This window comes from Phalacrocorax carbo, chromosome Z (genome assembly GCF_963921805.1).
Source record: "Phalacrocorax carbo chromosome Z, bPhaCar2.1, whole genome shotgun sequence".
In the NCBI taxonomy this organism is placed as follows: domain Eukaryota; kingdom Metazoa; phylum Chordata; class Aves; order Suliformes; family Phalacrocoracidae; genus Phalacrocorax; species Phalacrocorax carbo.
The window spans coordinates 1,797,993-1,939,270 of NC_087548.1; the positions used below are offsets into that span (position 1 = coordinate 1,797,993).

The 141,278-nt window shown below is 44.2% G+C and overlaps 5 protein-coding genes across 12 annotated transcripts; 2 read left to right on the forward strand and 3 right to left on the reverse strand.

The window, feature by feature from the left end:
- Window positions 1-222: 222 nt before the first annotated feature.
- On the reverse strand, window positions 223-16,245 carry LOC104044991 (uncharacterized). 2 transcript variants are annotated; one of them, XM_064437972.1, is made up of 10 exons: window positions 16,155-16,245; window positions 9,793-9,879; window positions 6,961-7,185; window positions 6,002-6,208; window positions 4,437-4,670; window positions 3,502-3,655; window positions 2,222-2,331; window positions 1,964-2,077; window positions 1,203-1,352; window positions 223-569 (listed from the first exon to the last, which is right to left on the reverse strand). In XM_064437972.1, the coding sequence occupies exons 2-10, from the start codon at window positions 9,868-9,870 to the stop codon at window positions 453-455; spliced, it is 1,389 nt and encodes a 462-aa protein (XP_064294042.1). In that variant the 5' UTR covers window positions 9,871-9,879; window positions 16,155-16,245; the 3' UTR covers window positions 223-452. The 2 variants fall into 2 exon arrangements, with proteins under 2 accessions (XP_064294042.1, XP_064294043.1); XM_064437973.1 differs by lacking the exon at window positions 16,155-16,245 and having other exon boundaries at window positions 6,961-7,109; window positions 9,793-9,877.
- A 57-nt stretch (window positions 16,246-16,302) lies between these two features.
- CZH18orf54 (chromosome Z C18orf54 homolog) lies at window positions 16,303-28,933 on the reverse strand. Of its 2 annotated transcripts, none has more exons than XM_064437970.1 (8): window positions 28,851-28,933; window positions 27,369-27,698; window positions 25,011-25,787; window positions 23,355-23,505; window positions 22,453-22,561; window positions 19,422-19,550; window positions 17,809-17,882; window positions 16,303-16,876 (listed from the first exon to the last, which is right to left on the reverse strand). In XM_064437970.1, the coding sequence occupies exons 2-8, from the start codon at window positions 27,646-27,648 to the stop codon at window positions 16,759-16,761; spliced, it is 1,638 nt and encodes a 545-aa protein (XP_064294040.1). In that variant the 5' UTR covers window positions 27,649-27,698; window positions 28,851-28,933; the 3' UTR covers window positions 16,303-16,758. The 2 variants fall into 2 exon arrangements, with proteins under 2 accessions (XP_064294040.1, XP_064294041.1); XM_064437971.1 differs by lacking the exon at window positions 28,851-28,933 and adding an exon at window positions 28,766-28,850.
- A 130-nt stretch (window positions 28,934-29,063) lies between these two features.
- STARD6 (StAR related lipid transfer domain containing 6) lies at window positions 29,064-36,909 on the forward strand. Of its 3 annotated transcripts, none has more exons than XM_064439260.1 (7): window positions 29,064-29,098; window positions 30,095-30,188; window positions 30,339-30,388; window positions 33,407-33,533; window positions 34,599-34,716; window positions 35,797-35,890; window positions 36,212-36,909. In XM_064439260.1, exons 2-7 carry the CDS (start codon window positions 30,099-30,101, stop codon window positions 36,363-36,365), a joined length of 633 nt encoding a protein of 210 aa, XP_064295330.1. In that variant the 5' UTR covers window positions 29,064-29,098; window positions 30,095-30,098; the 3' UTR covers window positions 36,366-36,909. The 3 variants fall into 3 exon arrangements, with proteins under 3 accessions (XP_064295330.1, XP_064295332.1, XP_064295331.1); XM_064439262.1 differs by having other exon boundaries at window positions 34,599-34,635; XM_064439261.1 differs by lacking the exon at window positions 29,064-29,098 and adding an exon at window positions 29,119-29,378.
- A 475-nt stretch (window positions 36,910-37,384) lies between these two features.
- POLI (DNA polymerase iota) lies at window positions 37,385-47,775 on the reverse strand. 4 transcript variants are annotated; one of them, XM_064439256.1, is made up of 10 exons: window positions 46,942-47,775; window positions 46,040-46,162; window positions 45,187-45,351; window positions 44,236-44,388; window positions 43,017-43,253; window positions 42,144-42,322; window positions 41,781-41,872; window positions 40,560-40,693; window positions 39,345-39,547; window positions 37,385-38,326 (listed from the first exon to the last, which is right to left on the reverse strand). In XM_064439256.1, the coding sequence occupies exons 1-10, from the start codon at window positions 47,057-47,059 to the stop codon at window positions 37,502-37,504; spliced, it is 2,229 nt and encodes a 742-aa protein (XP_064295326.1). In that variant the 5' UTR covers window positions 47,060-47,775; the 3' UTR covers window positions 37,385-37,501. The 4 variants fall into 4 exon arrangements, with proteins under 4 accessions (XP_064295326.1, XP_064295325.1, XP_064295327.1 ...); XM_064439255.1 differs by having other exon boundaries at window positions 46,040-46,165; XM_064439258.1 differs by having other exon boundaries at window positions 37,720-38,163; window positions 46,040-46,165.
- A 188-nt stretch (window positions 47,776-47,963) lies between these two features.
- On the forward strand, window positions 47,964-90,977 carry MBD2 (methyl-CpG binding domain protein 2). The gene is made up of 7 exons (XM_064439259.1): window positions 47,964-48,253; window positions 61,842-62,001; window positions 68,692-68,829; window positions 79,549-79,639; window positions 80,490-80,667; window positions 88,290-88,430; window positions 90,506-90,977. The coding sequence occupies exons 1-6, from the start codon at window positions 48,141-48,143 to the stop codon at window positions 88,417-88,419; spliced, it is 810 nt and encodes a 269-aa protein (XP_064295329.1). The 5' UTR covers window positions 47,964-48,140; the 3' UTR covers window positions 88,420-88,430; window positions 90,506-90,977.
- Window positions 90,978-141,278: the final 50,301 nt, after the last annotated feature.

Sequence of the window (141,278 nt, forward strand, 5' to 3'; positions counted from 1 at the left end):
TGAATATGGCCTGAACTGTACGACGAGCGCGTTCCTGCCATCACTGTTAGATGCAGGGCTTATAAAACAATACCTGGTTTAGGGAGAGACCGAGCTGTGTAAACGCCCTGTATCTGTATATAGCACCGCTACCTACGTGACAGAAAATCAAGGTAAACCTCAGTAGCGCGAGGGAAGAGATACGGTGGGATAACAGACGTTATACAGAGCGAAAGGCAACCCTAATGGCGGAAATTACTTTAATTTACAATCAAAATACATTGTACGATAAATAAAACATGGTAAAATACAAAAAAGAAAAGAAATTTTTACAATGAACAGCCCCATGTTCTTCTTTTTTCTGAACATCTCCTCTGGATAAATAGTGAGAAAGGTACCAAGAAGTCCTGCTAGAAACATGGTGATCGTGAAAAACTCTTGGAGCCGTTAACTGCTCGGAGGAGTGTTTTTCCCTAATTTTTGGCAGCCTTTTGGAACTTCTTAAACTCAGACTGTTCCTTGGAAAAAAGCTGAGCAAGTATATGATCTGCTGTTCCATGGAAGTAGCCATTCATACGAAGAGTTTCCAGCTACAAAGACAAAGACAATGTTATGTAAAAAATAACCATAGCTACCTGATCATTTTTTACAATATTAATAATATAGAATATTAAAGTGCACCTCAAAAATCCAAGATGAAAATGGATTGATATGGAAGTATACAACTAATGACAAGTCTTACACTGGGCTATCAAGAGCACTGGATATGTGTAACCTTAGATATATACGCCCTTGCTCTGGCTCCTAGGACATAGACCTGTTCAAGGCTTAGGAAGATCTCTCCCTCTTGTGGGCGCTCAGCTTGCAAAGACCCCCAACCTGTCCGGTCCGCTCAAGCTCTGTCTCTTGAACACCGGCAGTACCTCATGCACAAACACTATCTGAATTCCGTCTCTCTTACACACACACGAGCATGTCACACCCTACCAGAGGCCTTTTGTGTGTCTTTCCCACCTCCTGTTTCCGTGTACAGAGTTTTGATAGGTGTTGCATGCCACCCATTCACATCAGCAGGGAATTTGCACTGGCAGTGCACTTGACATATTCTTAGCATTTCTTTTGAAAGGCGTGCAGCAAAGCGTAAACCTCACGTGTATGAGAAAAGCCTAGCATTACGTACAGCTGGATATTTTTTCAATTGCCTTGCCCATATGAATTCTCACCTCGTTTCCTGTACTGTAGGCTAGAATCAAAAGCAAATCCTCATCACATAAGCTTTTGATATAATGTTGGGTTCCAACAGGGAAAAATATGACGTCTCCGATGGCAATGTTGAAGTTGAAGGTGACTCCAGATGAGAGAATAACTCCAGCCTATTGCAAGTAAAGCAGCAATATGCAACAACAATTTTCAGTGTGCTGTTATTGGAAAGATACCCAGTGACGGTCCCAGCACTGCGCTGAAATCAGCTAGCTAAGACTCGAAAAAAGCAGAGGGGTCCTAGGCAAATTCCTGAGTAAGAAGATTGTAAGTCCTCACATTATGGAGTCTCATCATTCCAACTCAATTACCTTTGCACTTTACGTTTGCACTGAGTGAAAAACATAATCAAATGCTGAACTCTAAATCTTAATACTCACTAAATTTTCTCTATTTATCTGTTCCTCAGAGGCGCTCTATTGTTTTGTACTCCCAGCGTTCAGGAGAGTGGAGATTGCTGCCATAAGCACGTGTGATTTTGCTGAACAACTAAACAAGATGGACAAACTGGGCTCTTTGTATAACTCCGTTTCAACCAAACAAGCTTCCACCAACGTATCTCAGATCAAAGTTTTGGAGGGAGAAGGAAAGTGTGGACACCGAGAGTTTTGTAATACTCCTAATTGTAGTATTACTAATCAGGGCTGGGAATCAGTTATTGGGTCTGTAATTGTTAAGCAGCCAAAACTCCACTGACTTATCCCTCGCCGACGTAACAGATTACCTGTCCACAGCCGCTCATGACATAACCCATCTCGTTAGCGTTGAAGTGGAAATGAGGCTGCCCCAGTCCATTGCTGACTATCCGGAGAGTTGCTAAGGTAAGGGTATTTTCATGCTGAAAAGCAGAACAAAAACGTTCAGAAAACCATCCAGGTTCGTTATATCCCTGTTACACACGACAAAGCAGCGACGAACCCACGCAAACTGCATACTGTGCCTTATGTTTAAATAGCTACAGTATCCAACTGAAAGCACGTACCTTGTGCAGCGACTCACTAAAAATTTTTTCGGTTTCATTTAGTCCAGTGCCATTTGCGCGGTAGCGAGCCCACTGGAAGACCCCTCCTGGAAAATGATATTCTCTTGACCCTAAAACAGAGACAGCTAAATGAGTATTTCCAACAAGGCTTGGTTAACATTGCTTCTTAGTGTATTGGCCAACTTCAAGTCATTACTGCATACTAAACTTGAGGTCTCGAATGTTACAAACCTCTGGAACCAAAAATAAAGGCCATTTATCTTAGCTATCCCTTCACGCACTAGACACTATGCAATCTCATTTATTTTTCTGTAGTCAGCCATAATGACAAACTCCAACTGGATTTTTTCCATCCCGAATTGCTATTGACAGCAATACACTTAAAGAACAAGCTAACTTTTGCTATATTAATTCAAGTTAACATTTTTGACACACAATCAGCGCCAGAGTATCTCATAAAGTACCGCCAATGCAGAACATTTTCGGCCAAGTGCAAAGATTTTTGTCATGCATCTGTTTCTCATGACCTCCATCAGCTGCCTGTGGAGCTCTGGACCTATATCTGCTTTTTATAGCTTTTTGGATAGACTATACTAGTTGGAATTAGGTTTTGCCATCTGTATTTATTAGGCGCTCACTGATAATCACTAGATCCAGGCTGCACAGAGGGTTGTTTAATATAATTGTTGATAAACCAAGCAGTGAATATGGTTCCATGCTGTTTATGAAGTTGTATTTGTAAAACAAAAGGAAGGACATAATTAGGTGTATGTTAAGGTGTTTATCCATTGACGTTTCGTATCCAACACAAGATATTCTGAGAAGCTCAGCACCAGTCACTCGCCAGCTAATCTGCTGCAGGGCTTCCTGGCCTATTAGATTTTAATCCCTGAATGAAAAGTTTCGGTCTAGGTTATTGCTTAACTTAATTGTAGCAGGGAATACACCAGTCCTGGTTACATACATCAGCAAAGAACCTTGAGCTGGGAAGTATCTAGTTCATGCCCTGCTGCTTACTGGCCTCTGCTCTCATATCTACTGTCGCAGATAGAGACATGAAAATCAAAAGGGTAAACTACTCTGAGATAAGAATCAGGTTATACACCTTCAAAGGGCAGTAATTAGATGTATTATCAATATGTTTTTCATTTTATCTCCTTTAATTCTTACGATTTCTCTATTTACTTTTTAACTCTTCTTTCAGTGAATCGATTGCAGATGCCCTCCTCTCCCCCTCTAGAAACAGAGAGCTCGTACGTACAGAGTTCTTCGCTGCATACCTTTGAGATTGTAGAAGTACTTCCATACAAGGTTGTCCGGAGACTGCACATAGGTGGCATTTTGTACAAGCTCATCTAAGTTTGGCGGGAGGTTGACTGCTTGATCTTCTGCTTGTTTCTTGAATGTTCTGATGAAGTTAACTCCGCCTTTTGGCTGTGGGACACACAATGGGTATTAAGTTGAAAGAGACACGCAGCAAACAGAGGAATTAAAAATTTGCTTCATTGGATATCCCACCTTAGGACCTGGTGGTAGACAAATTCTGCCTTGTGGTTATACCTCGCCTCTTTAACTGCCTTGCCCTGTCATACTCTGTTTTGCTCCTTTGCTCTGCCCTTCCCTCTCAGTTACCCCAGAGATTTGGAGCAGAAGGGAAACTCGGCCCATCCCGCATCAAACTGTTTCAGGGTGGGAAGGTCTATCACAATTCTGTGGTTTGAACACGCAAATTTCTCAGACTCAGCAGAAACTCTTGGCCGTATTGTTGCCCGTGAGACATTGCCAACTAGTCAGTTCAAATAAGATCCATTTTAATAAGGAGGTGAACTTCTCTATAGTTTCCTATGAGATCTTCTCATACCACAGAATTCATCAAGGCTCTGTTGGGAAATTAGCTTTGGGCTTCACTATGTTATTTTCCCTTCTGCCCTTGGAAATACGGGAGGATCTTCCATGAACTGGGGATAAATGTGAAGAGTGGAGAAGAAAAAGTTTCTTGGAGAGAGCAACGCCATTTCTTTCTCCTTGCGTACAAAAGAACACACAGGGTGGCGCAGCGTTACGCGAAGGACGTGTTTACATCCTTCCCCGCTGGTGGGGCTGAAGAGAACAGCTGAGGTAGGGAGGATCCTCTCCAAGAAATGCAGAGAGAGCCTGGACTGCCGTGTTAATGTGTAGAAGACTGGATAGAGGGTGGCTATCCTATCATACAGACCTTCAGTGCTCTAGCTGCTATATCCTCTGGGGTAGAGAAAAATGCGTCATCTACATCCAAGGTCTGAAGTTCCTCATGCGTTGTAAAAAACAGCAAGAACACACAGTCTTCTGATCCTACATTCTTTATCCAATGCACAGTGTTTCTAGGGAAGAAGATCACTTGCCCGGCCGTGACATTGTATGTGGTAACCACACTGTCATCTGCGCCTATTACTCCAATCCAGGCAGTACCCTGCAACATAATCAGAACTTAACGATCGTAATGAGAGTTCTCTCATTTAATCCATGTGTGGCAAATCAGTAATTCAAATAACCTGAAGGCTGTTAGGAGAAAACATCCTTATGCGCTCTCCAGCAAGCCTGGGTGACCTTACATTCAGAATAGCATTTTAAGTGATCAAATTTTAGAAGGTTTAAGGAACACATGACAGATACACATGGCTCATACTTAAACCATTTCTTACTAAAAAGGCTGTGAACAGCTCTAAAGGAGTCATCTTTGACCAAAAACTTCTGGAGAGAGGACCAGGTGTTTGTGAAGCGCCGTACTCCAAGGATGATCCCCCATCCAGCTGGAGCTGTTCAGTTCTCTTCTGATCAAAATATGAATAATTATTCTTGGAAATAAATGAATGGTTGAGATATATCTACGTACCTATGCTTCCAAAGCAAGATCATTTTCTTTTCAAATTAATATGCTGTCTTGAATTCCTCAGGGTGAGTTTCTATTTCTCTCTTTTCTTTTTACAGATTTCAAATTTGGCGCTCAGGTGAGAAAGGGCAAACCTTTTCAAAGAAGATTTATTTGGGGGGGGGGGACTGTGGGTATTTGGTCTAGGAAAGAAAAGACTTTATGGGAAACAAAACAGCCTTCCATGTATAAAAAGTTGTGAGAAGATGATCTGAGCGTCTCCACAGCCAATGGAGATAAACAAGGAGAAATTAGGATTATTATTTTTGTTTTTAATAAATAAAAAGGTGGTTTGTGTACCAGCACAAACTTCCTAATGGTTTGTGTGATGAAACATTGGAGACGACTATTTTTTGATTTTGTAATAGCTCCTTTGTTGAAGATTTTTAAAAAGTGAACAAAACGGTCAGATGGGCTTTAGGTATTCTTAACCTGCATCAATACAGGGGATGTAGCCAGAGGCTTTCTTAAGAACCTTAACAGTCCTTCATCTCCGTGCTTCTATGATGGCTCTATACTAGAATTACTTTAATCATTGTAAGCACTTGTATAAACACATAAAATTCTGTAACTTTCAGGTGTCCAAAGTCTCCCCTACCTCAGTTTTTGTACTTCCTTGGAAGATACAGGTGTTGGGTCCTCTGGCAAGTAACAACATTAAACAGCCTCTTTCAAGAATCTCCATTTGAAAATGTTATTTCAAGCATGAAAACTAATGCCTTACATCAATCAATGGTCGTTCTGCTTTTATTACCTGTCAACATTTGTATATAATATATATGTAGGTTTTTTTACATATGCACATCTTCTACATATACATGATGCTTTAAACTGCAAAACCAATTGGGAAAGCTGAAATAATCAAATAATACCTGGAGCAGGTAGCCGTGTTCATTGGCATTAAAATGCCAGTGGGGAGCCCGAAGACCTTTGCTCTTGATCCGTAAGGTTCCGAAAGTCATTTTGGAGCGATGGTTGTTGATACTTTTTCCAAATTCCATTTCTTCGTCACTTAGATAGTCATTTACATCCTTCCTGTATCTCGCCCACTGAATTTCACCCCCTGCGTAGCTATATACCTGTAAAGTTAGCAAGAGCGGGGAATTGTGTTAATTGTGGACAGTGGTGATCGAACAATCCAAATATATTTCAGGAAATTATATCCTTAAACTTTTAGATTCAAAACATTTAGAACATTTCCCGAGTAAGATACTGTCCTAAATTTCTATGGTTGCAAACTATTTGCACCTGAAACTATTCCTTTCCCAAGATTTCTACTGCCTCTAGAACATGTTTTGTACTTGAAAGAATCATCTTGCACTGAGGAAGGGCACATTAAAAGGAATACACCTAAGCAAAACCAATGTTATTCCTAGGGCTTCATACATTGTCAGTTAATTCATTTTAGCTCACTGAAACAAGATCCTGGAGTTAATATTTTTTCTGCAACATAACAATTTGTTTCCTAAGAAGGAAAAGGTTAGCGTGCTACTCGGCTTACATTAAAATTTGACCTTTCTAGTTTTGTTTCTCAGAATTTCACTCTGTAATTTCAGAATCACCCCTAAAATTGTTGCCTTGGCTTGCAAGCCTGATCTGTTGGAGTGATTTTAGCTCTCTGAGAGGCGCTCCAGAGATCTGCACCACTTCCAACATCTGTTAGGAACTGGAGTGACATGCTGTCAGGAAGTTTGCGTCTCTCCCCATGGATTATAAAAGCCTGGATAACAGGTTTAGACTGATCACCTAATGCTTAAAAAATAGGTGAAATTAATTCATTAAACTTCTATATATGATGCTAGAATATTATTGCACAAGATAAATCATTTACCTTTGATTTCCCCAGATGATTCAGGAACTGGAATTTGCTATCCACACCTTTTTCATCTGGTTTTGGGGAAGATGTACCATCGTCTGTAACACCCGTCCCTTTCATAAAGGCAGTGTTGTTCACATAGACCAAGGACAAGACCAGCACTCCTATTGCGGTGGTGATAACACAGGCCAGTAGACAAACTAGAAAGACTTTCATTAGGGACCAGCTGCCCCTTCTTTCCTGAAAATTAATAAAAAGCAAGCCCCCCCAAACAAAAAAAAAGAAAGCTTTATTAGATCCAACGCAAAGGAGAAAGTTTGTGATAGTTCTTTTGTAATCAAAAGAGTGTGCCTTTCAGGAACACAGGTATAGCCAAATTACTGGGCCCAGTACACGGAAACCTTATAGAGCGTGAAGCGGGCTGTTGCTGTCCCTGTCCTTTCGTTATTTCACCAAGTAAAAGCATGTCTTCGTTGTCCTGGGGTCCTACAAACGCTTGAAGATTTTTTTCATTGCTGTTTCTAATCTATATCACAAAACACTGAAGACCTGTAGCATCAACTCATGGCAGACCATCATGTTCAGGGCAGAAGTGCTGCCTCTGCTTTACATCACACCTCCCATGGCCCAGCTCCCTGGCAGCGGAGAAGAGAGGCCAAAAGGGGGAGGTTTCAGCTGTGCTAACTGCTCTGGGTGGGCATTGTTCTACTAAAAATTTCCTTTGTAGACGTTCAGGCCTCTGGAGGAGGGCAAACGGGAGAAGCGGCTGGGCACGCAGAAGCAGTGGATCGATGGGCCAAGACCAGTTGTGTGAGGTTTAACAAGGCCAAGGGCCGGGTCCTGCCCTTGGGTCACACCAACCCCAGGCAGCGCCCCAGGCCTGGGGCAGAGGGGCTGGGAAGTGCCCGGCGGAGAAGGCCCTGGGGGTGCTGGCTGACAGCCGGCTGGGCATGAGCCAGCAGTGCCCGGGTGGCCAAGGAGGCCACCAGCCCCCGGGCTTGTGTCAGCACTGGGGTGGCCAGCAGGAGCCGGGCAGGGATGGGGCCCCTGTGCTCGGCCCTGGGGAGGCCCCACCTCGAGTGCTGGGCTCAGGTTTGGGCCCCTCGGGACAAGAAGGGCCTGGAGGGGCTGGAGCGTGTCCAGAGAAGGGCAGCGGGGCTGGGGCAGGGTCTGGAGCACAAGTGTGCTGGGGGCGGCTGAGGGGGCTGGGGGGGTTTAGCCTGGAGAAGAGGGGGCTGAGGGGAGCCCTTCTCGCTCTCTGCAGCTGCCTGAGAGGGGCTGGAGTGAGGGGGGGGCTGGTCTCTGCTCCCAAGTCACCAGTGACAGGACGAGAGGGAACGGCCTCAGGCTGCGTCAGGGGAGGTTTAGGTTGGAGCTGAGGGGAAATGTCTTCCCTGCCAGAGCGGTCAGGCCCTGGCACAGGCTGCCCAGAGAGGTGGGGGCGTCACCGTCCCTGGGGGGGTTCAAAGGATGTGCAGCCGTGTCCCTTGGGGCCATGGTTTAGGAGGCCTGGGGGTGTTGGGTTGGGGGTTGGCCTTGATGATCCTAGAGGTATTTTCCAACCTTAATGATTCTGTGATTCATAGAAGGCCAAGGCGCTTCTAGCACCACAAAGCACCACCTTGGTGAGGATATTCAGTGTTCCCTATCCCTTAACCATTTTTGCTGCTGAAGTTGCAGCTTCAGATGAATAGAGACTGCATTCTCTGGCCCAAATATGACAACTCTTTACTGATTCTGGGTGCACAGTTTGCACCCAGGAAAAAGCCTGATTTTTAAGAGGCTTTTAAAAGGCTTTCAAAGCCTGATTTTTCAGATGGTGAGCACCTGAAAATGAGCTATGAATATTGATTTCTTAAGCTGGACAATCAGAAATGAAAAAATTGAAGATCATGTGCTGATTTTAACAAAATGACCTTTTTCATGAATCTATTTGAGAAAAGCTCTTCACAAATACATTGCTCTTGCCAGCAGAAAACTGCTCAAAATGTCACCCTATTCTATTGGGTAACAATCTTTTCTTCAGTTTAAATAACTCCCTTTTCAAACCTCGTGTTCAATTATCACAACAGTAGCACTCAGACCACAGAGTCTCATCAGAGAACGAGGCTTTACAGTTAAATGCATTAGAAATCCCCATTTTCCAGACTCGAAGGACCTTTAGTTTACAGCATTTTCACAGCACCAATTTGATTATGATTTTTAAAGTCGAAAGAATGCTGTTATTAGGTAATACGTACAACTAATACAGAACATTCAGCCTCAGCACAACTGTGTGGAGTGAGGAAATTGCTCGCCTTGGTACGTTTACAGCCAAGAAGCAGCACCGTGCTGACTGCAAACAGACGTAACGGCTGATGTGCGATGTGCCAGCTCTTACTGCATGAGGTTAATTCAAATCCCAAGAAGCAAAAGCTTTAATGGGAAAATTACTGAGAATCACTTTTCCCAAGGGCAAAAAGAAACAAAAAAAGAAGGTGAAGCAGTGCTCTGATGTGTAACTCAGTGGAGATACTGAACGTTACCATAAAATGAGCTTTTAAGTAGCTCTTTCTGTTAAAATCAATGGGGAATCCTCCAAAGATAACGACTTTGTCCAGTAGTTAGGGGATAAAGAATTCAGCTATTAACTTAAGCGGGGCCAGGGAATTATGTCTCTCATTTCAGATCCTGACTAGCACATGTGGAGCTCTGCATTTTAGGACCTTGGCAATTGCAGCCCTTTAGAGCTTTTATTGTCTTCTTAATAGTATAGGATTAGGTCATATTACAAAACAAGGGTTTAATCTTCAGATTGACTCTGTTAATAGTATTTTGATAACACTGTAAAAGAAAAATGACGGGTACCTCTTTCTTTGGCCACTCCTGTCCTTTTGAGGAACTTTGTATGCTCTCTCCATGCATTTCAAATGCCTGGTTATCCATTTAGTAAAGCTGAAACAGATTAGCCCACAGAAGACAAGAAAAACGTTGAAACAAAAGAATGTTAACTCTGATATGTGCCCAGTTCTGTCACAGAGTCCAGGGAAGTGACTCATCTTCTTCTGCTTAGTAACACTACACTTAGTGCAGCACCATTGTGCAGAAATGTGATGCAATATAAAAAAAGCCCTCTTCTTCACTAAAGTACGAAAGACAATTTTCATATTCAGACTTAACGTTATTCACGTATCACATGAACCCTAAGACACAACACAAGACAGAGTCTGAACCATCAAATAATTGGGGAAAAAAAAGAGCAGAAGTCATCTAGTTCCTTCACCTACACTAAGGACCTAATATATTAAATTACAGTTTTGGCTAGTTGTGCAATCTACTTTTATGACAAAAACGGTTGAGGTTCCAGAACTTCTTTGGCAACCCATTTCCTTGCTTACATGTTCTTATTGTTAAAAAGGTTTTCACAAGCCTAAATCACCGTTGCTGCAACAGAACTGTCACATTTTACCCTCCCTCAATGGACCTAACTACACAGGAAATGCCCAACTAGGCGAGACCAACAGTACATCCAGCCTGGTGGGTTTTTTCCTCCGACAGGACTTTAGGAAATGATAAGGCAGAGCATCGCCTGGCTGCTAGTTCCAGGTTACACATTTCATACTGCACAAGCACATATAACTGTCAGATGAGAGATGCTAGAGTGAACAGCCTCTTCCCTTTAGATTTCATTCTATGAAAAACCCCATGGCTTTGTCAAAGTCTTTTCTCAGCCTGCTGATAGCCCCTGACCTCCTCAGTTTACTGCTTGCAGGTTAAAACAAGGGGACTTCTCAGCCCTAAACAGATGTCCTACTAGCTCCTTTAAAGTCTCCTACGTTTCTGTATGATGGGATTTGAGCAACATCAAACACGTCTTCCCCTCTCCAAGCTGAAGGACTGAGCCTGTTTAGCCTCTCCCTATTAAGCAGCTCTTCCACCTGCATGATCACTTCAGTCACTCTCCTCTAGACCTTCTCTAACTCCACCACATTATGGCAATAACAATGAAGACTATCGCTATTCTTTAACTGTTCTAAGTATGGTTTTCCACCTGTCTTTACACTTCCCTAAAAATAATTTAAAATAGACTATGCTTCCTTGGTTTTGAGGCTCACAAGTGTTAAATTGTTGCTACCCTGTCATAAAAAGGAAACTGGGTTTGCGTATCAGTGTCTGTAATGACCTCTCTCTCTCTTTTTTCCTCCTCCTCATTTCCTTGATATATTCCATCTTTGATTATGTACCAAACTTCCAGGAAAGTGAGGTTAAGCTTATCGTCCTATAACTCTTTGGCATCATTTAGCTGACTTTTTCTTAAAAGCTACTTTGCTAGTCCCATCTCTAGACCCTTATGGGACTGCCCTGAGTTCTAAACCTTACGGATGGCTCAAAGATCACTTCAACCGTTTCTCCAGGAGCTCAGTGTTAATGCTGGTAGGCAGAGCCCGCTGCTCACAGGTAGCTTGTGTAAGAGCTATCATTCATGCTTTCCCTGTTTTAATCAGAGTTTTATCCACCACTGATGTTTTCAGTAAACATTATACCTTCACTGACCTCATCTATTACTCTCTGCAGGGAGGACACAGACCAAAATTTTCCTTGGTCTTCCCTTATATCAGAGATTTACTGTTTAGTATCATAAGTAATAAGGAACTTTGGGGTTATTTTATTCTTTTCAACAGCTCTTCCTTCTTGTCTCTCATTTTTGTGCTTTGGACTCTTCAGAAAGCACAAAAGTCCAGGAAAACTTATCGCTAGGGACAATTCCAGCTGCTCCTGTTATGCTTCGTTCTCAAAGACCACTGAGGACTACAAGACATATTACATTTACTTTCACTGTTCAACATTAGGATATCCTGCAACTATATCTTAAATACGTGTATTTTTATGAACTGCCAAACTCCTGAGCACCTTTCCCCTAGACTTTTTCATAGGATTTTGCAAACAGATCTTTGAATTTCTTGTAGTTGCTTTTTTCTACTCTTCCTCTCTTCCATTCTAAACATCTTGAAAACCTTGTAAGAAAAATCTTGTATTAACCTCCACCTTCTGTATCAAAATCTGACATCATCCTAGCCTGAAAATACCCTGGATACTCTGTATTCAATTTGTTTTTCCCAACAAATACTTGGTTAACTAGTATCTCTTCAAAGCAAATTATTCTGTCAGTTGTTTACAAAAATGTTCCTTCCATCTCATCCTTCTTGGTTTCATGGTCTTAACGGTACGTCCTCACCGTAACAGCACTCAGGCTTTTCTCTCCTTTTATCAGCATAAAGATGCTTTTAACAGATTAACCGCCCCTGTATTCTGGACTTCAATACAAAGGTAAATATTCATAGAGAAACGTATCTTCCCCCTCTCCTTCTTCAGGAGCCACCTTTCAGTATTAGCAAACGGAACATCCCACCAGGTAAGCATTTACGTGGCTGAAGCCACAACTTTGCATAGAACACCTCGTACCTTCTTCCATTTAGTTTCCATACAGCCTGCACTGGTACAGACGTCTTAAACATTAAGCAGATGTATTTGCTATCCTGTTTTCCATATTACTTCAATCTTTTTTATAAAAACCCTATATCCACAGTGACTACACCTCTGGTCACCTTTCCACCGATAACACATTCTTTTGTCATCAGTCCCCATTAATTCTAGTCTGAAGCCTTCCTTCCTAAGCAGGTAAGCTTAAACTTAAGCACTTATTTTTCCTTATGAGCTAGAGCCCATCTTTCCTCAGCAGTCCTTTCTTTTCTGTTCTGGAAAAGCTGTGAAAGCTCAGCCACTCACATTGGCAACAGCAGAATCAGGTCAATTAAAATTGATGAAAAGTTTTTCTCGTTTCCCTTCGAACAGCAATTCTCTCTGCACAGTGAGAGACCTACCAACTGTAAAGTTGACCAAATGTTTTGAGTAAGGATGCAAAAATTAGAAACCATGGCAGGTCATTGAATCCACGATCAACAAGAAAGAAAATACACATCATGATTTGAAAGGGTTTCACAATTCCAGATACTTTTTTATATATATATATTTATGTAGGAATCCATAAGCATCTCTTGGAAAACAAGTACAACTGCTCGGTCAGTGTCAGGGTTACATATGAAAGGAACTAATAGGTTGATAATGACTATAGGGTTTGCACTTCTTCAGATCGTCCTTTTCAGACTAAGGCAGGTATGAGCTCTAGCCAAATTAACCCTCTGCTGGCAGCACTGTTACTCTTCATGACAGCTGGAGCCTGACATTAAGTTTTCCTATACCGGCACCTTTTCATATCGGTGTGAATACAGCGACGCAGAGAGATTTGCTAACGCAGGTGGACTGTTACAGACGACGAGATAACTGCAGCGCTCAGTCATTCCGTTTCAGGACCAGTATTGACAATGGGCTCTCTCATTAAGCCTTTAAAGGGCAAATATCCCCACAACAAAAATCCCATCCATTTCCCTCCCACCATGCCAAGTCACAGCCTTACCACAGATGGGATCTTCACAAGATTTAAGAGCACAATACTTGTCTTCATCAAATCCTGCACTTCCCTCAGCTCTGTTTTACTCCTATATATACACTGTAATTCAGGAAGTGCCCTCCTCCTAAAAGATTTCCTGTATATGCAAATAGATGGGATCACAAATACTTGTGGACTTCCTTAGCAAACAGTTCTGGTAACGTGCTGATGGACTGTGACTGTCCTTCTACCTACTTCTGCTATTTTGTTTTATTATTTCCTCCAAATCCTGGTCTCTGTCTTTCTGCCAGCCTTTTTGTTTTTCCCAGTGTCATGACAGAAGACTGCAGTTCAATAAAATTCCTTTCCTCTGATCTAGCCTCAGGACAAGAACATCACGGACACCTCAGATATGGCAATTACTTTTGTTTAGTACTTGATTGGACTTGATGATCCTAGAAGTCTTTTCCGACCTTAATGATTCTATAATTCACATATTCCATTATTTTTTCCTATAAGCAACAACTACTTTAACTTACAAACTAAATCCCAGCTGTAATTGCAAGAACCGACCAGTGTGAACAACCAAAGTTACATTTTTCTATTTATATATAAGGGATCAAATCCCTTTAATCTTTAATGGCCATAAAAATTGTGATAGCAAAATTATTTTTGTGTGAAACCAGTTGTTTCTGCTTACTAATTGTGTTTTATTGGTGTTTCTTTTATTTTATTCGATTCTTATTTGAATTTCTATTGTTTACGACTAGGAAGTGCCACTCATTTATTACTTGAGTTTCATCTGCTTAAGGTACTTTCATCTTGTTCATCTTAAAGTACTTTTATCTCAGCATACCTGGCCAATATAAAGTTAGTAAATGGGAATATTCAATAATGTCAACAATACTTTTAGTCGTTACCTAGGTCTACGTGCCGTAAAACCAAAAAAAAGTTATGCTGAAATTCTCCAAAGTACATTAAATTGATAAAGGGAGAAATATCTGGAAGCTAATTAAAAAAAAACACCCTCCAAACGAGGAATCTCAGTAATATGCATAGGCGTGACGATTCTCCAAGGGGGAATTAATGAAAAAGACTTTTTAAATAGCAAACAACCTCTGCCCTAACATCACGAGAAGTTCTAAGGGAGCAGAGGGTGCTATACATTGGTCCCGCGCACCCCTGCAAGCAGGATACAAGGGGAGCATAGTGTAACCTCTAGGTACTGTCAGGGCATCGAGTCTTGCTTTGAGTCCACCTTGCTTGTGCTACCGGCGCTATCTGTACACCTGGATCGACAAATCTACCGTTCTGCCGTGAGCTATGCAGGCACAAGCCCCTTCAGGAACAGGAGAGCTACGACAGCTTAGGCACTGCCACACTAGTTGTGCTGAGTCTGAGGTAGACTAGCTGAACGGGGGCTGTTTGGGTGGATGAATGAGGGGAAAGAGGAGAAGGAAGACCTCATGGTTCAGCAAAAATGCTCACGCATCTATCATTTAAATGAGCAACACAACTAAACCCTCAACCACAAGTTGTGCTTGTGGTTAGTGTTTAGCTGCGAGTGGGTGACAGCTTCTTGGTTCGGTTTAAATATTTCCCTGAGGGTGTTTTGTTAGAAACTCTGGGCTCTTGGCATAAGTTTAGGCCCAATTTTCCAGCAGCTGATAAGAAGTGTAGGGAGCGGCAGAGGCACATTATTGGGGTCTGCACAGTTGGGTAGGGGGCTAAGCAAGAGGCGACCACCAAGGCTTCATCTAGTTCCACCCCTCACCTTGGCCTTATTGTGGTGTTCCCCTCTTCCGCAGACCCCCGACATCAGTCCGGTCCCAGGGCCGGGACCCCACAGTTACTACCTCCACAGGGCATCCAGAGCAGTGCAGAAGTAGAGCCAATTCATTGTGATCCACACTCAGACTTGTGTGACGTCAGGAAAAAACACCCTCACCTTTCCTTACACGTGTGAATTCCTGTGATAAAACGACCTCTGGCAAACAGATACTGTCCTAATACAGACAACAGCTATACCTGCATTATCAGCTGCTTCGTACATTCACGTCTCAGCAATGCAATGCTTTATAAAAGCTTCTACAAGGTTTTTTAGAGCAGTAATTTAATTATCTGTACTCTGATTTCAGATATAGCTCTCAGCATTTGAGAAAGACTAATAAAATCTGTCTGAAATACATTATTACATATTACTTATGATCTATGTATGTTCTCTGATGTCATGACAGTCGTAAAATGAAGTCATTTATTATTATCATCTCTCCACTTAGTAATTCTTTCCCTTCTACTTTTTCTTCTGGTTCCTATTTTGTTTCACAGAATCAGTACATGCTCAGGTACCTGCTTTCTCATGTTTCCTTTTACTCTGGATATTTATAGCTACATGGTTCACTAGAAAGGCATGCTGCCATACGTATTTTGTTTACTGACAGCGTAAAACGCTAGCCTACATTGTATAAGCCTCAGGAGAGGTACAAAGGGCTTCTTTCAAAATGTTCTGTCAATATATTTCAATTCACAACTCTCATTACTACTTAGAGCTTTTCTCTTTGTCTCTCAATTTGCTGCTGCCATACGGGATAAGCCCTACTCGTCTCTCCCCTGCCCAAGCTCCAGTCAGGGGCTTTCACCAGTTAATTGTATTCAATTATGCTGCAAAGAAAAAAAAAAAAAATCTATTTCTTCTCTGCCTATTTAGGGCCACTGAAGGATTTTCTGTGCTCTCAAGCTAAGAACAAAGGCCAAGGAAAATGGAGGGGAGATTAGGACTTGCCAGTAACAGTGACAACCAGCTGTTGGATCGGTTCGGCTGAAACACGGTCTGCGCTCCTAAACAGGATGCCTCTACGCAAGCGCCTCCTCTCCCCAAAGAGCCAGGCTTTCCTAGAACGTGAAAGGGGGACAATTCAAAAAAGACTTCAGACACTTTTTGATACAATATATTTGGTACGTTTGTGGTCGGGGAACGAGGAGCACACAATTACATCAGCTCAAGTCCTGTTAGGAAGAACAACACTGAAAATATTATGTAATTAGAGTCTTACTAAACCTTACTGCTTAACTTTAGACATGATATCGAGCTCCCCCTGCTTCTAACAGGCCCTGTACGGAAGCGATGACTAGAACTGGCCAAATCATTTAGTTATATCGTTTAAAAAGTGGTCTTTCTTGCCACATATTGTTAGACCCTACTGGAAGCACTAATACTCAATTAAGCTTTGAAGTAATTAACGAAGAGAACAAATATGTACAAGAAATACCAAATACAACACTTTTGAGAACTTGCGCCCGTTCAGCCTTCAAAAAAATTTTCACCAGTGGTCAGGCTGACAGAGTATTTAAACAATGCAATATTAAAATATTCTTAAATATCAGCTTCACAGATTATTCTTTTCTTCTTGTTTATCTCCTTCATGATCATCGGTCTGCTCTTGTTGGTTACTCGGTTGGTTATCTTCAACGAGACTTTTAACACGAGACAAATGGTGTAAAGCCCTAGATTAGGAAAAAATGAACAGTTTAACAGTTTATATATTACTTACATTTAACACAAAACTATGTTGATTTCTCACAAACAGCTTAACAGTTTGAAAGGTATTATATATAGTTTACATCTCTAACTGTTCCACTTATTCTGTTTTAGATATCATAAAATACACTAATATGTTTTTTTAAAAGACTTTTTGGACCTGAAATATAAATTTCAATATAAAATTTAAATTGTATGTTTGAATTTTAAAAATTCACCTCAGAAAACAACCCCTCAAATGCAGGTGCTCACACAAATACACAGTTTCTATTAATTTATTACAGAAAGGGAATTTAACATAGCATGTTAAACACCGCAAAACATCACGTTATGAAATAGTATATGGACACTGAAAGTTACTCTATTTTAATTTTATTTTTTATTCAATCTGTTAAATTAAAAAATCTTTTCGTTTTACATTACTGTATAAAACTATACTGCAACACCAAGTTTTGCTGAAACATGTGTTCTACATAATAAACCCATTTTTCGTCCTGCCTTTTCTCAAGTGTATTATTTAGTCACTTACAAAGCTGGACTCTGCTGACTTCACTAATGAAATCTGTTTTCTAGCAATTCTTTTCTCCCATGTAGTGCAAAAAGGAAAATATTTTGTCCCGTATTACAAACTTCTCCAAGTCTGATTATTTTTAAGTCCATCTCTGTGTAGCAGTAATTGATACAGATGAAATACAACTGTTTATTTGCAGATCACATCTCTGCAACCATTCACCTGAAATTTCTCTGCTCCATGAACTGCCATGTTTTTAATTATTCACTCCTGGCTTATTCTTAACAAAAGTTTTCAGATCACATGATGACTCTCTCAGCTAATTTATCATTCCTTTTCTGCACTTTCTGAAAACAGTGAAAAGTCAGAAAATCGATGGTCACTTACTTCTGAATTGAATTAGTAAGAGGGATTATCTCACTGTCACACAGTTTTAATTCAGCCTCTGCTTTTTCAGAAAGCTTAAAAACAAGCAAAAAAACAAAAAAAAGGTTAACTGAGAGAAGGAGAAGTCTGAATATGACAGAAAACATGGAATTTTTATAGCACATTGCATTGGAAAGCATTGCCAACAAGTTTATAGCATCATAAAGCAGTTCAGGTTGGGAGGGACCTCAGGAGGCAGCCTCCTGCTCAAAGCAAAGGCAGCTACGAGCTTTCAGCAGGCTGCCCGGGGCTGTACCCAGTCAAATCCTGAAAACTGTCGATGGAGACTCCACAACCTCCCTTGACCAACTTGTTCCAGTGCTTGGCTGTCTTCAGGGTAAAAAAGTTTCTCCCAATGTCCAGCGTGAACTTCCTGTTTCAATTTACGCCCATTTCTCATCCTTCCACTCCGCACCGTGAAGACCCTGGCTCCATCTTCTTGGTACCCTCCATAGGTGCAGGAGGAATTCTCTTAGGTCCCCCCCAAAACTACCTCTTCTCCAGCCTGAACAAGCCCAGTTCTCTCTGCTCCACCCTATAAACCAGTGCTGTAGCCCCCAACCACCTAGGTACCCCTCCACCAGCTTACTGATGCCCCTCCTGAGGTGAGGGGCCTAAATCTGGAGGCAGCATTAGAGATGCAGTCTAATAAGTGCTGGAGGATACAGAGGGATGCTCAGTTTCTCTTGATCCACTGACTGTGTGTCGCTCAGGCCCTGCTCTTCCTCCATTGCTGCCAGGGCACACAGATGGCTCACGTTCACCTTGTACCTACCAAGGCCTCTCAACAGAGCAGCTCCCCAGGCAGGCAGTCCCCAGCCTGTATTGCTGCCAGCATCTCTTCCCTCCCAGGTGCAAGGCCTTGTATCTGCCCCTGTTGAATTTCACAAGGTTCCTGTTGGCCCATTCCCCCAGCCTGCCTTATCCAGATGTATATATATGGAGCATTTTATTTGCTGCAGAGTGTAGGACACAGGGTTTAAGAACTGCATGCAAGCAACATTACTAAAAAGGTAAAAAGAGATAACAAAGTCTATGAAATCATTCTGAAGAGCCACAAAATACCAACTCACTGATGCCAAAGGAGGCAACGATAGAGCATTTGAAAACATCTGGCTTTTAAAAACCTTGGTACATGCCCCTGAAAGCCTAGAATTAACAGGGATGTTATCAGAGGACAGCTTCTCTAGGACACAGCTCTTGCCAGAGCAGCAGAGGAGAGCACAGCCTGCTCTCTTCGGGCAGGATTGGTTGAAACGTCGCCATCTCCTGGCTACAAGTGCTGCTTTGTGCAGCACTGCCGAGGCCACTGTGGAGGTACTGCCCTGCCGCACAGCGACCCTGCAAACAGCAGCACAGAGCCTCGGGTTTGCCACAGCAGCGACAAGACACACGGGTTTTAGGGCACAGCAGTCGAGCATATGCTCCTGACGCAAACTGGATCGGACCTGCCGGCAGCGCTCTTTCAAAGATGATCAGAAACCAAGTCTATAAAAGGGCTAATAATTTTTCTCAGACGTGAACACAGCACATCGCTTCCTTACATCATATCTTGCCAAAATTAGATCACTCACTTCTTCAAACTCTTCTTTTTGCTCAGCAGTTTCATTCTGGCTTAAACTTCCCTGAATTGCTTGAAGTTTAAACAACATTAGCTTCAAAGTTTCAAGGGGCCTGTGATGATGACCTCCAGAAGGATGTTCCTAAATGAAAACCCAAAGAATTTGTTGATCTTGCAGTGTACTGCAGTGCATATAAAACAAAGTAAAAGAAAAACTTCTGAAGTTTCCCTGAAATACGTTAAAGGCTAATTTCTATGAGTGTTTTCCCTCTATCCTTTAAAGGTCTATTTATAAATTGTCCATGTATGATGTTACACTGGTTCGTCTTCATTCGTGCTACCATATGGTCAGTGAAATCACAGTAAATACATCCATTACGAGGAGGACGTGAAGCAACACAGAAAGGCCTCAGCCCTGGCTTGCGTAAAATAATTCAACATTATTCAGAATAAAAAGAATATTAAGACTGTCAGTCCTTGTAATGCTCTGACAGCAGTGCTGTAACACATTTGAACATTTCATAACTGACAGAGCGAGTAAGGTTCCTTAACAGTAAACAGATTTATTCATATAATTAGCACCTATATGATATAAAAAAAGTAAATTAACTCAAAGTGACAAAAATTTGTGGATAATCTAGAAATACTTATGTCTAGAAATGTCTGATGAACTAGCAGAGCCAAGAGGATGGGGAGCATGGAGGAGAAAACAGTGAAGCACCATTCAGACAGAATAATTTGAATTACTCATGCACATCGCTAGGTTCCGTGCCGATTAACTCCTTAGGGAAAAAGAAGTGTGTGTCACAGTGGAAGAACTTAAAGGGTAATGCTCCGTTTACTATACCATGGGAAAACAATCTTACCGCAGTTAAGATTCACAAACAATAGGGCAGAAAGTAAAGGAAACAGAATCGTAGGATCATTAAGGTTGGAAAGACTTCTAGGATCATCAACCCAACCATCTACACGCCTTTCAAATACCCCCAGGGACGGTGACTCCCCCACCTCTCTGGGCAGCCTGTGCCAGGGCCTGACCGCTCTGGCAGGGAAGACATTTCCCCTCATCTCCAACCTAAACCTCCCCCGGCGCAGCTTGAGGCCGTTCCCTCTCGTCCTGTCCCTGGTGACTTGGGAGCAGAGACCAGCCCCCCCCTCACTCCAGCCCCTCTCAGGCAGCTGCAGAGAGCGAGAAGGGCTCCCCTCAGCCCCCTCTTCTCCAGGCTAAACCCCCCCAGCCCCCCCAGCCGCCCCCCAGCACACTTGTGCTCCAGACCCTGCCCCAGCCCCGCTGCCCTTCTCTGGACACGCTCCAGCCCCTCCAGGCCCTTCTTGTCCTGAGGGGCCCAAACCTGAGCCCAGCATTCGAGGTGGGGCCTCCCCAGGGCCGAGCACAGGGGCCCCATCCCTGCCCGGCTCCTGCTGGCCACCCCAGCGCTGACACAAGCCCGGGGGCTGGTGGCCTCCTTGGCCACCCGGGCACTGCTGGCTCATGCCCAGCCGGCTGTCAGCCAGCACCCCCAGGGCCTTCTCCGCCGGGCACTTCCCAGCCCCTCGGCCCCAGGCCTGGGGCGTTGCCTGGGGTTGGTGCGACCCAAGGGCAGGACCCGGCCCTTGGCCTTCTTAAACCTCACAAAACTGGTCTTGGCCCATCGATCCAGCCTGTCCAGGCCCCTCTGCAGAGCCTTCCCACCCTCAAACAGATCAACACTCCCACCCAGCTTGGTGTTGTCTGCAAACTCACTGACGGTGCCCTCGATCCCCTCATCCAGATCATTAATAAGGATATTACACAAGACTGGCCCCAGCACTGAGCCCTGAGGAACCCTGCTCGTGACTGGCCACCAACTGGATTTAGCTCCATTGACCAGAACTCCCTGGGCTCAGCCATCCAGCCGGTGTTTTTACCCAGTGAAAAGTACCCCTGTCCACGCCATGAGCATAAACTAATAGTAAGCCTTTCAACTGGAATACCAGGCTCGGTGATCATCTCCCTAGCTGAGAAAAAGATAAATCACAGAATCCCACATCAGAAGTGACCTCAGGGATCATCTGGTCCAACCTTTCTAGGAAGGGCCCAGCCTAGACAAGATGGCCCAGCACCCTGTCCAGCCGACTCTTGAAGGTGCCCAACGTGGCCGAGCCAACCCCTTCCCTGGGGAGATTATTCCAACGGTGACTGTCCTCACTGTGAAAAATTTCCCTCTGGTGTCCCATCGGAATCTCCCCAAGAGCAACTTGTGTCCATCCCCCTTGTCCTCTCCATGTGACTCTGTGTAAAAAGGGAGTCTCCGTCTTCTTTGTAGCTGCCCCTTAAGTCCTGGTACATGGGGATGAGATCCCCTCTGAGCCTCCTTTTCTCAAGGCTGAACTAACCCAGCCCTCCCAGCCTGTCCTCGTATGGCAGCTTCCCAGTCCTCTGATCATCCTGGTGGCCCTTCTCTGGACCCCTTCCAGCCTGGCCACATCTTTTTTAAAGGGTTCCTATAATCAAAATCAAAGACTAAACAATATTAAGACTGCCAAAAAGGTGATTAATATGTAAGAATGGGGATAAAACAATGAATAATCAAAGGATTAAAATAAAAATTAATTCCATTATTCAATTCCAGTGCAACAGCATAAATAAGTAGTATATTACTTAACTTACCTCTTGAACTTGGCTCATACCTAACAGTACATCAGCCAGGCTATGAAATTAGTAGTATTTATTCCATTAATAACAAAAAAATTTATTCCTTTACTTGAGGCAGGAAAATTATTATTTAAACAAAGCACGGAGTGTAAAAGTCATGCTTTGCTTAGTAATAGTTTTTTATAGCTAGATGCTTTCTTAATCCTAATTGTGACCAAGGGTTATATTATAGGATTAATAACTGTATGAATTCATCATGCTCAAATATGGCTAAGCTACTGCAGCTAGACTTTCGACTTTTTTATATATATATATATGAAAAACCAATTTACAGCTATTCCCCCTCCTAATATTTACCAGCCCTGCATATTTTGGGCACTCTCAGAAATAAATACTCAATTTTACTGACCTTATTTTTGTCATTTAAACAGTCTTCCAAGAACTTATGTATGATATCTGCCTTGGGGAACTGTAGAGCATTCTCCATGTCCTCAAAGCACACGGGCACCGGTGGTTTGCTAAACCAACATTAAACATGCAATGAAGAATAATAAGAGGTTTATAAACTAAAATAATTGCTTTAGGATATAGTCGTTATGATGAAACAAGATATACTGCATCAATGCAGCGCCAAGTGGGCACTGAGTAGTCCTGACTACTCAGCACTTTGGTACCATTTCTATTATCATCTGCAGGAATGAGACATCTGCGGTTTGAGACTTTTACTCACCTGTTAAATATTGCTAAAATTAACCAATAATTCAAAATCTTCAAGGGTAAAGGGAAACTGGCAGACGACACCCAGAACCACATACACCCAGCCTCTTCATTAAAACTGTAGGGAACTCTAGTATTAATTTTTATTATTCTTTCATCCTGTGAAATAACCTTTCAGTTCTGGAACAACTGAAATTTCACTCCCAAGACTGCTCCGAGACTTCCCAAGACAACAATGCCTTTTTTTTTTTTTTAATTAACTTGTTTTTCATAAACTATAAAATCTGTCAATTTAAGTTCCATTAAATAATTTATCTCTTGAAATATATATCATTGATATACAAAGTTATGTAAGAAGTATTATTAAAAGGCAAAAATAAGTAATATTGCTAGTGCTCTTTGCAAGCCGATGACAAAGGAAAGCCTTGCGCCAGCATCCTCACCTTGAAATTTAGCACTATGCAAGAAATCTAACAGTAAATCCTTTCTTTATGTACATGCCACATCACCATTACTTACAATCTATACACAAAAGCAATTAAGTACATTATGCATTTTCAGGAATGAATTATTCCAAAAGATATTTTAACTTACAAAGCCCCTGGAGCTTTTTCCCATGATCTTTCTGCTCCTAGTATGTCTGTTGTAGAAGGACTGCCATCATTTTCCAGAGTATTTGACAAGTCTTCAGTTGAACTCTCCAGACCTCTGTCAGCCTTCAAGGTAAGTAGCTCAAGCTGGTCTTCTAAAAAAGGGAAAAACCAAACAAGGACACCAGGGACCCAACTCTCTTCAAGGGCATTATTTCCACATTACTTTTAATTTTATGTAATACTCAAAGAAAATTACTGCACACAAATTGGCACTGGAAATATTTTACAGAAAGTACAGCCCCAGTACAACTCCTTTGGTTATTTTGGTATGGCAGTATGGCATGCAAATCATCAGGACCAAATGGGATCTGCAAGGTTCCAGCCAGGAGAAAATTTGAAGTAGCCAAGCGTTCCTTTTCCTAACTTAAGAATGAGTATCATATGCAGCAATCAAGATTATTTGATGCTTTTAATCTGCTTTCATGCTACAGAAAATATAATTAATATTAATCCACACTACAATGTTAAATATTACTTATTAATACCATAAGTTCTTAGGTTAGTTTTTGTATTACTTTGACCAGGTTTTCCTAATAGCTGCTTTTACAGACACCTGGGAGAGAAGCCACGCTAGACATGCAAATCACATACACAATCACATACAGGATTCACATTTAAAAATAGGTTGAGATAAGCACTCAAAGCAACAGGCACCTTCTCATACCTTTTTTTTTGTACATAGCCTGTTCATGATTGGCAAAATTTTGTGTGTAAAAAAAGATATAACCCTGTATTTAAAGTTCATCATGCACACACATTGGAAAGGTATTTCCAGACATTTGTTTATGCAGCATTTTGACACTTAATTCACAACATAAACAACATTTTAACTTAGTTTTTATACATAACCTCTTGGAAAAAGGGAGAGATCAGTATTTGCTTTGCATAACAAAGGAAAATATTTTTCTTTTTAAATGAATAAACTTAAACCTGAAGCTAATTAACACTTCGAAACGTTAATCTCTCATATCAAAGCAAATCTTGCATATATTTCAAAGATGGTGCTTCATCATGGGAGGACCCCCCTGCTTCTGAGGAGCGGTGGCCTGCTGCAGAGACGAGCTACACGAGAGATTCCCAAGGAACGTCTTTACACAAGCTGAAGGCACTGGATCACCTAAGTATATGGGTTACAATTATCTCCTGCTGACTGTGTAAAGCAGGGAAAAAGGCTGCAGGGTACATGGTATTTCTTACCAATTTGACAGGTTCATTTACACTATGTTTAGGAATCTCCCCCTCCCCCTCCCCAGGTTACACGTCATGTAATTTAATGCTTGAAGTTCTATTAAAACATTCATGGAATTACTGTCATCTTGCAGTAAGGTACTAAATATGCCACCATAATAAATACTTTGCTGTAAAATGAATGCTTAAATATTGATTTATATATTAAAACTTACAGTATAAAAGATGTTTAACTTAGCCAACTGCTAGTAAGTGCTTTGAGTCATTTGCCAAAGATGGACACAGATAAACTCCTGTACGGTGCAGTCAGACCAACGTGGCCAGAGAGTGTTTGTTTAAAAAACTGTACATGTCTCTATACACATACCCTCAAAGTTAAAAAAAAACAAATTATATGAAATATAGTTACCTCTGAATGGCTTTTTGGTGTGTCTTGAGAACGAGTTATCAGACAGGAAGCCTGCATCTGGACTGTCATAGTTGTAACTTTCTCCTATTTTGTTACCACCTCTCAGATCCAGGCAACTGTTTTGTTCAGACAAGTTACAACTGCCTTTATCTACAGGGTGTCCTTTTTTTGGGCTCTCAAAAGTTTGTGAAGAGGAAGCTTTGCCTCGTATATTAAACTTTTGACCATCACTTTCTTCAGTTGAATCAGAGAAAAGGTTGTAAGTCTTAAGCCAGGCTGGGTAGTGAAAATTGGGAATACTACTTATCCCTGATACACTTAAGTCAGACTTCTGACTGGTAAGCCACCTCGGATAGTTCTTAACAGGAAAAGTATTAAAGTCCTCTTCAAAAGACAAGGGTCTCAAACTTCCTTTAGAGGAGACGGAAGTATACCTATCAGATGTATACACACTGCGCTTCTTTCTGCTGAAGTCTTTGTGGGGATTCTGGTGAGCAACAGCTTTCCCATTCTCCTGGAGCCTGAAACAGGTTTCAGTATCAAGTGATGATGTTTGATAAGGGCAGAGAGATGTTTTAAGTGACCACCTGTTCCACTCACTGCTTTGATGCCTTGATTTAAAAGGACTACGCTGGACAAAAGGCAGCGATCCATCCGCTGGAAATGCCAACAGATCATCTGTTGCAAGACTAATCAAGTCTGGGTCACACTCCGTCTGCCTTCTACAGGGCGAAGCAAGAGAACCCAATTCTGTGTGCTGATTAAACTCATCTGATGCTGAAAAACAAAGACATTTTACATGAAACGCTAAATTCAAGCATACTAAAATGATACATTTGTAAGATCTAACATTAAGTAATGATGTAAAGCTAAAGTATATTCTTTACCTTGTAGATCCATCCTTAGTATTTCAGTCCTAGTAGTGACGCTTCCTCCAACAGTAATGTTAGGGAAGACTTTCCCCATGTTGAAGTTGGGCACATTTACGAGAGGAGAAGATGGCTAAAAGCGATAGCTTACAAGGCAAGTAGACAGATAATGGGCCTATAGATCTGTCTTGTGATTCTACAGAAACTTACATGCCGTACAAGATTTGACTTGGCACGTTTTCAGGAAAGAGTTATAGCATTAAATATTTTTTTTAACTGAAACTATGAAGCACTTTGATTCACAAAAATAGGTTTTCCTCAGTACCTGGAAGTTATTTTTTCTCACTTTCACTGCGATATCAGTAAGTGAAATCTACATATTACAGGCCATTATAACATACAAAACATACATGCAGACTAGCTGATACATGAATGGAGCTAACAAGACTTCTACAAAGAACAGCAACAGAGAAATTCCAGAGTAAAATATAAGCAGATGACATCTTTCATAGATCAGTTTCTCATCTTTAGTGATAATCAGAATGCTTATTTTTATTTGCGAAATCAGTTGAACTTAAGTAGAAGATGGCTTGTATTAGAAAAATATAAGCCAAAAGCTAAACACAGCTAAAAACCCACTGTCTTGGTAAAAGAAAGAAATGAAAGGCTAGAGGAAGGTTCTAGGCTACAGTGAGGAAAAAAAGCCCTGAATAATACAATATGCTCCCATAACTGCCCATGCCAATGCAACCCAGGCAAGCATCCTTTTTCAGGTACAAAGTTTGCCTGTACTTAGGACTTTGTTTTTTTGAATGTAATGGACAAGGCATCTGCAGTATAGATTAGCTCAAGCAGTTATCTACTTTAGTTCTTCTCATAAAAATTCATATAACTGATTAAGTATTTATTTATTCAAGCTAACTAATAATGACAAAAGCCAGTTCAAACCCATATACAATTACCCTGTTGGGTTTGACTTCAGATGTGAAGTACATTCCATAAAAATCAATGTATAAGGGGCAAATTTTGTTGCCAGACAAAGCAGCGTTTAAGGCAACTCCTTCAATTAACTAGATTTGGATGTTACTTACTCTGGAAAGGAAACATTTCTTTCAAGACTCTGGTTTAAGCAACAATTTACACTGTCTTTGGCATATATTCACATATAGAAAATACAATTTCTGTTCCATACTCCGTGATTTATTTTTGCATCTGTGTGCATGGTAATGAATTCTCCCCAAGCCACCAAGCACTTGCAAAAAAAGCATTACAGAGAATGACAAATATTGCTAGCCATGACCAAGCATCATTTACCATACCAGAAAGACTTGCAAGGAGCTGTGCAGGGAATATTCCTTCAACAAAACACACCTGGTGTGAGACAAGGAGTTGCAATAGCAGTGGCAATTTAAAAAAAACCCAAACAAACCCCCCAAAAAGAACAACAAACACCAAAACTTATTTAAAGATATATTTGCAGAAGACATACCATGGGTTTTTTTGGCACGGTGCTTTGAAAACTTGACTTGTTTGGGAGTGCTTTGACATATGCAGATTTTTCCAGTGCTTATTTCTGAAGATGTGAGACTTAGATCAAAATCTTCAATGTAAGCCTCCAGAGCCTCAGATGCAGAGCTGTAAAGCTTGTCCTTGTAGCGAATCAAACCATCTGAGCATGGATTATTGCTGTCAGTGCCGTAGCTTCTTAAGAGAGAAGATATTGTTGAATCAGGAGAGCAGATACTGCTTTCTTTTATTGAGCTTGTCATGGTTTTTATCCAGCCTTCTATTAGAATCTTCACTCATCTTTTTAATCAATCTAAATGGAAAAAGAAACAAAACCAAGTGATCATCTGTGCTGAAATGTCTTCTCACAAACCGTAACGTATCTAGGATTTTTTAACTTTTGTTATGTAATTTTATTATTTTCCTGAAAATTACTATTTAGCTATTCAACTTGATGCTTTTCAAATAAGTTTGTCATATATATGTACTAACCCTAGAAAATCAAGAGGCAGAAAATAAAGGCTCTGGAAAATAAAGATAACAATAGGCAAAACTTCTTACATATTGAAAGTTTAGTAGGGGGAAAAAAATAGCAAGACAGCAAGAAATCTAGCTCCTTGCTAGTTCTAGAGGAACCTCAGTGTTCTGCTTTTGCAAGAACGGGATTCCGTCTAAGAACTGCTAACATTTGTTGCCAAATATAAAATTCAGCAGAGACACACAGAAGTACCATAACTTTTGAACATGGACGAAAGCAGAAGTAAAAGTAGCTTAGAGAGTATGAAAAACTGAACAACTCAATGTAAGAGGAATAGGAAGCCATTACCCTTGCAGATATTTTTACACGACCAGCATGGGTACACACAGCAAAAGGATTTTACAAGCAACATGGCAGTGCTTAGAATCAGCCTATCAACGCAATCTAAGCTGCCTTTGTAATCCTACAAATTGGCTTGTTCCAAATGCTGTAATCGGGATGGTAAGGTCACTGAGAGAAAACTAGCAGTTTGATTCATGGCTGGAGGTAAAACACCACTTGAAAAATCTGTTGAGGTGTTAAGGGAACAGGTGCTGTAACAGGGCACAAAGATTAACAACTGCGTTATACCCAATATCGCACACGTACAAGGCTCACCATGTAACAGCAGCCTAAGGGTTTATATGAAAAAGGCACAGTGGGGACCAGACCTCCCAAAACCGACGCGGTTTTCCACAGAACAGGCGAGGACCCGCGCTAGGCACCAGCCCGAGCGCAGCACAGCCGGCACAGGGACCTCCCAGGCGCCGAGCCCCCCACAGCACCCCCGGGAGAAGCCAGGCGGGCGTCCCCGGCCCCTTTTTCCCTCACAAGAAGCGGTCAGCGCGGGGGAGAAGAAGCACCTAACGCAGCACGGCCCCTCCACAACGCCACAGGAGTGCACAACCCCTCGACCCCAGCCCTGCCCGGAGCCCCAGCCGTCCGCACCACACAAATGCTGCCCCTCCAGGTTTTACCGCGCAGGGGTTTTGAAGGGACCACACCCCTTCGCAAAATGGCGGCGCGCAGGCGCAGTGGCGGCCGCGCGGCACGACGGGAATTGTAGTCGAAGCCGGGGAGGGGGAGCAGGCGCTGCCCTGGCCGGGACTACATCTCCCGGCATGCCCCGCGGCGGGTAGGCGGGCGGGAAGGCGGGGCGGGGCGGGGCCTGGGGCAGGTCGTTTCGTGTCGCTGAGGTGAGTGTGAGCTGCTGCTCTCGCCTCTGCTTCCCCCTGCCCTGAGCCCCTCCTGGCGGGGCGGCCCGCCCGCCGCCTTCCCCGGGCCGCCGCCTCCGCGGGAGAGCGAGGAGTGGGGGGCTGCCGGGTGGGCTGTCCGCCGGCCCTGGGTGGGCACCCTTCCTTTGGGGCGCAGGCTGGGCGCCGGGCTCAGCCCCCTCGGCGCGTCACTGAGGGAGCTCAGAACAAGTGTGTGCAGCCCGTTACATGGGATCAGCCCCGCAGAGGTTTAGGCAGGAAGGTAACTTTGTGTGAGGGGTTGGTCCAGAAGCGTTCGATGCTCTTGGCCTGGGAACCACGGTTAATGTGGGAAAGAGCTCCCTGGGAGATACTGGGTGTGCTGGGAGAGGTGGGGAGCTCCAGCCCTCAGGAGGTGTCAGCCCTGGGAAGGGCTGGGCGGCTCAGCAAGGGTGGCTTCTGCAACCTTTCTGCTAGAGCCAGGCCCCTCTCGCTTGCCAAAGAGTTTCCACAGTAGCACACCCTATAAAGGTTGTTGCATAAAGCTCTGATGTATGAAAAATCTCTCTTCAATTGTTTGAGCCTCATGTGGTTTAACTACACGAGTTGGCTCCAGGTGTAACGACTTCAGCAAATCGTGGCAGAATCAGAATCTCGGGTGAGAAACTCTGTAAGGAGGGGGAGTTTTAATGTGGAGTAACGATGGGTTTAACGTGGAGTGAATGGCGTGTCTCACTACATGCTGTAATCCATTCTCAATATCCACACCGACGGCTACTTCTCAGTAGTCCAGACTGGAAGCCAGTTACAGAATTCTGTTTAAATAAAGACTGTCTTTTTCTGAAATTGAATATGATGAATAAAAAGTTTGTTTGATAGAAATCCTCAGTTAACATATACTGAAGCATGTGGGAAAAATACAGGAATGACCCCTATGTGTTTTGCTCTTTAAGGAATGCTTTTACCATATACCAGCAGATTGCTTTTAAATCTTTACAGATAAATGGACTATAAGAAAATTACGGATGAAGTTTCAGAAAAAATTTTATCATACAGTCAAGACACTTCAGGATGGAGAGTGATAAAAGTTTCAGTAAGACAATATTAGTTAATATTGTTTATGAAGTTATTTTTATTAAATACATTTTGTTGCAAAAAGTGCTTAAAACTGTTTTCCTTTAAAAATTAGTTGACAACTCTTTATCAGCTGCTAAGTTTTTATTTTTCCTTTTTCTACCTTGAGAAAAATGTTACCATTTCTTCAAAGCCTTCAAAAGAATATGCAGGAAACATGTAAGTACCTCCATTTTGACTGTCATTGTAATGAATAACGACACTTTTTTTGAACAGTGACACCCAAGATTGATGTGGAAAAGGGAACTGTGATCTATCCTCCATGAAAGCGTGAAGTTTAGTTTTGTTAGCTGGAGAGGACTTGTGCTGTAGTTACGCTGGGTCAGCAGTAGGGCTGAAAATAGAGGAGGTGGATTTCCTAAGCAATTTTCAAATGTACTGTGAAAATTAAATACTATAGCACTTATTAAAATGGAATAAGTAGATACAGGGTTACAGTTTTGGCCTGAAGTCAGTGACTCTTCCTGATGGAATAGTCTATTCAAGGCATTGTATTTTTATCAGCAGGGCCTCGCTTTTCACCCCTGTATACTTGTGAAACAACTGACACGCATGCATGCAGGTGTGCTTACGCTGTCACTCCACTATATCTGCCCTTTGTACCTTTTTCTTTCTGGCACCAGAAACAGAATTAACAGAGACCGAGAAGATCATATAATCTCTGGAGCAACAACCTCATCTGTCCTTCCGTGACCTGTCCTGTCCATCGCTCTTGAGCAATGAATTCTGTGCTGTTGTTAAGCAGTTAGATTTGGCCCAAAGGGTGGAGCTAGGCGAGGCCGACTAAGCTCATCTCACAGCTTGCTGTCACTGGTAGCCTTGGCTCTGCTCTTTACATTCCTTCTCTTCCCTGCCCCTCTCCTGGCTCTGCAATCCTGCTTCTCATTTATGGTGGCCGGGGTGCTCACCTGATTGTTTGCCAAGCTGATTCAGCTCGTTAAATCAGAGGAGAGAAAAACAAATCTCACTGAAGTGAGCAGAAGCGGAGGAAAAGAGGATGCTTGCAAGGTGTCCTTAGCCTCTTTCTCTTATTATTAAAATGCCTAATGGGTATTTAATTAAATGCTAGTCTAGACAGATAGGCAGGAGAGAAAAAAAAAAAAAGCATCTGATTCTCTTTTGTTCTCAATATGATGAGCTGTTTGTGATGAGTGATATTCTAAATCCAAAAGTCTTGCTTGGTTTTTTAATTACTTCTGGAGGTTTGAGCAAAGAAGGTATTCATTACAGAAGACAATGCTATATCGCTAGTGTTACAGAAGAATTACTCTATTATAAGGGAAAGTAGCTGCAATATTGCATTAGAATATGTTTAAAAGTACTGTTATCTTAATAAGAATTTGCGATGCTTTATATGTAGCATTATTACTGTATTTCAGATCTTACTTCAGTACAGGTGGATGGGAAGGAGTGAGAGTCTGGTTGCTTAGCATTCATAAGAACATGCCTGACTCTTTTTGTGTGGAGGAAAAAAGCTGTGCTATCTCTTCCGTGAGGCACGAAGCCATTTTCAGCTGTACTCGGATCTGTATATAGCATATCCTTTGCAGTGAGGAGAAGCATCATCGTGCTTTCTGCCATTTGGTACAGCGAGGCAGAATCCTTCCTTATTTCTGTATAAATCTTTGTTACGGGAACAAGCTGTGCTGGTCTTCTGTGAAGGGATAATAGCTGTTTCTAGGAGCCAAACTATTGCTGTTCCCATTGTCCGTTTGATGAATATTTATTAAGCGCATGTCACAAATGCCAGTTTCTTTTTTAATTGGCAGGAGTATTAACAGTTTGCTTTACTTGCTGAAAGAAATCAGTATGGGATCTGGTAGCGAGAAGCCAGAGAGATCCTTGCTTCACTCGGGTGAAATATTTTCAGCAGAGTTCAGGGAAGCATTAACGTGATTGTTCAAGGCTGAATAGGATTTTGTTTAGAATTATGTCACCTGAGCTCAAGAAAGACAATGAGGTATGTATTTCAGCGTGGTCAGGTAGTGAGACTAGATTTGGTGATCCAAGCAGGCTTTACCAGGCTTGCTTCCTCTTTTTCCGGTGTTCCCAGTAATCCACTGCAAAAACTGGAAATTGAGATTTTTCACAAGTGTGCCCTTTCTTTTATTCTAGCAACTGGGTCTTTCAGCAGCCTTGCCTAGAAGAAGTCCTCCTGATTAACAGCTGAGTTCAGGAGAGAAGATATTACAGGATGCAGGCAAGAGCTGCTTAGGAGATTGGTAAACACAAGTTCACGGGAGTTCTGGAACTAAAGGGTGTATCCAGATATTAATGGGCTGGTTTTAACTGGTCCTGGCACAGCTTACGTTCGCTGTTTTTGAGTAGGCATTTAAATGTTTTCCGTCACCATCGGACTTGCTGTAGTTAGTGGAGAAGCGAGTTTCTGGAGTAGTCGTGTACGCCCACGCTGCGCTCGCTCCACCAAGGCAACGAGTGTTGCTGCAGAGTGAAGAAACAGACCTGTGATTTTACAGGGCCTCGGTGTTTGGGTTTGACCTTGGCTATCTTTGCTCTTTCTGACTTACGCTCATGCATCATCAGGGTCTGTAAATCTGATTTCATGTTTCTTCAACTGTTTGTGAGTACAGTCTCCTTTGAGCTCATCTCCTGTCACGCAGCATCCTTCACCTTTGCACTTAATCACTCTCTGTGAGCGCTTGCTGTAGTGATTCACGGTTTCTCCAGGAACTAGGTGTGAGAACTGTCAGTACCAGTGAGCTGTTCCCAGCATTACAGGAGTTTTTTATTTCCTTGTGAGAGGACGGCCCATCTTCCCCCCATGAACTTTCCCTTGAACGCCTCAAGAAGATAATGAACAGAAGTTAGAGAAGAGCCAGAATGCACTAGTTCATAAATCGGTGCCAAAATGCAAGTGCCTGTATAGAGAAAATAAATTAATAAATGGACTGCATATATTGAAATTAGCAGGTTCCTATCTAAAAGCTCACCAATAATTCCTTTCAAATATGGTGTCAAGAACGTAATGGTCTCAAGAATCAGTTACAGAATAATAGTCTTTATTACTGCTTGAATATTAATCAAGTGCGATGACCCTCGTGTGCTTTACCTCATTATAGCCTGGCATCACCAACTGCTGGGTGCTTATTATTGTCTCACTTATTTTTCCAATTCATAAATGTGAGTTCAATAACTGTGGTTTTCTTCACCATCTAGATACCGCGGAGAAGGGATAATTAAGGAAGTCCCTAGTAAAATTATTCCTTTTATGTATCTTCCTGAATATCGAAACAAATGGGACAAAGCACTACAATCTTACAAGCTGTTAGAAAGGATTGACCAGGTAATATGACAATCCAGTATAAAGATTTTTATTTTGGCTCTTTCTGCATGAATTATGGCGATAAAAGACCTCTGCTGGGACGAAGGAAGCTCTCAACACGAAATGTGTTCAGGGTTGGGTAATACTTCTAAACCTGCTGCTTCTGTGAAATGGGTATGAAATGTGTTCCTCCCCTTAGGAGTTAAATATTTATTGTGAAATAAATGTCCTCAAGCGTGCCAAGAATTTGGTCTGGGGAAAACAACAGGAGCCTCCATCGAGAGCAGGGTGAGACACAAGGGCAACAAAATGTAGGGAAAGCTCCCCTCTCATGGTGAGCATGGGTTACGCAGATTTTAAAAGAATCACCAAAGCCAAGGTAATTGAACTGATGCTGTGCTGGTGCTGTGAAATACCGCGTGCTCTCAACGCCAGGTGTTTGGGACTTTGTCCCAGCCACCGTGGAAACCCAGACCTCCGAATTCCTGCGAAGGGTATCGGTTCTGTGGTAGCCGGCTTTGATCTAACCACCTGAGAGAGACGGCCCTGTGTGTGATGGGGAGAGGCCTCAGAACCTATCGCACGCATATGAATGACTTGAGTGTATAAAAATACACCCTAAACCTGGGCTGGAGGAAAAACTTCTTCCTTTTTTGTCTTCCCTGAGCCTCTGTCTTGCTCTCCTCTGCCCGGATCTGCTAGAGTTGCTCAGATGTTAGGGCGCCGTGGTGCATCCAACCCAATCTTTGCTTTTGTTTTTTTAAAACTGATTTAGTTTAACAGATTATACACCTTTATCCTAGAACACAACGTGCAACCTAGCGCATGGGTTTTAATGTGAATAGGCGTTCTGGCTCCACTAAACATGCGGGTTTTGAGTTTCTCCACACAGAAACTACTCCTGCCTCACATCTAGGCCACAGGGAATGGCAGGGAATCCCTGCCCTGCGTTCCTGAAGATCCCTCTCATGTTAATTAAGCCCTAATTTGGATATGAGAACTGTCAATCAACCCATAATGCTGCTTTACCGATTAAATCAAACTTAACTTCTTACGTATTAATGCAAAAATTACTTTTACTTGTAGGACACTGGTATATACCACAGTGTAACCCACAGTTACGGTATGGGACTGATTTCCTCGAGAGATTTTGTTGACCTGCTGCATGTTAAATCATACCCCGGCGATATGCTCACAACTAACTGTAAGTTGCACGTAACTAGAGCATGCTTTCCTGTCCTGGCTGTGTTCTGGAAACGCTGGAGCGAATGGTGGTGGCGTACGTGCTGCAGCCTGGTCGCAGCGTGGAGCGCCTCGCTCTGCCCGTGCTCTTACGGACGTTAACGGTCCCCTCCTGCTTATCCCCAAAACAAAGCTGGGGTTGTTTTTTAAATCCTGAAACTATCAAAATAGATCTTCAATGGAAATACTGCGGTGCTTTGGCCTTCTATTATGCTTCTATTTGAAAAATTGAAAAAAATGTAGTAGTACGAGGAAGCCGCAATTTATTTTACTATATAAACTCTGTCTTTATTTAATAACGCTTTTCTGTACCTCGGTGGCTTCCTGACCAAATGCTACTTGCCTGATACGCCGTTCTTGGCGTGACCTTCCTAATTTGCTCTGTATTTGATCATCTTTGAGTTTGGCTCTGTGAACTTTTACGAAACCTAAAGTGATTAATCTCACAACTCTATGGCCAGCCAGGAAAATATCTCGCTGCCACTTCATTTCTGTGCTGAACTTTTTCCTTTGTGTGGATCTCAGTACGTAGCATAAACCAACATTTTTCATCTTGGAGCTTTACTGACCTATCGCTTTTTCCTAGCCATACTCTTAGAATACTTTTATTATGCAAAAGTAATGGATAACTAACCAGAATGCCCCCTCCTAACTACTGCTCTGCACGTGTGCAGCTGTTTCCTTGTCTTCTCTGCAACTGCATTTACTAATTAACGGCATTTTCTGACAAACTGACTTCTTTGTCCAGAACTAAGCCACACCTCAGTGCTCAGGTATGTGTAATCACATCTCAAGGATAATATTTTTGGCTATACCCACCCAAACATCTATAGAAACTTTAGCATGTATAAAGTTACTTGCACAATTACTTACTTGGGTGTTTTCCACAATGGAATTGCCAAATGCGTCAGTGACCATATTGTGAGATCTTGTACTAGCCCAGAGTAGTTAGTTTGTTTTTAAAGGGTATTTTTGAGTCCTGTGATTGACACAGATAAACATAACGAATTTGGTTTCGTTTTCTGCGTGCGGCGACTTCCAGCTGTCAGCGTGGAATACTCCAGCTGCCCGCCAACTCCCTCTTGTGTCCGAGGCTATAACAATCCCTGCGGATACGTCTGCTCTCCTTTGCCCGAGTAAGTATTTAAAGCCCCCTTGTATCAGCACCTTTAGCTACTCTGTTGTTTTCTCTATACAAAGCTTAAGATTTACTGAACCGCATTTTTTTTTTTCTTAATTTTACTTATTTTTACTCTGGGGAAACTTTCAAGTTGTGTGTGGGTCAGTTTTGTGCCTCAGGCTATTCTTTGAAACAACCAAAACTTATATATCCTCCCTTTTCGTGTTAGTAATTTTAACGGAGATAGACTAGAAATTGTAAGCATTTGTGCACCTCGGGAAGCTTCATAGCAAGAGTAACGAGTGCTAACAGAAGGTTTTTGCTCCTTTCATCGCAGGAATCCAGAGCATTCTAAGCTAGTTGTATTTATTCAGCCAGAACTAGGAGGAATGCTCCCCTGTTCCGTGGTGGAGACAGCGTTACCTACTACTCTCATAAACTTAATCACCGAAACGAGAGCTGGACTGAAAGGCTTGAAAGACCGTAATTAAATGTAAGTGAAAAATAATAAGCGCTTAAGTCATGCGCATCTTTTACTTGGATTAATTTTTAAAGTAGATGATGTTTATTTTAATTGTGGTTTATGTGGAAACGCGTAAAGCTTAACTGTTAAAATGGTGAATGCTGGTTTTCTCTGTCCTTGGGAATGATGCAAGACTTTACACTGAAGTGCCATCAAAGTACAGGATGTCGCTTTGAATGTAATCAGGTGATGTTTCGTAATATCTTTGCACTTTATATGCAGAGCATATATATAGACACACACGAGAATCTGGTGATATAAATTATAGCAACGTTAAAATACAGCAGTCAAATATTTTCCCATAGCTTTAAACACACTTTGATAAATTCTTACCTCGACTATGTACTCGGCTGAACCAAGCAACCATCTTGTGTACTAGAGACTTTAAACATGTTTATTAAGTGTGCAAGTGTAATTAGCAACTATTTCCCTGGTTTGGAATTAAATATTTGAAGAAAAGCCTGATGAATTTGTATATAGCGTCTCATTAAAAGCTGCTCTTTATACATGGAGTTGTTTGTCGTTTTCTGAATCCCGAGCACCGAACCTAAACAATTTTTATACGGCGACTGCTTTCCAGCAACGAGCCGGTGATGTGATTCATTTGGAAGTGATGTTTCCCATTACCCCTTTGTGTTTTTAGTACCTCCAGCTACGCGTTAACTGCAGGAAACCGTGATGGCCACGTGCATAGCACCTTCCATCACAAACTACAGAAACCGTGGTGCAAATTAAAGAGTAGAGTGAAAATCGCTTTCCTCTTCTCTGCTCAATCCCCTCCCACGCTGTTAGAAACAATTAACTGCACACGTGGTGTAACCTAAGGTAAAAAGTCCTTCCCCCCAGACAGCGTGTTAAGGTGTTCATAGCAAATACTATGTTTGCATACTATAGTATTTTTAAGACAACTAAAAATTCATCAGATAAATGTCAATTTGTAAAACAGAAAAGTAAGACTAATTACTAAAGCAGAGTCAGCAGCAGGTCTTACATAAAAAGTCATCAAAATATATTTTTAATAATCACATCTTTACAATTTACAGTAAATCAACTAAAGTGCCTTCAAGTGCTGATTCTTACAGTGTTGCTGTTACGAAAAATGTTTCACTGTGGTTTAAAATACCTCAGCAAACTGTTAGACTGCGATAGAGACGGTGCTGTGCTCCTCCTCCCTTTGTTCGTTTTGGGCTTGTCAGGGGGTTTATCCGCAGAAGCCTTGGACGCTGGTCCCTGATTCCTCCACTCAGCCAGTAGTTCTTCTTGCACATCTGCAGGTAGTTCATAAAAAGTCTTTGTGTCAACGTGAGGAGGAAATACAGTTCCTCCTTGCCTACTGCAGGTTTCGTCCTCAGAAGTTGTTTCAAAGGCCCGCTTATCTTTATCCAAGACTGGGACACGCGCAACGGTTTGGCCGGCTCCGGCTCCCGGAGACAACAGATCTCTTCCTCTGAAGTTCAGAGAGTCAACAGCTTGTTTTTCCATCCTGCTGCTTGTCGGCACGCTTCTGGGACACTCAGGAGAACAGCCGGCCCTGGAGCCGTGGGCCAGAACGGCTGCCGATCCGTGAGCTGACATGAGATGCGTGCTGCGCCCTGCAGAGCACCTGCCGCTGCTTGCTCCCTTCGAATGCGGGGAAGCGCCGTGTCCCTCTTCTGCAGAACACCCTGACGGCTGACCCGGAACACTCGCAGTAGGGACTGCTTCTGGTTTTTCAGATATAATTTCTTTTTGAATATCTTGTGGAAGCTCCCTGAAGACTTCCTGGTCTATATCACCAAAAGGCAAATGAAACGGGCAGTCAGGAATTCCTGCTTCTTTTATATTGCTTTTTTTTCCCTCTGAAAGTTTCCTAGCTTTTGTAGTTCCAGTTCTGTTGCAATTCTGGTTCTGAGAAGCACTTCCCTCACCTTGTGAGACATCTTCCACCTCCTGTGGCAAAAAAACCCGTATGTAAGAGCCTGAGCACGTTCTGTGTAATCCACTAGTCACCAAGCACTGCTTTATTAACAGTGGGTTCTTCAAATTATTCCTTAACAGACAGTTGTTTTTTCTTTCTTATGATCGGTAGTGGATTTTTAAATCTTATTTTCAGAGACCTTAAAAAGTACATACACGTAGGAATCTTTTTCTCATTTTCAAGTAGCAAATACCTTAAAGTTACATTTTATTGCTTTGAAACTCTGTGGAGCATTAGAAGACACGGTACGATGTTATCCCTCATATTCCTGAGCAGCTGAGAAACGGGCAAGTTTATCAGCGTGCAAAATTGCGAAGTTTTTCTGTCAGCATCTTGTGGAAATACCTCGCGGTGCCTCCCCAGGCAGCTCCCATGCTGTCTGGCACGTGCAGCTGGGAGGTAGAGTCATCCAGCTCTGAGCGGGAGTGAGAAGCTAGTGCTAGGGGCCAATACAGAATTGAACCTTTAATTTCTAGTCTGAACAGGGCGACTTGAGAATGCCCAGGAAGGGAAATAACCACTGTGAAAGCAGCTCTGTAAAAGCAGCACCGTAAATGATAAGCAACTTTAAGGAGATTTTAGTCCAAGGTAAAACGCTTCAGTATGACAAAATCTGAGCCGAGTGGCTTGTTGTTTCACAAATGCTAAATAAAGGGCAGATCTTACTGGAATGAACAGCCAAATTTGGCAGTTATTTTTTGGAAGACAAGTTTGGATTTCTCCCTTAGTGAATTCTGGTCAAGAGGCTCAATAACCTAGCTGGCTGTCCCATTCGAGGCAGTATTCAGCCTCTTTTAAGCAGTCTACCTACTGAAAGCAAGCAAAGAAGTAACACCTGGGCAGAAGACTCCAAATAAATCTTCATTTTTACCAGGTCAGTAAAACTTACCATCCTAAAAATTCCAAAGCAGTTAAGGTTTAAATCTACAGACACAGAAATATCCCAGAACTTCCTTATCTGCAGGTAGTTTTCGGTATCTGCCGGCTTACCCGGACACGTTTCCCGGAGCCGGATGGTGGTGACATCTGCTTTAGATAGAAACCAATTGATCCTTTCTTGCTGCTAGGAAGATCTTTGAGGTTGGAGAAGCAGATGCTCAAAAGGGTAAGATGAAACGGTAGATCTACATCTATCATCTTTCGAAAGAGTTTCATCAGTATATCAACCAGTGGGGACAGAATGTTGCTGCTTTCTAAAAGGAAGAAGGTTGAAAAAAAGCGATGTGTATAATCAAGAGTAACTGAGTGACGTAAATAGCAAAGTACAAAGGCAACCACTGCCAAAGGCTTCCAAAATAATCAGTCAATATAGTGGTTAAGATGCTCATCCTGCCCTCTCAGGTATGTTCTGAACTGACTAACAGACTTTTGTTTTCCCCCCTCCAGTAAAAACGCTTCATTTCATACCTGTGAAGATTACCTTAAGCACGTACTTAGAAAAGAATCGCAGAATACAAGCCAAGCTAAACAGATCTGAAAAATGATCGAATTCTAGCAAAAAGGGCCTTTACGGGGCCAGGTGGGTAGAGAGCATTCCCCCGGCCCTGGTGATAACAGCGTGGTTTAGAGGAGTTTGCCTGACTCTGTGAGCTGACTCCTCCCCCGGCGGAGAAGCCCTGTAGCAATTCTGAAGTGAGAAGCTACCTGGGTTTTCAGTAGCTTCTCTAGGGCTGAGAGAAGGAATTGGGGAACCGAAGGCAGGGAGCGGTGATCCTGCGTGCTGACGCAGCCGCAGGTTCAGCTTTATCTCCTCACCTGAACGAAGTGTCAAACGAACCGCAGTTGCTGGTGGAAAGCTTAAGTCAGAAAAGGGTGAGAGCGCCTTTATGCTATTAGTTTTCAGCGGTACATCAAAAAGGTGTTTTATTACATAAAACCCCTGAGAACGTATTTCAAATCCGTAACAGAGAAGAACAGATTATTAATCTGGGAAGCAGCCCCCAGTCGCGCTTTCACACGTAAGGAAATTTCCCGCCTGAAATCCAGCCGGCCTGGATGAAAACACGGTGGTAACACAGAAGTTATTCCGACAGTGAGGTTCTATATGTTTTAGCATCTCTCATCAAGGTGCATCCATGACAAGTAATGGAAAATTTTCCAAATATTAAGGGAAGGAAGTATGATTGCGCACTAAGTAACTGAATTTTACAGAGAAGTCAGGTAGTATCGGCACAAAGTCGATACTTTCAGGAATTCTAAGCTTACCTTTCCCAAACCTCTGGATGAGGTGAGGTGGAATGGGGCACTGACGGCTTTCCCGATTAAGCCATCTCTCGGTGGAGGAGAACTGGCGTATGGTCAGCCTTAGCGTGTGCGGTTGTCGTCCGTCTTTGTGTATTCTACGGAACAGTAACGTGCACAAAACAATAAGCATTACTACAAGTGGCTTTCAGAGGGTCTGAGGAAACTGTCGCAGCATCTAGGTTACAAAGTCGCTTAAATGAAGGGTTACGGATCCCTCCCAACTTCTGGCTTCACTCCACCGATCATACAGGGAACTTCGGGTCCCTGCTGGTCCCCTTAATTACCCGTAAGTTGGAAATTCAACGCAACGTCAATACTGTCCCCAAGAGCCTTCAGTGAATATGACTATTAAGTGGGTCGGTCTGCAATAGTACCGCATTTCAATATTTAATATATTGAAAGTAATATAGTCTTTGCGGTTATACCCTGTACGTTCCTCCGTTTTAGCTCTTCTTTCTGCTTGTCAAGGAAACATCCCCACTTGAGCATGTGATTGTGCATCTGAGATGCACCGTTCAGTGCTATGAGGATATTACTCCTTTTTGTTAATTATATAGTCACGGGATAGAAAGGGAGGACAGCAAAATCACAGCAGCCAAGACATGGAGTAAAGGCATCCTCGTGCTGTGCTGGTGTTTTGGTCTAGTATCTTGGGTTTGGATGCTGCCTGGATTTGCAGGGCAAGGGAAGGAGGAAGAAAGGAAATCGTTCTTTCAGACAGACAGAAGAAGAAGCTGTGGAACAGGAGATGAGCACAGATGGTGATAACCAAGAGTTGGAAAGTAGAAGTCGTCACTTATGGAAAGAGAAAGAAACCGAGGGTCCTTCACAGAGATAAATGCACTAAATACTGCGACGCACAACTGAAGCCACAGAAAGCGATCAGCAAATGGAAGGTGCCGGGGTCTTTTATCAGAGAAGCTGCAGCAGAATGGAAGGGCTGGCAGCCAGCCTGGGACAGGAGGAAAGCTGGGGGTGGGAGGAAAGCGGGGCAATACAGCAGGACAGTCCCTAACTGAGGAAAAAAAGACCAGAAGGGAAGTTGGAGGGGCAGGTGCTGTCCCTAGACATGGCATTTGGCAGAGAGAAGAAACGCAGAGTATGAGACAAACCTAACGGATGCTCCAAGTCCCTTCAGGTCACACTTTCAGTCATGAAAAAGAGTTACTGAAGGAGAGTCACCTGTCTAATAGGTTAGGAAGCAGTTCTTCAATTTTCTCTTTAACTTCTACTTCCGATGAACACTTCTTAAAGGAGTCTTCATCACTAAAGGACTAAATAAAACCCACATTAGTTCTCTCAGTGTTATGTTTACTTTAAAATTCTGAGGAGGAAAAAAAGTATCACAGTTAATTCTACATACTTAACACCAAGCTATCTTTGGCACTCAGAGCTCAGCTGAATTTTGGGAGAATTACAGGTTAATTTGAGTTGTACCAAAGAATACATACAAAAATGCATCATTTTGGTTCGTCCAGCAAAGCTGGATAAAAGTAAAAGCCATTTTTTTTCTCTTTATAAAACACTTCAGAACGATACTTGTACCTGAGGAGGGCCTGATGGAATGACAGGGGAGTCGTCTTCCCCGTAGCTGAGTTTTTGGATACGCTGAGCAACAGAAACACCCAGTTCCTTCTCTAACACAGCAGGCGGAAACGCTTGGAGATCACACACACTCCTAACGCCCAGCGCCTCGAGCCGTTTGGTCATTTTGTAGCCGATGCCTAAACAAAACGTGTATGAAAAACACACAGAAAAGTGAAAAAAATATACGTATATATTAAAAAATGCCCACCCACATACTGATAATTATTTTCGCTACTGCAACGAGGCTTTTTAGTGACATTTTTGCTGAGTTTCCGTTCAAGTTTTAGAATCTGCCATTAGAAAAGCTGTCCTGGGACACAGCAAGGGGCTGCCTGAGCCTGCAGCCTCCATCGATGCTTCCTGGCCAACAGCTCAGTGTCACAGCTGGATAATTAGGAAAATCACCTCCTCAGAGTATTGTCAGGCTCCAACAGGTTGTTTTAATAACTGTCAATACGTTTCCAATCAGCAATTTTGAAGAAGCTTGTGGTTGATACTAGGCTTGAAATACAATGTTTGGGCTTCAGTAAAAATTAACTGAGATTTTAGGATTTTTGAAGGTATCTCGTGAAGAGCTGCAGCACGTTGACGTCACAACCGGAAACTGAAGGAAACCAAAGTCCTGTCCTTCCTTCTGCTGAACAAAATTCAAACAGCTTATGAAAAAAAAAAAAAAGCAAGCCCCCTAACCACACATCTGCACACCCCGCTACCTGCGCACGAGGACTAGATTTTAAAATTATTCCAGCTCTAATTTTTTCAGTATATTTTTTTTATCGTCTGAAGAATTGCCAACACGCTCTCCATCTATGCTCATAGCACCGAGCTTACCAGGCACTTTTTGGATGCGATCAAGGCTGCGCATTAGATCTTGACAGCTTTCAGGCAGAAGAACCGTTTGCTGATTTGGTTTGAAGGTCCCAGATACTAGTTTAGACAGTAATTTGTTAGAGGCCACTCCTGCACAGCCTGTGAGGCCCAGTCTCGCGTACACGGCTTCCCTGAGCTCCTCCGCAACCTGAGACCCGATAACTAGCCTCGCGTGTGTTGTATCATGCAGATTGATAGCTGCAAAAGAAAAAGGAAGGAGCGTTCAGTATGGGAACAGTCACCCAGTGCGGTAATTCTCTAGATTTAGGTGTTTTTTACATTGCATTAAAGCAGTACAAGGATGTGCGGCCTCACAGGGCAAGCGGTATTGCCGTGGTTTCTGTATCCGGGTTTAAACTCACTCCTATCTCCCAGAAACCCTGGTAAAAGGGAGACCGCTGCTGTCCAAAACCAGGGGTATGCTGCCCAGGCAGCGAAATGCTTAGGGACTATTTTAAATACAATATACAATATGTTAAGAGGTGTCAGAGAAAAGTCTTAAATCTCCCAGATTCTTTTGCCAACGTAACCGAAGTAGAGATTCCCAAATCTTTAATTTAGAGAGCTGCCTGGCAGCTGAGCCTTTATTACTCACACAGAAATGCCAAATGAGGAGAAGGAGCGTTCAGGCATTTCCCTCCTCTCCAAACCATACCCAAAGCCATCGCAACAGCTCAAAGTCCAGGGAAAAACCAACTGCTTTCCCTCGTAGTGCGTGAAACGAGTATCAGGGCATAGCTACTGCCTTCACGTCTGACGAGGTACGAAGCAGCTCAGCTGGCTGCTTCAGTCTCAGTAAGGCTCGACCTAATGTCTATAGCAAAAGTTTACTATGGTTTTTGGGTTTTATTCGTTAAAAAACTCATTCAATCATGCCAGTTGACAACAACAGTCAAGCTGAAACAAAATTCCGTGTCTTACTACAGTAAAAGTAGTTTAAAGAAAGAAAAGACAATACAAATCTGTTGCCCCACACCAGCAGCACCGTGTCACAGAGATTTATACTGGAACGCTGATTCGCGTCAGTGGTACGGGTACTCTCGCATACAGAAGCCAGGCACAGAGCAGGACAAGGTTCCAGCCGTTCAGCTCTGGACCACACTCCGAAGCAGACGCATACTTTGTACTCAACTTCATAAACATTTACCCTATTTTTCAACACGAAGAAGGTTTAACTCGCCTCGGTGGTTGTACACGTGGCCAGACACGCAGGCTCCGGAACATCCACTTCCCTGTAGCTGCTTTAGCCTTTTCTCTACGATCTCTGTGATATCCACAAAATTTTCATCGAACCCAAGCCTTTCCACCAGCGGACAAAATTCCCCCAACAACTCTAGGAGGAAAAGATAGCCAAGGATAATATGCGCACAACTAATAATGTGAGGTTTTTGCGTCTGCAGCAAACCACAGCCCACGGATTCAAGCAGGATGCCTACGTGGACAGAAACCCTGTTCCCTTCCAGATAAAACAATAAGGCACTTATTTTAGCGAACGTGAAGAGGAGGAATGTTTCTTCATCCCACCACTACCTCTCTCATCTGCTTTTCTTCTCCCCAGACCTCTTCTTTCTTTCCTCATTTCTTTTTGAAATCATAGTTCTTAACCTCTGCGGACTGTCTCCTACAGAAATCTGTTTCCCAGCTAGGCGGCCTTTCGCTTTTACCTTACTACTACTTCACCTGCTACCACTGCGAAAGATAAAAGCAGTAACCAGTGACAACGCTGGCATATCATTTAATTAAGAGGTACTGGAGAAGTTTACCCACTTGAAGGCTTCAGCATTCTGTCCTCCATGGCTTCACAAATGGAAACAGATTACTGCAGTTGGTATTTAAAGAAGAAAAATGGTTCTGAAAGAACTATGTGGGAATAATCCTACCACAGCACGCAGGTCCCATGGAACATTGGCAGGATACATTTGTAGCGCCCGACCCAGGCTGCAACCAAGCCTAATAGCTTGTTCTATGAAATACTGATATACGACTCGGTATTATCGCCACGGTATGAGCCTCGTTCTAATAAGAACTTTTAAAGGAGGAAAATGCCATGCACTACTGCACGTGTGTGCATGAGCACACTGAGTTTAACAGAAAGCGTTTGTCCTCTACTGAAAAATAGTTGATTTTGTACCTGTAACCTTGTACGACATTTCCCTGTACGGTGTTAGATCTTCCCCATTAACCAGGATCAGCTGAGGACACTTCTCTTTAGCATCCTTGACGGACATCAGTTTCTTAACTCCACATTTTCTGGCTTCATAGTTACAGGTAACGACGATGGATTTCTGTTGCACGCCTGAAAATAAAGGTGAAATGCTTTACAAAGCTTAGGTTTCTTGGAAGCCCACAGTACTTTCACACCGCTGCGAAGACTGCGAAGCACGGGCTTCCATCAGAATGTAACACCACGGAACAGGCGAGCAAACCAACACAACGGTCTTATTTTACAAGACTATGAGGACAGATCTCTCGATCGCTGGTCGGCAAGAACATTTTAAAACCTAGATATTTTTCCCGTTGTAATACCGCTCTTAATTTTGGGCCCTTCCAGGCAATCTCACCCGTGGAAGCGCTCTTTATGTAACCTGTCATTTGACGATGTACTTTCTCCACCGATCACAGACACTACTGACTGCCTCGCACTCGTTCTCAACCTCTGAGTGGAATAAAGCATGCTTTAAGCATGACTGTGTCAAAAGGTTCAGGCCTCTCTATTCCCACGTACGTTGAAAAACCAGCTCCAATCCCCAGAGCTGCTCAGACACGTCGGCAAGCGCCTCTACTTGCGCTCAAGAGGATTTATTAATCTCGCAGTCACAGCTATGCGGAGTCTAGACTGCACCTTGCTCACTCTGGACGCGGTGACGGCTCCGGTGCGACTGCCCGTATCTCACCACGCAGGCGTGGCCGTAGTTTATTCACGTCCTTACTTTCTTCTGCCTGAGTACACATAATCCCCAAATTAACGGCAAAGCAACTCGTACCTAAAGGCTTGTCTCTTAAGGCAGGATTACGGATCATTTCTACTTGTGCATAAAAGCAGTCCAAGTCAACGTGCACAACCACCCTGCACGCGGCGCTTCTCGCTGATACAGGCTTGCTGCGGCCTGCTGCGGGGAAAGGAAGCGAACAGATTAAAAACCCCTCGCCGCCTTACATGCGATGTAACATTTTTTTCTTTAATTAATCCACACTAATAAACAGATATTACAAGAAGAATATGTAACATTTGTGAGTTTTATACTAATTCTGCCTTAATTCTGGGATTACTTATGAGCTTAAGTCATGCAGAGCAACTTGGCTTACGACTAAACGCTCCCGTTTTCGGAGTTGTTTTTCACCGAACCATTTTAGAGCGTTGCTTTAGTGATACAATATCCTTTCACAGGGGAACACTGAAACTTCTTTTTAATGTCTTTCTCTAAGATAACCTGACTTTAACTCGGCTAAGATGGGTCTATCCGATAGCCGCCTTGCCCAGGGGCGGCCAAGGAAGATGGCAAATCACTGTCCCAACAAACAGCAAACCCTGCTATGAAAACAAGCCTGGTGAGTTAAAAAAAAAAGCAGAATAAATTTTTTTTAAAAGGCTTTTATTTCGCCAAGCTGAGAACAGCCCCAGTTAGTTGCTACCGTCCGAATGAAGCCCCGGCCTGCTTCTGTACGCTGTCCTGGGGGGAGGTAACGCCTGCCGGGGCTCTCACGGCGCTGCCGCTTCCCTCGGCGGGCACGGACGCGCCCGGGCTCGGAGCCCCCAACCCCGCACCTCCTGCCCTCGCCCCCCGCGGGGCCCCGCTCCGCCCGCCTCCCCCCACGCGTGTGCCCGGGCCGCGGAGCGCTGCCCCCCTCAGCCGCCGCCGCTCCCCTCAGCCGCCATTGCTCTCACGCGGGGCGGGCGGAGCGCTCCCGCCGCCGCCCGGCTGCGGGCGAAGCCAGTCCTCCTCCTCCTCCTCCTCCTCCTGCTGCTGCTGGTGGCGCTCCGTGGGCGGCGGGAAGGGCTCCATGCCGCCTCAGGGCTGACTCATCCGCCGCCCCGCAGCCGCACCCTGCAACCGCCGCCGCCGGCGGGGACGGCCGGGCTCCCGCGGCCGCCTGCGCCCTTCGCGCCCGCCCCGCCGAGGGGGCGGCCGGGCCCCGCCGCGCCGCGCAGGTCCTAGCGCCGCGGCGGCAGGGCCGGGGGGGCGGGCCGGCGCCGGGCCTTTGGCGGGCGCCCCGAGGCAGCGAAGCCGCCGAGCCTGGCCCCTGCCCCCTGCGGGACCCCCGCGGTGGGGGGCGGCCGGCTCTGGGGGCACACGGGGAGGCTGTGCCGTGCGCTGTGCCGTGAACCCCGCCGCGGTTCCCTTCGGGGACTGCCGGGAGACCGGGGGGCGAAGCCAGCCCGAGCTCTGCGGTGGAGCCCGGTGAGGGGAAGCGCCGCGGTGCTGGGAGCGCCGATGACACGAATAAACTGAACGTGGCGGGGGACGGGGACGGGGACACGCAGGGAAGTGTTTTGTTCACGGACACTCTGAGGGGAAAACGGGTGAATTCAGGTTCACGGCGGGGCAGCTCTGTCGGCAGCGCGTCCCAAAACCGGCCGCCGGCACCGCTCTTCCCTCAGGCCGGGGGACGAGCGGGACGCAACGGGCATTTTCCTCCTGCCCCGGCACCTGCCGGCGCGGTTCCGCTCAGGGGCTCCTCCATCCCTCCACCCGGCCGCTCGCAGATACCGGCGATGGCAGCCCCGCGCCCCGCCGCTCTGTCCCGCCTACGGCGCTCTCTATGGTCGGCGGGGGCTGGCCGCTCCGGCCCCGCTAGGCCGCGCCGCGCCCCACTCGCAGGGCCGCTGACACCGATTCCGGGGCTCGGCCGCGGAAGCGGGCGACGGGCGAGAGCTCCGCCGGCTGCGCGCGCAGCCCGCGCTCCTGGCGCCGAGCAGCGCGCCGCGGCCGCCATCGCCAGGGGGTCCCGGCCCCGGCCCTGTCCGGGAACAATAAAGCTCTTGTTGAGAGCACCGGGGGCCGGGCGCCGGGCGAGCCCCTTCCTCTTTCGTCCCTCCTTCTCCTCCTCTGCCGCCGCCGCTGCCGCGGGCCCCGCGCCCGGTGGATGGAGAAGCAGGGCAGGATGGACTGCCCCGCGCTGCCCCCGGGCTGGAAGAAGGAAGAGGTGATCCGCAAGTCGGGCCTCAGCGCCGGCAAGAGCGATGTCTACTACTTCAGGTAGGTGCCGGTGGGGTCGCCCGGTGCCTGACAGCCCGCTCCCCCGGCGGGACGCGACGGGACGGGACGGGGCCGGCCCGCGCAGGGACCGGCGCCAGCGCTCCTCCGACTCCCCCCGGCTCGGCCCCGCACCCCGGCGCCGCCACCTGCTCCCCGAGCTCCCCCAGGGAGTCAGGGGCGGCGCGGAGGGTCGGTCCTGGTTCCCCTCCCGGTCCCCTCCCGCTGCCCGCCTGTCAGGGGCCGCGGGGAGTCCCGCTCCCCTCCCGGCAGCCGCCTGTCAGAGAGCCGGTCCCCTCCTGCCGCCCGCCTGTCAGCGAGGCGCCGCTCCCCTCCCGCCGCTGCTCGACTGCCCGGGGGCGGCGGAGGGGCTCGGTCCGCTCCCGTCATGCACCCCCCTGTCAAGGGGTGAGGCCGGTGCCCTCCCGCCATGGGTCCCCCTGTCAGAGGGCCGGTGCCCTCCCGCCATGGGCCCCCCTGTCAGAGGGTGAGGCCGGTGCCCTCCCGCCATGGGCCCCCCTGTCAGGGGGTGAGGCCGGTGCCCTCCCGCCATGGGCCCCCCTGTCAGGGGGTGAGGCCGGTGCCCTCCCGCCATGGGTCCCCCTGTCAGAGGGCCGGTGCCCTCCCGCCATGGGCCCCCCTGTCAGGGGGTGAGGCCGGTGCCCTCCCGCCATGGGCCCCCCTGTCAGAGGGTGAGGCCGGTGCCCTCTCGCCATGGGCCCCCCTGTCAGGGGGTGAGGCCGGTGCCCTCCCGCCATGGGCCCCCCTGTCAGGGGGTGAGGCCGGTGCCCTCCCGCCATGGGCCCCCCTGTCAGAGGGTGAGGCCGGTGCCCTCCCGCCATGGGCCCCCCTGTCAGAGGGTGAGGCCGGTGCCCTCCCGCCATGGGCCCCCCTGTCAGAGGGTGAGGCCGGTGCCCTCCCGCCATGGGCCCCCCTGTCAGAGGGTGAGGCCGGTGCCCTCCCGCCATGGGCCCCCCTGTCAGGGGGTGAGGCCGGTGCCCTCCCGCCATGGGCCCCCCTGTCAGAGGGTGAGGCCGGTGCCCTCTCGCCATGGGCCCCCCTGTCAGGGGGTGAGGCCGGTGCCCTCCCGCCGTGCGCCCTCCTGTCAGGGGTCCGGTGCCCTCCCGCCATGCCCCCCGTCAGGGCCCGGTGCGGGCAGCGGCCCTCCCTCAGGGCCGCACTGAGGACACGGCCGGTGCCGGCAGAGCCGGGGGCGGCGGGGCGCCTCTCCCCGGGCAGCGCCCCGAGGCAGCCGGGCCCCAGGGGCAGCGGGGCGGGGACCGTGGGCGCAGGACACCGGCTGCCGCCGGCGGCGTGGGGGGCCTTGGGGCGCGGCGGCCGCAGGGCGGGCTGGAGGCCAGGCCTCCCCCCGCCGGGGCTCCTCCTGCCGCGGTGCCGGAGGAGTCCCGGGCTGGCAGCCGTGCCCCTGGCTCGGGGGGAGCCGGTGGCTCCTGTAGCGATGCTCCATGGCTCCCTGCCGCCCTCAGGGCTGATAGCTGGGGAGCTAGCAGGGCTTGCAAGGAGCCCCCCCAGCCCGGGGTTCCCCTGGGAGAGGAGCGACAGTGCTGCTGCATGCTGGCGCCTGACAACCCTCCCGAGCCTGGCTTTTCGGTAAGAGTGGGATCAGCCTAAAGAGAACCACCCCCCCTGCATTTGAACTAAGTCAGAGTTGCCATAACCGGTATCCGAGACGTCCTACCAAAATAGTTAGGTCATTGGCGACACGCGCACACACACACCCCCCACACTGAATTAATTAGAAAGCTTCCCATTAGTAACAACAGTTGAAATTTTAACAAAGTTAAAAGCATGTGAAAATTGGAAAAGTCTTGCCACTGCAAAATGTTCTCGTTACTGCTGCACAGGTTGTAATAAAACCAAGAGAAGCAACAGCAACCTAATTTTCTTTCACCCTCCTGCTTGCTTTCAGAAACTGAAAAGATAGTTCTTTTCTCAAGGCAGAAATAAAATAAATTCTGAAGTCTTGCTCTTAGGCCATGCTTCTGTAAGTCCAGCCTGCTGCACAGCAGAGGAAGCTGTCTTCTGCAACGGCTAACCTCCTACCCACAGCACCTCTATTTATAGCTCTACATGCATCTGATGAACCACACCTGAAACCTCTCCCTAACATTGCTGTTTCTGAGCTGGCCTAGCAGCCTCCTTTTGTTGCAGTGAACGGACGCGGTCTTTCTGCTGCTCAGCTGGAGGAGGGAGAAGTCGTGCTTGCTCCCTCTCAGATGCCAGCTCACAGAAAAGTCGGTTTCTGTCAGTGTTGAATATGGCATCACTTGACCCATCACGTGTTGCTGCTAAAGAAAATGAAACATCTGACAAAAGGATCGCTAGATGTGGAGGAGGAATGTGGATTTTTCATGAGCTTTTTGAATGAATCCCATTGAAAACTTTTTTTAGACAAGTTCTGTTTTTGTCTTACCGCCTTTGTCTGACTTGCGCTCCCAACCGTCTGCTAATACTGCGGCAGATGATTGGGTAGCATCTGGCATCACTGTCTTTCTCTTTGCATCTGCCTTTCCTTTCCGCGGTGCTGCCTCGTGAAGCCTGTCTGAACAATTGCGCTCAAGTCTACGAACTGAATCCTGTTTTCTGGATGGGTCCTGGTTTCCTGCAGATTGCTAAACTGAACTTTCTGCATAGGATTATTCTTTCCAGAATTAAATGCCAGACTTTTTTCAAGCCAGGCAGTCACTGCTGACTGTGCTGGAATATATTTATTGTAGAAAGCCCAAGTAACTTCAGCTATTTGCTCAGAATGACCTGTTTTAAAAACACTTTTAAACACTTTTTTAGCCACGTTTGTCCCATCAGAATATAGGGGTGTCGGTGGTTTATGCATTGCAGATCCTTAATTAACCTATGAAAACATGGGGAAAAATGCAGTTAAGTTCTAGTATTTCTGGGTTTTAGTTTTTGCTTTGCAAAGACTGATATGTAGCCTCATTAAGTTCATTAAGGCACCTCAGTTAGCTGACTAAAAACCTGAGGTTTATGTTTTTATGATTTCTTAAGGCTAGAAAAAACCCAAAAGGGATTGGACAAAGATTCATTTACTGTGATGGTCTAAATAATAATAGTAATTAAGAGCAACTCTTGCAAGATTAAGACGTGTTGCAATCTACCTTATTTGCATTTTGAAACTTGCTTGTTTCAGGACTGCTTTATGGTATTTTACCATGTCACGCTTTAGGAGGATGTGAACCGGTTGCTCAGATAAAGTAAAACGCTTCCAGTAGTTTCTGGCAGGATGTTTTTTGCCCCTCTTCACATATATCCCTGAGTCTCCTGACCTTCGAGGTTATCATGAAAAAGCTATTAAAAGTGGTGGAAATCCTTCACAAATACTCTGCTGGGTCAAAACACGGCTTTTGAAGTTAGTACTCTGCGTAACGATCTGAGCCTTCATCCTTCAGATTTTGCCGCTGCCGTGGCCTAAAACCCCGTTAAGAAACTCTTTAACGCAATTTTTGTTGAAGATGCAAGACTGTAATCTGCTCATCACCGACTCTAGAATTCTGTCTTTTTAATGTGGGAAAGTGGTAGGAATAAATGTTTCAAATTTTAGGACGCCTTCCAGCATGGTTAGCAGTGATGCAGATCTGCCAAACAACCGCAAAATTGAAACTAAAAAACTTACCAGGCGAGTCATAGCTTAGAGTTTGTTGATTTCACTACAGATTACAGGTTTGGAAAAATAAGTAGTCATTTATGTCTAGAGAAATAACTTCTGTTCAGTAACAGGACTGCTTCTGCACAACCAGAGTGAAACAAATAAAAAATGTTTTTATGGCTGCAGGCAGGACTGGCATAGGAAATTTATCTCTTCCACCCCCCCCTTTCATTCTGTTATAGCTATGAGGCAGATTTCAGCACTGCTACATTTAAAACAAATGAAAATCTATTTTGATCCAGTAAGTAGACCAGGCCAAATACATTCAAGAGAGTTATGTCACTCTAGTTTTGTTGAAAAAAAATAAAATAGTATGTTAATAAACACTATGTTGTTGAAATATGTAGTTGGGTACGAAGTGGGGTTTGGTTTCTGTGCCTTATAGAGACTAATATTGCCTGAAAGCCTCTGTCGTCAGGATCTGGCATGACCTCTTCAAGATCAACACCACACTTTTTTGGCAACCGTAGGACGATGACAAAAAGATACATCGCATTTTAAATCTGTACGTCTTCAGAATGATTCACTTGAACATCCAGTCGCTTAATTTTATGCAAACAGAAGAGAGAGATTTCCGTGCATGGCTTGTTTTGAGGGCAGGAGGCTTGCCCGGGTGACACCAGAGGCCTGGCTTGGCTTGCAGAATCCTTGCAAGTGGTGCAGGAGAAAAATCTAATTCTGGAGCCGAGTTTGAGGGCAGAGGGAATGACTATATTTAGTAATATAAACTTATTTGATCTAGGAAATAGTGCATTAAAAATCGTGATGCTGAATGTAGGACAAATGCAAAACCAGCACAGCATTCTCAGAGTAAATACTGGGTTTAGACTTTAATCCCCACACCAGGTAACTTCCGGGAAGGTTGTACGGGCAGTATGGGCCTGGCATGCGGTGCCTGTAGCTCGAGTGCCGATTGTAGCAAATACAGATGTTCTGTCTGAAGAGGAAGGAATATTCTCCGTGACAAATTAAAGTCAAGGAGATGATTGCGATAGTCCTGAGACAAAACAGGGTTCTTTTGAATCGATTTGAGATTCTTAGTGACTTCTAGGAATATACATGATCTTTTCTAGTTTAAAGAAGGTAGAAATTCTCTTTGTGAGCCTCTTGGCTCAATTTACAGCAAAGGCGAGCTGGAAAGTAATGCTTTTTTCATCCTCAAGTAGTCCTTGTTCTGAATGGCTTGTCTGTCTTTGCTACGATGTCTGTTATAGTGTCCTCCCCGTATCTGCAGAGCGATAATCTGAGGGTATTCTTTCACTTTGCCTGCAGACAGGATATTACATTTAAGGCGATGCATCTGATTTTTTTCTTTTAAATCAAGCTGCTGTGCTTGTATGAGCCATATTTCCAATTTGTCATAACTTGCCTTATTGTAAGAGAAGTTATCTGAGAAACCGTACCTAGACAAAGAGCACTTTTTAAGCGACTCTCCTAGTAGTGACCTATTTCTGTAAGGCCTAATACTGTCGTAAATTGGCATCATGATTTTAAGTATCATTTATCCAGCATACTATGAGGTAGGGGGTGCTGCTGCCCTGTCAAAAGACTCAGTCATGCTTCCAAACTCCTGCAAAAGCCTGAGTAAAGTGGGAACTTTGAAGGCTCAGCTTCTGCTTTCTTTACCCCCTTTTTTTGTCGGTAAAATCCCTTAGTGCATAGAACCCCCTAGAGCATTTACCTGTTGAAAAATGTTTCTTAAACCCTGGCATGAAATGACTTCTTTCATGGCAGCAGCAAGTTAATATTCTGGTTTGATGTATTTGTTCTTCGTGGGAAAAAGGCAAGCAAGAACTACTCTACTTTTTTCTAGTCGAGATTAAAAAAGCCAAGTAGTTGACACTGCTTGCAGTGGATTCTAATAGGCTGTTAAGTTTAACTACAAAAGCTTTTCCAGCATAGGTGTACCCATGGGGCAAACAGACATCCCTTTGAAGTTTGTTTTGTGGTTTGACAGTCAGATAAATGCCGGAGAGTTTCCAGTGACAGTAGGATTCATTTAATTCTGTGCCTTTTTTTTTTTTTCTTTTTAGGGAGAGCTTTACCTTTATCTTTCAAACCGAGCAAGTTGTGACTTCCTCAGTGACACTCGATTGTGCTTCTATTATAATGTAGGCTTATTGGCTTTTTGTTTCCAAAGGTCATTAGAGCATAGAACAAGTCCTAATAGTGAGGTCTAAACTTTGAGACTGTACTTCGCCTTCTGTGCAAGAAAAAAATCGCTGCTCTTAGCTGCTTGTTAATGACTCTTATTTTCTGCAGTGCAGCCACCTCTGGAGCTGGCCTTCACTGAGGAGAATTTTCAGTTGCTGTCTTGTTCTTCTCATCTCTTCTGAAAGTCTGCATCTTTTCTCCTTTGCTGCTCCTAGTTAGGAGTTTATAGTTAATACTGCTTTTCTAAACTTAAATGAAAACCGGCGCAAGGCTAATGATAATACCAAATAAGTTAGCCCAAGTTTTCTCGTGTAGGCTTTCTCTGGCCATCTTTAGGTTTTAGGTTGAATATTTTGGCTGCCTTTTGTTTTGCCTGATGGAAGGAGAATGTAAAAAAGTTTAAGCAGAACGGGTGTTATGTTGTATTTCCATGGCTTAGTTACTTGCACTGATCTCTGAAAATCATAGAATGGTTTAGGTTGGAAGGGACCTTTAGAGGTCATCTAGTTCAACCCCCCAAAAATGCGTGGTAACAGTCTCCCCTACTTAAGTTTGGTGCAGCATCAGGAATGCTGGTTGAACCGTGCTGCCTGATAGGCTCTTAGTGTGTAAAAGAAGTTTATTTTCTTTATAGACTGAATTCAACCCTGTACTGAACGATAATAATGATTATTACAAAGCCATAGTGGTTACTCTGACTTGCATTTTATGAGGGCACAATGAATCAGTTCTGTCTCAGCAGAGCAGCTTATCGGGTTGTTTAGGGAACAAATAGATTCTGCTAAACGAATCCAAAATATTTCCGTAAATAGAAGATTAAATAACAATCTAGAAATTAACCTTTTACAGTTTATTGGTGTCAGCTGCTGTTGGTGATTTAGCGTGGTGGTATAAACTATATCTACTATTGTGTAAAAAATGCAAGTGATATTAGATACCAAATGCCGAACCCCTTTGAAGGCATGAGAATGTGTTACGTTATGCCGTTCAGGCAGTGACTTCTTTACTGAATCTTCGAACGTCTTGCAGTGCGTTTCAGGATTTGCAAACAAATCTTTGAGGAAACATACCTCCAACAGTTGCAGAGCAGTTTTGAGATTGTGGTGAATAGATGTGTCGTGTTCCCTCAGAGGTCAGCTACTGCAAAGGCTGTAGTCTGCAGCTGGCCAGTGCTTGGTTCCCTTGAACAACTGATTTTATTGTGGGATTTCTTATTTACTATTATGCTGGGAAATACTCGCCTATATTTTCAATCTCCTTACTTTCCTGGGCTCCTTTTCCAGCCTACAGAGGGAAGTGATTGGTAGAAATCCTTTGCCTCTCTCTACCTCTGTTAGGAAGCGAAATTAACATGTTGTTAATCTGAATTGCCTTTTCAAAAGTGTTTGCATTTTTCTGCCTCTTCGCTGGGTGTGTGGCTCAAGGTCGGACTGCAGCCTGCCAGATGGGATCCTGAGAAAACAGGAACTGTGCAACCGTTGGCCACCCTGGGATGGGCGGCGTGACTGATTTGGTGAGGCTGACCCTGCAGTGCTGCGGTCGAGGGTGTAAATACTAAATTAAGGGAATGAATCGTAGTTTCAATAGCCATGAGAACACACCTTCTCGCTCCTCAGTCTCTTATCAATTTAGCCACGGCTGCAAAACTGTGAAGCTAGAGCTGCTTTGAAAAGTCCGACATTTTAAACTTGGAGAAGACGGTGTGTTTTCGCTGTTATCATCTGCTGTTGGAGCACCCAGCTTGCTGCGGTTGAAATTTTCCTCAAAAATCTGTTTGATGGGGAAGGCCAGCAAGCGAAAACTCAAAATAAAAAAAAAAGGAAGTTTGCCAAAACTGTTTTGAAAGCAACCAAACCCAGAAATGTCTGCCAAGAAGGTTATTGTTTTAGTAAGCCACACTACTCTCTCGCCTGTAAGCTTGCTGTGCATTTTGAACTGGGGAGGGGGCTGGGTAGGCTGGTATCAAGTAGGTTTTGCTGTATGATAAAATTCAAGGTAACTTCCTTGTACGTTAATGAGCTTGCTCTACTGCTTTGCAGGAAACATCTGAGAAGTGCCTTTTTTTTTTTAATAAAGTTCCTTGCAAGCTCATTACAGAAAATAATCACCTTCAACCCACTAAGAACCTCAATCTGTGTAGTATGTGAATTTGCACAGGCGTATAGCTGGAGGTGAAGGGTTGTGTTCTTCATTTCATCTTGTGTACAGTGATTTGAGCCTTGATAATGGCATTGAAAGAATAGTTTTTAGATGTTGTTGCACGTCACTTCTTTTGAGGTGTGCTGTTTTTCATTAATTGGTTGTGTCGAAAAACGTTGTACGGTGTTTAATTTGACAGGTTAAAGTACTGATACGCAGGGCAGCTGGGGTAGAACTAAGTCTCTCAGGCGCATGAAATATAATATTTCTCTTTGGAAAAAAAACCCAGAAACTTCTACTTGAAGTTAACACATTTTTTAAAAGAGCTATAAAAAGTGCAGAACACGTGCATGAGGGCAAATTTTACTGGCTTCTCCCGTATCTGTGTGATGTTTCCTTAAAATAACGCAGCGGTCCATGCTTCTGGCTTTTGTAGCAGTTGAAACTTCAGAGTATGTGAACTCAGAGCAATGTGTTCTAAAACTCTTCTGCAGCAAGCGTGCCTTCGAAGTCTGAACATTCTCCAACGACCCTTTCAGTTTGATTTCTAAGATATCTCCAGAGTATCATCCAGAGTGCCTTCTCAGGGAGAAGAAAGCTTAACACCTCTCCTTCCACCTTTCTTTTCTACACAAAACTAAGTCTGAACTTAAACTTGGGTTTAACACCTTTACAAAAAAAGCCAAAAACATGCCGTTTCTTAGTTTCAACCAAGATGTGTGAGTAGCAGGCTTTTATTTAGACATATGGGTTTAAATAGGTTCTATAACCTCACTCTTTTCCATTAGTGCATACTGATTATTTAATAGATGTTCAAAGAAAGCCTCTGCAAATAGGCCTTTTATTTGACTTTTACCTCATGGAGCTTTCTCTGCAGGTAAGAGAAAGCTTTGCAGCACGAGCAGGTTAGAGATTGAAGATAATCTGGGAGTGATTCAGAAATGAAGGCATTACTTTAGTGGTTTGACAGTCTACACTTTCAGAGTAGAAAATGGAAACAACTACAGGACTGGTAGTGAAATAAAAATATATATGTGAAAACTAATGTAGGTGAGGTGGAAATAAAGTTTTGAGTTTATTCAAATACTTCCAGCTCGTGTATTCATCTCCCTCTTAGAAAAGGGGGAAGGTCTGACATATGAGATGACGAGTCTGGACGGTATTAGAAGAAATTGCAGCCTTGCAGCTCAATGGCAGGCCAGTGGGCATTTTGATGTTGAACCAGAAGGCTTACAGAGCATGGACTTATTCTAGTATTTTGGCATCATATGAACTTGTTGAAACTCTGAAATGAAGAACAAGAGAATGTGTGGCCAGCAGGAGCCGGGCAGGGATGGGGCCCCTGTGCTCGGCACTGGGGAGGCCCCACCTCGAATGCTGGGCTCAGGTTTGGGCCCCTCGGGACAAGAAAGGCCTTGAGGGACTGGAGCGAGTCCAGAGAAGGGCAGCGGGGCTGGGTCAGGGTCTGGAGCACAAGTGTGCTGGGGGGCGGCTGAGGGGGCTGGGGGGTTTTAGCCTGGAGAAGAGGGGGCTGAGGGGAGCCCTTCTCGCTCTCTGCAGCTGCCTGAGAGGGGCTGGAGTGAGGGGGGGGCTGGTCTCTGCTCCCAAGTCACCAGGGACAGGACGAGAGGGAACGGCCTCAGGCTGCGTCAGGGGAGGTTTAGGTTGGAGATGAGGGGAAATGTCTTCCCTGCCAGAGCGGTCAGGCCCTGGCACAGGCTGCCCAGAGAGGTGGGGGAGTCACCGTCCCTGGGGTGGTTCAAAGGACGTGCAGCCGTGGCCCTTGGGGCCGTGGTTTAGGAGGCCTGGGGGTGTTGGGTTGGGGGTTGGCCTTGATGGTCCCAGAGGTCTTTTCCAACCTTAATGATTCTATGATTCTAACAATTAAGGATAGGGGCTTTTGTGGCAAATGGAATCAAATGAAACATAGTTTCATAGTAGAATTCAGTAGATTTTAGAGTTTGTGCCAAACTAGCATTCTGAAGTCAGCAGAAGGAGTTCTGCTCAATCTGTTAGCCTTCAGCAAAGTGCGTTTTCAGTTGTGTGTCCTTAGATTCCCCTGAAGCTGGAGAATGGAAAATACAACAGGTTTTGTAAGGTGGTGGAGGTGTGGGTGAAGAGGAGACAATAACAGGTTATGAGAAAACAAGGGCTTCTTCGTTGTCATAAGCTACTAATGGAGTTGCCTGGAATATATTCTTGGCACCAGGCTGTCGTAATGTCTGTTAACTTGGCTGCACAAGTGGTGCATCGTGAGCAAGTGTGACAGCCGGGACATCATCAGAACAAGCGAGGGTCAGAAAATAATGAGGAGAAGTCGGATGACTTCAAAGATAAGAGGTTGATTTAGGGTGAAAATAATAAGGATAGAAGGCTGTGCACTTATGGGCTGTGAAAAAGTACTGCTTTTTGTCAGAGAGGGCAGGTGGTGGGTTCACCGCTTGGAAGGAAAAGATGCCTTGGCAATGATATAAATGTAGTGGGATGCAAAGGAGAGACGTACGTCTGCGGAGACAGGGAGGTGCTGTTGTCACTGAGTGCTGACTGGAGGCGGCAGCATCTGGAAGAGGAGTAGGACGATGAAAATGGGTGGTGGAATAAGGGAAATGTAAAAAAGTCCAGAATAAGTACTTGGCTGAAGCGGCAGCCAAAGCTAAGGCGGACAGATGCCTCTCTGCCTGCCTTTTTCGTTTGCCCTTGTCATGTCGGGTTAAGGACAGATAGAGCAGGTCTATTATCCTTCACACCAGTGTGGGGAAACCTGGAAGCAAAAGCTACGGGGCAGAATGTCAAACACTTTTTAGTTTTAAAAAAAAAAGAAGCCTATTTTCAGTTGCCTCTTTTTGTCTTGGTTTATTTTTTGATTTGTATATTTTTTAATTTTTCATCTCAGCACAAAAATGCAGTTCTTCTTAACACTGAAATGAAGGTGAAACTAGATATTTTGCTAATGGTTTGCAGTCTGTCCCTGCTAAGGGTTTCACCGTTAAATGGTGGATTTCGTGCTGTGGACTGAAATAGCCTTTAACACCAGCCCTAGCAATGATCCATGCAGATGCCAATACGGAATATTGGATCGCATGCTTTGACTTGCTTTTGGATTACTGAGCAAACCAAACAAGCAAGCGAGACCCCCAAAACATTAGATGTGTAAATAATAGAATTTAAGAATGTTGGATTCATTTATGAAGTTTACTTTTATTTGTGAAATCTGTTCTCAGAGTTCTGCAGGAAGACTTTGTAATGAAGCTAGGCTGATAACAGCTCACTGCTGGAATTTTGGATTCCTTCGAGGTGTACGTGAAGCATTTCTTTCCAAGGAACCTGAAGAGGAAAGCTAATAAAAAGAGCACTGTCTCAATGACACCGTCTGTTAGCTTCTTACAGAACAACAGAAGACGGTGATATGGGAAAAAAAAAAGATAGCATGTTTCATCGTTGGTACCAAAATTCGGATATAGTGGAAGAAGATGTAGGCTGCCCATTTTCTATATCCTTTAGTAGTTACTTAGCTATGGGCTGAAATGACCGAGTGTATACAGGCTTTAATTAAAAAAAAAAAAGTGTTTGGAACAGAGAATATTAACACCAACTTCAGGGTTTGCTTATAGTCATTGTTTTCTCCTTTTCCTTCAGTGTTTTATGTTCATTAGGAAAGCTGGGAAAGCAATTGGTGGCAGGAGGCTTTATTCAGTAAATTCAGCCCTTCCAGTCTATTAGGAAGCAGGGACATTTAGCTAGGCAGCCAGCAATTCTTGACGAGGTTTTATCCTGAACTTTCCTTATAGGTGCCTGAATAGGCATGCAAGACAATGGGTCAGATTATTTTAACAGCAAACTTACTTCCCCCACAGCAGACTTGCTCTGCCTCTGACCTTCAGTGCAGAATTTTTCCTACTATTAACAAGCCAGGGTGTTAATCTCCACTATCTAAAATAAAACTGGTGGTGTGTTTAGTTTGGCTTCTAGCATAGCTTCAATTCTTGGTTTACGAGAAGTAGAAAAGAGTTTTGTGGTGGGGTGTGTGTGTACGTAAGTGTGGTGAGTTTTTTTTTTCCCCCACACCCATCCTTGAGGAGGGTAGCTTCAGATTGCGATCTGTTTCAAGTCTTTTTCTCCCACCCTTTACCTCTTGTTAATTATGTCTTTCCATATTTCTGGATTCATTTAAATGACTTTGAAAAATGTTTGGCTTAATTAGCTGGTTTTCCCAGAATTCAATACATGTTCTTCTGTGAGGAAGTTCTTGCCTCGAGGTGTTTTTAAGTTAAAAAAAAAAAGAAAAAACTTTGGAAAAGTGAAGAAAACAAAAATCTTCAGTAGTTTTCTGCAGAAAGGAAGTGGTGTGGAAAACTCTCTGAGCTCAGTTAACGTTTTAAGTTTCGGTAGTCAGGAGGATTTTGACTCTTGGCTTGTTTCACTGGATAGAAATTTGCATTAGACCAAGGGACCGTTGGCTTCATGTGACGGGTATTTAGCCATTTTCAGGGCTCTCTGTACTGAGAGCCTATCACAAACTGGCGTTGCAGTCTGAATTTCACATAGCAGTTCTTGCCACTTGATTTCCTACCGAGCTTTTAAGTGTGAGGGCAGCACTGTTGCCCCTTACAGTGAAACAAACTATATATATATAAATATATATATCTCTTTTTGTCAGTAAGGTGTGTATGAGCAATGACTTGCGCACAGGGCACGCACAGGTTGGTAGCTCTACAGGAAGCCCCAGCGAGGTCAGTGAAAATATGCATGGATTAAATGTATATTTAGTGCAGACAGTGTGTGTGGCTGTGTTCTGGGTGCTTGAGAACAAAGTAGAGATGAGGGGATAGAAAGCTCTGTGATGTAAAGATTGGTGGACTTAGCACTTCCTTAGGGCAACTGGAAATTGGATATTTGCTGATGTAACTCCAAAACATCAGCTGGGACTTTGGGGTAGTAATAATTCCCTAATTCCAAATGAAGATGATTTAAGTAACCTCCCTACAACTGATTCCGTTCATCATGGTGGGATCTATATACACAATTGCAGCTTTGGACCTGTTTCATACTCTGCATCATCTTGCTTGCTGCTTGCTTGCTTGTTGCTCAGTTACTTACCTGGCTTTGCTCCCCAGCCTTGGTGACTGAAGAGCTAAGAGATGTCACGCCACCTCAAATCCTAGTTCTGCGCACCTGCGTAACGCCTCGCTGTTTGACAGCCGAGAAGGGTTGCTGTTGAGTCTAGGCTGGCCCTAGCTAGCAATCGGTTTAAACCTTGCATACGGTCTTTCAATTTGTGCAGAGAGGGTCCTGCACTCGGCCACAGTCTGACACTTACACTTCTTATACTGGAGTTTGGTTTAGCTGTGCCGCTAACCCAGCTTCCCAAGGCATCGTGTATTCTAGCATCCAACAGCCTGACATAGAAATTAAATCCCGTGCAAAGGATGGGAGCGGATATTCAGAGGTTGGGCAGGCATACCATCGCTAACCACCACATCAATGAACATGCCACATGGAATAAAGATAACAGAAACTTTTGAGATATTTCACAAGGTATAAAACCTGTTGTAAGAAGTCAAGGTTGTATCCTCTTGTACAACAAAACATACTAAAGTGTTTTCTTCTTTTTAGTCCAAGTGGTAAGAAGTTCAGAAGCAAGCCTCAGTTGGCAAGATACCTGGGAAACACTGTTGATCTCAGCAGTTTTGACTTCAGAACGGGAAAGATGATGCCCAGTAAATTGCAGAAGAACAAACAGAGACTAAGGAATGATTCTCTCAATCAAAATAAGGTTTGTTAGTAAATACTGTGTTTAAGGATATCCTAAGAATTTCCTTTCCTGTAGTTCATTTAGTAATTTCTTTTCTGCTTAATGCAGTCCGCTTCTAAGATGTACGTGTATGTTTAATTTTCAGTAGTGGTAGAGGCATAATTTTATAAACGGAAGGAATACTCTGCTGCTACCAGGAAAATATCAAGGTGAGGTTAAGCGTGAATCAAAAGTTTGAGTAATTCAGGAGTTGGCTTGGGACTAAGGGCCTCAGTGCGGGTCTTCTACCTGAACGATATTCTTCTAAATGGGAAAAGTTAGGACTGTTGACGCCAAGAGATTTTCCTGTGCAAGGCTTCAGGTTGCTATGTTCATCTTCCTGTTCTGAGATGAAATAGTTGCATTTTTAATGTGTGCGGTATGTGCCAGGAAGCTTGTTTTCTGAGGCAAATGTATTTACCTATACAAACCTGGATGTCTGTGTACAGCTGTGTAGCCTAACAAGGCCAGGTTTTTTTCTGTTTAAGATTGGGCCTTTCTCAATTGATCCAATTGTTCCCTTATTGTCTGTTTCTTTTTGAACCACAGTGAATACTGAAGAAAATGTGTATAGTAGATGAAAAATCGAAGGCTGAAGCATGCAGAAGTGAAGTAACTGATGTAGCCCATTGGGACAGGGCAAATTTAGCTGGCTGTCAAATAATATGTTCCCGGAGAAACTTTAGAAACCTCATAGAACAGTTTGAAAGGATTTCTGTAACAACCTGCAATGTTTTCTTTTAAAAGTGTTTTATTCTTCAGGATTTCTTACCGTACCGTAGTGTATGAAAATACCTAGCAAGTTACAGCCGTGTCTTGTGCACTGATGTTTTTTTGTCATCTGCCATTTGTAATGCGTGAACCACACGTTTCGTGCTGATTTTTTTTAGTTAAAGCATCTGTTCGAATTATTTAATATTTTCTTCCCACAGATGTGAGGCTTTCAAATAATATAACATTTGGGGGTGGTCCAAAGAAAGTTTTCAGTTAGGCTTTTGGCATGAGCAGAGCTTACAAATTTTGTGTATAAAATTGAGATGAGTCTGTGCTCACTTCGTATTCCTGTGATCTTCGATTACTTGGGTGTTGCTCACATTGGCTGTGTTAAAGACAAGATTAGAAAAAAATACCTTTTGGGTTTTTTTTTTTAGGTTAAATTACATTTATTATTTCTAAGTGACTGAATCTGTAATTCATGAGCTTTCAAGAATTTCGGCAGTATTCCTGTGACAGTTAAAAATGAGATCTTAACTTATTCCTGAAGTTTATGTTTTCTTCCACAGAGTTCCACTGAAACAGATTGGTTGTGGTTGTCTTCTAGCCCGCCTTGCAGCTGTGCTGCTGGGGGGCCATAAAAGCCAGGCTTGCACAGGCGAGTTTGTGTATAAACTTGCTCCTATTTTATGGGTTGTTTTGTTTTTGTACAAACAATTTACCACAAATGTCTCTAAATTCTTTGGCTCCCCTTATGTTTCAAGAAGGAATATCAAAATATACTTGAGTCTTCATCCTCGGACGTGTCGAGGCAGTTAGATTTATGCAGCTGGTGGATGGCAACGCTGCCTTGCCAAACTTCTGACTTTTCAGATTCTCATCGTTAGCAGACTAGAAGTCAGTGTCAAGGCTGGCATGTTAATGCCGCCTGGCTTAAAATGGAACCGAGGATAGCATACACTAATGAATGCCCTTCATTTTGTGATGTTAATATACAACAGTGTAAACGAGATGGAAATATTCTTCTAGCGAAAGACTTATCTCCAGTCTTAGCGTTGTGCACCCTTACTGACCTTTTGGTATTGGCAATAAAGGCATATATTTGATAGGTTTATTTATGGTAGAGCCGCAAGAGGAATTTTGCTTCAACCCGTACTGATCTTGCCATTGTTTTCTGTTTAACCGTTTTTCCATTTCACTTGCAAATTGAGTGAGTTTATTTATTTGAAGTGCTTTTGAAGAGACAATGAAATAAGGAATACAACTGAATACGAATCCAGTAGATACAACATACTGCTGTGCTTATAAAAATACGCTTACAGTTTCTTTCTATGGAGAAGAAAACCTAGCAGTGACTACTGGTATAACATGCTGTCTGGTTATAAGTGACTTCTTAGGTTAAAGGATTTGAAAGGCCTGGAAATATATTGCTGAGTTGTTTTAAAATGTTTTTATGTCTGGGGCACATGGATGCTTCTGGAAATACATGTCTTTGGAAGGGTAGTGGACTGAAATTCTTTTGGAAACTGTTGTGGGAGCATAAAATACTCCTCATGAGTAAAAATGAGCAGGGAACATTGATATTTCTGCTAGCTGATAGATTGCTGTAGTTCCCAGAGTAAGACGAGATTTTGTTTTGTGATAGCAGTCAAGCAATGGAAAAGCCCATAGTATGTCTGTGTTTCTGCAGGCTGGAGTTTTGCAGGTGTGCCTAAAACTGAGTATTGTGAGCTTAATCGCCATCTGCAGTGAAGTAATCTGTGTCTGACCGTTTGAAATATGCAGGTAGTGTCTTCTTTCTGGAAAGCTCAAAAGAGCTTTCTGTTCTTCAGCAGAGGTGTTGGCTGCAGGGATCTTTGTTACTTATTTCTATTAGGACGTACTGGAAGCTTTTCCTTTGCCATAAATAAATCTTTTATCTGGCCAGCTTATGATTTTTTGTGAAAAGGGTTTCTCTGAATATCAGTCGCTTCCTGTTAACGTGCGATATTTTTTTTTCCCCTGTACATCTGAAGACCTGCCGGAGACGGGTGAGCTTAGTGAGTTTCAGTGCTGAAGAGTTTATTTCTGGTGTTCAAAAACTCAGTGCCTCAAATGAGAGACTCTTTATTTAGGATGAGATCAGAAAGCCCAGATGTGACTATGATTAGAAAGGAAATAAATTAGGAAAGTAGTAAGATTATGATTACAGTATGTAGGAATTGATCTCTTCTTTGTTTAAACAGTTTATCCTACTGAACATTTTCTAGTATGTAGCCTTGATAAAGAGTATACGGGACATCTAGCCCTTAAACCTGTATTTCCTGCACAGTTTATAACTCATCAGGGTTTCGCTTTAATTCAGGGGCCATGTCACGAATGTATCTGAATTTTCTTAATTTCTCACACTGCCCAAAGAAATCTCCCTTTTTATTTTTCTAAGTTTTATGGATTTATTTTTTAACTTCTCTTTAACACCCATCACTGGCCAGAAGGGACCTGCAAATATTCGTCATTAACCTGAAACGAAGACCTTTGTTCCAGAAAGGTTTGTTAGACCAGATTTATCTCCCATATGGCAGATGGCTCTGTAATATTATTGGTTTTGTCAGTTTTAATAGCTATTTTACCACTACTGCTGATGCTACTGCACAGAATGCCCTGGGGGCGTGGACTTCAAAGCTTCAAATACTACTTTGAACTCGATGTCACAAGATCAGGGAATGCGAAGCTCATAGGATAGGCAAGGTCTATCAAGGTCCTGGTGTGAATTGTGTTACGTGGCATGAGGAAAGTTCATTGTCAAAATACTTTGTGCAAATTTATGTACAGGCAATTACCATCTAGCTCTGCTTGGTGATTCTGTGCGCATCAGAGATGCTTTAATTATATATGAAAACATACATTATATACAAAAAAGGCTAATGTTAGACTTGCTATTGTCATCATGAGTGGGGGAAAAAAACCAGAGCCCATAACCAGGTTCCACCATGCAAAGCACACACTAAAAGCAATGACTAAAGTATCTGGGAGTATTTTTCTGGTGGACTGGGACCACCTGGGTGGAACATCAGGAAAAGACTGATGTTTAGATTTATTTATAAGTTTAGACACTCACTTTTGTATTGCATAAAAAGGTCTTACGGCTTCCAGGCTAATTGAATGGTAATTTCTCTGGTTGGTTAGAACTATTCAGTATAGTCAGGCAGAAGTACTCGTGCTCTGCTGCTGTTTGCTCTGGTCATGGAAACCCTGGTCCCAGTTAGACAAGGATCAACAGCGTATTAGGGATAGAGCTGGAGATGTGCTGCTTTTCCCATCTGCAAGCGGTAATATTGCTAGACATGGAGACTGGTTGTCTTCTGGCTCTAAGTTTATAAACCAGAAATGATCGGTGCCTGAATTTCTGAGGAAAACTTCCATCGGAATTCGTGGGTTTAGTCTTATTATATTTTAATGCGTTAACTGCTACCTGGAAATGCTGAAGAAAGGGGACCTATAAAATAACACGGTATATTTAAAGAAGAGAAGACCTGTGATCAGAATCGCTCCCGTTGGAAAGAACAGATTTCTAGAAGTCTTTCCGAATTCACCTGTACGTTCTAGCATGTTTCTTCTCTTGGTCTGGAAAACTCTTTTGGCTCTCACGAGGGTGAGCAAGTCAGCATGAGCAAGGAATCCCAAAATGCTACAGCGCTAACTTATAGAGGAGTATATGAATTGTGTCATACTGCTGAACAGCTAAGGTTATGCGCAGGACTCCTGATAAATCACCTCCTTTACCATCTGCATGAAAAATTGAGGCCTGAAATTTTAAAACTATCATTTAGGTTGAGATGCCTAGATACACACGAAGCATTATTCTGTTGCTCCTTCCTAACAATTACATTCCTTAAAATTACATGGAGGAATTTCTCATTTTTAATACCAGGAAGGATGTCATAGCACCGTGTCATCCTGGTGAGGCTATAGAAAGAGCTCCTCCCTTGCCTCTCCCTGCACCCAACAGACGAACCCAATAGTTGGGTGGGAGCAGCCGATATAACCACCGCTGTAGTGCGCAAGGATGTACCCTGGGATGAAGTGGCTTGCCCGTATGGTCTTCATAATGAAAATTACTTTCTGTGGAGCGCACAGATAATATTCTCTTTACTGTTAGTTTCTGGATAACGCGCTGTGCACATACAGGATGAAGGACTTTGCACTCCCTTTCCCATCAGCCACCCACCTTGCAATAACAGCGGTGTGCTGAAATACAGGACGTTCTGATGATGGAGGAAATGCCCTGTCAGGCTGCTCTAGCAAAGCTCTGAAAGAGGGATATGCACTGTTAAAATAAGAATTTAATCTGAGACAGATGCAGTGAGGAGAAAGCTTATTGCTTAATAAGCCTAAGCCTCTCATCAGATTTTTAATTTAATTTTTATACAGAATATCTATAATCAGTATTCTGATTTTCATCATCTGGAATTCCAGCGTGTTCAGCTTAGGAACGAACAATTTTTAAACAAGGATGTGCTCTCTGGTTCTTAACGTAGTCTCTTTTATGAAGTCGTGTAGTCCAAACTGTATAATCTAAATACGGAGGATGTGAAGATCGAGATTACTTTTTGTCACCAAATTAGGCGTCTGAGTAAATCCTAATGAAAAACTCTTGTAACACCATTTTTGGAGTCTAATATCGATGTTCACCGTGTAACTTTGAGCTATGATCTCACAGCCAGTTACAAAACTTCTGAGATCTAAAACATTGCGTAAGAGCTTATTTTTCTTCCTTTTGAATGAGTAGAAGTAAACTTTTAAAAAGCAAAAGCTTAACCATTTTTCTTTGTCAGAAGCTAGAAATGGCTGTTCATGTGTTGAAGTGCTTAGCCCTGTCCTGCAAAACAGAGAACAAGCTTTTTGATACATGTTCAGTGGGAAAATACTTATCATGGGGTATTTATTTTCAGTGTCTGTCTTGTGTGGATATAATCACATGTCAGTCACACCTTTGTAACCTTGGGGAGAAGAAAAAAAGGAAATATTTCAGTTGTTAAGAAAGATACCAGGCAAAATGCAAGGGCAGAAGAGACTGAAAGTATGCCTTCAGGACTTGGAGGAAATGGGATTACAAAGGAGAAGCTGTAAGGTGCTGTTCTGGCGGCACAGCACTTCAAACTGGCAGTCTGCTTTCGGGGAGAGGGACAGGTTTAGAAGAGTTGGAATGGTGTGCAGGTGGTGAGATATCTTTTTCTTTCTTCACCAGTCTTGGAGGTTATGGGAGAATTCCATTCCCCCACCCCAAATACTTCTGGGGTTGTGGCTGCAGAGAGGGGTTCAGGCATTGGTATCTCCAAGGGCCCGAGGGTGTGATGTGGGACAAGATGTTATTGGTAAAGTTATATCTGATGCCTGGGAATCATCAGTTCACAAACCTGATAAAAACTAGCTTTGCCAAAAGGTTTTGTTAAAGCTGATACAGTTTTAATTTCATTCCAGAATAAATTGCTGCACTTAATTAAGGGTTGTTTGATGTAGGAATTGCTTAGGAAATTTGTGACCAAAGTTCGGTGGGAAGTTGCTGTTCTTTAAGACTTGGAACTCTATAAACTGCTGGTTACGAACACAGTTTCGTGAAGCAATGGGGGCTTCATTTTGACATCTGATGGTGAAGCTGTCTCTTTTCAGAATGTAAGTCGCTTGCACAATTAACATATATATTTTAATGGAAGAAAAGATGGACTTTCAAGCAGTTTGAGTCTTCCCAAGAAGGTGGAAATGTGCGGAACCAGTTAAATGTTACTTTTTTTTTTTTTCCCTTCCTTTAAAATGGATGACTGCAAAGGTTAGTTAAGTACAGCATTTAAGGGAAATCTTGACTCCAAAAATAGCCTCCTTCTTTTGCACATCAGTAGGAGGGAGTTAATCCAACAATACTTTGTGTAATTTTTCTGTATCATTTTTGTTAATTCACTTTTTTTTTTCTTTTTTTAACAGGGAAAGCCAGACTTAAATACAACTTTACCAATCAGGCAAACTGCGTCAATTTTCAAACAACCGGTCACCAAAGTTACCAATCATCCGAGTAACAAAGTAAGGTCTGATCCGCAGCGAGTGACAGAGCAGCCACGACAGGTAAGAATCAGGCTGTTCCCAGTGTTACTGCTCAGAAAGTTGAAACAAGCTGAAAACGCGCTTGTTTTCAGCTGTGCTTCAGTTACGGGTGAGGATTCCTGTCTTGAAGGTTACTTCCAGAAATGTGTGTAATACATACAGTTTAAAAAAACCCACAGAAATAACAGTTCATATGGAGGTTAATTCCTCTTAATCCAAAACTTCCTTCATATTTGATTACCATATTCCCCTTGAAATTCAGATACGTGCTGTACGGTCACAACTGGACATCAAATGTAAATAAAAAATGTCGTGCAGCTTCTTAATAGAAGTTTATAAAATACACGGTTATCATCGAGAAGCAATATCTTTTTTAGATAGAAGAACTTTGTGGAAAATCAATAAAAAATTGTATTTTAAATCCCTCTTTTTCACTCTAATACTACTGTAAATACAAAACACAGTAACATAAACTCACCTCACGCAAGTCCTCCTTTAGCTGCTTTTCTTTGTGTCAATGAGAGACCGCCTGTTCACACACTGCTTTTTTGGTTTCCTTTTTATGGGGAGGAGGGAGCCGAGAAGAAACGGAAATCTAGTTAATGAATGAACGGTCGGCCAGATAACGTAGTGTGTTTTGGAGTGAGGTATTGTTTTTAAGTCTGACTTCTATTTTTTGAGTCATAGCCTTACTAGCATCAAATTAAAACACCTTTTTCTGTCTTAGGAGCTCAGGGTTGAGAAGAAAAGGCAGGGGCACATTCAAAGTTTTGTGCGCTCGTATGTCACTAACTTTTAACAACATTTCCTTTGAAACTCGAGCTGTCTCTAATATTGCACTTTCAAACACCTTGAATGCTGTTCTTGTAAGAAATAACATAAGGAATTTAGACTCTGCATCCTCTAAATTCAGGTGAGAAAGAAAAAGAAGAAATATCGAGCCGTATCGGATCATCTCGTTGAGATGTCTTTTAGCAAGATTTGAAGGCCTCAGCTAACCTCACTGTTGGTCCCATGAAGTTCAACAGGGGCCGTGTAAGTGTATCACGTTCAGATCTAAAAGATGCATAATTGCATGTGTCTATTGATTCTCTTCACATTCTTTGGGGTTTCCTTTTGAACTACTACACTTTGTGTGTCAGGAATTTCCTTTTGGTCGTGTCCGCGGAACCAGTTATAATCACCAAAGCGTATGACAGTTACAGCACCTTGGTGGCAAGAGAAGTGGGTGTCTGGCAATTCATATCTTGACGGATTCCAAACCCTTTCGTGTTTGCCTATTTCTGCCCTGTTTGCTTTCTTCCAGAATCTTTTCTTCAAATACACAGCACCTGAAGTCTTCGGGAATACATCCCTTGTCTTTTGACAATGACCCTCCAGTAACGATTTGCAGAATAGGCTATCATCAAACCTACCCAACTTAAATCTTTGCCTCCTTAAGATGGTTTCTAACGGGTTAAGCTTAAGCTATAGCAAGATCCTCAAGAAGTTGTCGCCTGCTGATCACTGTGTCAGCATTCTTTTTCAGTCAAATTCTTTTCTCCTTTCTTGCAACACCATGTCTTTGGAAAAGGACCCTTTAAACACTATTCTTATTCTGTATTGACATACTTCGTGTGGGAGAAGCGGTAGCTCTTTTTGCATTGAATGTGGCGTAGTTAATCTTACATAACTACTAGCAAAACAAATCTTGGTGTGTCTGACTCTTGCTTTTCCCCAAGCTAGAACGCTGCCTTGAGCTGTTTTCTGGGTTGTTGTGTTTCTGAGCGGTGATGATAGACGGAGGTAGGACACTTGGGAAAGGGAGAGAATCGGTTGTTACAGTTGGTTTTGTATAAAAATTTGAGTTTTCAGTTTTCATTAACGAATCTGGAACTAAGCAATTTAATGTAGGCAGTGTGCTGTCAGTTGCTGGAGAATCTTAAGCAAACGGACAGCTTTCGTAAACAATTCCCAGTGATCTGGTTTCTTTACGCACAGTTTTCCATCACACAATTATCAATATTTCTTTGGCATTAGTAACCAAAAGTATGGAGGAACTGCAGTCATCGCGTGCATCGTTCATATACGCGTACATAGATGCACACACGTGCACATCTCGTTTGGACGTCGTGTGCAGCTCATTCTGATGTTTTTACTTGCTAGCTGGAGTGTAAAAGTCAATAGGTAAGATCTTTGCTTGGTTTTCAGAAAGCAACAATTCTTTTCTTGATGTGATCTGTTGAGATAAAGTAGAGAAGCGAGGGTGAGGGCTGAACTTGCTGGAAAACTTTATTCTTGATAAAGCCTGCACCGCGTGGCGCGCCTGTCACTTGAGATACAATTGTTGGACAAATGCAGCCTTGCAAATACCTTTGAATTCTCTTCCCCTCCAGATAAAGCTTATATTTTCCTTACATAAATAGTCCTTACACATATGACTCTTACCTCCTTCTCTTGCTCCAGTGTGCAAACCTTCCTGTATGTAGACTGTAAACAGATGACCGCCGGATATTCAGGTGAATGCTGGCCTATTTGTATATAAAGCTTTCTCAGTTACCACTTCCAGTGTCATTCCTCCCTGTTCCATCAATCCCTGGCCCAAATCTCTTCAGGGATTCTTGCTTCTGTAGCTCTAGATATCCATCTCTGACGGCTTTATCCACTTTATTGTGCCTCTCTTTTCAAGAGACGGTCTAACCAGAATTGCCTGAAAATTCTCTTTGGCCTGCCTCCTTACGCAGCGATGAGAATAAATGAGTACTGTGGTTCCTCTGGCCGTCAGCAGTTTTTTTTTTTCATGACCTGAGAGTCAGAAGACGTGCTTATTGGTGTTGGCAGGGAAGATATTTGGCAGCAGCTCTTCTTTAAGCAGTAAACCCTGTGGTAATTCTTGGAAAGATAAACTAAAAACAGCTTGCCTATGGTCTTTGCATAGGTAAATCTGTCAATTAGATCTTTGTGGCAACTGCTGGTTCCATATATTCAGCGTGCTAGTTGTACACGCAAAGTGTCACAAGGTTGTCTAAGCTATTTTCAAGCAACAGCTCTGCAAGACAGCATCTTAAAGCTTTCAAAGCCATTCTTAAAGGGTTTGTAGATTGCTGATTATCAGAGTGGAGAGCTTTACCCAGGAAAAAATTGAAATGTTCTGGAGAACCCTGGAAATACGTAGTGTCAGAACTTGAGCTCTGTGTGTATGCACGCATGCTCTGAAGGGTCTTGTGGTACTCACTTAGACTTCTCCCCTCCTAACCTATCAGTATTCTTCCTTTCTGTGGCTTTTGTTCGAATACCAGTACCAGTCAGTCCACGGAGATTTCTTGAATGCTTATCTAATCAAAGGATAGGAGTATCTGTATGTCCTAAGTAGCAAATGTAACAACCTCAATTGCAGTTTCCCGCAGAGTGCCTTAACATCTGTTTGTGAACTATCAACCTCCTCAAAATATTTTGACTCTCCATAAGCTGACTTAAGATAAGTTTTCTTACTATTTCTGTGGCTTTGTTTTTTTTTTTTCCCTCGCAGAGTCCACTGATAAACCACTGTAAGAAAAGGAATTCTGAAACATTGCTAGTGGGCCTTGCAAGGAAAGGAAAAAAGAACAACAAACCCTCTCGTTTTAGCCTGCTCTCCACTGTTAGGTTTAAGTTTCAATAAGATATGATATATTCCTGATGGATTTAAGGGTTCATTCTCGATGAATTATGATTTGGATTTGAAAAAGTCAGATTAACATTGCTGAATTTGAAACAGGAATTAATGATGAATCAAAAAAAATATCATGCAGCTGTAACTGTCATGTTCCCCTTCGGTGGTGTTGAGTATTGTCTTAAAACCACATTGTTTTCTCCTGCCTTCCTATTTAGCAAAAAGGCCACTAGATGTAGCAGTACTTCAGGGCAGTACATTAATGCTCCGCTTGTGTGTCTGGATCTGAGTATTCCTCAATGAGAAGAGTGAGTGTGAGGCAGAGGAAATCCTGTAACTACCTGAAACTGTTATAGGCAGTAAATCTTTTACATAATCATAGAATCATAGAATTGTTAAGGTTGGAAAAGACCCTTAAGATCATCAAGTCCAACCGCTAACCTATCACTGCCGAGCCCACCACTAAACCAGATCCTCAAGCACCACGTCTCCCCTTCTTTTAAATACCCCCAGGGACGGTGACTCCACCACCTCCCTGGGCAGCCTGTGCCAGGGCCTGAAAGCCCTTTCGGGGAAGAATTTTTTCCTAATGTCCAACCTAAACTTCCCCTGGCGCAGCTTGAGGCCATTTCCTCTCATCCTATCGCTTGTCGCTAGGGAGAAGAGACCGACCCCCCCCCTCACTCCAGCCCCTCTCAGGCAGCTGCAGAGCGCGAGAAGGGCTCCCCTCAGCCTCCTCCAGACTAAACCTCCCCAGCTCCCTCAGCTGCTCCTCACTCTGAACTTGAGTTAACTTGCTGGTCAAGTGTTCTGCACCTAACTGGATCAAGCAGAATGGTGCTGCAAACCAAACTTCTTTCTTATGGATCGCTCCCCTGTGTACCTACGCTCAGCTGGTGCCTCCAAGAGGTCCAGGTCTGCGTCCTGCGTAGAGTACTTGTCCTCTTCTTCAGGTGTTAGAGCTTCTCGGTTCACACTGTTCTACGCTTATGGACCTTTCTCAGGGTAAATACGAAACTCGCTCATTTACCCCTGCGCCCCAAATGTGTGGTACCTGAGGTACTGCTCTGAGAGAGCTTTGACTCGTGAGGACCCGCTGATCATGAGTTCCTTCTGCTGTATACTGTTGATTGTGGTGGTAGGGATAATGGAAACCATACCGGTAAAACTGTAAGTGGTGATCACGATGCTGAATATGCAAAGCATTGACTTCAGTATCTTCCTGATACGTTTGACTAAAAGCGTTCCGCAAACACACCTCAGGTGTTTAAAAGAAGGCCGTCCTTCTCTTCAAAGCTCATTCGGAGAAAATCAGGCTGTCAGTTAGTATTACGTGACCTGATTCCTCTAGTTCTGTGGCAGACAACCACCTTTAAAAACCACCTTAGGATAAATCTGAGGGTATTTACTTTTCAAAAACACTTTAGGATAAAGCTGATACATTTACCTATAACATCAGCTGTCTGTAGGCCAGAAATACTCTTAAAAATTGATTTGCAAGTCTCTTTAATCCTTACCATCCTATATATTTGCAGTGGATTGTATTGTAATGGTTTATTGAGTAGGATTGTACATGACAAATTAAATCTGACCATAGTAATTTTTTGGCGTAAGATATGTACGGTCTAAAAAGCCTAATTTACAAGAAAAATTTCAGGATGTCATTTTATGCATGTCTTCTTGTGAACAGTTCTTAACAAGAAAGACGTATTCAGCTCTTAGCACTTTGTATTTTGTCAAATAGATGTGATTTTATTTCCTGTGGATCAACTTAAAGGATTGGAATCTAAAATCAGATAGGGTTGGAAAACTTAAGCTTCTTGGTTAGTATCCATTAGAATTATCAAAAAGAGGAATGGAAGGAACCTAATGAGATTGTTAAATTTCATCTCCCTCTCCCAGGCAACTAAAGGAACACTGACATTTTGATTGGCAGTTACGGGCGCAGCAGAGCTGAGCGACTCAGCAACTGGATATAGAAAGAGGAAAGAAGTTTTCCAGTTCTCTGGAGAAATTCTCATTCCTTTTAAATTCTTCCATGGAGACTTTGAAAAGACCTTTCTTTAATCATATTTCCTCCTTCAACTGCCTGCAGTGTCAATCACTCAAGCAGTTTCCCAAACGGTAACGCGCATGCTGGTCTCACTCAGCCTTTAAAACACATTTTAAAACATAACGGAATTGCAGGCTGTGTGTGCGGCACAATATCGATGCTGTCTGTATTTCCTGTAGACACGACTAACTTTTAATCGGCTCACGTACCAGGTCTAACGCATCCGCAGGCAGCGCGGAAATACGTGCGGTTCCAGAGGTCTGGGAAGATGCCGAGGCTGCTACCTGGAGTTGTGACAGTGCTGTTAAGGTGCTGTGTCCATCGTACTTCTGAACGCGGCGGTAGCCTTTCCTGACTGCAGCTGCAAGTTACGAGCGGGTGTCTGTAGCTGTCTGAATTCACCAACACCAGGATCATTGTCCGTCCTTCTGTGTGGCCAGTCAAGGACACCGTTCTGTTGACATCTATAGTATTTTCAATACTCTGTCAATAGTAAATGGCAGATGAAATTTGAGATTCTTGATTGATTGATCTATGTATAAGCCAGTCACCCTCCAAGAATGTTTGAATGTTAAGACCATATGTGCTTTTCTTTTAAAAAGTAATAGAATTGGAATGGATACCTTTCCAGCAAAAATTTCCTGCTGGCTTCCACTGCTTGAGCAACTGCAAATAGACTTTTATTTATCTAAGGAAAAGGAGCAGCTCATAATATGTTTGTATTTGGTGGTTCTTGCAATGGGGAGGCTAATCTATCATTTCTTTGTTGTCTGATTGAGAAATAATAGTTGCTTAGGAGATTGTGTTTTTACAGAGATTACAGGTTAGATTATAGTTCACCATTAGTCACAAATAGCTTTTCTTGGACAAGAAACAATTATGGAGGAAGCAATATTTTATAACTCTCCAAACAAAGAGCTTCAGAAGCACAGCTGTACTACAGCTCTGCCGCTACGGAGTTTCAGAACAACAAGGAAGTGAAAATTCTGCTCCACCCTGGGGACCTTGGCATTGCATTCCTGTGCTGCCTCCTCTGTCACAGGAAAAAACAGGGCTGCCCTTAGGATAGTAAGTTTGAGTGGTAAGGGATACGTTTCTTGCTCGGCAGGAGATTATTGCGTAAGAGATCACTTTTGGCATAATGCACATCCATTAATTTCCTAGGAAATGGAGCGCTTGGCTCCTGGGTCTTTCTGAATCTAGAACACTCAGCCATCGGTAAATGAAGGACCTGGGTTTTAGGCTCTTTTCAGTGTGTGTTCCATAACCCTTTCTTCAACCATTTTTCATCTTCCAACAGAATGAACGCCCATAACTGACTGATGAATCCTCAGAATGGTAATTCATTTTGCATTAGTAATGAAATATCACATCACAACAATGATGAATCTTGAAATACGGTTCTTCTGTCATTCCTTCCTATCCTGGTCCCATCAGGCTTCTCAGTTACTGAATAACAGGGTCTCATGTTTGCTAATGCTTCTTTCCTGGAGGCATGAATCTTGCTTTTCTGGCTGTACCGGTGCATTCTCAGCAGGAGGAAGAAGATCGGACCGTATCAGCCTGCCCTGTGCTTCAGGGATTAGGTACTCTCCAGGGTACTCAGGCTGAGAAAAGCCCAGAGCCTGGATAGCTCGCTCCATTTTACAAGGAAACCTCGAACTGTGAGCTGATGTAAGGTTATTACGCAGAGGGTGGCCTCTGGTGCTGGCAGGCATTTATTGAATTTGAGTGGTTGTATCTGCAGGCACTTGCGCTGTGTGAGGGGCTGCTGGTGTTTTATGAAGGCCAGATGGCTTTGGGCAGGAGAGGAATGCCAAGGGGGCAGCCTGCCTGGGCCGTGACCTGTGGATGCTGATGTCTAACTAGATGGGATTTTTATGAATTGCTCCTAATTTAGGTGCCTATTTCTCCGCTTAGCAGGGCACAAAGCCTGTGAACCTGAGCTTTATTTTCTCTCTTTCTATTCCCTGTCTCGCTAATGATGAGAGAGGAGCAAGTTAAATAATGTAAGATACTTTTAGGGCTGTAACCTCAGGGGCAGAGATTCTGCACATCGAGACTTGCCTGATCTTTTTCAGCTACCTGAATGCGTGCTTCCATTGCTGTGGAATGGCTGCATCTTGTGTGTAAGTGGGGTAACAGCAAAGCTTTCTCTGAGTCTGTGTTAGCAGCCGCCTTCTCTCTCTCTCTGTGCCTTAATAGCTATTCCTGGTGCAGCTGATAGGGAAATACTCGTCCAGGTCTGGTCCAGCTCAGGATCTTCAGTAAGATGCAGGGGTTCAGAGAGGACTCGTAAGAACCCATAAAGGGTTGGGGAACAAACTTGATAATAAAACACTAGCACTGTGATTCATTTCTGAGCAAAAAGTTCATAAGAATGGCTTGTGCAGTCTCGGTGGAGATCTGGGGAGATGCAAATTTGGAGCACAATCATTGTCGTTTGCAAATAATTATATAGAACGGCGCTGGAAGCTTTGTGCTAGGAATATGCTCCGCTTCAGTCTTGTTTTAACAGGCGCGTCTCGGCGCCAAGTGCTTTTTTCCACCTGACATTGACCTCAGAGTCATCTGAGGCGTTGATAGTTGTATTGACTTTCTCCTGCATTGGCAGTCAGTGCTGAAGAGCTGAGTGAGTACTGGGTTGGAAGCTCCACCCAGTCAATCTTGCGCTACACGTTCCAAATCTAAGCTTTCGTATGTGTTCGCCGTCCTTCTGCAAGCACCCCTCCCCCCTGCTCAGGCATCTGCATTCCTACACACCCTCTACCAAACCATTCTCCTGATCCTTCTTTCCCTCTGTGATGTGTCTTGGGTTAGAGTAGGGAACCGAAGAACCAACCCCAGTAATACTGGATTGTATTTGGTGATGTATTTGCTGCTGCAGACCAATTCATTTTACCCTGAATAAACAGAGGCTGTTCTTATGTTTGCCTGTAGCACATAAAAACATAGCTTGGGTTTGGAGTTGGTGGGCCTTTTGTTTATTTCTAAAGGTCGATGAGATGGAGAGGAAATGGAGAATTCTTTTAACAGTGGAAAACATAAATACGCTTTGTAGAGACTTTAGCAAGATGGGAAGCTAACACAGTGATGAAATAGTGAATTGATAGGATTTTATTTTAACTTCATTTATCTGAATCCTAACATTCCTTTTAGAGCTTGGCTAGTGAGCTGCTGGCTTTGCCTTTGTAACGAAGGATTTCTTTAGCGTTCTAGGCAGCTTTAAGGCACTGCCATCTCACCCATGGAGCTGTGGGGACTGCTGCATGACATCTAGAGTGCTTTCTTGGGGTGGGGGCTTAGCAGCCTAGACATCTAGAGCAGTGAGGACTGCTGCATGACATCTAGAGTGCTTTCTTGGGGTGGTAAACAGCAGGAGCGAATTACTGGAGGTACTAAATATTTAACATTTAGCAAGATAATGAGGTGTCTTGCTACTCAACTAACAATGTATCTCAAACCTGGGTTGGAATGTTGGAAATTAATACTAGTTAAGAGTGCGAGTGAAGTTTACAGGCAGAATTTGAAGTTTAAGTGGCTCTAGTAAAATGAGACCTAAGAGGCACCAGGTATTTTCAGAAAGCTGTCAAACGAGAGGTGTCAAGAACGCGTGAAATGTAGTCAGAGTTTGCAAAGAAAGTTGAAGAGCTTACTTAGGTGATCCTGGGCAGGTTTTCTAAGCCACTCTAGATCTAAACTCGGTTACAAGTGTGTCCCGTTGTCCGGAGAAGAGTGCTTGAGTAAGTTGATCTCTATAAAATAGCATAGTAATCTCTCAGGCAACACAAGTATCCTTCAACCTACTGATTTATAAAGCTGTACAGACATGTTGTGGAGAATATGGCATTTTTCTTAGCATAACTGCATGCTTTGTTTTCAGTCACTAGTATACTCTTAATGCTAAGGTAGATGTTCTTTGTTGCTTTTTTTCCTTGCCTTTGCTACCTCTGTTACTGAAAAAAATGTTGTTTTTTTTTCCCTGAGTAAGAACCCCTGATGTACAGTGATCACTGTACACTGATGTACAGTGCTTCGGTTACGACGTCGTGTGGCCAGCAGTGTAGGTTCCGCAGAAGATGAAAGAGGACGCTCTAGTTGTTTCACTTCCAGTTTTAGTGCAGGGTGTGACATTCGAAAGCCCTATCTTAAGCTCAGGCTTTTGGGTACTCAGCTGCAACAAAGAATTTCCTAGGAAAGAGAATAACTGCTTGTCTAGTTTTTGTCTCGGATCTTGCAGGCATGAAGAGAAATAGATGATTTTTTTTTTCCACCCCCATATTCTGCAGAAAAATCAAGCTCTTTCTGAATGCCTTTTCCACAGGTAATCACATAGCTACGATCTTGCATACCTCCTTATTAAGGTTATTTGTTAAATGTAGCTTCCCTTGGAATGGAAATTAACTTTTTAGGTAGCTTTCCTTGCTGTCTTGCGAAACAGAAAAGGCCCATTTTAAGGAATAGGTGTGGCTCATCTCCAGCCCAGAACTTCAGGATGAATCAGGATGAATCAGTAAGATAGGAGTGGGTAGGGAAATCTGTATCATTAAACAAAAATGTCTTAGGTCAAGAAATGGGTCTCTGTGAGAAATGGAAACATGTTCCCAGCTAATAAAGCAGTAGAAGGTAAAATGAATGTGGATTTAGTTCATGCATCTTCCTCAAAATGGAAAGATTTGATCCTGTTTCCAGAGAAGTCAAGAGATCTGTACGGTGTCGGGAAGGGCCGGGCCATGAAGCCAACAGAGGCCTGGCGTGGCGTAGCTCCTGATTAGTGCTAGTGTTGGTGCAGCTGCGCTGCCGCAACGTGCAGAGCTGCCTCCAGTGCCTCAACACACACCGCGTAAGTCCGTGCAAGCGCGTTCCCGATGGCTAAAATTCCATCAGCAGACAGGATATTACCTTTCTGGTAGCTTACGTGACCGTTAGGTTGATTGTTTTGGAAGCTGCTAGGCACCATCTGTCTTTTATTGTTCTGATGCTGTTTATTCCATGAGCTGATTTAGGGTTTTTTTATTATTATTTCTAACGAGCAATCTCATTTTCTCTCTTTCAGCTTTTCTGGGAGAAGAGGCTACAAGGCCTCAGCGCGTCGGATGTCAGTGAACAGATCATAAAATCCATGGAGCTACCTAAAGGTCTTCAAGGTATTGTGTTCGGCTGCTGCAGTTGCTTCAGATCCCCAAAGTTGTTTGCGCTTTAAAAGGACAGAGTTTTTCATGCTCTTAACAAGTTTTCAGTTTACAGTCGGATTAAGTAAACTTCAAATTGTAAATGTTCTTGCTCACAAAATCCCTCATAAACTGTGTTTATTTTTAGTTCATTTATATAGTTAATATAAACCACACTTCAGAACTGCACTCTTATTGGTGAAAGTTGATCTAAAATATGTTCAAGTCATAGTTCAAAATTAATAGCTTTGTTCCACTGCTTGGGAGATTTTCTTGGGAATTCGAGTGTTGTAAAAATCTCCAGTGTTTATTTTCCAGAATGAATTTAATGCCTTGTAGTGTTAAAGCAAAGACTGTGCGGGTTTGGGTTAATACCATGAAGCTGCAAAGAAGCCATTTCAATACGTGACCAATAAATTTATGATGTGATCATCTCGATTAAAATACCATGACGCTGCAAAGAACCTATTTCAATACTTGACTGATACATTTATGATGTGATCATCTTGATTAAAAACATGGATGGTATTGTAATTGTTAGTGTAAGCAAAAAACCTAGCCGGTTTTAGAAAGGAAATGTAAGCAAAAAAGCCAGCCAATTTTAGAAATGAGATGCCTTTTGAAACGCTAACTTACACTTAAATGAGAACCGTGCTATTACAAAGCCATTTTTAAGCACTTGCATTTAACTGTTTGGATTATACGATCGTGTGTCCAGTGGCGATTACATCGTGGGTGTGCATAACCTCGCGCCCCAAGGAGAGCTCTGCCGCTGGAAGTTACGTATGAAATGCGAATGGTAACTATTCGGTTATCTGTGTTTTAGGAGTTGGCCCGGGTAACAACGACGATACCCTGTTATCAGCTGTTGCTAGTGCTTTGCACACCAGTTCTGCGCCTATCACGGGGCAGCTCTCTGCAGCTGTGGAGAAGAACCCAGCTGTCTGGCTTAACACATCTCAACCCCTGTGCAAAGCTTTCATCGTCACAGACGATGACATTAGGTAAGTTTCATGAAGTCTTCAGTAAACGGCAAAGCAAGTTCAATTAAAGCAGATTCCTTCCTGGCTCAGTGCAGTCCTGGTGATAAGGGAAGAGCAGTGTGAACGTTTTTCTTGTACCTCTTGATGAGTTCAGGAGCTTGAAAAAATTGAAAACCTGGGTTTTTTCTGTGTGGTCAAATTAGTAATATAAAATATTTACTAAGGAATGAGTCATAATCGACATTTGCTTTCCCAAGAGAGTGCCTGAAACATTAAGCTATAGTCATGATCAATATTGGCTGTCTTCCTTCCCATTTCTGGTTTGGTCAAGTTAATTTGTTGATCTCAGTTAAAAAGTAAGTAATATCAACAAAGGAAAATAGGAACATTCCCCTATAGCATACAGCTTTGCGGCTAATACCCTCTCCTAAAGTGGAAGATCAGGATACGATACGAAAAGCACAGATAGATCCATTCACATATGGGCAAAGATTTTGGTTAAGAGCTGCGCTGTTAATTCTCTTTTCAAAGAAAGGCTCATCCCTCTTTGGGTACTAAAAGCAGGAGCTTCAGCACTGAATTTCAAGGTTAGGACTGAGTGAAGAGAGAGATTTCTTGTTGCATTGACTAATGGCCAGAGTGTGGCAAGACACGGAACATGGTCTTGTCGTCCAGGTGGGGTTTTTTTCAGTATTGCTTAGCGTGAATCAACACAGGGGACGAACGCTGCCTTTGGTGTCACATGTTTAGTTAAATTCTAGGTTGCATAGGGAATCTGAAGACCAAACTTGGATCTTGCCACATAGCGGAATTCACTTGGCACCAAAGTCCACTGCTATCGCATTCTTTTCTAAGCCCTCGATCGCAAGCTGAAGCTTCTGCAGAGTTAATGTTAAGGTATAAAATGAGCTGATTCCCAGCCCTTTGCTTAGGGATTTACTTTGCTGCTTTTTCTTAAGTGTCAACTCGAAATGCTTTCAGAAGGTAAAGTTTTCTTGCTTTGTTACAGAAAGTTACAGGGCAGGATGAGAAACTTTCTTAGTGTGTTTGACAGCATTTATTATTTATGGGAAAGAAAATTCCTTTTTTGTCTTACCACTTATTCAGTTGTTTTTGCAAAGCAGATTCTGAATTTGCTGTCAGGCAGTGCCGGCAGCTCGGGAAGGACACAGATTCTGAACTGGAGCAGCTCTACCTCTACAAATATGCTGCCAGTTCGACGTCTCTTCTGGTTCATGGCTTTGTAGGCAGCTCGCTACAAAAGGATTAAATACTCTTAGAAGTTACCTTTTCGTACTGTTTGTCTGAAGCTGGCTTTCATTTTAAGACCAGCCAGAAAACACATTGCTTGAAGAAGTAGTATCGGAACACGGCACGTGTTATCACGAAGGAAAGCTGTACAATTGCTTTGGGAGCTTACATAATGGTGAGGAAAAGTTCGCCATTGGGGATTTCTGGTCAGGTGCCAGCATATATTCTTTTGTACTATAAATTCTTCAGGGAGATCGTAGCAGTTGTTTACGTCTAATAGAACAGCTGTCAGCTTGACTTGTGTTTAACTTGAAGCATTCCTGGTCATGTAATGATGGTAAATCTCTTCCATAATCAGAGTAAAATGCAAAATCTCCTCTTTTGGTTCAGCACATTCACCAGGAAAACATTAAACAACCTCCTATAAATGGATGGTTAAGAAACAACTGGGCTTCCTTATCACTGGGGACGAGCACCTGGGGTTTTTTTCTCAGTTGTGGGATACACCTTATGAATAGTCTGGCCTTCTTAAACCTAGGCCTGTGGAAGGGTGAGTATGTCAGATGGGCATGGTGTGGTTCCCGGTGGCCTTTACAGACAAATCCTAGCCTCCTGAGGCAGGCTTTTAGAATTCCCTATCAACTGGCTTCTCCCAAACCGAGTCTGTGAGATCATTGATCCTGATGCTGCTGCTTTGCAGCTTCTGTTTGTAGCTTCTTTCCCGACCAGCATCTACTTAAGTTCTTTGCAACAGCACTGTTGAGTTGCCTCCATTTCCATGAAAGGTTAAAACTGACAACCTTTGTGTCTCTCCTACATAAATGCTTTAACTGGCTTCTCTCTTTTGGGATGAACTGGGGAATGGTATCTTCTGAAAATAACAAATAGGTGGATTGGTTTTTCTAGTTGTGCTTAGGTGGATGAAGTTCTGCAATATATTATAAAATTCATTTTTGACTCACAGCTGTGTTCTGCTCACAGTCCAGTCTGTCATTCTTTTCAACTGGCTCTCTCTTTAGTGGGATTTTCCAAAGCTTAGAGTTTTCAGGCGATTTCTTTTCCTAAAGCATGTGAAGTCATTTCTGAAAATCCCACCTTTCAGCTTTCAACAGCCCTTTCTCTTGCTCAGCCTAGGTTCTTTGCTGAACACTTAACATCACCCAGTAGGTTTTGTTCTGAGCTTTCCTGAGTAGCTCAACGATGGCCTTTTCAAATAGCGTGGTAATGGGACTTCTGCTTTTTCTTGTGGGTAGCCATAACCTGTTAAATTTACTGAAGCTTATCAATTAATGTAGTATGTCTGGCTGTATCATCCTCTGCACAGTAGTGGGTACCTGTTAATTTGCCCCAAAACTAAGCTATATTTACCGTGAGACAGTAATTCACGTTTATTGCTGTTTGTTTGGCATGGGTTTAAGAATGTCTTAATCTTAAACTGTATGAACCTTGATCCAAGCTAGTCAGCTGTAACTTAGTCCCTCACAATATTCCTCAATGCCCCATACAAATCTCACCTCCAGTATAACACCAAAGCCACAAGAACTATAATGTGCCAAAGGAAGAAAATGAGAGATCTAGAATGTTTCTACAGTCTGAGCTCTCCTCAGAAATAAGAAAATTGTAAGGCAAAGTGATGTATATCGCAGGGAGGCAAAATCCTAAATAATCCTTATCCATCCTGGCTACGAGATTAACTTTCTGACCCCAGATCTAAAGATGAGTTTAATACGGAGTATGTCAGGAAAGCACAGTAAATAGGCATCTGAGAATCTCTGTAATTACCGTTTAGAGTATGCTGTCTCAGCATGGGTTCATTTCTCCTGAGAGGGGAGGAGAAGACGGGCAAGACCTATGGGAAGTGATGTGTTGGAGAGGGGGGTGTGTGGGGAGAGAATTAGCAAATACCCTAAACCTGAGTTTAATATAATGAAGGAAATACAGTCAGCATACTAGTAATTAATTCTGCTTTCAGCTATGCGTCTCAGGCCTGGTTACTGGAAGACTTCTCGGCTGAGAAGCTCCAGAGTATGTTTTTCAAAAGACAGAGTAAGTGTTGCCATAAGCACTTAAGGTGATGGTTCTCAGAGTGTCTCCAAAAAACACTGTATTTGAATGTGCTGGAAGAGCAGGGGAAAAGGGGTTAGCACCTGCCTCGTGACACATCGGGAGGTGGGACTGGTGTTCAGGCAAGGGCGAGTTGGTTCCGTGGTCTTTTCCCATCCAATCTGACACCTATCATAAACGTAAAGATACCTTTGTGTTTCTGCTGCAGCTAAACGCTATTACTAGAGCGAGATGCAATTTTTTATTTTGATGACAGAGTAGATATTGCAGTGCCAGCACATCAGGAACTAAATCAAGTGGAGCCTCGATAGATTTAACAATGTAGAAAAATAGATGGAGAAATCAGAGGGGAGGTTGGCACGGTATCATAGTTTGATTGCATACAGTAGTGCGGAATCCCACACGTCTTTAAAGCTTGCACACATCACTTAGTTGTGTGGGCTGAGAAGAGTGCAAGTTGCAAGGACAAATAAAATCATTCTAAGCACTAAGGAAGTCGCCTGAGTGCAGAGCTGTATGCAGTCATACGTATAAAGCAGTTCTCCACTGAAAATAAGGTCAGAATTGGAATTGGAGGCTTGTGGATTTCTGTGTTAGGGATAACGTGGCTTTAAGTTTAGCTCGCTTTCAAAGGCAATCGTACTTCAGCTGAAGGATGAGAATTGTGCCTTGCAGGGAGGAAGGCTGAAAAGAGCACGTGCCCAGGGAGCTGGTTAGCAGCGAGGGATGCAGGTGGGGAGGCGAGAAGGATCGGTGCAGGCTGCTGCCGCGTGGGAGCTCTGTCGCCAGGATGGTGCCAGGGAGCTATGGAGCTGAAGGGCTGAGGGTAGCCAAGAGTGGGCACTTGTGAGCAGCACACTTGCCTTCCCTGGCAGCTCTGCTAACCCTAAAGCAGTTTTACAGAATATTGGTGTGATAAAGCAGCATAAGAACTCAAATGAATCAAATTGAATGGAGCTACTCTAAATCCTAGAGTTTTACTTAGTGTTAAAGATGAGTGTTATTTATTAGTAGTGTTTTCTTGCTGTTGGTTCTTAAGTATTTGCTCTTGGTAGTTTGTGTGCTTTAAAAGTCATATTACTTGTATAAAAAAAGCTATGTTTTTAGTGCTTAAAAACTCTCTTTGCTAAGAAACCCAGACTCTTCAGGGCTGGGAGTGCTGTGAATTATTTTTCACTTGTTGCTCCCTGGGAGATCAACTAGCTGACTGAAAATGTGGAAGTGAGATGAGCGGGGAAAGCTATGTCTTCAGGTGAGTTTGGGAAGCGAGAGCTGGGTGTAACCTCTGGAGAAGGCCACATACACTGCAAAGAGGGAACCTGAGCCCTTAATAACAGGAGCGGGGCTGAGATACAGAAAACTGGCTGTCGCTCCTTGTGTGCTGCGAGTGTTAAATACTGCAGTCGTATGTCCGAGGTGGTAGGAAGGGGCTGGTTACAGATCAGGGTGACGATTCTGAAATCTGGCTCAGGCTGAGCTTATGCTTCAGCATATATTTTTCAAAACTTCATCAACATATTTAAGTATGTTTAAAAGAAGATCTCAAATAAAGGAGCCTACCGAGGCAGTAAAGCTTCTGATTTGTGCCCAGCTCCTCGGGGGTGATATATAAGATGCTTACTGGCCTTTATGTTAGATTCCATGTCTGGACAACAGACTCACTGAAGAGCGAAGCAGGGAAGGACCTTGGTAGCGCCAGGAAAGAACGTTTCAGATTAACTCCTTGTTTGCTTTCTGGCAAGTGCGTTCTGTGATACACATTGGTGTTAGGAGATATGCGCAGCCTGGAATGGGCCTCGTTTCTCTCCCAGCTCAGCTGTTCATGGCTTAATTCAGGTTACTGAGCGGGTAAGGTTCTCTAAATGCCCTGTGACTTCTTTGATAAAGGGAGCATTGATGACTTCTCATTATCTTCACTGGATGTGTGATACTTCAGGACTTTTCCATGAGATGCACTTAAAATACCCAGCAACCAGAACCACATTCAAGGATCATTTACACTTCATTCTTGATCCACTCTTTGTGAGAGTAGGGAATTGTCCTTACTGCGTTTTAGTTCACTCGAATTTTCTTCCCACTGTAAAGTGGGAGCTTTATAATGGCATTTCAGCAGCTTTCTTCTCTCTGATTCGGCCATTCAGGCGCATTTTAAAAAATTCTGTCATTAAGCACTCATATTTATCCTCATAGCCTAAATTAGCTGTAAGCAAGGACCCACCAGCAGTCCAGGGAAGGGCCCTGCGGGTGTAAATGGCTATTGGCCGTAGTCTGAAGCCTGTTGTGATGAGTTTGTAGGCTGTGGATTGTGGAAAGATCCTACTGTCTTAAGTCAAAATTATAAAGCCAAAAAGGGTAAGAACAAAATGTACTTCAAGTCTTTATTTTCCATAATCTTTGGCCACTTCACAGGGTATTCTAACAAGGTGGTGAAAACTTTTTATTACTGATTTTCTAAAAAAATTATATTTCAGCTTCTGTGTGCTCTAGGAATCATTTTCATTCAATTAACAAATACCAGATATGCTACTCTGACTTTTATTTCTCCTCTGTCACATGGGTTCTGCAAAAGATAAGACATCTTTGGGTTTGTTCTCTGCCCCGGGGTCTGAAAGATCACTCTCTAGGCATTGAAGGTTAACAGCTCTGGGACAGTAAGCTGTATATTGAGGATAGGAAACAGCGGGAAGAGAGAAAACAAGTTCTGTACTAAACTGCTAGCTTGTTCTTTTGGTTTTTCTTCCTTTTGCTGTCTCTGCAAGCAGCCAGCCTCCTCTGAAGCACCTAGGGAGTGCTGCCGATGGTTGCAGCGTAGCACCGAATCACCTTCGAGGCTGATGCTCCCCAGAGGCTTCTGCGGAGCATGTTGGGTATCACTCCTGCTCTCCTAAGATTTGATAGTCTCCCTCTCTGTCCTGCCATCCTAAACAGCCACAGGGAGTTTGCGGCACCATTAAATGTTTTCCTGTGCCTGCTTCTGATGAGTTTCAGGGGGAAATTTTTCACAGTGAGGACAGTCACCATTGGAATAATCTCCCCAGGGAAGGGGTTGACTCGGCCGCGTTGGGCACCTTCAAGAGTCGGCTGGACAGGGTGCTGGGCCATCTTGTCTAGGCTGGGCTCTTCCTAGAAAGGTTGGGCTAGATGGTCCCTGAGGTCCCTTCCAACCTGGGATTCTGTGAGTTCTCGCCATTTTTAAGCATATATTTTTGTTGAAAGATTTTCTTTTTTGGAAAACATAGCTTGTTAGAACGAGTGGATTTTCTTGTAAAAAAAACCTCTGGGTCAGATGCAAAATTTGTGTTCTCTTGGGAAAACTTCAAAAGAGGACTTCTTGTTTTCTGGTAACATTTGAAAGCTAAATATTACCTTCCAAACTAAACATTGAATCAATATATCTTAAATTTATATTGATATCGAGGTAATATTTTTGAATTCACTTTCCCCAGGGAACGAAACCTTTGTTTCAGCAGAAGTTGCTGCCATCTTGAGCGCGTCACTACTAGCAGATAAGACCAAGTAGATCGCTAGGAGTAATACAATAAAGAAATGGAAACAGTGAAGCTCCTCGAGGTTCTTCCCCTGCACACGCTTTGTGTGGGACTTGGAGTTGGTTCTTTGCGCGCCTAGAAACCTAGTCAGTGCCCCACCATCCTGTAAAGGTGCTGCTGGCGTGCACGCCCGTACGCTGGGGAGGAGGGAGAGTGCCTCAGATCTCCCCTGCAGTGCTCATGCTGTGGTTTTCAGTGATCTACCCTAAAATGTCTCTGCCAAAAAAAGAGGGAAGAAGAAAAAAGCCAATCTGACAAAGATAGTCCACGAGGATATTGCTCCGTTAACTTTCTGTTCGGTCTTTTCAAGTATCTAATCTGAGGGTGGAAGATCATGTGTCACATTCAATCCTTCTGTCTTGATATGAGGGAAAGTAAACCACGCACGCTACACCAGCGAGGCTTCTGGCTCGGAGCGCTCTCAGTTCTAGCGCCAAGCACTATCTGTGTGCTTGTGTAGGTACAACGGCAGCAGAACTAGTCAGTAAGGGTTTAGAGAGGTGGTCGATGCCCCACGCTTGTCACTGGTTAAGAAGCATTTGGACAATCCCTTAATAATGTTTTAACTTTCGGTAGGCCCTGGAGAGGCCAGGCAGTTGGACTAGGTGATCGCTGTAGGTCCCTTCCAACTGGAACTATTCTATTGTATTCTGTTCTAAGTTAAAATAAGAGTTGAGAAACCAGTCTGGAGTCACTGTTTATGCACGTAGCGTGCTCCCAGCCTACCAGTATACTTGAAGGACTGACGTTTCTGCCCCTTCTTCCCTCCTCTCCCTGCAGAAAACAAGAAGAGCGGGTGCAACAAGTGCGTAAAAAACTGGAGGAAGCACTAATGGCAGACATTTTGTCACGAGCGGCTGATACAACAAAAGATATAGATGTAGAAATGGATAATGGAGATGAAGCATAAAAAGAAATCAGGTGAGTCAGATCTCCTGGAGGCACACTCTGCGATGTACCTCTCGGCTGCTGGCAATCTCACGGCAGTCATTCGGTGGACAGTAGTGTGTCACACGCAAGCAGTCCTGCTTTCTCCCCGCACATATTAGCTGACACGCACTGTAGCAGCAGAACACGAGGGTGATTTTGCATATATAGACACGAACATCCTCACATTAAAAGCTACACAGATCGCCAGGGAGGAAAAACCAGTGGTTTTCATCCTTTATGGCAAAGCCCCAGTCTCTAGCAACGATTGCAGGTGTATTTTCTGGCACTTAATCCTCGATGTGAAGCTGGGGTAAAGCGATCAAAGTTACTTCCTTTTTTCCGTTCTTCAAAATTTAATTCAGTAAAATTGCATAACAAGTTCCTGAAACTTTCTTCTTTTTTTTTAATCATCTGCAGAAGACTGGCAATTCATTCTCTTGTTTCCATTGAGCTCGTAGTACTCGTTTGTGGTAGCGCGCAGCTTTGAGATCTGACTTTTTCATGAGGAGTCAGCAGAAGCTTTAACAACGAAGAATTCCTCCTGGAGATAGTTGTGTAATTTCTGCTTTTGTCCTGGAGTTACTGCCCCCCAAGAGAAAAGAATATATGTATTTCCTATTTGACAGATACAAAGGAGTTAACGTTTATAGAACTGTGAATACTACGTTCAGGTAACTTGTGGACGTAGGATGGAAGTTTCCAGGCTGTCACCTGCCTCAGCAAGGCTGCTGAACATTCAAACTGGGATTCAGCCCCCAGCACAGGGCGGTAATTCCACGACGTTTCGCCTCCCATATATGACAAATACGAGCCTGGTGTACCCGACAGCCAGACATTATTTTTGCTCTCAGTATCTGGACTCCGCTCTGGGTTCATGCTTCAGATACGAGGGTGTGTTGCTTGAGTATATCCTTATAACCAGAAATCAAATGTGTTTCTAATGCATCCACCAGGCCCTGAATACTCAACGCACAGTTGTTTTTGTTACTTTTAGTGTCAGTGCAAAATAAAGGGAAATTTGATCTTTAAGTTGTGGACGAGAGGTATTTGCCAGGGTTGTTTAGTCCACTTAACAGGCCAGTAATCTTCATGTTTTCCAGGCTATGGGAATCTTTAAATTACTCGGTTTTGGGGGTTTTTTTACTTTTTAAGTAAATTCTGTTTTTTACTTTAAGTAAATAGTAAATTACTATTTACTATTAAACACTTAATCCCTGAGTATCTCTCCTATAAAAGTCTAAGCATGGCTAACTTTAAAGGAAGTCAGAGAAGAACATTGTTTTAAGATGTGAAATTTCAAACCTTTGCCACGTTAGAATCAAATTGACCATTTGATTTTTTTAAAATTTACCATAAAATGATTATTTTGTGATGGAACCGTACATTTATTTACTTCTGCTCTGGTACTGTGGTTCTCTGCAGAAATCACTCGGATCGGTAGACCCTGAGTTTGACCAACCCCTGAACCCCGTTACCTGTTACATGTACGTAGCCAGCGTACACGTGAGTGTACGTGTGTTGGCTGTGGTCTATAAAAGTGGTTTTTTTGCCCTCGTGGCTTTAGTTATAGACTTGAACAAGATTTTTTTAATAAGTGGAATAAGTAATGTAAGGTAGCTTGAAAGGAGCACAGTTTTTTTTTTAACTTTATACTGACTAATGTTCCGGTATGATCTTTTTATATTCAAAAACTTTTTACATACATGTTATGCTGTATTTAACAAACCAAGACTTCAGAAAGCGCGTTAAGGCCCGTAGTGAAGTACTGCAGAAGCCTGGGCGAGGCGCCCAGGAAGGGGTGTGGAGGAAGAGGCTGGATGTTAAAAAGCGCGTTCCGTACGCGGGTTGTGCTTAAGTTAAAAGTAACCAGGCACCTGCGGGACTCTCAACAACCAAGTCGCCACGCACATCGTGTTCAGTGTTTGTTACCCACGTACGACCTACTTGTGTTGTGCTCTTAATATGGAGCTGAAACACGGCTACAACCGCTCCCACAAAGTCATTCGAATTGATGCAACTGTCAGCCTTTGCTTTTCCAAAAAGGATTCTTTCCTTCTCTTTTACAGGTACTTTTAACTGACTTGTCCCAGGAGGAACTTCCTAAAAGACAGAGGCACTTTCTCCTTCGGTCTTTCGTTATAAGAAGAAATGGACCCATGCACATTTATATAGCTTTCTAATAGCATTAAAACCAATGCCTTTTTTAGACTCCTATTTTTGATGTATATATCTTATTTGAAAAGCAACTTTATTTTGTGTCCTATGACTTAAAGTCCTTTTTTAAGTATCGAACGTTACCCTTAATCTAAAGCTGAGCTTTTGATGCCAGGTTGCAAACCTACTGGAATTATATTGCTTGTACTAAATATTTGTTTTTCCTGTGGTTTTTAGTAAGGATGGATCAGGAGAACAGAATGATTTCCCAAATAAAGATTATTGTGACTCTGTATATAAACAGATTTTTATACAATGGGTGAAAACACCTGTACATTCTTCCGTCATCACTGTAAAGATAAATAAATGATTATATTCCAAGCAGTCGAAAACTTGTGGTGTTGTGGATAGAGTAAGCGAAGAACGTCCCTGCTCATATTTCAGTGTTCCCTTGGCCAGATACTGGGTAGGCTGGGAAAAGCGTTTATCAACAAGTACTGCCTTTGCCCACAGCGCTGCCTCAGGAAACATGTCTGAACTCGGGAGCAGCTGTGGATTTGTCAGCTGAGGTGAAGTACAACTGCATATTTCCTCTGAGAAAGAAGGCGGCTAAAAATAAGTAGCCGGCATGACTTTACGGAGTCCTGCTTTGAGGTCAACGTGAGGCTGCAAAGAAAGTGTCTTCGGGGCAGAATGCAGCAGGCGCCAAAACTTGGGCTTGCTTCTCTCTACCCAGACAAAGCAGTTAAGACGCCAGGATTGTGTCCGACGGCACTGCAGAGGCTTCCGTGCGTTGAGTTGGGTCTTGCACGGCTAATCAGGAGACTCAGAAATAATCAAAAACCAGAGCAGGATCGCTTAACTTCCCTGGAGACTCAAAGACTAAATTGCCCGGCAGGTTGGAGTAGTTCCAAGGTTAGAATAATGCCTGCTTCTCCCTGACTAGTAAAACACATCGACCCTCCTCAGGAGAGTGCTCACAGCCCTCAGGACCGCCGTGGGGAGCTTTTCATCGCCTCCGGAGCCTCTCTTCCATCCACGCAACACCAATCACAAGCGGGAGAGCGGAGAGCCAGGAGGCCTTGCTGCAGGATTTCCTGGTGTGGGTGCGGGCTGGGAATCAAGACAAAGTGCTGTTTTTCTGAAGCAGCTTCTTTCAGTTTCTAGCTGGGCGGAATAAAAGAGAATCATGGATCTGCCCTTTGCCAGCCTGGGGAGCCATCAAACTCTGTCCCCGCGAAAAGAACGGAGCCTGTTGCTAACAAGCTTCGGTGAAATCAGAAAGAAGCGATGGTCCCGGCAAATTATCGTAATTTGGTGAATTTCCTGAAGATTGCTTTTTGGGAACGTAAGTATGTCCCGCTACCTGGTGTCTTTTCAGAACACGAGGTGAGGGTTTGGCAGAAGAAGCTCCACAAGTAGAACTTGAGTGAAGACGAGCAAATACGCATCGCCGTTGATAATTAGTTGAATTTAAAACCAGTTTATCCTTTTGGTCTAATTCCAGAGTTGGTTTGTGTAATTACTGATCACAAACGGGGATGTGCGTGGTTCTCCTGTGTAGCTGTGCGATGCAGCCTCATTGTAGGGATGAAGACGCTTGGACGTTACTCTTCACATGACTGTAAGTGCAATAAAACCAGCGCTTTAGAAGGCTCTTCCCCATTAAAATGCTTCATAGAAGAGCAAAAAACAGACACAGCTCTTTCGGAAGAAAGGTTACTCCTAAGAGCAACTGTTTAACTGTGCCATGTTGGGTTTTGCTGTTCTTACACCAATATTAACGCTTCATGCCCGTGGGGCCAGGGGGGTTGTCCTGGTCTTGCCTCCAAAGCCTGTGGTACTGCACGGCCACGCTGTGCTGCCCCCGATCCTGCCCCAGGGCCTCCCGGGTGGGTGCAGAAAGCCATGCCGGCTGTCGTAGCTCCTATGACGTGGTGCTACGCCATTTAACGTGTTGTTTTATCTCTTGATGATGTCTCTTCCCACTTTTTTTAAGTGCTCTACCACTATTATTGAAGGCAGCTGAAAAGCCTTGGGGGCAGAAAAAGCCTCTCTTCACAAAAAGGTGTTTTGTGTCAAAACTAGAAAGCTTTGTATTAAAATCCAAGAAGTTTCCGAAGTTTGGACTCCCGTTTGATAAAAGAATTTCCGCTAACGCTTTCATCGCCTTTCTGCCAAAATCATGGGTCTGTTGGAAGCCTTCCAGTCGCCCGGTGGCAGTAAGACGGTATTCGGGTACTAAAAAGATGGATATTAACCCACTGTAGCGATGGCTTAGTGATCCTTGGAGCAGCTTGGAATGGAATGATTCTCTGCCTTTAGTGGTATTTTTTAGTGATATTTAGTGATCTTTTTTTCATCTTCATTTTTTCTTCTGGGAAAAAGAGAAATAACTCCAGAAAAAAAAAAATGCATTAAAGGTATTTACCTCTGGGCGTGAAAAAGTAGTGATTTCACCTATCCTGCCTGCCGTGCTGGCTACAGCAGTGTGTCACAGCAGGAGAAAGAAAGGGAAAAGTCTTTTGGGGTTCCTTGTCCACCTCGCTGCTGCCGCGAGCAAGCTTGTTCCCCGAGCCCTGGGCCAGGCAGGGTGCCGGAGGGCGCGCACGCTGGTCCAGCTCTCTGCCATAGTCCAGCTGAATTTGAATTCATCATTAACAACCCTCAACGCTCTCTTCCACCCTTAAAAAAGTAGATTGTTAATAATTGTGGGAAACGTTTTAGTACTCTTAGTGTAGTTTAGCTTTATACCGTCGCAAATACATTTGACACACAATATAGCTGCAGTTACGTAAAATTCGGAATGCATTTTTTTGTATAGAAGCGGGTGATAAGAAAATACGGATGATTCAGTCCCTGCTGGAAGGAGCCATTTGTACTTTAATATCTCTGAATATCCGTAGCACCGAGGGCTCGGACACCCAGTCTGTGCACATTAACAGGTCCACCAGCCGCTTCCAAAAGCAAACTCAGGACTACTTCGAAACCACTATTTTTTTCTCTATTTTCTCAGTACTCACTGGAACAAGAGCACCCAAAGCGCCGCTCGGATCCGCAGATCAGCTCTTCCCGTCTGCGGAGCAGACCGAGCCAAGCAGCAACTTTACTGGCAGCAGGGTGAGAAAGTGGGCTCCGCTGCCGTTCCACCGGTGTCGCTTACTGCTCGGCTGCGTTCTCCGACCTCGCCACCGCAACCGCCTTGTGTTATAAGGAACAAAGTGATGCCTCTGAGCATTAAGGTACCTCCAGGATCGTGTCGTACCAGCACATCTCTTGCACGCAGGCAGCAATTTGAAAATCCCATCGCACGAGTTGAAATTTCCATCACATCTTTTAAGAATTAAAGGCTTGGCAAACACTCAGTTTGCTTCAGGAAGGTTTTCTGTCCTCTCTCCCTGTCTCATTGTAGAGCTCTGTCTACCTGTGCCACCAACCCTGTGCAGAAAGGAAGGATGCGATCAGGTTGCCTGCAATAATGTCTTTATCAATAATATCTTTATCAACAATCTGGATGAGGGGATCGGGGGCACCCTCAGTAAGTTTGCAGATGACACTGTGTTGGGTGGGAGTGTCGATCTGCTGGAGGGCAGGAAGGCTCTGCAGAGGGGCCCGGACAGGCTGGATCCATGGGCCGAGGCCAGTTGTGTGAGGTTTAACAAGGCCAAGTGCCGGGTCCTGCCCTTGGGTCACACCAGCCCCAGGCAGCGCCCCAGGCCTGGGGCTGAGTGGCTGGAAAGCGCCCGGCGGAGAAGGCCCTGGGGGTGCTGGCTGACAGCCGGCTGGGCATGAGCCAGCAGTGCCCGGGTGGCCAAGGAGGCCACCAGCCCCCGGGCTTGTGTCAGCACTGGTGTGGCCAGCAGGAGCCGGGCAGGGATGGGGCCCCTGTGCTCGGCCCTGGGGAGGCCCCACCTCGAATGGTGGGCTCAGGTTTGGGCCCCTCGGGACAAGAAGGGCCTGGAGGGGCTGGAGCGTGTCCAGAGAAGGGCAGCGGGGCTGGGGCAGGGTCTGGAGCACAAGTGTGCTGGGGGGCGGCTGAGGGGGCTGGGGGGGTTTAGCCTGGAGAAGGGGGGGCTGAGGGGAGCCCTTCTCGCTCTCTGCAGCTGCCTGAGAGGGGCTGGAGTGAGGGGGGGGTTGGTCTCTGCTCCCAAGTCACCAGGGACAGGGCGAGAGGGAACGGCCTCAGGCTGCGCCAGGGGAGGTTTAGGTTGGAGATGAGGGGAAATGTCTTCCCTGCCAGAGCGGTCAGGCCCTGGCACAGGCTGCCCAGAGAGGTGGGGGAGTCACCGTCCCTGCGGGGGTTCAAAGGACGTGCAGCCGTGGCCCTTGGGGCCATGGTTTAGGAGGCCTGGGGGTGTTGGGTTGGGGGTTGGCCTTGATGGTCCCAGAGGTCTTTCCCAACCTTAATGATTCTGTGATTTTATGAAACTTTTGCCAACTGTTGGCACATGAGTGAGCACACCTCTCTGTGCAAGCACAGCCTTGCCCCAGAGCATGAAACCCGCCTGCTGTACAGACATTACACACTCATTTCTGATTCCCTTTCCAGCAGGGATGGGTTCACACACTGGTTTATGTTGAACTTTTTTGTAAGATATATATGATTTACAATTCATGTGTGTTATTTAGCTGCTACAGTTCCTTAAAGGTGAGTCAGTTCCCTTAATCACCAAGATTCCTCCTCCTCTTTCGTCCCCGGTCCCTGTCGAGGACTGCTTTGTAAAGTAAACCGTTAAAGGTACCTTTATGAAATATCTATATTTAACCTGACATCAGCACACTTAAAGAGGAAGTAAGATCAACTTTAAATCTGAGGCAGCCTCTTTAATACAACCAAGACAAAATCAAACACTCATGATAAGTAGATTTTTGTGTCCTCAAGGAGGTGGAAGTATTTGTCACACAGTGAAATGCTCAACTCTCTCGTTCCTTTGTGGTTTGGCTGGAGATGAAGTCTAAGAGCCAGCTTGAGAAAAGCCATGGTGCAGAAGACATCGCCGCCTTCTAGAAAAAAGCATGCTCTGGGTAACCGAGCAAATGCCACCGAGGCCGCGTGCCCCTCCTGAGACCCCGCAGAACACCCGCGGTGCTTGTTGCTTAACAATATTGCAATAGTCTTTTGGGGGTGCTCAAATTCTCTGCTAAAGTACACCTCCGCGAAGTGAGCGGCTGCTTTTTCATTGGCTTTGGCCGAGCCTAGAAACACGCTTTCATTTTTATATGTACACCAGAAAGATCTGCTTCTCCCTAGCTTTTATGTTGGAAGTTTAACGACTTCGGCATTAAAGCTGAGGTTGCTTTGTTGACGCGCCACCGATCGCATCTTCAGTGAACTTCCAGTGTCTGTAGCTTCGTTCAGGTGCTTCACGCAGCTCTGGATGCGAGGTCCAGCTCCACTGTTCAAACCTGCTGTCATGCGCCGGTCCTGGAGTCAATTAAATGCTAACAGTCACGTCGCCTAAACTGGAGATCTACTTCAGGAAGGGACGCGTGGCAACACATTGTCTAGGACTGGGTAGGGATGGCGCTGATTTTTTCCAACAGGATACCAATAAAGTGGCCAGACAAGGTGTCAGGGCGCTTGCAGCGTCGCAGGCAATGGCCGTCCTAGGTTCCCCAAGGGGAATCTTACATATTTCCCAATTTTTGCAAAAAAAGGGACACGTGCCTCCCCGCGCGCTGCTGCACCCTATCGCAGACTCCCGTCCCCACTGCCTGGAGCCTCTGTGGGGAGAGAGGGGCTGGACAGCGGGATGGAGAAAGCACAAGATGGAACGGGTGTTTTTTCCCTCCCCACCCCTTGCAATCTTTTTCCTCCACCGGGAAAACCCTCCTTCGCCCCGGCGATGGAGGCAGTTGAGGCCGAAGCCTCTAGAGGTCGGTGCAGCTCAACCAATGCGGCCCGGCTGCTCCTGCATCCACGGCAGCGCAGGCGAGCGCTGGTACCTGCGGGCAGAGCTGGCAGCAATGCCCCCCTCTCCGCCGTGCCACCCACCGGGGACCGGCCCTAAAAACCCCCTGGGAAGAAAAATGAGTTTCTCCTGCCCACAGAGCAGCGGCGAGCAGCCAGAGCGCCCCGAGAAGCTGAGCCTGGAGCCCAGCCTCCGGAGCTGCTGCTCCCAGGGGTGGCCCACGGAGGGGTACCGGCTACCAAACAGCAGCAATAGCTGAAGACAAATGTTTTGAACACCCCTCTTTTCCAGTATTTTCCAGAAGGACGACTGATTTTTGTGACCTGCGTATTGACTATTCTGGGACACGCCGTATAAATCCAGCTCTAGAAATTAAGCTGTGATCCTGCTTTAGCATCCCCCCGCAGTGTGTCTGCTTGAGCATGAGGTGGGAAAGCCATCATCCCCTTCCCTACAAAAGCCTACACGAGGGAGGGAGGATGTGGTGGTGCAGCCCCCGCCCGGGTCACTCTGAGATCCCAGGATAAGCCCTGTTGTGCTGATACCTTGGTCGTAACGACCTGGGCTCAGGCAATCTCTGCCCACCCCCGGGCTCCCTGACTTTTGTACCAGAATTGGGGCCAGAATGTAAAATACTGCCCAAAGCCAACCTGCTGCGGCCAAGAAGGCCAACGGGATGCTGGGCTGCATCAACAAGGGCATCGCCAGCAGAAATAAAGAAGTCATCATCCCGCTCTACTCAGCGCTTGTCAGGCCACACCTGGAGCACTGTGTGCAGTTCTGGTCCCCTCTATACAAAAAGGATGTGGCCAGGCTGGAAGGGGTCCAGAGAAGGGCCACCAGGATGATCAGAGGACTGGGAAGCTGCCATACGAGGATAGGCTGGGAGAGCTGGGTTTGTTCAGCCTTGAGCAAAGGAGGCTCAGAGGGGATCTCATCCCCACGTACCAGGACTTAAGGGGCAGCTACAAAGAAGATGGAGACTCCCTTTTTACACAGAGTCCCATGGAGAGGACAAGGGGGAATGGACACAAGTTGCTCTTGGGGAGATTCCGATGGGACATGAGAGGGAAATTTTTCACAGTGAGGACAGTCACCGTTGGAATAATCTCCCCAGGGAAGGGGTTGGCTCGGCCACGTTTGGCACCTTCAAGAGTCGGCTGGACAGGGTGCTGGGCCATCTTGTCTAGACTGGGCCCTTCCTAGAAAGGTTGGACTAGATGATCCCTGAGGTCCCTTCCCACCTGGGATTCTGGGATTCTGTGATCTCGATCCTATAACCAGCGATCCAAGAGGGAGACCCTTTGAGCTCTCCGGGACCGCAGCGGGCTGTGCGACCCTGTATGTCCCCCGGGGCTGTGTCGCCTCGCAGGGGAGATTTCGCAAGGATCGAAGGATCATCTGCTGATGATTTCATGAGGACTCAAAGGCCTGATTTCGCGAGGTTTGCCGGCTCCGCTGATGAATGCCAGTATATAAAAGTGAGTAATTCATGAAACTCACGCAAAGGGAAATTTTATTCACAGGTTAACCTTGGGGGGGGGTGGGGTGGGGGGTGCGCGCATGTGCAATTTGATTATATATATATAATCCCTATTCACATAAACTGTTGACCAAGTCTGAGACTAAGATCGGACCTAGCCACACCTAGACTTCTCTCTGCAAGAAGTTTAGAAAGCAAGGGGGTCTATTCTGAACCTCGTGACTCAACGGGAGGGTCCTCCTTATCCCCTGCATCCACAATCCCTCTGAACCATTCTAACTCGAGTATACCTCAGTTTTCCTTTGTGCCCTTCTTCCACGTAAGTAATAGAGGGACCCTCGCCATTCTCAATTCTTTAACTAAGTCTCTGTGTTGATTGTAACAAATTCCAATCAAATTGCTGTTTTACATTGGCTGATGCTGTTAAGAATTATACAGCCTAATACTGTGATCTATCTCAAAAATATTAAGAAATCTTAAACTGCTAACCAAAGCTGTGTAACAAACCATATTCCCCACAATTTGGCATAGTCGGCCGCGTCCACCAACCTGCAGTTGCGACAGAGGATGGTAGGCGGATGGTCAGATATGCCAAAGGCTTCGGCTCTGGCCTTAAATGTCCCCATCCTGCTGAAACCCCGCTAAAGGAGCTTGGCCTTTTGGTGAATTTGATGCAAAGTATGTTGAGGTCTGAAAAATAGAAATATTTGGAGAAACACAATGCTTTGCTCCTTCAATTATATTTACTGTGGTACGCAGAGCCTGATTCACAGCCCTTTGAAATCAAGGAAAAAACCCTCTTGACGCTAACGGGCTTCAGCTGAGGCTATTTTTAACGCCGTTGGAAGGCAAGGCAGCTGTCAATTTAAATCGAGCCACAGCACATCCCCGAAGAGCCCCGTCCCGCACCTCGCACAGCGACCCACGCCCTCCTGCCTTCCCCCTGCCCCCTGCTAGCTAGGGGCAGGGGCTTCCTGCCCCTCCACCGCAGCGCCACGCCGTGAGGGGCCGACGAAAACAGCCATAAACGTGTCATTATTTGCACATTCAATCCTAACTATAAGGCTAATAAAATGTAAATGATTAACATTCAAAACCAGAGCCGGCTCATGCAACTACCCGGCGACCTACGCTATGAGTATGTAACCGGACGGACGATGGGATTTAGGCAGGTTTTGGTTGTTTCGTTGGCACATGCAGTTCGAAGGAGCCCCTGCGATGTATCGGTGCTTCTGCAGGAGGGAGTTTTAGTTTGGCTTTTTAGTGTGCGGGGAGCTGCAGAAATCATAGTGTCCTGGCAATCGATACTGAATATCAGGATGAGCCAGCAGTGCCTGGGTGGCCAAGGAGGCCACCAGCCCCCGGGCTTGTGTCAGCACTGGGGTGGCCAGCAGGGGCCGGGCAGGGATGGGGCCCCTGTGCTCGGCCCTGGGGAGGCCCCACCTCGAATGCTGGGCTCAGGTTTGGGCCCCTCGGGACAAGAAGGGCCTGGAGGGGCTGGAGCGTGTCCAGAGAAGGGCAGCGGGGCTGGGGCAGGGTCTGGAGCACAAGTGTGCTGGGGGGCGGCTGAGGGGGCTGGGGGGGTTTAGCCTGGAGAAGAGGGGGCTGAGGGGAGCCCTTCTCGCTCTCTGCAGCTGCCTGAGAGGGGCTGGAGTGAGGGGGGGGCTGGTCTCTGCTCCCAAGTCACCAGGGACAGGGCGAGAGGGAATGGCCTCAAGCTGCGTCAGGGGAGGTTTAGGTTGGAGCTGAGGGGAAATGTCTTCCCTGCCAGAGCGGCCAGGCCCTGGCACAGGCTGCCCAGAGAGGTGGGGGAGTCACCGTCCCTGGGGGGGTTCAAAGGACGTGCGGACGTGGCCCTTGGGGCCGTGGTTTAGGAGGTTTAGGGCAGGAACCAAATAAAACCGCTCTGCTTTATCTTCTAACGGGGGCTATCGCTTTGCGGGGTCTTTGGGAGCACCTAAAGACCCGGCCTGGGGTCTGCTGCGCCATCTGGGTGAGCCTAAGAGCCCCCTCGGGTACCAGCAACCTGCGGTGGTGGCGTGCCCCGACTGGCGTGGGGTTTGGCAAATCAATTAAATAACACCCTATAAAAGACTTGTCTGCGCTTGGAAGTGTGCCAGCAGACCAGCGCTGGACTAATTATTCCCGAAAAGTTATTCCAAAGGAGGCCCCCTGTGGAAATTTATGCCAGACTGTAATGATTATTTTTTTCATATTTAGCTCAATCCACCTCCAGATGGGGAAAAATTAATGATTTCAGATTGCGAGAGTTCATGTAGGGGTATACCGAAATAACTCTTAGGGAACAATTATTCCAACAATTATTCCAGCACATCTATTTTGGGAACTCTCCCAGCGCATGAGCACACCCAGACCTCACTGCCTTCACGGGGACTGCTAGAGAAACCGGCTCCGCGTTGGGTCGTAAGGGCCAAAAATAAAAGCAAGTTCAATTTTTTTTTTTCGCTTTTAATAGAATGGAATTAAAATGTAAAGATTAAAATCTGAAGATGAAAAAGATAAAAGGAAAAAAAAAGAAGGAAGCAGAACTGGTTTCTGGGGACAAGAATTTTTATCACCGCACTTAAAATCAATCAATATTGTCAATGTTTTACATTTCCAAGGAAAATAACTTCCAATCTCTCTCCTTCTATGAGTTCCAAGCAAGATATAATTAATATAATAAATTATCTTTGGTATGAACGTGATGTTTGTTCGGTCAGTGCTCACAGTCGCGCTCAGGTCATTGGAAACTCTTTGTTCTCAGCACGGGGAAATGCCAAACATCTATTTGTATGAGAAAATCCTTTAGGGTGTTTATAATCCATTGTTGGGTTTTGAGTTGGTTAATCTATAAGCAGGAATGCGACCTCGGTAATACCACGGTGTAAAATATAATTTTTAAAATGACCCTTCTCTAAGTATGAAAAACATTCTTTCAGTTAAAGCCCTGAAAGCTTTCAGAGATGTCTTTCACGGGCAGTTTTTTAAAACCCAAAAGCAAATTTTAGTCGAGGACTTAAATCCTTCTGCTTTATTCTAGACTCTTGCTTAGGGCATTTCAAAAGCGAGTTGTGGGTGTTACAGATCATCCGTTCTGGAGCCTCATAAGAACGGAATGGAATGGAATAGGAGGGAAGGGGAAGGGGAAGGGGAAGGGGAAGGGGAAGGGGAAGGGAAGGGGAAGGGAAGGGGAAGGGGAAGGGGAAGGGGAAGGGGAAGGGGAAGGGAAGGGGAAGGGGAAGGGGAAGGGGAAGGGAAGGGGAAGGGAAGGGGAAGGGGAAGGGGAAGGGAAGGGAAGGGAAGGGAAGGGAAGGGAAGGGAAGGGAAGGGAAGGGAAGGGAAGGGAAGGGAAGGGAAGGGAAGGGAAGGGAAGGGAAGGGAAGGGGAAGGGGAAGGGGAAGGGGAAGGGGAAGGGGAAGGGGAAGGAGAGGAAGGGAGGGGAGGGGCTTTGCATCCCCCTGGGACGCCGCTGTTCCGGGATATAAACTAGCCAGGCATTGCAACCACCCTGGTAGTCCTCGCTGCTATTTGCACTCCAAGGTTTGGTGAAATTGGCTCTTCTCATGACTCTCTGAAGCCCAGCACTGGGCTCTATAGACTTCTCTCCATATTTAAAGCTAGACAAAGCTCTCTTTTTCTCCCTGACAATGACAATAACTTGTCCCTTCAGCGTTCACTGCCTGATTTTACCCTTTGATGCATTTTCAAGAGTGGGCCTGTGTGTGTGTGTTGCCTCTGCAATCTTACCTCCTCTTAAAAGTGAGAGTAGAGAGGACCCTTTCCCACAATGACGTCTCACCTTGACTTTTCTGAGGTCAAATCCTGTGGCGATGCCCACCGTGCCGGTCACTGACAGGGTCTGTTCGCATCCATCCGAGGGGTGAGTCGTCCCTAAATTAGGGAGTATGAAGAAATTGTGTGAGAGCATTTTAATAATAAGCCTTCAGATCTCTTCTTTTCAATTTTATGCCCTGAGTTCATACCAGAAAAGTTATGGGGCAATAACTATAGAATTATTAAAAATGAAATGAGCTTGTGCAGTGGACTTATTTTACAGTAGAGCTTAGGGACAGGAGAACCTTATAATTTTATAAAGTTATAGGCTTTGAAGTGCTTTAGAACTTTCCTGAAAGTTTTACCATTTCATAAAAGGAAAGAAGGGAACGGAAGAAGTTTCTTTTCAGAAGCACCTGTATCTAACTGAGGAGCTGGGCATGTCCCGGCTGTCTGAAGGGAAAAGAAAGAAAAGAAGAGAAACAGAGAACGAAGGTAGCGCCTGGAAGGGGAACAAGATTAGTCCCTTTCTCGTCTCATTTGACTATGGATATTCTGCTGCTGCAGTGGGATCTTGGACATTATCTGGCTGGCTGTTAAGCCTGTTTGTAGTGAAAAGCCCGTAGGGACGGCAGGCTGTCCCCTCATCCATCTGGTATTAAGACCCCACCATCCCACTCTCTCTACTACTCTTCCAGTAACTCTTGTGTGGATCAATGAGAAACTTCCTCTCTAAGTATAGCCCAAACGTCTCTTTTCTCACCTCCAATTTATTACAGCTAAATGCTTTAAACTCGTCTTTATCATCACGCTCTTCACCCCCAATCCCTGGACGCCCTCGAGCTCTCTCGGTGCCCTCAGACCACGGTACCTAATTTGCCACGTTTGATTCCCACGCCAGTATTTGCCAACTTTCTTTGCAGCCTTTCCTTTTGATTCGGCTCTGAAATGGATCCCCCTTCGCCATGGGGAATGGACTCACGCAGTTTTATCAGTGTTAAAAGCGATTTTGGGCAATGTGAGCGTTTCGGTGCCCAGTCCCGCGCCGGTCCCTTGCTGGCTTCAGTGGGTGGTGTTGGTGGGAAAGGGGTTTCCCTCTGCTCACTGGTGGCACTCAAATTCTTCGTAACTACGGTGAAAGCATACAGGATTGAACTATGGAGTTTTCTGAAGAAACCTCCATGTTTTGTGTTTTTTTCCCCCTAATTCTGTCTCTGGATCTGTGCTTTCACAACCCACCGCTAGGAGGGAGATGAGGGCTATTCATTCCTCAGTGGAAAGGGAACAGGGATGCAGAGCTTTACCAACTATTTTTTTTCCCCAAGTACAGGCTTTCACTTTTGCTCCTAAAATTCCAAATCCATTTTCCTAAGACGCTGAGGAATTCACTGAGAGCGGCCGTGTGTGAGGCTCGCCGAGCCTGAAGCGCTGGCCGAAACCGCGTTCACTGGATGCTCAAAATCACCAGATGTTCTTGAAAACTGCGACCCACGTCAGCTCACCTCGGAGGGCTGCAGACCTGAAAATGTTGACTTCTTGCACGTCTGTTCTTCTTTTCAGGAGCTAAAATATATTCCTTTATCCGTTAACATCCGCTGCTATCAGCGACAGAGGAAAACCTTGCTTTGAACGACTTATTTATATATATTTGTTCTTGTTATTTGTGTGACTGGGTTTAAAATATTCCTCCTACCAGCAAGAGCAGTTTATGCTGCAGCTTTCAGGCTTAGATGATATTTTGACGGACAGTCAAGCAGTTATTTTCAAAAGACAGTCTGAATCGGGAGTTATAAAACGACGAGCATCGCAATTTGCAGTTAGAGGTAGAAAGAGATGTGTTTTCTTCCCCAGTAAACAAGCGCTGGGAGAAGGAAGGTTTGAGTTAAACTGGGATAAGGGATTTATTTATTTTTTTTAGAATGTGAACCCTTATGTCCCCCCCAGGAAATAGAGAAAAAAAAAAAAAAGAAGGGGAAAAAAGGTGGGGGGGAAGGGGAAAAAAGGGGAAAAAAAGGGAAAAAAAAAAAAACAAGGAAAAAAAAGGAAAAAGAATAAAGAGGCCCAGAAAAAAAGCAGAACTACGGGGAAAAAAAAAAAACAAACAGAGACGTGTATGTAAAGATTAGAAGAAATATCTGGAAACACAAGGAGATTTTCCTGTAGAAAAGGAGCCGTAGGCAGTGAAAGGCAGAGCTTTACAAAGGCCCCTGCTGGTGACCGGGCTGGCTTTAAAGTGACAGTGATCAGTTTGGGCAAAGGCTCTTGGAAAGAGGCTGTAAATTTGCAAAACAAGAGCTGCAGGCTCTTACTCGAGGCAGGTCTCGGAGCTCCTGGTCTTCAGCAAACGCGTCCCCATCAGGAGCACTTCAGTGGGCACGCGTTCCGTATAAGTAGGTGGCGTCGGCTGATAAGATAGCAGACAAGAAGCTATTTTCTGGTTTCAAGATTATTTATCTCCCCTGAGAGTTTTCGTGGCTGCTTTAAAAGTTTTAACAAGGTGTTTGGCATAGCTGTTAGAATTCGGGTTGTCGAGGGGCAGATGAAGGATGCCGAACACTACAAATCTGAAAGAACCCTTTGTGTTTGTGAGCTTTTGGCTAGTACCCATTGCATCTATTCCGAATAAATGAATTTATTCTCAAAAAGCTGTGGGAAGGAATGAGGAAGGTATGGCGGGGAGGGCAGTCATACCCAAATGATATCGGCGTGCCCTTCCGCTGGGTTGCTGACGTGCTTTGTGCTTATTTAGATATGACAACAGGGATTTGGCTCTTCTGGCCAAGTCTTTGTGTTGATTCAAAAGCGGCGATGGTCAAGGTATGGAGCAAACAAGAAGTAGAAGAACGGTCAGTGGTGGAGCATTGTGGACTCGGGGGGGGAATGGATTAACACCCCGCAGAACGCACAGGTCCGATCTGGAAGACAGAGGTAACTTGGGAAATCTTCTTTGTAGCTGCCCCTTAAGTACTGGTACATGGTGATGAGAACCCCTCTGAGCCTCCTTTTCTCAAGGCTGAACAAACCCAGCTCTCCCAGCCTGTCCTCGTATGGCAGCTTCCCAGTCCTCTGATCATCCTGGTGGCCCTTCTCTGGACCCCTTCCAGCCTGGCCACATCCTTTTTGTACAGCAGGGACCAGAACTGCACACAGCGCTCCAGGTGTGGCCTGACAAGCGCTGAGTAGAGCGGGATGATGACTTCTTTCTCTCTGCTGGCGATGCCCTTGTTGATGCAGCCCAGCATCCTGTTGGCCTTCTTGGCCGCAGCAGCCACTGTTCGCTCATGTTGAGCTTCCCCCCAGCAGGACCCCCAGGTCCCTTCCCACAGAGCTGCTCCCCAGCCAGGTGGATCCCAGTCTGGGCTGCACTCCTGGATTATGTTTTCCCAGGTGCATGACCTTACACTTCTCCTTGTTGAATTCCATAAGGTTCTTGCTGGCCCACTCCTCCAGCCTACCCAGGTCTCCCTGCAGAGCCGCTCTCCCTTCTGGAGTGTCTACTTCCCCACTCAGCTTGGTGTCATCAGCAAAGTTCATCAGGCTACACTTGATGCCGTTGTCCAGATCACTTATAAAGATATTGAATAACATTGGGCCCAATATCAATCCCTGGGGGACTCCACTAGTGACAGGCTGCCAGTTTGAGAAGGAGCTATTTACCACCACCCTTTGGGTGCGGCCTGTCAGCCAGTTCCCCACCCACGGCACAGACCCCTTGTCTAGGCCATAACACATCAATTTCTCCAGGAGGAGGCTGTGGGGGACCCTATCAAAGGCCTTGGAGAAGTCCAGGTAGACAATGTCCACCGCCTGCCCCATGTCAACCAGGCAAGTCACTTTGTCATAGTGACTGTGTCGTGCCTCTCGCACCTTTGCGATGCTATTGGACGTCTCTCAGCTACACGACCGGTGCACGTTCCTCTCTGCCAGAGCATCTGCTCTTTCCTTGAGGTAATTTTTCAGGGTTTTTCATCCTTCCTAATTGTTCTTTCTTCTTTACTGTGTTTTTGTAATCAAAGACACCTACTGAAGGAGCTCAGCCCTTGTCCATGTGGCATTCATTTTGTCCTCTGATTTCTTTGTTAGTGGCTCTGTTTTCTCCTCGTAGTCCTGTAAAACAAAACCAGACTTAAAAGCCAAAGATGAAAACTAGCAGTTCACCTAAATAGGTCAAGATCGGTGTTTTTTTTTTTTTGAAGTAAAGGTTTAGAAGTATAGAACAAATGTACATGCTGTAGCAGAAAGATAAATCAGGTACGCTCAGCAGTTGCTTAGTTCATTATAACATGTTTTTAAAATGAAACTTCTTTATTTTTCTCTCAGCTTTCAAGTTGAAAAGGATAATATCTTGATTTGCTTCTTACCTTACCCTGGCACTCACACACACAGCTGCCCCAAATGGTGTCACATCAGCGTGAGGGGAGAAATCCTCTAAAATCAAGGGCCGGACCATAATTTGGCTCTCACTGACCCAAACTTCTGCTGGGGGAAGCTAAGGTGTGTTTGTTTTATTGTTCGTTATTCTATCGAGGCGTAGGGAGGTATTCCTTGGTAATTTCCTTTCCCTGTGCTTAACTGTGGTGCTCAGGTATGGGCGAGAGCAGAGATGGGAATACAAGGGGAATTTATGGTTGATTGCATGGCTTTCCTCTTCAGCTGAGTGATACATATATTTAAAATATCTGTAATTTGCTTCCATTGCAGTAGGACCAGGACTCGCCCAAATAATTTCATGATATCGTTATTCCACTTTAATTCACCAGAGATAAGGACATCTTGACTGAAAAATGGAGACAGGCAGAAGAAGATAGTGTATCCGAAGGAGAAACGAATTTGTTTTTATATTAACGTTCAACAGAACGACTTGGAAACCACTTAACGGCAGCCTTGAATTGGCTTCATATATAGTGCATCTGATTTTATCCTTTCGAAGCGAACACGGTCTTTCTCAGAAGGATTATGTACGGACCCGGTGAAAGAGGATTCAGTAATGATCACAGGGGAGCATCTGAGGGGCGTGGGGGGAGGTAGGGAATATTCTGTTTAATTACATTTGTTGGGCCGTGCAAAGGCAGTGGGAGCTAAGTACATCTGTTAAACACTTGAGAAACTTCCCTTCATTAAGGCGTGGAACTTTGTGAGGATGCTCTGGGATTATAGAACTACACTTAAATAAAGAAAGAACTGGGGCTAGGATCATTAATAGGAGATATTTTCAATAACTTTTACTTGAAGACAGCCCTAAACAATAAATGAAAGGCATGAGCCAAGTCACAGTAATTCACTTCATATCCCGTGTGTTTTGTGGCTTCCTCAAGGCTTCTTAATTGTTCTGGTATTAAATAGCAATGATGAGCGAAGTCTCCTTAGCACAGAGGCGTGTAGCATTTCACAATAAGCAAGTTCGGTAAATTAATGCTTTTAGTCCATGTCAGAAATCTAACCACGGCGGTCTGACTGCAGGAAAGAATGAGCGAGGAGCAGCAGTAAAATTGGCACAAAAAATCTTACAATAATCAAGTTGACGTGAATTATTGATGGGGAATAATAACGGGCAGCATTAGCTGTATTGCAGCTGTGGAAGGGAATGAAGATGTGGATTTTCTTTAATGCACCAGAAAGGATACATTATTAACAAATGGGCAAATATATCTGTTCCTAATGGCAGTAACGCGGTTCTGTCGTGGTCCAGTTCTCAGGCTCTTGACTTGGAAGCCCCAGTGATCTCCTCACGCAGCTTCTTGTAACGGTGCAAGGTGATGAGGAACACCAAGGTGATGAGGGTCTGGCAGGCCGTGTGCACGTACCGCATCCCGTGCCTGAGCTCTTAAAAACTCAGTGTGTGGAATGGGGTACTCTGAATGGAAAAAAAACCCAAAACCAACCCAAGATTTAACAATAAACACAGAGGTAACAGCAAAACACCTTTAAAGTACGCAATTAAATTGTGTTTTGGTTAAGTGGAGGACCACTAAAATCCCACTTTACAGTGTATTTTAAAGCATCCAGCTCTTAAACTATGAAAATGGGATGTGGCACCAACAGCCTAAACCCTCCCTCTGCAGAGGATGGAAAGGGCTGGGTGGCTTCAGAGTCATGTTCACATCATCCTGCAACGGCGTCCTGGATAGGTGGGATGAATGGCTCTCCGAGGCTGCTGGTGGCACGAGTACCGTGTTATTGCCTCACGATTATTGCCCGTGGCCTGACGACAGGGATGACTCGTTTAGCCACAGATACACATCACACAGATGAATGGATCCCTGAGGCAGATCTGGTTGTTCTCGGTGTCACTGCAGAGCCGTTCGCAGACCACGGTGGGATGCCAGCAGGACACCCAACACAGATGACCGAAAACCGTATGCAGGGTGGCTCCGGGGTTTTTCATCATTTGCTAACGACTTTCTTCTATTCCTAGCTTTTACCGGCCAGGCCGCTCATCGGTTGGGTAGCCGGCATTTACCAAACCCCTCTCGTCTGAGGTGAGAAGTCACCGAGCTCATCCTCGCCATGGCTGCTGCCCCGCTGCCTCCAAGCCTCGGGAGCCTCCAGCTCCACCTCGTTAGCGAGGAGGTTTGCTGTGTGTTTAACGCTCGCTGGACTGTAGCTCCGCTGTGTTTTAATCACCCTCTTGCTAAGTTTATGTTACTGCATTGCACTTAAATCCTTGCTTGTCCACGGCATGAGTTATTTGTTGTCCCCTCCTAGAGGATTTCCCCACGTAGTGCCATGGTCTTTGACATTTTCAGTATAAGAAGAGAAATAGTGGAACTTTGGGTGGTTAAAATACCGTGTCTGAAATAAACAACAATCTATTGCTTTTTTACCCCTTATGACACACTTTCCGTAACTGGCAACTCTGAGGTAACGCTGTTTAAAATTATGTGCCCACATCACCCATCAGGGTCTGCTGATCCCAGAATCCCAGAATGGTTGAGGTTGGAAGAGAGCTTGGAGGTCATCCTGTCCAACCCCCTGCTCAAGCAGGGCCACTTGGAGCCGGTTGCCCAGGATCACATCCAGGATGCTTTTGAATATCTCCAAGGATGGAAACTCTACAACATCCCTGAGGAACCTGTGCCAGTGCTCGGTCACCCTCACAGTGGAAAAGTGTTTCCTGGTGTTCACACGGCACCTTGCGAGTTCCAGTTTGTTCCCGTTGCCCCCGGTCCTGTCACTGGGCACCATTTCCTCATAAGAGAGATGCTCCACTCCCATCATCATCTTTATGGAGACCGTATCGCTCTCTGCAGCTGCCTGAGAGGGGCTGGAGTGAGGGGGGGGCTGGTCTCTGCTCCCAAGTCACCAGTGATGGGACGAGAGGGAACAGCCTCAGGCTGCGTCAGGGGAGGTTTAGGTTGGAGATGAGGGGAAATGTCTTCCCTGCCAGAGCGGTCAGGCCCTGGCACAGGCTGCCCAGAGAGGTGGGGGAGTCACCGTCCCTGGGGGGGTTCAAAGGACGTGCAGCCGTGGCCCTTGGGGCCGTGGTTTAGGAGGCCTGGGGGTGTTGGGTTGGGGGCTGGCCTTGATGACCCAAGAGGTCTTTTCCAACCTTAGTGATTCTGTGATTCTGTGATTCTATGATTTATGGCCCTTTGTTAAGCTCTCTCCAGTATGCCCATGTCTCTCTTGTACTGGGGAGCCCAGAACTGGACACACCACTCCGGGCATGGTCTCACTAGGGTTGAGTAGAGGGGAAGGCTCACCGCCCTTGGCCTGCTGGCAATATGTTGCTCATCCAGGTCTGGGGTCAAGGCAGGGGCTTGTGGCTTGTATCCTAATTGTCCTAATCAGAGTTAATAACAGGTTTTTCTAATCTGTGACCTCCTTGAGCAAACCGCGCTTTAATTAAAAACAAAATGAGCTCAGCTGAGGATAAAAAACCCCAGTAATTTTATAGGCTTAATTTCCTGTATTTTGTGGGGTTAGGTGAAATCTATAATTTTGCTTGCATGTAGATTTTATGGCTTAATTTCTTACTGCTTTTGTACTAAGAAGGAAAGAAAAAGCTTGTGTATATGAAAATCAACATAATAAACCGTTATTGCTGGTGCAAGAGACATTATGGTCTCCCTTGGAATAGCACAAATACATTAAAAATGTATTTAGATGCATTTAAACATGCATATTATTTCACAGATGAGTGTAATGGTTTCTTAGGAGCTATTAGGTTTTAGTATGCAAAAAACATGTTTATTTGGATGACTTTGAAGAAAATTATTTAACAAAAATGACAGTAACAAGCCCCTTAAGGTTTCATTACATAAATCTTAATTCAGGCATTTGGATTATTAATCCAAGAAAGCGCCATGGACCTAAATGACTCATTACACACACACTTTGCATCAGTTTATTAATAAATTCATAGATAGCCTATTCTTATTAATTGGATTTTTCTAAAGCATCCAGATTTGCAATATAAACAATACAAGGCATGTGCCTTTAAGGGCTTTTGTCTTCACATCCATGTCACAGGGAAGGTCGTGAAAACAGGCCAAGAGATGCAGAAATAAGCAGTCATCAAGGTCGCTGTTATTACAGCCAGGTATCTGGAAGGTATTTTTAGTGGTGATTAGCACAACGGTAAGTCCAGATGAGAAAAAGTTTTTAAAAAGTGGCATTTTGTAAAACGAAGATGCCACACTTGAATTAATGCTTGTAAGACATCAAGACATGACTGCCTTCTAGACAACTCACTTGTGGACAAGGCAAAGCAGGGAGTAGGTGACCTCTGTTATCCTGGGGGAAGGAGGAGTGATCGAAGGTTGGTGGAGGGAACGCTGAGGATACCAGAGAAGCTTCCTCATCGGGAGTTTTACTCTGCTGGTAGCAAAATTATGGCCAAGTCAAAATGCAGAAGGCGTCAATGGGTTGAATTTTTGGACAAAGAAAATCATAGAATCATTAAGGTTGGAAAAGACCTCTTGGATCATCAAGGCCAACCCCCAACCCAACACCCCCAGGCCTCCTAAACCATGGCCCCAAGGGACACGGCTGCACGTCCTTTGAACCCCCCCAGGGACGGTGACTCCCCCACCTCTCTGGGCAGCCTGTGCCAGGGCCTGACCGCTCTGGCAGGGAAGACATTTCCCCTCATCTCCAACCTAAACCTCCCCTGACGCAGCTTGAAGCCATAAAAGAAGGTAAGAAAAGGCCCAAAGAAAATGCCACCTTCTCCATGGCTGAGGCATGAACTTGGAGTAAATGAGGTAGGATGCAGCAGAACCCAACTGACCAACACAAAATTTTACAGTGCCTAATCCTCTACTGCTTTTTTTCAGATCCGTACTCGGTGACATCTTTGCTTACGCTCCTTTTCTCTTTGCATCACAATGGTTGAGACACTTAAATAAAATTTGGTTAAAAAGAAATGGGGACAAAATCCTGCCTGGAATTTTTGTGACTGAGTATAAACTTCTCAAAACAGAAGCGTATCACGCAGGGTTCTTCCCATAAAACCTTGGAAGGCCGAAGAAAAAGGGAAGGCTTTGAGCACTGCCCTCACTGGAACAGGACACAGAGCAAGAAGTCATGTCCTGTTTTCCTGCATCCTTCCACCAGTGGAGGGAGGAGAGATCACATGCATTTTTTTTGTTAGTAGATAGGAACCAAAGTGGCTGTTTTTATCAGAAGAGAGGAAAGAAAAGCGAAGGTTTCATGAATCAGGAAAGTTGGATTTCTCTTTGAATCGCTGCACGGTGCCAGCCCCCACCTCCCCGCCCGCGCACACGCAGGCACAGAAATGCCAGTGGGAAGAGTTTGTCGCGTAAAGACAGCGTTTAAATAAACGGTGAAGCTGAGGCTCCCCGTGTCACGCCCGGAGCTGGTTTTGGATCTTGCCTCCTTGTCCTCCAAAAAGCCTGCCCTGTCGGGGTTGTCCTTAAAATGTCTGATGAGAAAGTGTTGTTAATGAAAGTCATTTATTTGCAGTTTCACTCAGTCAGACCTTTCTCTGGAGGAACATAAGAAAGAATGAAGGAACTGGGGCCCCAGCTGTGTCGTGTGGTGGAAGGGGCTGTAATCGGTAGCACTTATGTGCCTCTCACCCCGTCTTAGACTGCCTGGGAACTCTGCAAATTCAGGTGGTCTGCATTAAATTAAAAAAAGAACAATATTATGAGTCCTTTGGCCAGGAAATATGATAACTGCAGGGTTAAAATTATGCTTCATTTTGCTTTATTATTTGCGGATGAATAAAAGCATCCAAATCCTGCATAAGCCAAATAGCAAGGGGAAAAACACGTCTGTGGTGCCTAATTTTAGCCATTTGCCCCAGGTGGCAAACACTTTTTTTATGTTTGTGTTTTTTTATGGGGTTAAGAGAAGAGCTTTACATGGATATAGGCACGAGGTCGGCACCAGAAGTGCTGTAGCCATGTTACCATGGCACTGCCTAACTAATTAACCACCCTGATAGATTTTTCCCAGGGCGTTTCTTTGTAAGCTGCCTTTTAAGTTGCTTGAGAGCAGCAGTTTCAGTGCTGACGAGATCTTATTTCAGCTGCGTGAGGAGGCTGGTGAGGTGAGGAAGTGTTGCTTGTAGCGGCTGGACCAGAGATACGGCAGTTCTGCCACATCCGCATCCTAACGCGGTGTTACTTTGGGTGGCAAAAGGCTTGTGCTTCCACTGCTGAAATGTTCTTATTCAAAATTGCCTGGAAAAATCCTGTCTTTAAGCTCATAAGTACGTCTGAAGCCTCATATGTTGTCCCGGTCCTGTTGCTGGGTAGATGGCACAAAACCATAGAATTATCAAATAATTTAGGTTGGAAAGGAGCTCTGGAAGTCATCTTGTTCGCTCTCGTGTTCAACGATGGTTCAGGTAGATCAAGTTGCTCAAAACCTTGGCCAGCCGATTTTTAAAAATATCTCCAAAGAAGGAGAGTCCACAGCCGCTCTACTACATGTTTCAATATTTCACCGTCTTCATGGTGTTTTTTTCTCGTTCCTGTTAATTGGAATTTTTTGTACTGCAGCTGGGGTCCGTTGGCTCATCTCCTATCTCCGCGCACCCGGTGCCTGGTTCGGCCTTCTCTAACAACCCCCGTTAGGTAACTGAAGACGGCAAAGTCTGCCCATAACCATCTCTTCTAAGGCTGAATAAGCAGCCTCTCTCAGCCTCTCCTTACTTGCTGGACTGTAGACTCCCCCGACCACGGATAATTGGGGAATTCAGTTTTTAGGCCTATTGGGTTGACATCTTTCACCAGCACTAAAAAATAATTCACTTTTCACTTTTCTTCCATAAAGACTTTATTGCTCAGCTCTCAAAAGGGAAAGTTTTTTTTTAAAAAATTTTATTCCCCTGATGTGCCACCTTTTCAGTGTCAATTACATAGCATCCGGCATCCAGGCAGTAGTATATTGTCTGCAGTAAAAGCCAGCAGCAATGAAAAACTAAATACAGAACTGCTAGCAGAATAGTGAATTAGGCTGGAGTGAGCTGCGTTTGAGTGCAGTCGCTGATATTTATGTGCCAACGGTAGGTGCTCTCAGGCTCATTCCTTTCAGGCTGCCAGAAAGCATTAATTGCAATTCTTTAAAACAAAAGCAACATTTCTGAGTAGGAGAAAATACTGCCTACAGGACCTTATGTACATCTAAGCACCGAGAGGCTTTTTTTCCCAGCTCGGTTATTTTCTGGCTTAATCAAGTCAGTCTAAGCTGTCTGGGCGTCTGCCGCCTTTGTCTTTCGCCACATTTTGGGGTTAGGTACGAGCAAGGGGTTCAGACCTGTTGAAACTGAATCTCTCTGCGGTTCCCGTTCCCCACTTGCACCCCAGTGCCTACATTTTAATTCATACTGGGGCTTCTTTTCAGGGCCAAACCAAGGGATTCATGTTTATTTTTGGAGAAGCAGAGAATAACATGCTCCAGGGTTCAGCCTTGCATGGATGCAAGCGGGTTTGACTTAGGCTGCCGCCAAGGGTATTCACGCAGCCCTCACATCTCCCTGTGAGGGAGATGTCCTGCTAGGTGCAGTGTGGGCTTACGGGAGTGCTGCGCTGCACACAAGCCATATGCAAGTTGTTATTTCAAAGGATCCCGAGGCTTGGGCAGCACAGAGAGGAGGTAATCCAACCTGCTCGGTCTGGGGGCCTTAAGCCTCTCCACTGTCTGGGGTTTATCACAGGCAGACTAGATGAAGCCAACTGCTGATGATGGGTGATGGTGTCACAGAGCTGGTAATTTTGGATCCCATCCTGAGCCACCTAAGTCTCCTCCAGTAGAGAGAGCCCTAATCCTATTTGCCTTTAGCCTGTTTAAGACCTTATCATAAATCCTGTTAAAAAACAACCACCCCAGAAGTAAATAACCCCCCTACCCCCACTAACCCATGAAATAAAAGTACTTCAAGGTGCTTCTTTCATGCAATGGACTGACTGCAGTGCTGCCCTCATATTGCATGTTCTATTGCTGCCACATATTAACGTTTAATCCTCGTGCTTTGAAAACAAAATGATACCTTGCTGTACTCAGCATCAGCTTTGCGTGATTTATTAGACAATATATTGTTCTGATCGTTTATATTTTGACTCCAATGTTTACTTTAGATTAATAACAGAGCAGTCTATTGTTTTAAAAAACGATACGGTTCCAAGCTTCTCCGTAGCAGAAAAGCTTATAATTGCCTAGTCAAAATTCAGCACTAAGGCTAGCATTAAAAAAAAACAACAAACAAAACCAACTTATCCATTTCATTTTGGGTTTCCTAAGCCAGACGTGACTTTACAAATCGTGTTCAGACCCAGCCAAAATGCATTACTTGTAAGCTTGCCGGTACATCGTGTTCTTCACTTGCACTTCTTGTTTTATCCTTCTTTGTGCTGCGCTGGGTACTGTGCTCTGATCTGTAAAAATTGATGCCCCAGTCAACAAATCAATATGTTGATTTCTATGTTTCCTTGTGCACCTTCAGCAATGTCTTCTGCAAATTAGAGCTCTCCCCAGCCTTTCATTTGGGTGCCTGGTATTTTCTCCCTGACTGACACCTGTCCTTGTGATGCATGCTTGTGCTGGAGCAATTTTCAATTCCTTTTCTCTGCGGCATGTACAGCAACAGGCAAGGAAGACATTGCAAAGGGCACGGCTGCCAAAGCGAGAACAAAAATTCCAAAGCATTTCGTCTTGTTTGGGTTTTTTAAAGTTTTCTTTAATGCTCTCTTTGTTGTGTAGCAATGTAGTTCAATTCTCCATATCATTTTCTGTTGCAGGAAAAATAAAAATGAATCCTCTCGCTCCTAAATCAAATGCTCTTTTCCACATGTTGCTTTTAATTCAGAATTTCCATCATCCCAGTTTACTCCATCTCATTTTCCCTTGTTAGACTAGGTCATGCTGCTTCTAGCTGGGACTTGGTTTACTTATTTTATGAGTTTTGAGAGGTCTGGTGCTAGTTAGGTGACCGGTTTCAAGGAAATATTCCAAATCCCATTGCTTTTTTCCTTAAGAAAGCCCGTTGTTGCAAAATCTTTGCCTCTGTGCCTGCTCTTTTCCCATATGCCTCATTCTGCATTTCTCTGAGATATGTTTTCCAGCCCAGTCTGCTGCACACCATAAAAGGGGAAGCTATGAAATCACCCACCATGCCTAATGCTCCCTTTCCCTAATGTGTTGCCTCCCATGGCTCGCTTTGACCTTCTCCCTTGAGTTTGACTTTCTTCCATTTTAATAAAGGTTGGTAAAAGGAAATCCTTCCCCTTCCATTTCTCCCCCATGGCAGGAGCTTCCCTGCTGCAACTTACACTGCAAAACACGTCAGCATTTCTGTCCGTCGGAGACATCCATGCACCCAGCAGAGCCGCGGGAGCCAGTTCATCCAGGCTTTGTTCAGAGAGGGAGGTTCCTCAAAACCAGTTTCCAGCCTTGTGCTTAAATGGGCTGTAAAAAGAGAAAGGGAAGGGTTTGGGGAAGAGCTTAACGGTGTTGCAGGTTACGTCTACCTTGGAGGCCAAATGCAAAAGACTGAACGGATGCCGGGAGGGCACGTGATATTGCTGCACAAAGCTCTTTTCCATGCTGGGTTTTCACAGAATCCCAGAATGCCACATCAGAAGGGACCTCAGGGATCATCTGGTCCAACCTTTCTAGGAAGGGCCCAGTCTAGACAAGATGGCCCAGCACCCTGTCCAGCCGACTCTTGAAGGTGCCCAATGTGGCCGAGCCAACCCCTTCCCTGAGGAGATTATTCCAACGGTGACTGTCCTCGCTATGAAAAATTTCCCTCTGGTGTCCCATTGGAATCTCCCCAAGAGCAACTTGTGTCCATCCCCCTTGTCCTCTCCATGGGACTCCTTGTAAAAAGGGAGTCTCCATCTTCTTTGTAGCTACCCCTTAAGTCCTGGTACGTGGGGATGAGATCCCCTCTGAGCCTCCTTTGCTCAAGGCTGAACTAACCCAGCCCTCCCAGCCTATCCTCGTATGGCAGCTTCCCGGTCCTCTGATCATCCTGGTGGCCCTTCTCTGGACCCCTTCCAGCCTGGCCACATCCTTTTTGTACAGCGGGGACCAGAACTGCACACAGTGCTCCAGGTGTGGCCTGACAAGCGCTGAGTAGAGCGGGATGATGACTTCTTTCTCTCTGCTGGCGATGCCCTTGTTGATGCAACCCAGCATCCCGTTGGCCTTCTTGGCCGCAGCAGCCACTGTTTGCTCATGCTGAGCTTTCTGCCCACCAGGACCCCCAGGTCCCTCCCCACAGAGCTGCTCTCCAGCCAGGTGGATCCCAGTCTGGGCTGCACTCCCGGGTTATGTTTTCCCAGGTGTATGATCTTACACTTCTCCTTGTTGAACTCCATAAGGTTCTTGCTGGCCCACTCTGTTGCACCTTGTCTACAAATCGATCGGGTCGCACACTTGGTGCAGGTTGTCCTGTAGCACAACCAAAGGCCTGACCCACCCACTTCTTGGCTATGTGTTGAAAGAGGGTTTTTTCAGGTTGTGAAATCAGTGGCCTCTACTTTGTGGCTTAGGAAAATGTTTTGCTACACCAATTTCTCTTGTGAGACAAGGGAAGTTTTGAAAAAGAGAGTTCAGGTGAAGATGGCTGCTGTTACAGTCTAATTTTATTTTATATTACGTGGTTATTGTTACCTGCCGCTAGTTTTGGTTTGGGGACCGTTGCGGTATGTCTAAATAGAGCAAAGCAGCCGTTTGCAGGTACCTGAACCATCTCGGAATGATTTTGTCCAGATCCAGAAGCGGTAAAGCTGCCGTAAGGATTTGTGACTCGGTTTATTAGGCTGGATTAAATGCTGCACTAATGTGACTATATAGTTCCTTGTTCCAAGCCAGTGGCTTTGCCTGGCACTGAACAGTGACATGTGGATGTGTCAGCACAGCCAGACCAGGAGTACTTGATCATCTCTACACAGAGTCAGATATCACTTTAGAGAAGAAAATTACATATATATATATTATTTTTTTTAATCCTATTTTACCATCTGAAACAAAAGCCCTTCAGTTTGCTTTGTAGGGATGGTGATTTCCCGGGGAAATGGGAAGAACTTACATGGCGCTGCCCTCGCGGTGTTACTTCTCCGCTGCCTTCATCTGTGGGCCAGCCCAGGCTTGTTTCTCCAGACAGGCTTTGCCAGTTGTGTGAAGTGTTTGATATATTGGCTCCTCCATTTTCAAAGAGAATTTCTTTCCCTCTGTGGATGCAAAAAGTGGCTTCTGAATTTTAAATAAAGAAACCAATGCTCATATTCATATGGAAAAGAATGAACCAGGGGAGGGAGGTGTGTTGAAGTGCAATTGCCACATTTCTCTTGACACCTGTAAAACGCACACGATGGAATCCTGACCCACTGAATTAAACGGGGAATTTTGCCTTTTATTTCAGGCAGGGTTTTGACCGTGGAATTCAGAGTGAAGGTGTTTGGCAGCCGAATGGCACATCAGCCCTCAAGCTCTGATACCCTGCAACGGGAGTGAACACAATGGCGCGCACCGGACCCAGCACCTTGCCCGCGGTGCTTCTTGCCAACCCTAGCAGGCAAGTCCAACCGTAGCGTGCCTTGTACCTTTATTTGTGGATGCTTGGTTTAAAGGAAGCGTGGGACTTGCATTTTGATATCTATATAAATGGAGACGTTTAAATATAATAGCCATTTATTTCATGAATAGGACCAAGTGAATCATTTTAAATGAGCATGCAGTTGGTAAATACAGTTCCCTTTGCCATATGGGGAGAATTTGCCAAATGGAGAGTTTCCTGAGTTAATTTAATTCTTTATTTTTTTTTCCTTGCACAGTTTTAATATTCCTTTTCCCTCGCTTTCCCAAGGATTCATTGCAAGCAGGCCACCACAGCTATTCGATGTTTATATTTGGGCTGGGTCAGCTGGTTGTATTCTAGTGCCTATATTAATTTCTCATCAACCGAATGGAAGAGTACCAAAGGAGCACGTGAGATTAAAACTCTTTATTGTGGGCATTTGTGAGAGAATTTAATTGTACGTGTGTTGTGGAACACGCGCAGCTCCAGCCCAGCTGAACTCCGCTCATTTCCAGGTGCAAGAGAAAGGAAAAATTTCCACGCCTTTTACCCATCTGTAAATTTAAGCGTGTGTATATGTCAAATAGAACCTGAGCCAGAAGTAACAATCAACCCGAAATTTTACTTGTAAACCAGTGAGAGATTTGATGTAGTGTCTTTAACTATTTATGCAATGGGCTGACGACTGGACTTCAGCAAATTAAATGGGGTAAATAAGATTGTTCACATTCCCTAAACGTCTCTCTTAATTTTCCTTATTTTTATTCATACAGGCAAAAAAATGAAATGCAAAATTCAGAAAAGACACTTCTAGCCCGTAAGCTTTCCTTAGGGCATATGAACAATACGATTTATAAATAGCTCGTGTAGACACAAGGTAAAAATAACCATGGAAAAAAAATAAAACAGGAAAAAAAAAAAAAGCCTTCCAAACTCCTGGTAGATGAAGTTCAGATTCGAGCACATTCTACCCCTAAAACTCCCAGCTCTTACCTCCAGAACTGTTTTAAACCCTGCCTTTTTGTGAGATAAGGGCGCAATAACGCTCTCCTTCTCCCGGCTTTCTCTTACTGGCATTAAATTTTTAATTTTATGACTACTTTTACCTTCAGTTGACATCCCTCCTCCATAACCTGCAGGGCATTCGGGGGCTGTTTGCAGGGAAGGTGCCGAAGCGGAGGCACGGTTTCCATCCTGCGGGTGCTGGACCCAGGAGACGCAGGCAGCGCTGCCCACCTCCGCGCTGGCACAGCCCAGACGGGACGCGCTGCCCTCCGTAGCCGAGATGGGGCGTCTGTGGAGGGGTGAGGCCAGGGAATATTTAATACCATCCCCGGACAGCGGCTTTCTTTGGCACATGTGTTTAAATCTCTGACGCGAGAGTCCCTCCCCGTCCCCACCGGTCCCAGAGTGACGGGGGCAGGGGGTGACCTTGCACAGGGACAGGTTGCTCTGTTCACGTTGGCGTTTCAAATTGTCTTTGGCCCTGGAAAATCTGAACTGGGGAAGCTTGGAGAAGATGGTTTCCATTGAGCGAGGCCGTGCGAAGACTTTTCTGTTTTCTCCAAAATATTAATGTCGGTCTGAGACCCTCTAAGAACTGTATAAAACTCCTCCTGTTAATGTTTTATACAGCCATTATTGCCACTGACCTGGCAGAATTCACCATTTTTCACCGTTTACATATAAAACCTTATTTCTAATTTGAAATAATGTAACTTTCAAGTCCATTTATTTTGTATGATTTATTAAGAAAGTACCTCAGTATCACCAAACTAATTATCATAGGCAAATGACTTGTCATAAAATTAATGTACCTAGTGAAAACGTTAATAGTTATTATTTAAATTCTTGATTCCTCTTCTTTGCCTGTAATTACTTCCAGATATGTGAATGAATACGATTAATATGGAAAAGTGAAAATGAAATGAATTTGTTTCAGACCTTTTCCTACACAACAACCCTTTATCCTGCAATCTTTATTCTAAGGGAAAGGACTGCAGGAGATCCAATTTTTGCAATTAAATATTTCTTCTTCTTGTTTAGCTGGACACTTAGAAACCTAATCTAAAACTCCATCAAAAGAATTCCGTCTTTCATTAACTAATAAAGTTCCTTGGAAAGAAGTCCTTTGAACAAAGACTTCTAATGGGAGAGGGTTTTTAAAATATTGTGGTATGTTGAGAATGTTGGGGTCTGTTAGTTTTCTGACAAGTTATTTTTGTAACCATAGTTAGAGAAAATTATTGTTCTTGCCACGTTCATGAAATAAACCAGATAAATATCTGACAATGTGTTTTTCCAGCTAAATTATTATAATTTTTTGCTTTACTCTGCATTTCCTCTTAGCCCATCTTTCTCTCCTTTATAACCCAAATTCATTATTGCTCTTCCATCAACCCTAAGTCTCCGTCTCTTTTTTCCTGATCATTTACCAGCTCCGTTTTTGGAGCCACTTGATTCAAGCTTATCCTCGTGAAGCGCGGTAACAGCACAACGCTCTGTGACCTGCGGTGTCTGACCAGAGCAGCTCTGACCATTTTGTTAAGGGACGTGAAAACTGATATATGGCACCTTGACCTCAGGAATCATTAGTGCAAGGGCTGAGTATCAACCCTACGGACACTATTTGCTGTATGTAACTTCTTTCCAAGATGCATGACGCCTAGGTTAATTTTCCATCAGATTGTGCGTGTGGATAATGCTCCGCAGCGAGTACTTCGGAGGAAATTGCCACATCCTTGCATGCAACGTGCAAACAGAAACGCCCCCCTCTTCTTAAAAGAACTTCTTTGTTACAAATTATTTACTCAGCCGCACGGTGCAGAAGCCACACTGTCCGTAGGATGATAAACTAGTTCCTACCAGGTAAAGACGTGAACCCATGATGTTACGTTTGGACCATCAATATAGGTAAAATATGAATACTCTGGCAGTTCTGAACATCTACGTGGTACTTCTGAAGAATTGTCCAAACACAGGTCAAATACCAGATACCTTCTGAAATAAATCTCACTGAAGGAATCCGACTCCATCCATTAACTCACGTAGAGCAAACCTTCAGCATCTGGGCACAGAATTCCCAGCGAAGGCAGTAATAAAGCATGTCTTCTTTATAGAGATGACTGAACCTTCCTGAATTACCGTCCTCTACACATTACAATATTTACAGCGTTATCGTTATCCGCATCCTGTAACTAAGAAACAAATCACTTTAAAATATTGTTCCATTAAAAAAACCCACCCGGCAGCCCAGCACGTTACTGCAAGGTTGTGCTCAGGAATTTAAGTGCACAAAAGCCAGCGTGTTTACTCAAGTGGACAGGGTGATATATGTGATCTACAGCGTTACACCTGCTCATGAAATAAACATATTATTGCTAAAATGGATTGATGGCCGGTTATGTCATCTGGTGAATTTGAGTTCGACAGGAATAATCATTGGCATAAGCTGAATTCTGACATTCCTGAGCACTGGGAATGAGGCTTTTGAGCTGCCAGGTTATCAGGTGGTTTTTTTTCAAGGGGAGTAAAAGTTTTCAAGTTCTGAGCATCGAGGACCAAAGATACAAGGCAGGGAACATCCCAGTGTGCTCCATACTAATCTCAAATGCATTACAAAGCCAGAGGGGTGGCTATGTAAGTATTTTATCCTCTATAATCATTTATCTTTGTAAGTGACTCATGATTTGGCACCCAATGGAATCAGTAACGTCTTTTTCTGGTTGTGGCAAGCAATGAATTCTGGTTCCAGCACGTAACGACAACAAATGGACAAAGCTGTTAATGGTTTCCATGTGTTAGAGATAAGGGCACTGATTATTATAATGAATGACCTGGAGCGGTGGAATGGCTTAATTAGTCATCAGGCTTCTCTGCTCTGAAAATCCTTATTGCCTTCGATTAAACTCAGGACTTCTGTCAGTAAGAATCACTTGCACTCGCATATAAAGGGCAAGCAAGCAGAGGAAGGGGCTGTAACCTCTTTGTAGTGTTGTCAGGGTGGGCTGCAATGTGAGCAATAGTTGATGACATCGCCTTTACCAGGAACATCTGCTGTGTCTATTGGTCAGCCTGAAGATTCACACAACTGGTTCTGCAGGATCTTCCTCCAAGTAAGTCCATCTCAAAGTTTAGAGGCCAGAAACTTTTTCTACAGTCTCCCTTTGCTGCTATGGGGAAATCCAAGTGGAGTCAATAGCGCTAAAGCTCCTGGTACAGCTAATAGCGGAACATCCTGAAGGATGCTGTTGGAATCTTTCCAACATCAACAGTTCATTACAGCTAGAAAATGAAGCGTGTTTTTTGTGTAGATGGAGGATTTGCTCAACTGTAGGCATCTAAGACACCCAATTATCAGCCTGCCAGCAATGTTATGGTTTGCTGTTTGTTTTCCATTCTTGGATGGGTAAATGTGTTATAGGAGAACTGATAATACTCAGGCACTGTCAAGGTGCAATGGCGGGGAGTTGATGGGGTTGTCCTCTAACCTCATGAACAATCACGCTGATGCATGTTTTGTCCAGGAGGCTGCCGTTCCTGGACACCGGCTATTTCTTCTCCCAGTTCCCCAGAAGGCGGGCAGGACTCCTCTCCCTATTTGCATAGCTACATTAAGGAGGAAAGCCTCTCTAAATCTGAAAATATATACACGAAGGCCCTGTAAACCCTTGTTTGTATTCACTGGCTTGGTGCAACCTTTGCAACATATTATAATCTTACCAGTATTTCTTAGCATCGTTACAAGTAAATTTCTGACAGTAAAAATGAATAATAATCCATAGGTGGTTTCAGTTAGTAGATGAAGACACATACATCTAGGCATCTATGTATGTGGCAGTTAAGTACCTAAACTTCCATCCTCCTCAATGGAGCTCTAGTTGATGGATGCAGTGGAGCCTGGGGAGCTATTCCAGCTCTGGTCAGTGTAAGCTCCTGCCAGCTGAAGAGCTCTCCACCTCCCACTGATGGTGTTTGCTCAGCTCAGCTGCTCGTAGGCAGGTATCTGGTGCTTGTTGGCATGCTCTGGGGTACTGGAGGCATCCATGGCTCTGGTGTGTATGAGACAAGGCCTGAGGGATGGCTGTAGCAGCCAGGAGGTGGACAAGATACTTGGAAATATCTGCAAAGGCACCGAGTGGTTTAATCTGGATGCGTGGGGTATGTGGGTAGTTCTGGGGCAGAAGGTGTGATTGCCTGAAGTCAACAGAAGGACACCTGCTCACCAGGCAGGGCTCGTGTAACTATTCTGTTGGTTAAAATATCCTGCTGAAGAATAGGTCTGAATTAATTTCTGAAAAATTCCTTCATGGATTGCAGCTAATCCTGTGCACAGCTTGGCTCACTGACTTGTGCGGTGTTTCTGAACTCATAATGAATATGCACATCTTCTTTAAGGCTATTGGCATATTATTTTGCACCGGATTGACCTCCGAGGGTGTTTTTGCTGTCTGAAAGGAAATGACATTTTGATTTCGCAGGTTGAGTCCCTTTTTTTCCCCCTTGTATTTGTGCTTCTTCACTTTATATTAGATTCTTCCAAATAATTGGGATAAAAAAAAAGTGGTGACATGGAATAAGCTGTTTGTCCTAAAGGAATTGTATCAGTTCAGGCGTGTTCGCCTGTCCGAGTTCATGGGTAGGGCTGTCTACGCCTCTTCCTGTTGCAGCATGTAGCTTTCAATCACTGCGGCTGTGTAGTGCACTGGATATTCTTCTGAATGCCTCCTGATTATTTTTTTAAACTTTTTAAGCGTGTTTTTGATCACTGAACTGAGTTACAGCGATGATTATAATATGTACCTTAAAGGCGCCTCTATCTGAACAATGTCTTGTAGGAGGAGAGGGTCCCATAGTACTGGGAAGTCAGGCTCCGCATTCATTGTTCCAGTTCTTTGACCAAAGTGCTTAAAACTCCTGTGTTTCCTTATCCAATACAAGACTAGAAGATGAAAAAACCTACTGAAAATAGAGCATGTTTAAAAAAATAAATATAGCATATAGCATTTTCTAGGTTTAGTGTAACAATTGAGAATCTAATCTGCATAATATATCCATTAGTTTTCTCAAACTACCAAATGTCTGTTATTTCAGAACCTTTTAGCTGTAAACATTATGTTCAAATACAGATGGTGTCATTCAGGGTTTTTTTTCTTTGCACAATTTGATCAGAGGAAATATACCACATTTTGAGTTTAGTATCAGTATTTGCAAGGCTGTTTGTAGGAGCTAATGAATATAGATGGTATCGCTAGATGCGCGTAACGTGTTCCTACAGCATGGAGTGAGGAGCTCAGGTGCCATTTCGGAATTCATTGGCTATCAAAGGAAGCTGGCTGCCTTCTCCAGTTTAGCCTGAGTAAAGAAATATTATGGTTCATCATTAAAAAATAATAAAACTCTGAAAGTGACCGTGAATGAGGCTACCTCTACGCAGAACTCATGACTAACCAAGCAGAAAGACGAAGTAAAATCGTTTACTAATGACAAACCCGATTCTGCTTCCTCTTGAAGTCAAAGGCTGTTGCTATTGTCAGAGAAAGCGGGGCTGGGCTAATCAATTAACACCGCGCCATCAATAACGAAGAATTAATGCCGAAATGGATAAATCGGCATCTAAAGGGCTGAATCACTGTTGGCTGAGTAAGGAGATTATTAGATTGAAAATGTACTTCAGATACCCTGTGCAGGTATTATTGCCTTGAGACAGCATCAGCTGCATGCACCATCAATATGTGGTGGGGGCTGCCTTTTGGGTGCGCGGGAGGTGGGTACCGTAGGTCACGGATCTAGGTAACTCCAGCTCAGACTGCCTTGTGCGAGGCTTGTGTCAAATGTTCAAGTGCTGATGTGGGTTTAGATGGGGTCTGTGGAGATAATGCTTATATATTGTTGTAAATGCAACAATATATAATTTATACTTCCTGAAACCTTAAAAAAACCAACCCCAAACCCACCCAAACTTCACTTAATAGCCCAAGATGGAGATTTTGAGCTGGTATAGGAGAGACCAGGATGTAAGAAAAGCATTAATTTCAGTCTATTAGAGCATCGGAAGAAAAAAACTTAACAGGAGAAAGTGTTGCTGTGGCTCCCAACCTGTGCCAGACGGGTTAGGGTCCTGGCGGCTCGTGGAGATATTTCTATCACAGCTATGGGGCACATCTGTCTTGCAGGGATATTCCCTCCTGATTTTTTTCCACTGGAAAATCTCTACCTTGCAGAGCCTCGGCGTGAAATCAGTTGTGTTTGCCTGCTGACTGTACAGGGATCAGGTCTGGGAATTAGATGAGCAGGGTGCATTAGCTTTGTTTAGCTTTCATTAGAGCTATTAAAAGCCCCCTTCCCTCCTGTACTGTGGCTTGAAAAACATGTTTTACCCTGTGCTATACCAGGTATCAGATGGTCTTTCTTCATGAAAAGGCAATCAAAGCTAGGAAGAGGCATTTCATGTTTGGGGGGGAGGGGGGGAAGAATAATCTATACATAAACAACGTTGCAAGAAGTGGTACCAGCCTAGTCAGGCTTTGGCTTCCCCCTCAGGCTTCCTCAGCTTCTCTGAAAACACACAGCTCAGATCACGACTTCATGTTCCAGTTCCTTGCTCTTCTCATCGCGTTCTCCAGGCTCGAAGACTTGACCTAGCTTTCTCTTTACTTTCCTTGCACACATGGTAGTGCAGTCTGTGAGTTAACCTGACCTAATGAACAGATTCATTTTTTTTAAGCTTTGTAATTCCTGGAAATATCAGCATATTTTTGTCCAACAGAATATACTTTGACTTTAGATATTTCCGTAGAAGCCTGGTTCTTGCTGCTGGTCCATCACATGCTCCCTCATCTGCTCACTGCGAGCGTCGTGAAGCTTTTTGTCAAAACAGTTGTGGTTACCTGATGACTACAGATTAAAAAAACCAAGTTTTTTTTGAGGAATGTGTAAATTTAGAAAAAATGGGCATTGAAAAAAAGACACTGGATAAAATACCTTGAAAAACAGGAACACCTCCCGACAACCTCCACCCGCGCGTGGTGCGGAGCAGCCCTGAGGGCAGGGAACAGAGGGATGCTGAGGTTCAAATATTTCCTCTGCACTGAACCCAGATCTCCTGTGAAATAGGACATCTTGTGACTAAAAAGTTGATATTCTGGCATGGGTCCTCCAGCTGGAGCTGCTCATCTTGGCATGATTTAGCTGTCCAAAGAGGAGTTAGGGCATGGCCATCCTACAGCTGCCCTGCCCTGGAGAAACTCAACGGCCGAGTTAATGACCACATGTGGGTTGTTTGAGCCCAGGAAAGCTTTGAAGGGGTAAGACCATATTCCAGATATTCAGTTATTTCCTATTATTGCTGCTAATTAGTGAACCAAACCACCGCTACTCACGTGTAAAATGGCTGTTGATACTTTTCTATTTGCTCTCTCCTTTCTGGGATGCTGTAAGGAGCTACAGAAGAACACAACGATTATGCATACTAAATACTGAGTAACATATGCCATATGCTGAGATTTAGCTTCTCCAATAAATCTTAATTAGTTAAATATAACCAAACTAACTCTTTTATTCTGAAATTGGTAGCAAATTGAATGTGACTGATGTACAGTCCTCCATGCTAACAGGAATAAAGAGCTCTTTAGTGAGCTTGCAGAAGCAACCTACTTATAATTGCTTCTATTATTAGCAAGGTGCTTTAATCCGGTGATAATGAAGGTAATGATTTTCTTGGTTGCAGTGTAATTCTTCTCCGTACCTCTTCCTGTGTCTCGTGGAAGAACACCTACTTGGCGGGGGTTCAACACCACAGACAGTGTCTGCTGCAGAGAAGCCGCTTCTGGCCTCCAAAGGCAGAAGCAGGGGCCGCTGGACCCGCGGCGCGGTCACAGTTCTGCTTCCAGTTATTCAGCATCCATCTGCCTAGGCCCACATCTGTAGTCATTCCCTCTATGCTGGGATAGCAAACTTAAAAAAAAAAAAACAAACCCGAAAAGCACTAATGACAAAGACAAACATGGCTGGGAGAAAAGTCCTGGAAAGAGTTTAAGGCTGCATCCCTGTAGGCAGCAGCCGTGCTGCCATGGGTTTGGCTGGGACAGAGGTAATTTTCTTCCCAGTAGCTGGCGTAGTGCTGTGTTTCAGATTTAATGAGAACAATGTTGATAACACCCCATTTTAGTTGTTGCTGGGTAGTGTTTGTACTAGTCAAGGACATTTCCAGCTCCCCGTGCTCTGCTGGGGCACAAGAAGCCGGGAGGGGAGGGGGCACAGATAAGAACGCAGATTCAAACTGACCAAAGGGATATTCCATATCATGTAACGTCATGCCCAGTGTGTTAACTGGGGGCATCTGGCTGGGGGAAGCGGCGATCGTGGCTCAGGGACTCGTGGCATTGGTGGGCGGGTGGTGAGTGGTTGCATCACATGGTTTTTCCCCCTGGGTTTTGCCTCTCCTGTTATTTTCCTTTTCATTACATTAATAACTTTATTTTTTAAAAAATAGTAATAAGTTATTGAAGCTCTTATCTCAAACCATGAGTTTTCTTTCTTTCACCCTTCCAGTTCTCTCCACCATCCCACTGGGGTGGGGGGAGCAAGCGAGCGGCTGCGTGGTGCTTAGTCACTGACTGGGGCTAAACCATGACACATAAACTCCTTCATAAGCCCACCAAATGCCACTTTACCAGTGTCTGAGCTTTTTAGATCAATTCTGCTTGTGTTTTTACCCCAGTTAAAAATGGTTGTGGCTTATATGAGGTATCTAATACTTAATAACAGCTATGTACTCTTGTTTTATCCACACTTTAAGCATTTTTAGGAGGATTTGATGTTTAGTGATTGAAGGACTGTTGGTGAGAAACAAAAATCAGGTTGACTTGTGAGTCCATACTCCGCCTTCAAGAGCTTTTAGAAGTGCATATCTGGGAAAACTCCTTCCAGAGTGCCGTGGTGGAGCAGGGCAGCAGCGTTGTCGTGGCCATTAAACATTTCCAGTCTTCATCCCCGGTCTCCCTGGCTATGCAGTTACTAATGAAACCCAGGAAACCATATAGCCTGTGTGATCAGGAGTTGATAAAAAATTGATTTATTTTTTCTGTGGAAAGAAATAACTCAAGAACAGAGTCTGGCTGAATTCCTGCCCTTTAGTTCCAAAGTGGAACGAGAAAATATGAAATGTGGCACTTTGCTCAAAGAAAAATGCTAGTGTGCAGGAAAGCTAAAGAACCTGGGGAAGGATGAGATGGGGAGGGATGTGCTTACAGCAGTACATCATACTATTCAAACACTAAGTGAAATATGAATGGCTATATAAAAATGGGCTTTGAGATGCTTTGTTTGCATTTAAAAGAGCAAGTATGTATGTTGATGAAGATGATAAAGGAGGAACGTGTCGGGAGATGGCGGCATCACTCGCCCTGAGCCCTGGGATAGCGAAATGTGAGTAACTGAGACCCTTCCCTTCTGAAAAGGGTGCAATAATTTTAAGAATTATTTTAAGAATAATTTTTAAGAATAAAAACCATTTGGTTTTTCCTTGAATTAGGATTTCCAATGAATCTAAATCTGAAAGGGGGGAAATACTTGGGATTTACACCTAGGTTAGAGCAGAGGTGTGAAATACGCTGTAGGACGTCAGAGTCCAATACTTTAAAGGAAGATGATTAGATTCCCTGTGACGGCCAAGGCAGTGTAAGGTAGTAGATGATGGCTTTGTCTAAGACACTTCAGAGCTTTCTGATTCTGGCCTGGGCTGATTCTTGCTTTTTGTTTTTTTTTGCTGATTCCTGTTAAAATTTTCAGCAGGTTCCTCTGCTTTAAATGATGTGTTTGCCCATGCTCCTACAGCTGGGCTGGTCCAAAGAAGAGGTGTGTGACCCAGGAGCCTGGAGGAGTAGGGTTCTCCAGTGACCACACGAGCCATCTCCACCAGGAAGAGAAGAAAGCTGCATTTTCATAGGGCACAAGCTGCACAGCAGACTTTCAAATGCATGACAGTTGCTCACGCTTCTTTGCTTTGTTCATTTTTAGCTTATTTACATATACTCAATATGAACATTGTCATGTACTGACACCCATACATATAGCATACTGAACTAATCCTGTTTCCAAAACTCCTTGCTTCTGCTAGCTCTTAACATACCCTTGGAGCATCTTCTGTGTCAGAAAGTGCTGTGGAAATGAGAAAGGTATGAAGAAAGGCATTTATTGGAAGCAATGTGGCCATTCATCTGTGAAGTCTATAGCAACAAAACAATAAAACTCGAACTCTGAATCTAAGGGAGGCAATGGCATGGAACCAAGGGTGTTTTTGCTAAAGCTTCCCAGTGTTTTGCTAGGTGACATGTCAGACTCATTATATTTGATTCATTGGTTTCAGTGCCTAGAGCTGAGCACCAGCTTTAGCAACCAATTGTAAAAGAAAAATAGATAGTTCAGGAGCTGGGATGAGCATTAGTGATTTTTGCTGCTTTGAATTCAATATTATAAACGTTATTACTAGAAATGTCCAGAATACCTTAACACCTGAGCACATCTGTAAAAGTGTTTGGACTATGTTGCCTGTACTTTTTAAGAGGACACAAGTCCGTTACGTGCCAAGTATAGACCCAGTCTTACTTTGGATAAGGACAGGTCATGCCCAGTATTGCATCATGTAACCATATGGTAAAACCTGCTGCTTCACTGCCTTGGAAGAGTAAAGATCAGGCCAGTTGTATTTAGTCAATCTGTCCTTTTGCCTTTAAATAGGACTGTTCTCGAGTAGGTGGAGCCTGTGTTTCCAGGCAGAATTATCACGTGTCCACCAGAGACACAGGAAGACTCTTGGCTGACTTCTGCCACTGCTTTACGCTACCAACTCCCCTCAGGAATCCCTGTGGAAATGGCTTACACTTGCCACGTATCTCCTCCCACAAACAGGAATGATGGTGCTGACACCCCAGGTAGACGTGCAAATGGCTCCTTCCTTGATGACCCATGGTAAATGTTGAGGAAATCTGGTGGTGGTCCTTGGGTCGCTCCCTGTTACCATACACCTTGCTTCCCACTGCTATTAGGAGGACATCTGACTTGCTGCTACTCCAGCTGGTGATTGTATTTGACCAATTCATGTCCCTCAGGTACATTTGAAATATTTAACTGAAGAGGGGAGTATCCAATGTAACTTTGCATAGGTTTGCCAGTGATCAGATCCAAGCTGCTCAAAAAAATCACCCCCTTCACAGTTTTCAGCCACTGTAGACTGCGTTTTGTGGAGTTTGAGTATGTTCAAGTGAAGATTTCCAAGAAAACAAGGACTTTGGAGGGTCACACTAAGGCTAGATTGCCATGCACAAGTTTTTTTAGCACATTGCCTAGCAACTTCTTCAGGAGGCAATTCTTTCTCCTTCGATGTAAATAAGTTCCCTGAGCCTGTTTCTGCCCTTGCCTCGGCAGCCTCAAATCCCATGTAAGGACTATATCTGGAATGTCCATCTAAAGGGTGTGGGGATGCCATTTTTAAAATTTAGTCCAAATAATTTGCCCTAAACTAGGGTTTGTCAAAATGTTGTTATTGTGGTAGCCCCAGTGAGACGTCTTAGTACTGTGATGATGGCAATATTGGTCTGAGATAGCTGTTTGTGACTCCTGGTTACTTAATCATCTAGAATGTGTCTGGTCAGGTCTAAGGTATGCTTGTTTCTATGTTTGGGGATGCTCATGTGTGTTTATGACCTTATGGAAATAATTATTATCCACATCTGTAATATATTTACTAAAATGGCTGCTTTAGCTCCTTAGAAAGTCTCTGAGGTCCCAGGTGACAGGTGTGATGTGCATCTCATGGGGAATGGATCCAAATGCTGGCTTCTCACTGCATCAGTCCAGGTGCAGGTCCATTGCTGTCTGAAACACCTAAATAAAGCTGGAAGGGTTAATTAGTGCCCTAAGTGGTTGCCATTCCAACAGAGATGGTCGGATTCTGCATCCATTAAGGTCTACTGATTTCTATGGGCATTCCAACTAGACCTCTACATGAAGTTGGGTACTTCATAACTATCCCGTGTCAGTCAATTCTGAATTTAATTCCAAAACAGAACTCAAGAGCCCATAATTAGATTGTTATTAGGAATAATTTTCAAGTACTCCATGATTTCTCTTCTGATTAAAATTGAAAAAAACCCCCCAAACCACTCAACCCCTTATCCAGCCCCCCAGTCACACAGAGGGGAAAAAATGGTTGGAAGGGGTAGAAAGGAGAGATGGGCAGATGTAATATTTAGATTGAAGAAAACAGATTTCTCATTCTGGACAGGTAGTAGGTTATTAATTCCCTCAAGTGGTTCTGCACATCTCATAAACCATGAGAGCAGCTGAGCTCAAGAGGTTCACAAATGTCAGCTGAACCCCAAGAATTACTGCTGTCACTGGGTCTTTTCCATATTGGTTGTTAAATCTTGTATATTATCCCCCTCCAAGTAGGAGAGGCAGCAATGCAATGCTGAAAATACCTGAATGCATTCTTCAACATTAGGCATAAAATATGTTGAGATATTTATGAAACACACGCTATATATCTCCTTGTAGCAAAAATAGACCCAGGGACAAAGCTGGTACTTAAACTCAACATTTCTGTAAGTCCTAATGATAATGATGTCATTTCTAGCGGCACCAGCAGCTCCTAAAATTATACGGCCTCCCCTTCGTGTCAGGTATTTCTGCTTCAAGTTTTTGCTCAGCCTATGCCTGCAAACATGTCTCTCATCTCCCTAAGGTTGGAAAATGTGAATGAGGAGAAGTGGCTCTGCCGTGTGGAAGGAATAAGCTGTATGCTCGGGGTTTCAGTCTGAGCTCATGGGGAAACGGTCAGTAAAGAAAGCCACACAAACATCTAGATGGCGTATGTTTCTCAGGATTAGGGATAGGCTGTGTTTTATACCCAAACTGCTGTATTTCTTTCGGGCTGTGAACATAAGGGATGTATCAAAAGACAGAATGAAAGTGTTGGGTAGGTTACATGCCTGAATGATAGCCAAGATGCATGGTCTCAGTGGTCAGAAGAGTTTGTTTTTGTTGTACTTTTTAATTAAATAGGGCTCCTAATTAGTAGAAAACCCTTTCTTTGCAGAATATTACAACTTTGTAGCAAATAAATTCATTTTCATGCTCTTTGAGCTACTGATTAATTTGTCTGCATAGTAAACAGGTCAAGCTCAAGCCTGGGCAACTTCCTGCTTTTGAACAGTTGTTGAGGAATTGCTGCTCGCAGTGACAGGTTAATTTTATGTCGGGAGCCACTGCGTGGTGCTCTCAAGCCAGCCAAACCACATTCTTGTGCACAACCGCAGCAGAGCCTCCTCACTGTTGGAAAACACACTTAGAAAACGCACACCGTGTTGTGCTTCTCGTAACTACTAGAGGCCACGCGCTACGGGAAATAAAGCATTAGTGTAAATAATTGGAGTTTTGGGTTTAGGGCCGACACGAATCAACACATCAGGGAAACTTGGTTTTCCTTATTTCCACTGCATTTGAATATCCAGTTGTGTTCATATTGGTTTTGATAATGGCTAGATGATGTCCACTTCCAAGAGGATTGGTAACAGACCCTGTATTTATTCTTGTACCTTGTGATTTACTTCGCATGCAATGAACTTTGTTTTGATGTAGGCTCTGGATTGGAGTTGGGGGAAGATAAGTAATTGGGCAGGACAACAGGCTGGAAGTGGAGAACATAAAGGATTTTGATATTTTTCTTTATTTAAGAAAAATCTCTCCTTAAAGCTTAACTGCATGCCTTACTCATGGCTTTCCTAGGTGTACTCATGTATTGTAATTTAAGAAATTAAGGGCAATTTATCTTATTATTAATCATTTAATAGATGAATACTGAGCAGGTGGCACATTATCTGTTGCTGTGCAATGTTCATGGAATAGGGACTAGAGTCTTGCAAGGAAAGAGACAAAGTTAGGCCACTGAGAAGTCACACATAGAAGAAATCATACCCTCATTAATTATAATTTATAATGGCATACCAAAGCAGGGCACAGGGAGTCAGGTCCAAGGAGAATCTTTCTTTGGAAAGACATTTGGGGGCTTGGGTAGAGGAAAAAAACCACTTCCCTGAGCAGCGTAGCCGTGATGGCGTGGGTTGGATTTAAAACAGGACAGCTCCGATCTATAATGGCTCCACTTGACCTTTTGGGCTACGCAAATTAAGGTCGTGGCTGGCTGCACAAAGTGCCTGGGTTTTCCGTCTCAAGAGCCAGTTCTTGGAGCTTGGCTAACAGCATTCAGCTGACAGACAAATGATGCCTTTCAATGTGATTGTATGGGATGATTTTATCCTTCTCCCTTAATTAATTTTGTCTATAGAAGGATATTCTCTCTTCCGTATGCCTGTAAGATTGTTGTTTTTCTGTGTGATTTTTCTTTTTGAATGGAAAAATGGATTTCAGTAAAAGTACGTCATGAGGAACTTGCTTTCTCAGTGTTTAATATATTCTAATTAAAGAAAAGAAAAATCCCAATATTCCCGTGCCTAAATACTTTGATATTACTTATTAAATAGTATTTAATGATCGATAGAAAACAAGTGTCATCCCTGGTAACTGTAGGCTCCCACTGAATTTTGTGTTACCAGCTTGAAATTCTTCCTGAAGTTGAGGAAGCTCATTTACTCTGCCAGAGCGTTCTTTGTAGGTAACACTTCCCTTGGCACAACAGCTGACTGTAGGCTAGGCTTAAGACTTTTTTAAACTTTTCTGATGGAGGAAGAGTTTATTTAAGGTGCTAAATAATTAAGCAACATGTGTGTGACTCTGTAGGGATGGGCTTTTTGACTCCTTCTGACAGCATTTAAAAAGTAAGACAAATGACCTGCCCAGGGTGCCTGATCTGTTGCCTTGAGGTCCAGCTTCCATTGATGAGTGTGTGAAGTAAGAAGGCGGCTTCCCTCTTCAGGTAGGTGTCTGTCTGCTTGCTTTCTGCAGCTGGCAGAGCCCAGAGCTTGCAAAACTCCCACTCTCCCAGGAGGGAGGAGGATCTTGTTGGCTGCAATGACCTTGACCAAGGTCTCTGCTGCTCCCCTGGTCCCAGCAGAGGGGTGACAGCAGGCTCTGTCCTGGGGTGGCCCCTGCAGCTCTGCATGGGGTTCTCCCACCAGACCAGCAGGACGTTCTTCTGGCTTCATCTAGGCAGCCTTCCTACACTGACCCTTTCCGGTAGAGTTGTTTCACGCAGGCTTCCACCTTCAGGTATCAGGCGGGGTTAGCGGTAATGTTTGACTATGCTAAAATGTCACTTAATTCTTAATAAAACACTGCCTGCCCCATCCCGGTTCCCCAGACAAAGCTTCTCCTTCGGTGCTGTTCGTGGCCTCCCCTGAGATGGTGCCAGCGCAGGTCCCACAAGCTGAGGTAGAGCCCTTTGGGGCCCCCGAGGAAGCCGCCCCCGCTCGGCTCCTGCCTCTGTGACAGCACGTGCCTGCACTGCGCGCTTTCCTCCCTGGGGATTCTGATTACAGTGCTTACAAAAGAGGAAAAAAAAACCCAAACCCAATCAAAAATTTCCCCTAGGTGGAAAAAACCTCTTGGTTTCCATTCCGTGTTACTGACTGCGCGTTTTTGAAGTGGTTCGCTATAGACGGGGTCTCTGCATCACACTGAGAGTATTCTTTCATTTTGGCTGCAAAAATCACACTCCAGTAAAGAAATTCTTCTGTGCTATTTATAATTTCACAGCTTCAGCCTGCTGCTATGCACTCTGCAGCAAGTAAACAATGCTATTTTAATAAAGAAAATTAGCTACCATTGTTAATTATGCTAATCCTCTGGTGTTGTCGCATTATAATAAAGAGGTTAGTTTTTGTGCTTTGCATTTGGTTTGTGCAGCGCTATTATAATTTACCTTCCTTCCTGTATTAAAGACAAAGTCCTTAAATATAAGGAGGAGTATATAAAAACATTCCATCATTAGAAGAGATGATTTTTTTGTGGCTATGTATGGTCCTGTTTTGATGCAGTCTGTGTTGCTAGATGGGGATACAGAATCAAAAACCATCTCCAACATGATTAAAAACCTCAAGACTGATGTGTTCCAGCCAGGGAACACAGGCATGGACACAGAGAGCTGCCTCCTTTGTTGTTTTTTTTTTTGCCCCCCCTTCTTATTCATCTTTCATATCACAGTCACCGCGAGACGACACTGCTGTGATACGTACGTCGCAGCCAGGCACGCACACTACGAGCGCCAGCGCTGCGGGTCTGTGTAACAAACTGCCAGGAATCCATGCGCTCGCTCGTAAATATCATTGCTGTCGGCGGGCTCGAACGTCCACATTTCGCTGCTGTCCTTGTTAGTGCACAGGGAGGCACCCTATTAATTGTGTGTTATTGTATTGTATCTCATTTTATTTGTATTTTATTGATTTTTTGAATAGTGGTTTTGCAGGCATTTAAAGGTATCCTGGTTGTCATGGGATAAACAGGGATATATTGTATTACTGCATTTTTTTCTTCATAAAGTTCTTCTAGAGCTCATTCTTTGATCTTATTTTTTAATTTATTTTGTTACAGGTGACTGAAAAATTAATCCTCTGTCTATGACTTTTAAAATAGTTCAGTTGATATGACTCAGATTTAACCCTCCTTGGGTTAAAACTAGCTCAGCACTTCAGAGCCCAAAACTCCAAGAAGTCCTTTCCTCCTTTCTCCTGGTGCTAAGATCTGGTATGTTCTTCCTGAGATGGTGGAAGGACTAATTGATATGACACCATATGAGGTTACAGATGCAAAGACTTGACCACAGGAATCCATCTGAATGAGAAGGTTCAGAGTTTAATAGAATCATTTGGGTTGGAAGGGGCCTTCAAAGATCACCTAGTCCAACCCCCTGCCACGGGCAGGGGGATCTTTCATGAGCTCAGGTTGCCCAAGAACAGCTCAAACCAGAAAGCAGCCTCTCAAAGAGGGCTAGCACAGAAAGTTTAGTTTAATGAGTTAAGTGAAACCAGAACTGAATTTTGCAGGTTGCTCAAAATGCCATCACTTTCCATGTTCACCCTGACATTAGAATTATTGCTATTAACGGTGGCTTCTATGTAGGTTTTGGGCAGTGAGGGTATTTTTGTACCCCCTTGCCTTCTAAACAACCATACGTAGAGCTTTGCTCTGTGGCTCTGTTATTCTCAGTGGTAAATCTTGATAATATACTTGGAGTTATTATGTGTGTTCCCTTTAATACACTGAAGTCAGAAGTAATATGGTAGATGAGAGGCATGTTATTCTAATGGATGCCTTGTTTTGGGGCAGATGGGAAGGAATAGTAAATCATCATGATCAATTATAACCACAAAGCTGGATAACAAAGACAATTTTAAGACGTCTCTACCTGATTTATAAGAGTAAGCTTACTACCGAAATACTTTTTCTCCTTATGTGGCTTGATTTGTATAGGTAGAGAGCTCCATTCACCAGTATAATGGATGTGGGCTCTGCTGGAGTGATAAAGCAGAATATGGGATTATATTTACATTTAGTTGATGGCAATAAGCTTTAGTGATTGTTCTTTGAGCACCTGAACTGGACTGCATTCATGCAGAGGAGGCAGCCTGTCATTTGCTTATACAAACTCGGTGTTGAGTCTTGCTCCTTTATTTTTTTTGCATTTAGTTTGTACATCTTACTTTCCCTATGGCATTTCTTGCTCCCACTGAGCCTTTGTGATACACATCCTGGATGTTCACAGCCCAAAGACTGTCACCGTGCAAGAATAATGGTCTTTTCAAAACAATTGTGGCTCATAGGATGCCGGAAGGAATATCATCAAAGTATGACTAGATCTAATAAATAATCATTTAGCTTTTCTACTTTTTCAACTATAGAGCTCAATGTACTTTGCAGCAGAGAGTAATTGGCTTTATTTCTGCTCTACAGACAAACAACATCTAGACAGAGAAAGTTATTTGCTGAATGGCAGCTGAGAACAGAACCTGTGACCCATCTATCTGCCTACAGAAGCAGTTACGAGATTTACTGTGTATATGTGTGTGTGCATGTGTTCTTTCCATTGAAAACCAGTTGCAATTGAAATGGCCTGTAGATGTGGCCCTTCAGGGTATGGTTTAGGGGACATGGTAGTGTTGGGTTGATGGTTGGACTTGATGACCCTAGAGGTCTTCTTCAACCGTGAGGATCCTAGGAGGATTCTATGCACTCTGGGAATGAATGCATTTCCAGACTGGTTTCTCTGCTTGCACATGGTCTGAGCTAGCTACACGCCTACGTAGCAAGAAGCACCCAGCAGCTCTGAAGAAAGACCTGGCTCAAGAGGGAAACCCCTTGAGTGAAATGAAGTACCGCAGACGTGCATTAGAGCTGGTAGGAGTAGGGGGCTGGGGGAGTTGTTCTGAAGCCACGTCAACTCAGATGACATAAATCTGAGCCTTCATTTTGACAACAAGCACATGTCAGGCTCCCATCCTTGTGGAGCCACCAGCAGGGCTTATCTGCTACATCAGAGATGTTTGCAGAAAGAAAAAACACTTAATTTGCAAATGCGCGCTCTTGTACCTTTAGGGGATTACTTCAAATCTCAGCCTCCTCACTGCTGGGAGGAAAGGGCCAACTGGAAGGGCCTTTCTGCAAATACCACAATCATCTTCCACGTTTGCTTTGCAGATGCGTGTATCCCCTGTGAACTTCAGCCTAGATAAGCTGGTCGGAATGTAGAAGTAAGGGTCCGATTATCTGGGAATAACAAGGGGAATTGCAAGATAGTTACTTTGGAAATGCCGTTAATCACTAAGAATGACAATTGCCCTTTCTAAAATGTTTCCAATTTATTTAATGCAATCCACAGTTGTAGAGGAAATGCACTGATTCCTAATTGCTTCAATCCAGACACAAGTTTTACAGTAATTTAGATGTAGAAACAAAAGCTGCACAATTTTCCATTTGTCAGGAGGGATAAAAGTGCTTCTAAATAATTACTTAGTTCCGAACTGTTATTTTTCCTCAGAGAAATGGAGGTACTTATGTTTTAAAAAATAAATATTTTCCAAATAGTTATTGTAAACTGCCTGAGATCTTAAAAAAACCCACCCTTTACATCAGAATTTGTTATGTTTGGATGTTTGGGGGAAGCTTAATGAACCATCTGACAGAAAGCTCATGATAATTAGGCTGCTGAAATCCCCTCCTCTTACTGGCGGTGGTTTAATAGGAATAGCAGTGCCTTGGAAGAGTACTCGGCACTGGAATATTGCCATTTCTGGGCATCTGCTGCTGGTGGGTGCCATCTACTTTCTCAGAAGCTCCTCTGCAACATCCCAAGAGTCCATACTTCAGCTGCACTCCTGCTCACTTCGGGAGCTACGCGACCAGGATGCTCGTTGTAGCTCATGACAATTCCTAACCGCTGCTGCGATGTGACGCAGAAGAGGCTGAGAAGAGCTGTCAGTGCACGTCAGCACGTGAACAGACCCGAGCTGTGCTACGCCAGCGTTTCCATCCTGTTACTCAAAAGGCTGGTATTTTTTTTTCAAGAGATCTCACCGGATGTGATGCTCAAGTTACCCACTTCCCGTTGTATTTTTCTTTTATGACCCACACTGAATTTCAACCCTTGAGTAATATTGACAAAGCAGCAGTGTAAAAATTCTCCAAAATGTCCAGATTTTGTAAACTATAAGGGTCCAGCAGGAATCCGAACAGGTTTCAGCTTGTCTTCTAGACATGGGAAGTTCAAATACTGTCCGTGACTCGGGCTGGATTGCCTGATTGACTACAAGTGACTCCCGAAACATGGGTGTGTTTTGAGGAATATATTCCAACCCTGACCACAGCTCAGTGGATGGGCAGTCGCATGCTGGGAGTAGACAGGAGGGTCTGGGCAGGAACAGCCAGGGATTCAAGGGGCTACGCTCATGGCCTCCCCTGCAGTCCTTTCTCCTGGATGCTTGACTGATGTGATTACTCTGCATGGACTCTGGGTTATGAACCTTAACCATCCAGAAGGTCACTGCTTGGCCAGGTTTCCTGTAGTCATCAGGCATCCTTCCCTCCCGCAGTGCCTCCCGACAGAGTGTTTAGAAGAATGCTTGTGAATGGAAACTCATCTTTCCTCCGTGTTGATCTCTGTCATGTCCAGCTGAGGAAGCAGCACTCGATCTGCCACCATCTGGACCCTACCTTCTTGCCAAAGAATGTCCTGGGTCTTGCCTCCGGTCCCACGAATGCTTTGGCATAGCTCTGCCAGACCTCATGCTTTATTTTCCAGTGTACTTCCCCCCTGTGGCAGGAAGAGGACACAGAGAACAAATGTGTTATTTACATGGTCTGATCCTTTAAATTTTGTTGTATAAAGAGAAGAGGGAACATTATTCTGCCTCTCCTGATTGTGTCTTACTCTCTCAGGTGTACCCCTTATTCCCTAAACAGTATTTACCATTTGGGAAGAATTAGATTTTTAGTTATGATTCATCTGCTTTCTTGCGCTTCTAATGTAGAAGGTAGCCTTTTCCCTAGATGTTTTTCCCCTATATTTATATATAACATAGATTTAGCATAGAAAAGCTACAACCTAGCTGTTTTATCTAGATTCAGAGGGAGAAATGAGATAAGTGACTGAGAAACAGCCAGCAGTCTGAGTTCAAAACACAAGGCGACTCAGGACCTAAGCTTAAAACTGGTGTAGACATACTCTAGATCAAAAACTAGGGCCAGCAAACGCTTGAGCTTTAATGATAGGCTCAACTTGTACCCCTAAGGCTGTATCTGCACTGCATAGAGTCAAGGCATCAAATATAATGGGGCATAACGCATCTTTGAACGGAGGCCCTTCCACTAACCTGAGGTTTTTTTGGGATTCTTTCAAGCCTTCAGAAAATAAACCAGTTACGTATGTTAAGCATTTCTGTAGGGATAAATGCAACCAGGCTCACAGGGGTGAGTTCCCAAATTTTTCACAAATCCCTGGTGAAGGTGGGGTTTGGTTTTGGCTGCTTCCCTAAATTAGTTTTGTGATTTTAATTGCAGGTGCCTTTCTTTATTGCTGCTTCCAAAATGCAAGGTGCATGTTCTCTCTCCTGTTTGCTTGTTTCCATGGTAAACAAAGGAAAATAGAGGAGCTCCTTATTACAGGTCATTTTTGAAAATTTATGTTCTGACTTGTATTCGCACCGGTTTCTCCATCTGTAATAGAGGAGCGTAATCAATAGGTTTTTTCACCATGTTTTGGAAAGATAATTTTAGGCCATTTAAAGAGCCTTGATTTTCAGCCGAGAATAAATGCAAGTTGATTGTTGGAGATACTGAAGAAAATAAATTAAGATTGGAGATTTTTATATCATCTTACAAGACTAGAATGAAAATAGAAGTCCCAGTAGAACATATTATGAGCATAACATTTTCGAAGTGTCAGTTCCAAAACATTACCCGTGTTATTTTCAAAGGGATTCCTCCTTCCCATTAGCAGAGGAATATTATCATTACAATCCAGATAGCCATTTAGTTCAAGGAACATAATTTAAATTAATAATGTGTATTTGAGTTCATTTTTTTTTAAAGAGAGGTCAAAGATTTGTAGAAGTGAAAAAATAGGCAAGAGGCTGTTCCGGGTAGGTAAGTCATTAGTTAGCCTACATGTTATGCTAGTAATGGCTACATCTTTGTAATATATTTATGAATTTTGGACCACACTGACTATATTTTGTCTTTCAGAAATAACACTATTTTACTCTGACCTGAGTTAGATTCTGCTTTGTCCACTGTTTACTTGGTCTGCTGCTTCTCCATGGGTCTGCCTCCTTTCCTTGCAGACCAAGGACATGTTTATGCCACCAACTGCCAGTCCAAATTTCCATAGGAGAACCACTTTCAGTAGTCTCAGACAACGAAGAAGGCCTGAAAGAGCCACCTCTCACCCCAACCTGCACAGCTAGGTTATAGAGCTAAAAGTCCATGTTACATCTACACCAGCAAATTAAAAGTCTGGTCTTTGGCCAAGTGATGTGGAACATCGTACATCCACGCTGTAAAACTCGCTGGCCTGCAAAATAAGGTGGCTTTACGCAAGCTGTATGTTGGGAATGGTCCTTGGCTGACACTAACTCCCTGATTATGCCTGGAAATTTTTTTGGAAAGGTGGTGGTTGGCCCCAGGATAGAGCTGAGCCCAGGACTGTGCCAACAGCTAACCATATGGGCAATTAAGTTCCTATGCCTGGAGACGTTTAATTTCCTGGAATAGACACAGTCACAGGGAGTTCAATGGTTCTGGATTCCAGTAACCCTCTGCTAGCATGCACGGTAGCGAAAAGGTCCGGGAGAGGTTACTAATTATCCAGAAGTGCAGATGTTTATTTGCACAGTTACTCCTTTTGCAGAGACGCTTATGATAATAGAAATCAGGTTTTATTTTATAATGCATTCTTATGGGTTTCTGCTGCACGTGTGTGCATCTATATCTGTGTGTGTATATGTATATATCTGAGGTTACAAAGTGGGTGAAATGAGCTGTGTGTAGAATATTGCACATCTCTCCTC

What these genes read in the sequence shown, in the direction of transcription:
- MBD2 (XM_064439259.1), top strand. Translation starts at nt 48,141, where the DNA reads ATGGAGAAGCAGGGCAGGATGGACTGCCCCGCGCTGCCCCCGGGCTGG. An exon ending in GCTACCTAAAGGTCTTCAAG is followed by an intron (nt 79,640 to 80,489) that starts GTATTGTGTTCG and finishes TCTGTGTTTTAG; the next exon opens with GAGTTGGCCCGGGTAACAAC. An exon ending in GTCACAGACGATGACATTAG is followed by an intron (nt 80,668 to 88,289) that starts GTAAGTTTCATG and finishes CTCTCCCTGCAG; the next exon opens with AAAACAAGAAGAGCGGGTGC.
- STARD6 (XM_064439260.1), top strand. Translation starts at nt 30,099, where the DNA reads ATGGACTATAAGAAAATTACGGATGAAGTTTCAGAAAAAATTTTATCA. An exon ending in AAAGAATATGCAGGAAACAT is followed by an intron (nt 30,389 to 33,406) that starts GTAAGTACCTCC and finishes TTCACCATCTAG; the next exon opens with ATACCGCGGAGAAGGGATAA. An exon ending in TGTTAGAAAGGATTGACCAG is followed by an intron (nt 33,534 to 34,598) that starts GTAATATGACAA and finishes TTTTACTTGTAG; the next exon opens with GACACTGGTATATACCACAG.
- CZH18orf54 (XM_064437970.1), bottom strand. Translation starts at nt 27,648, where the DNA reads ATGACAAGCTCAATAAAAGAAAGCAGTATCTGCTCTCCTGATTCAACA. An exon ending in GAAAAAGCTCCAGGGGCTTT is followed by an intron (nt 22,562 to 23,354) that starts GTAAGTTAAAAT and finishes ATGTTGGTTTAG; the next exon opens with CAAACCACCGGTGCCCGTGT. An exon ending in GTTTAAATGACAAAAATAAG is followed by an intron (nt 19,551 to 22,452) that starts GTCAGTAAAATT and finishes GTTTTCATTTAG; the next exon opens with GAACATCCTTCTGGAGGTCA.
- LOC104044991 (XM_064437972.1), bottom strand. Translation starts at nt 9,870, where the DNA reads ATGGATAACCAGGCATTTGAAATGCATGGAGAGAGCATACAAAGTTCC. An exon ending in AGGAGTGGCCAAAGAAAGAG is followed by an intron (nt 7,186 to 9,792) that starts GTACCCGTCATT and finishes ATTAATTTTCAG; the next exon opens with GAAAGAAGGGGCAGCTGGTC. An exon ending in GTACTTCTACAATCTCAAAG is followed by an intron (nt 2,332 to 3,501) that starts GTATGCAGCGAA and finishes TCTCTGTTTTAG; the next exon opens with GGTCAAGAGAATATCATTTT.
- POLI (XM_064439255.1), bottom strand. Translation starts at nt 47,059, where the DNA reads ATGGAGCCCTTCCCGCCGCCCACGGAGCGCCACCAGCAGCAGCAGGAG. An exon ending in CTTAAGAGACAAGCCTTTAG is followed by an intron (nt 45,352 to 46,039) that starts GTACGAGTTGCT and finishes CTTTATTTTCAG; the next exon opens with GCGTGCAACAGAAATCCATC. An exon ending in AATGTCGTACAAGGTTACAG is followed by an intron (nt 44,389 to 45,186) that starts GTACAAAATCAA and finishes TTTTCCTCCTAG; the next exon opens with AGTTGTTGGGGGAATTTTGT.